We start from the raw sequence: 143,540 nt of genomic DNA on the forward strand, positions 1-143,540 counted from the left end.
GTTTTATTGTGTCAACAGGAAACTAATTTAATTCTGAAAATAAACAGAAAAAAGAACACTTTCTGCAATTTTGTATTTTTTTTTACCAAAATACCAAAACATAATTTAATGAAATGCAGTGGTGGTGCAAAACTAAATTTGCACCACAAGATGCAAAAAAAGACACAAAAAATACCTGCCATTGCTTTGTATTCACATAAACAACTCACACAAAAACATAACAACAAAATTCCTACAACTTTATTAATAACCAGAACTGCAAATCCTTTGTTGCTTAAATGAGGCACAAAATAATAAATGCATAAAAAGTAAATGAGCATAATGCATTTCAAATGAAAACTGTGTTCTGAAGGCCACTGCTTTAACACTCAGAATCAGTCAGCTGGTATTTGTTGATATATCCTCTGTAGTAAAATTGTCTTCTTTTTTTTTACATCTGTAGCCTTAATAAATCTCTTCAACCCTTTTATCTGCAGTAAATTTCATTATGTCAAGTGTTGAAAACAAACACTGGTCCAATAAGACAATGAAGAGACAATCAAGTTTTCCCAGTCCCACTGTGATCATTTACAGTAAGACTTCAGTAACAAAATGGGAAATTAAAATCTGGATATCTTCCTGATAAACACGTGTGCCAAACATAAAAACATTTATTTTTTAGAGGAAGAACAAGTTAGGATTAACACACACACAATCAGGTCTCATCTTTTCCATTTGTCCTTTCATATTTTTTCTCTCTTCCACATTAATTTCTCTTCAAGAAAAAAATACTTCAAATCCATATAAATATGAAATTACTCAAAAATAATTTAATGAGACATTTTATTAGATGCTATAACATAGAAAAAAAATAATTTACTATTAACCTTTGGTCTTACAAATTGCATTATTGTATTTAATACATCTATCAGAGAGAAAGCACTTAGCTAAAGCTAAGCCCTAAAGCTTTCTGACCCCCATTGAAAACTGATAGGACGAGTCTGTAACTGCAAACACAAGGTCCGCTGAAGGTAAATTGTACACAACATTAAGGGTGTCCGCCAGAGTCATTAGCGGGGGCTTAATGAGATGTCACTCGGACATTTATCTCAGTGATAAGTTTATGGGGCTTACGAGTAAAATGCTCCAGGTAGAAGAGTTTGGACTCTCCTTGGGTCACCTACAAGGTAAGAAGAAGTCTAGCTTTGTCTGTCACAGCTAGAGAGCACCTCAACCCAATACCGCCGCCACTGAGTTACCTCTGCAGTACTCAACACTTAGCAACAGCTTTCAAAAAACAATCTCTGCACCTTTTCCACTTCCGATGTGGGCTGTAATCCATTACAAATGTAAACAGTTTCCTCTCAAATGTTTAACCACTTCACCAGCTGTAACCTGGATGTAGTGCTAGTATGCTCTCCTACATTTTCTCTGAACGGACAGAGCTCCCCTCCTTCTGAATCCCAACTAGAGTTTCTCAGTAACAATGCTCTGCTGTGTGCTTTTCAGTAGCCTTACAGTCCTCTAGTAAACACAGAGCTAAACAAACATTTCTCCCATCTCAACTGTGCAAGATGCCGCTCATCATCTATTGGATAATAATCCAATGTGGATAATCTGCCTATAGGTTAACCACCGTAACATTTTCATAGACACACTCGTTCCATCAACGATTTAGATGTGGATGCTATGGTGGCGAACCCTGCTGGAGTCGATATCGACTCTGCGAGCCTCGGCAAATGCCAGGAAGGTGAAGAGGCCCATCAGGTTGACTGTGGTGATGAGGGCAAACATTGACGCCCACGAGCCTGTGGCCTCAATGAGATACCCCGAGAAGTACACCATCAGGACTCCTGCACAGAATGAGAACAGTTACCATTATGTCAGCTAAAAAGTCTGGCTTGAATCCAAATTCAAGTCAGACTTTTCATGTTTCTATTTGTAAACTACACTCATCTCCTTCTACTTTACAATTATGCACTACTTTGTGTGCAAAATTGTAAAATCTCAACAGAATACACTGAATGAATGTTTGTTACATGACAAAATGTGGGAAGATCCAAGGGATACACATACTTTTCGAGGCTCTGTACATGAAGAAAAATGTCACAGGACTATTTGTCTTTACAGACCGCGGGCTGTCATTCTCTGCTGACTCTTTTATTCACTGGCTTTAATATGCTCTCTTGATGAAATATGCATGCATCATGGGAAACCTGACAGCCACACATCATCGCAAACTTTGAATTTAGTAAAAGGGAACCAGTTATCATTTATGGTGTTTCAGCTTCTACTGTTTAAATATTTATCATAAAGAGATTTCTTAACTAAAGAGAAACTCACCTGAGAATGCCCCACATGTATTCATAATTCCTGTAGAGGTGGACACGACTATTAACATTTATACTAAAAACCAACATTAATATTTAGTCTCAAAGCTCTTTTTATTAAAACTCTGAATGTTTTACTCACCAAATAGAGCTCCGGCACAAGAAGGAGCGAGATCTTGAACATTTAAGGAAACCCCGCTGTAACAGAAATGTTTTGTTTTTAACATCAGTGCAAGAAACGTAAAAAGAAATGCTTTGATTTTGCCAATGAGAGGAGATAATTATATTGCTATTCAATCTTCCAAATACACTGTCAAAAAAGGGATGAGGCGGTAAAATATTTTGGTATTATTAATGTGTATTCAGAGAACTAATGTTAAATGACAACATTTTTCAATTTCAGGTAAACAGCTTTGAAACTTGCTATAATATTTCCTTGCTTTTATCCGAATCAGCAGTAAAATTATAATGTGCTATCCAATTTGCTTCAGGAAAAATAGATTTTTTCACATACAGGCTTTAGAGTTCTACAACGTACCCTGCTGCTCACACATCATGTCAGAGAACTCACACTAGTCACTCAAAGGTGTTTTAATCTGCATGTAATAATAAGCTTAACATTAATTATTCATGTAATGTTTGATATTGTAAACTTAAACAACAGCCTGATTAGATAAGGTTAGAAATGCTCATTGCCTGTTTCAGCAGGTAGATAGATTTTGCACTTTTGGATGTAGCAATTACGTTTAGATAGTTAGTTTTAAAAACTGACATAAAATTATAACCGATGAACAAAAGAGCTTGAAATTAAATTTAAAACTGCATGCCAAACAGAAGCCAAGAACTGACAAAACTACCTCTGCTAAGCTGTGCACCAACTACATAATTCTGTACTTTAAACTGAAAACATAAGTTAAAAAAAAACTTGCAATACGCGATACAAACTCGTAATACAAACTTGTAATACGCGATAGTACATGTTTTGTGGCGGTATAAGAGGAAATAAATTAAATATTCAAAGTAGAAAAACACAAGACTGACAAGGCAGAATGACAGGTATTGTGGGATAACGTGTGAGCCAGTACCTGTGACTGAACGTAGTGAGACCCATGGTGGCCGACACAAAAGCTACAGCCCAGGAGAACGTGGTATTACCACACAGCAGGACCGTGAACACACTGGACACACCCATAGAGAAAAACTAACAAGAGGAAGAGACAAAAAAACAGACACAGTTTGCTACATGCAAGAGAGACACTATTAAGAAGAAAAAGGAAATCGACTAATAAAACTCTCATTTAACACAAAGGTAGACTAAGAGTCTGCAACCCATTTAATCTAAACAGCCAATTTGCTTATAACCTATAGAAATTGTTCAGAGCTATTTTGGTATGTTAGAGTAACAGACATGTCTGACATATTTCCAAAAAGAATAGAAAAAATACCTTCTATTAAAATCCCTACTAGATAGAAATTAAACAATAAACCACAAAGGCCTATTTCTGTTTTTCCCACATTTGCTGATAACTACTAATATTAGTTCCTAGTTCCATCCTGGCGCAGAAATTCAAGACACTTCAGCCAACGAGCAGAGAAGGAACCTGCTAAAAATTCAGTTTCATATATATAATATTATATATATTTTATATCATTCCAGCGTTCCACTGCAGGAAGGATAGAGAGCCTTTGGCTGCAGAAGAAGATTAAGAAGGCAATTCCAAATATTGTACCTGCATTAACTTCCTTACTGAGGCGGTGTCAAAACCTGAAGAAATAAAGACAGGAATAAGTACCTGCTATTTCAAAAACAAATAATACCCTTATGATATGCGTACCTTGACAAATAAGATGGTCAGATAGGCAGCCACTAAACAGAGATGAGGGTATGGCTACCAACCAAGGAATGACATTGAACACCCAACCCTGTAGACATTACACATTCAAGCTTAGCAAGTGCATGACAGAATCCACCAGAATTTTGTCTTTAAATAGAGCTAAAAGAAAACAGCAATCTTTAGATTCAGCTGCTTGATATTTGCAGCTGTTGCATCTGTTTTACTCAAATTCATCTTGCACTGAAATAAAGGTCAGGGGTCGGACTGGAAGAAGAATGAGAGGATGATGCCGTCACCTTGGCATCAGGGAAGGTGTCCTTGAAGAAGGTTGGCAGCCAGGATAGAAGGGTGAAGAAAGTGCTTGCTGTGCAAAGGTGTGTTACTATCACAGCACTAATTAGGGGGAGAAAAAGACAGAAATATAGGAGCATTAGTTCTAGTTTTTTCCAAATACTGTTCAGCAATCTTTACAGGGACAACTAACTTAACAGAAGCTGATGAATGTGGTCTTGTTTTAAGCTATTCCTTGCTACACAGTGTATCAACACAGAAAAGTAGGTTAAAGTCAACCAACAGTAGATCATTGTTTCAGGATCACACCCAGTGAATTCTCACATGCTCCTTTTCAGATAATAATGAGTGTACATGCAAATAAAACCAAACAGTCATCTATCAGTAAAAAAGGATATCAGTTGGATAAGATTTTGCATTTATGTGCTGACTGGCAGGACATACTGTAAGAAATAAATTAATTTAATTTAAGAATAAAAACATCGACACTATTAAAAAAACATCTTTATATTTTAAAATCCATGTCAAAAGAAACATGCAGTCCATTATCACCAACAACCTAAGACTTTAGTCTTTGATAGTTATTTTTATCCTCTTGGGAAATGTTAGATATTTCTCTACTAGCTCATATGTGCCTGTGTGGTCTAGTGCCAAAATTCATTTCTGACATGTTAGTACCACATGAAGCAGTTCAGACTCTGAGAACATCAGGTAATTGCCTCCTGCTGGTGCCCAGAGTCAGAACGATACACAGCAAGGCTGTGTTTCAGTGTTATGCTCCTAAAATCTGGAATGAATCTTCCTGAAAAATTAGGCACCAGATACTGCCCAGAAAACATTCTGCATCATGTGCTATCTCAGTATAGAAATGTCCGTGTGGAAAACTAGACAAACACAAACAGTTGAACACTTTAAAATGTGTCTTCAGGAAGCTATGAACCATGACTGACTATCTCCAGCATCCAGCGTCAGAGTTTCTTGGAAACAACGCTATTGCCCCCGAATTAGGCGCTCTGGGAGGAAGGACATTTCAAAGCTTTAATGTCTCAACTTTTTCTGTTGACATGGAAGCCTGAATATGATTAACTTAATTTGACAAAATGTTACAACTTGGGTTTATATCCTTTGCAATTACATAAAACTCAAAATAAATTGTAGTTTTAACTTTTTGTGGTTTTGGAATTGAGGCTGGACTTTGTTGTTACTTTCAAGCTTGATTTATAATCAGCTGCATGACTTCTTGATGCAAGCTTTTGAAATTAGCATAGCTACAGAATACGGAACACAAATACATTTCTGCTCTTCGCAGACACACAGACTGTACTTTTGTCTTACCAGACTGCAGGTTGCTTGAGGAGTCGTGCCCAATGCCTTTTATTAAGTTTCGGCTGGGTCCCACCATTACCCAGGGACTCAAGTGTAATTATAGGGCCTGCACACACACACGAACAGACAAAATTTCATACATTTCAATTACACATAAAAAAGGTACATGATAAAAGTATAAAACTACAGCAGTGATGCTTCTGATGCAACTAAAGCTTCTCTTACCTTCTCCTTTAAGCAGGTATTTCCACATGCAGTAAGCCCAGAGGACTGACAGGAGACCAGACACATAAAAAACACTCTCCCAGCCATACAGGTCCAGCATGAGAGAACCAACACCTCCAATCACAAGAGTGCTTAAAAAAGAGACAGAAAGGGGACCAAGTCAAACAAAAACATCCTTGTAACTTGCTGTCCATGCACAGCATGACCAGAGCTGACACAGTCACAGGGTGTATACATCTGGGTGTGAATCTATCAGATAAGTTTCCTCAAACACCAAATGGCTCTTGACACATAACAACTTAGTTTACTCTTTTCAGGAAGGTGTTTTTCCAAGGAAATACTGATGGCTTTCCAGCCAATTTTCATTTAGTGCCAAATATTTGACTCACCCCAGGTAGGAGCCACTCCCCACAGTGCTCATGAGGAAGCCTCGCTCACTCTCAACCACCTTCTGTGAACACAGGCTTGCCAGGGAAGGGTAATGAACTCCTAAAGTCAATACACAGGCAAAACGAAATGGGAAGGAGGATTCACTTTTAGAAAAACCACAAAAAACAACTTAGCTGAGACGAAAAGCTTGAGCTTAAAACTGCTTAAGGTGTCTATTACTACATTTGATTTCTATAACATATTATAGCAATGTAGTGCTGTCAAATAATTAAATAAACTCCTAATTTTCTCTCTTTTCTCTTTCTCTTTTCACTGCAGAGTAAACGTGTTGCAGTTTATTACTTCCACAATCAAGTATGTTGCTTTATGAGTATTCAATAAACATAACAGTCACTTCCCTTTAGCTGAAATCAGATATTTGCATACACTACATAAAATAACACATCCATTTTTCTTCACGGTGTAACATTAAATTAAACTACATTTTTCCTGTTTTAGGATATTTAGAATTACTAAGTCTAGTAGTAATTCTAGTCTAGTACTAGACTAGACTAGAAAAAATCTTGTCAAGATACTACTGATCCTGCTAATAATCTAAAAGTTTCTTTTTAAGCAATAATAATCAATACTAAGTACATAAAACAGTAAACGTTTACTTTGATTTAACATCAGACAGCAGGAAAAAAGGTTATCTGCCTTCCTATACAGCATGGGAAAATATCTGGTTTAACTGTAGTAAAAAATACAAATAGGATGTGGATAAAGCACTTCTCACGAAGATCTGTATTTTTCTGCTGTGATTACACTTAAAATTGTCAAAGGGTTTCAAACTCATCAAGTCATGTCTGTGTTATTATGACAGAGACAAGTCCTCTTATGGTCTGGATCTTTAGCCACGCTGACTAATTCTGGAGCGATGAGTCATCTTGCGCTGTTTCAGTCTCACCTTGTAACAGGCCCATGAGGAAGCGGGCCAGCGTCATGGAGAAGATTGGCTGGGAGCAAAGGTGGGCGAGGATCGGAGTGAAAGCTGTCATGGACCCCCAGGCTGCTGCTGACAGCAGGAGGACCTTCTCACCTCCAACACTAGAGAGACACAGAGAGAACGAGATAAAGACATATATATAGAAACAGTTGTTTATTTGTGATTTCAAACACTTGTAACTGGCATAACCTGTAACACTACAATTTTTGTTAGTGAATGTCCCTGAGACGGCATGTTCTTTAGGGACTGGCCTTTAAAAATATCTGTGACTGACCCAGAATTTTACATGTCTCCAAACCTGGCTTGTTCTATCTTGTAATACAAGTGTTATGTTTCAACAAAAAGATCATACTAAAAATATTAGTTTACTGACCTCTTAATACATTTTGGTAACAAGTAATTAGGACATAAGGGTTTTATGGTTCAAGAGTAAGCAAGGACGATTCATCATGTTGACATACATTGCTAAACTAGACTCTAACACTTTAAATATGTTATTTCAAATCAGTTCATGATGACAACACCCTTCAGTGTGGATGCTGCTTTGAGTGTAAAAATTGAAGTCAGAGGAAGAACAGAAATATAAATGGCTATTTAGCAGATAAATGTTTTCTACCACAAATTGAGATACTGTATGTCTGAATTTCCTTCAAGCTGTGCCAGAGAAAGAGAGTAAAATTTGAAAACACCTAATGAGAAGTTGAACAGAGTACAGTAAAATTGAGCTTTTAAGCTGTTTGTCAAGGAAAATGTTCAAAGTGAAACTGTTGTCAGCCCTTTTGAAATCTTTAAATTTAGGTAAGCGTTCACATTCTACAGTAAAGAAGCCGGCAAAATACATAGAAAAACAAAATTCTCCAATAGCCTTACGAATAAAAATTGTACAAAAAAAGGGATTGGACTTGGAAGCAAAATATGACGAAATGACATAATACAAGACTGTCGCAACAGTGGATCAATCATTAAAATATACACTGTAATTTTTGGATTCTTACATCTTACACATGCCATCTTTGGGTGCTCCTGTTTCATAATAACCCTGTTTGCAATTCCCTAATGTGATAATGTAGACAAAGAATCTAACTAATTCAGTGCATTATCTCCCAGGCTAAGTAAACACTGCTGCACTTGTTTTCATCACTGTTACAGAGTGGTTGGCCACAGTCTGCAATGTTTCACAATACTCCAAAGGCCAGCAGAAAGCGGAAAAGAGTCAAACGTTTTACCTCTAAAAACGTATAGACATAAGTAGAATAATTTAAATATTTCTAAAGAAGATTAGAAGTCAGCCCTCTAGTTTATCCTGAGCAATGACTATATTTATGCTGCCACAGGCTCACTGGTTGCTGGAAAGGAAATCCTCACCACTCTTCTTCACTCTGCTATTTTCTCCTATGACTGTTTATGTTAGCCATTGTTCAATACTGTAAGGATAAATATTGCTTTCTCTGCACAGAAAGGAAACCTGGCTCAATCCTTTATTGTTTAGCTGTGTATTCTTCCTAGACAGAGCCATTGCTGACAAAAAAACAACTGTCTTTCAGAATTATTCTAACTGCCTCTATCACCATGCTTCTGTGTTTAGTTTTATCTAATCTCTAGACAGCCATTGCTGACATTAGCTATTTTTTCTGACTTTGTTTTTCTTTGGCGTACTTCTTGCTTAATGATTCTTTCTTTTGCAGTGGCTTTTCCCGGGAAGAAGACATGGAGCGCTTCCATTAACTATGTTTACTGTCTCTAATTTACTGTCCTCCAGGAAGTAGTTCTTGCCCAGGGATTCTGTGTCTTATTTCTTTCTTTCCTGTACTCTAAACTCGCTGCAAGTAGCGGCAAATGTAGGCTCATACTTGCTCTGCCAGAGGTTTCTTAATTTCAAAAACGAAGTGGTATTTCCCCACTGTTAATTCAATTCTACTCAGTTTATTTACTTCACAACACATTATCTCAAAGCACTTTTAAAAAGAAAGTTGACTCCGTCCTATCATACATGCATGTCAGCTGATAGTATTTATTAAACAATGTAGTAAAGTCCTGTTTATTATTCAAATAGGTTAAAACTATTTCGTATGTAAGAAAAACCCAGCAGAAATCCGTGCTACATAAAATAAACCAAAATAAATTGAAGGACATGCGCTTACCGGTCACTGACGTAACCGCCGAACACCTGGGTGAAGCAGTATCCCCAGAAGAAGCTGCCTAGCACCATGCCGGACTCTCTCTTGGTCCAATTGAACTTCTCCGCCATGCTAACGGCACAGATGGGCATTGCCACACGGGCGCAGTAAAGGAGGCATGTTCCCAACAGCAGCACCACTGTCCATATCCTCGCCACTGGCCTGTGAAAAATGGAGAACGCAGACTAAATTGAATGGAGTCTAAAAGACTCGCAGGGAAATACTGAACTTAAAAAGAATTAGTAGGAGATGTGTTATCAGAGACAGGGAGTTTGTGAAGGCCCCTCTAGAGAACCAATAGGAGTTGAAGTGATTTAAAGAGAACTTGATCACACATCCTAAAAGTAGAGATGAAACAAACGTTCATCTCAGTAAATCATTATATCATTGAGATGTTAGCCAAGCACTGCTGGAAAATGAAACCAGCATTTCCATAAAGCTTGTCAGCAGAGGGAAGCACAAAATGCTCTAAAATGTCTTTTCAGACAGTTTTGCTGACTTTCGTCCTGATAAAACAGTTTACCAACACTAGCAGATGAAATGGCTCCCTAAATTATAGCTGACTGTGGAAATTTCACACTGGATCCAAACAACTTTGGTTTTATGCCTCTCGTTTCTTCCTCTGGGACTTTAATTTGTGAGCTGCCAAATTTGCTTTCCTCTAAGAAGAGGTTGGGCAACAGTTCAGTACTTTTTTGCTCTCCTAAGCACAGGTAGGATGCTTCTGACGTCACCTTTGGTTGAGGAGTGGCCTGGCACGATGAATGCAACAGCTGCAACCCAAGTCCTGAACAAGTTTGTGTGTGTTGCCTGTTGAACAACTGATTCCGGTTGAACTCTACCCCTTGTAAATCATCCAAAAACCATTGAATCAGATCTGTTTCTTAATTCTGCCATTCCTGTTTTGGTGCCATCTGTTCCTGACATACTTTTTCCTTCCACTCAACTTTCTCATTATATGACTCCATATAGCATTCTCTTATTCAGTAATAACCTTTCATGCTTTACCCTCCTTTTGAAGGATCACATTGTCTGCTGAAAATAAATGAGAAATAAACACTTGAAATGAAACATCGTGAATAATGGATTTTTATAATGTCTAAGTTTCACTTAATGTGATTTGACAGCTGAAAAAATATATATCTTTTTTATTTTAATCTAAATATAAAAATACTAACAAATTACAGAGACGGGCAAAGAAAAAAAATGGACTATGTTGTCTTTAAAGTATCGATACTGACTCGGATTAGAAGTGACTGCTCCCTCATGGGAACCCCAGCACCCTGCTGAGTTGCTACGTGGTGACGTCAAACCCTCATCACAGTTGAATAAATGTCTCTGCAAGTGTTTGAAACGTTACCTCGGCCAGTTGGAGTGCGCTTCAGGCCGCTTCTTGTGGCATCCAGGTGCTCCGATCTTGTCAGGCGGGACGTTCTCCTTGTGACAGACCAAATCTGGACTAGAGCTCTTGCCATGTTTTTGAATAACTGCCATTCAACGCGAGGTGACGGCAGACTCTTGTCAAAGGCTCCTGCTGTTCACTTTCACCCTATTTTCGATCTGTCAGTGAGAAAAAACCAACAACGTGTATAGGTGGAGGGAGAGGGTGGTAGTATTGACGCGGTCACATTCACAAGGTTTCGATGTTTGAGTCTATCACCAAGTCGCGGAACTAAAGCTAGAGGAGGGAGTGTGTTGCTCCTGATGCCCTGGGAGGAATAATCCACGTGTCACTTTTTCTCTTCAGCCTCCTCCTCCTGCTGCTCCAGCCTGTGAGGCTCGCAGCTCTCCGCGCGGTCGATGGGGTTAATCAGGAAGTGATTCAGATGTTAGGCTTTTTTTCTGCACAGCCAGTCCTTTCTTCTTCCGCTACAGTTTCATGTGATACCGTGCATAGACGCTTCAGCCTTCGGTGGCCTCTCTAAACGTGACGTTGCAGTAAAACAAAAACACTCCCCTTATACGCGCTGTGTTGTCCCGTCCACATCGCAGCAACGGGGCAGCTGATGAGGCGTTTTCGGGCTGCTGGGCTCCAAGATGCGCAGCGTAATACGTTCTTTTACTGCTCTCGGAAATACATGGAGATTGTTTAGAAGATCTCGATTTTTTTTAGTTGGACTAAAAAAATAATATTGTAAGAGGTCTCCATATGAATAGATAATTAGTTTAATTCCAAAATTAGATCTTTTGAGGATTTCATGTAGACCAACACAATGAAAAACCTAATTGTGAAATCGGAGGAAAACATTAAAATAGCTTTTAGTCTTTTCTCAAATATTTTTTCTTCCCCCTGCACCATTTTGTGTTGTAAGAAAATTCAACAAATATTGTTGTGGAAACATCACAAAAGTCACGAGTCACCGAATGCAACTTAATTATTTGCAAAACGATATTAAGTATAACTGAACTTTTGGAATGTAAGGCAAGAACAATGAGTAAAAAAAACAAAAACGTCCTACCTCATAAAAATAAGTTGAGGCATAAACACGCCATTCTGCTTTCTTTAAAACAGACCAGAGACTTTAACAGCTCAATTTGGCTTGTCGCGTTCAGGATCTTATGGACAAATTACAACTCATGAGAGGTACAGTACTTGTTCTACTTAACGACTAGGAATTAAAAACTAAGTTCGAAAAAATCTCCCAAATCATAGTTTTACAGCTGAACAAAATATTAACACCAAACTACTTAATGTGAAACTGATTATATTCAGATTAGATTCAATTATTTGCCTGAAATATTTTTCCTTTCTAAAGTGATCCATAAAAAATAATGAAGATTTGACATTTCCATGAACAGAAACACGTGACTTGCCGTGTAGGATAAATCAACTTTTATTGCAAAATAATATAGCAGGGGAGAAAAAGCACATCAGAATTTAGCCAAGTCGCTACAAATGTAAATCACTCATACGTAATAGTCTAATAGTGTCTCCATGTTTGCAAGTGTATTTACCCATTCACATCTTTAAACATCATGTTACTCAAGCTTATAGTCACAGTATGCTGTAGATTCCAATACTCCAGTAATCTTATCAAATTATTACCATAACTTAAACCTTGAGGGTTTCATTTATGATTGTGTGTCTATCACAATTTTTAATGTGTGTAAATAAAGCATTGTGATTCTTAAATTTAGCTTTCAGTCACAGTAACCTTAAACACCCCAAATAATGCATACTGACTATTTTCACCACATGTAAGTATCAGATGAAATTCCACCGGTTGAAATGTATTTCCTGAAAGAAGGTTTTTATTTTAAGAATTGCACATTGAGCCAGCAGTTTTTCCTGATGAAACCCTGCATCCTTTGAGTGGGCACACACACACACAGACCATCAGCCTAATTTAGGCTTTATTTACAACCTCCTCTGCCAACAACATTCCCTGCCAGCAGACAGAAAAACTAGAGTAAATAAAACATTTTAGCTTTACATAGACAGACATGTAAATTATAATACCAAATAAAGTAACTGGTTTGGTTGTTATAGAGTAAGAAGTAACCTTAAATTGCAATCAGTCCAGTTCAGAATTAACAAAGTATCAAAAGGCAACCCTTACAAAAAAAGAAAAGGTTGTACTCTAACTGATTCAGCTTCCTGGGTTATAAATAGATAAGGAATTGTGTCCGTTCTGTAACAACATGTCATTTATTTAATTTGAGTCTTTATTTGGGGTCTTCGATCGTTCCCTTGCTCAGGTCGGTCATTTTGGGATACTTAATTTTTTTTTGGTCGAGTTCGTTCTGAGCCCAGAGCAGTAGCTTCAGTAGCTTGGCCAGCTTTGGAGTAGATTCTCTGTTTTCGTAGTCTAGTACACACTGATTAACCTCACTCCAGACCTGGGAGAGAAAGTAAGACACATATTAATGCTTTTATAAAAATAGTCTTAAACTGGTGAAGGCTCCACTCAAAATAAAAGCTTCACTAAACAGTGAATATTATTCTCATATAAAGAAAACATGAGGACAAAAATAATTTCTAATATTAAACATATAGAAACATTACATAAACTGTTCTGATTGGAGATTTTGTTAATAGTTGAACAGACCACATATTATTTAACTGTAGTTTTAATGGTTATATTGCAAATAATCTTTAATGTTTTATAATGTGCATTCCTATACAATAATTTCACACAAGACAATTTTGCTGTCTTGGCCTTAATATAACCTGATAATAAAAATAATAATTATTTATACAAGAATACAAAAGGGACTTTTAGAGATCTTTTTTTGTTATTTTCATGCCATGTTATCATAACTTGTATGTATTTAACTTTACTGAACTGTTGTCCAATTTTTTTTTTTTTACTTACTGATTTTAGCAGGAAAATTACAGGGTAAATGAGCCCCAAAATAATAGAATAAACCAACTTACTAAACTAAAGATGCCAATTTAATCACAGAAAATGTTATTCTAAATGTCTGTTGACTCTACCTTTTGTCGTTGCATTATATTGAGCAGATCTCCAAAGGGAGACTCTTCAGGGTTGTCAAACGCCAACAGAGCCAGTGTCCTCTCCATTTCAGTTAGACACTCTCGGCTCTCCTCTCCTTGCTCTGCTAACTGCGACTGGGCAAATTCAAGGGCAGCCTCTGTCTCCCTCAGACGAATCAGCTCAATAAGATGCTGCTGCTGCATGTTTCAAAACACGACAGGTGCAAATTATTGAATACAAAATACAGCACAGTAAGTCAAGCAGTTGAAATAACAACCAGAAAATGAAGTCAAGCTGACCACTTTGTGTTTTACAGTACCTGTAAGTGAAAGTACAGGTAACGGTTTGTATCGAGCAGTTCTGGGTGCAGACTATTAATAAGCGCAATGGCATCCTGAATCTGTCCTTTTAATATCAACTCCCTGATCTTAATCCGTTCATCTAAGGAGTCCAGGTCCACACTGGGTTCTATTCCAGACTCCATCCTGAACTTTTCTGCTGCCTCTTTGAATCCCTCTGTAAAACATAAAATGAGATGATTTTATTCTAAAGCAAACAGCATTTGCAAAACAACTGTTTACGTGCGTCTGATAATGACGGTACGTTACCCGTAACCAGGTAGTTCATTATCAGTCTATTCATATCAGCTCTCTGAATGTGGACATTGTTGAGTTTATCCATCCACTCTTCCTTTGTTATGTCCTCCGGCTTCTCTGCATAACTCATTATGATGATAAGATCCTACAAGAGGGTAAGAAGGCCGTGTTAACAGCAAACAGGATGATCTCATATATTAATCACTTAGGATAACTGACGGCTAGCTATCTATTCCAGCAGAAATATGAAACCGGAAATTGAAAATAACAACTGTTACGGCCTTCGGTGAAAAACACAACACTGAAGCCTGGCTTCCATCAACACGGATCAAAACACAGAACATGTCGGTCTCCACATGCAGATATTTTTCTCTATGTAAGACCTAAACAAGTCGTATCGTGCTTAATTTGATCTATTTTCCGTATCTTACCACATACTTCCAATATAACGTACAAGTTATTCTTCACAATACCTGAAATGTTGTTGCTACTTCCCAACAGTAGCTAGCTAGCTAACGAAGGATGAGCCGCTTCTTCTTCTCTTAGAGTTTTTTTTTTGGCGGTTGGGAAAAACATTAGGTGTGCATTACTGCCACCAACTGGTATAGAGTGTGGACTGAAACGACGCTAAGATATACCTTCAAACAGTTTTGTCAATCTGTGATAACTTCTCTTTAATACTTCAATTAAACTATTCTATTTTCATTTTAGAAGCAATATTGTTAATCAGCTGAACTCTTTCATTTCTACATGTTTGATATTCAGAATATGTTGATCACCTACACCACAGTACTCATTTAACTGTATTAATTCAGGTAAATGAAACAAAATACAGGTAAACCTTGGATATATAGGTTTGTTCCAATATATATATATATATATATATATATATATATATATATATATATATATATATATATATATATATATATATATATATATATATATAAATGCTGTGTTTTAAACAGTCCAATGATAATCATTGCCTGATACTGAATATTATAAATATTATATTAATGCTCTTAACTTTTCTAAGCGGTTGAATTAAATAAAAAAAAACCTCGCATTTATTGACATGTAGCCTACAATAACAGAAGCAACATGTTATGTAACCTATACCATAATTTCGTGTTGAAAAAAATAGACATACAGTGGAAGTGTTATATTGAAATGTATTAATTTACTTATTGATATTTATTTATTTATAAATCTTTTTAAGTCTGTTTGCCAATATTGTAATTATACTTTGAGATGTCTTTATAACTTTTCTTGAGCATTTTGGTCGGCAGTTGCCGAGTGCAGACCCCGCCCACTGCCCCCTCCCGTTTACTGTTGTCCTGGTAACGGCACCAACAACTTTTAGATTCCGACATTCATGTAGAGGAAACATTTGAAGACGGCGATATTAAACTATAAACTCACGTCCTTAAACGTATTGATACTTCATCATAAGCCCAAAGGTAAACGTATTTGGTGCATTTTGTTATTCTGTGCAGATGTGTTTTTTTTTTTTTTTTTTGTTTGCTTTGTTTTTATAAATACTGTTTGAATGTTCAGCGTCTATTATTAGTGCTGTAAGTCGGAGAGAGCTTAAACAAAAATTAAAGGTTAGCAAACCAGCAGCAAACTTAAAACGACCTTCAAATTTTCTTTCTCCCCAGGTGGCTATTGTCAGAAATGGCTACCTCTTCAGGGATTAGTAAAGCAACCCTGGAGGGCCTGCCAAAGCTACAAGTTCTGCCCCCAATAGAGAAACTCAAGGGAGCTTTGGAGAGCTCCATTATTGCACAAAATGAGATGGCGAAAGAAATGAAGAAGAGAGAAGAGGCTCACAAGAAGCTACTGAGACACAGGAGAACAATGCAAGAAAAACATTTTCAAATGACATTGTAGGTGTTTTTTTTTTAATTTACAAATCATTTATTGTGATTGTGGCAGTTGCGGCAAATAATGCTATTGAAATTGATCATCGGTTTTGACTGTTTGAGGTACAATATGATTTACTGCAGGCTCTCCAGAGCAGTGGAGGCTCGCACAAAGACCAAGGAGAGGGAAGCTGGGCGTGAACCTCCTTCTCCAGAACCAGTGATTCCAAGCCGAGTATGAATATTTTTATTTACTGTTGGGGTGGAATGTCTCCTGTTGATTTTCAAAGTCTGCTCACTTACAAATAAAAGGAAAGTCTCTACAGTTGATGACATTTTTCTAATGTGTGGAGACTGAATATCTACACAAAAATACATTACGTAAATGATATAATCTGGTTCGCATGTCATTAAGTAAAATTGGTATTTTATTCCCAATAGTGCAACTAAAATCCTGGTTCTCACAGATTAGTTATGTGACCATGCTGTGATCAATCAACACAATAATTTTTTTTCAGTTCCACCCTGAACCCTCCCCACCTCCATGAGCAGTTATCAAATAACAATAATTATGTCAGGGACAATATTGTTGATCTGGACAAGGAATGAACATTAAGAACATAATTTGTAAGCTTGGTGAGAATGTCACAGGTGTTTGTGCATTTATTGAGAAATGGAAGAAATATCAATCACTCGTTTTAACAAACTTCATCATTAATTTACAAAGGCATTCTCTTACAATTCTTAGTATACACAAGTGAGAAGGGAGCAGAAAGAACAAAAAATATTGTATAAAGAAACAAACCAAACAGTACTTTTACTTTTCTGTAATGTATTTTTTTTTATTAGTTAATACTCTTTCCCTGAAAGAGTAGAGAATTAGAGAAGCTGCATTTGTGAGAAAAAAGGAAAATCAGCACGGGATTGAATTTTGTTTTCTCAACTGTATGTGCACATCTTGAATACAAACCCTGGTACAAAGAAGAAGAAGTATTGCAAAACTAACTTCAAACTGTTTTTACAGATTCTGTGTGATGAACGTAAACAAATTGTTAAGTTTTCCAGAAAAAAAAATATTTCAAGATTTTTAAAAATATTTATTGCTTTTATTTTGTTCTGCATTGCTTGAAGATGAAATACAGATTCATGAAGCATTGTGTAGAGAGTCGACCGTTCGCTCCAATCCAGAAAGAGTGGCTAGACTCAGTGGTTGCCCGAATCGCACCTGAACTGAGAGAGTACCCGAAGGCAGATAAACTTCTGCAGGAGCTTTGTACGGAGGCCACCGAGGAGTTCCGCAACGTGATTGTAAAGCACACAGGTAAGGCTAGTTACATGGGTGTGCAAAAGTATTTGCACCCCTTAAACTCAACACAAAGTAGTTCAGAATTGTACAGGGGATTTTATTTAGGGGTATCAGAGTAAAGAGGATGAATACACATAGATACATTTTATAAAAAATATTTTGAAACCATCCATATTTTTCTTTCTAAAGTTATTTTACTTTGTGTTCTTTTATATATAATCTTAGTAAAATACGATGAAAGTTGTTGATTCAAGCATGACACAATGCAAATGAGTCTGAGTATCTTCACAGAGAAATGTATTTGGTTTGTGCAAATGGAGTTCAAGTAAATCATGTCTTTGTATTGCATTTTTTCTTCTTTCAGTGGACACAGTGTTAAAGGATCCCCACAGAGTAGAAGAAGATTCAGAAGTACAGAGATCTGGCCAACCAACGTGAGTTCTAGAATAGGCTTCATAATTATACAATAATTAATTTGTTTTGTTTGACTATTTTTAAAGATTGTCTTTTTTATTTCTCTCAAGGGTTGATACTTTTTGCCATTGCACCTTTACAAAAAGAGCAAAACTTGTGAGACGAAAACTCCATATTCTGCACCCAGTGATGCAAGCTATATTGGATATTGGCTATGTATCTTTTACCGGTATGGTCCTACTTGAGTCATGTAGATGCAGGTAGGACTACATTATCAAGGTAAATAACCACCTCTAAGTTGTAAGTCTTAAGTTTCCTGTAAGGATATTTTTTTCCGCACAGAGGCTTCGAACCTGTGAGTTGTAAAAGTGTAGAGAGAAGTGCAGCTGTAGAGTGTGAGAAGAAAGAATCTGAAATTATGAATACCTGGTTTCCTCAAATCATTCAGTTATTAACAACTGAGGAAATCGTAGGTGAACTGAAAGAGGAGCAGCTGAATTCTTTTTACAACTGTGCATCTACCCTCATGTCCAATCAGGTATTTAAGTTTTTTCATTTATTTATTGTCTTTACTTTTAAGAATATGTTTGAATGATGTAATTAGAAAAAATATGATACAGGACACAGCTACAACCTGCAACTGACTAATGTTTAAAGGTTCCTACACTTGAAATTGTTTCATTGAGAAATATGGCAGACAGATCATTTATGAGGTTTATTTCATATTACAAACAATTTCTCAGGCATATTATGACTTAAAGTGATATATTTTTTTTCCAAATTTATAGTTGAAGTTCCTACTTCAGGAAAGTGTAAAAAGGTTTGTCAGCTTTTTCGATCCAAGCAATCAGCACTGCTTGCCAGTGTTTCTCATGAGTTTGACATTTGATGATGGAAAAATGGACATTTACCCAACTCTCAAAGATTTAGAAGATTCTGTTTTAGAGATAATCAATTCCATAGCAAGCTCACTGCAGGTAAGATTTCTCATTTTAAGCTTAATTAGTGTTTGTGTATGTGTGTGTGTTGAGAAGAAATTGCCTTCTTATTATTTATTTATAGAGAGTACAGACTGTGCAGTCTTGGTTGGCCCAAACTTCATCTCCATGTGTGGATGCCTGCGTTCCTGATGAGATCCTTACTTGGGCTCTGGTCACTGTGACAAATGCTGTGCGCAAACATTTGGAGGAACCTGACAAACATTTGAAGACCTACGGTGATATAGCACTCATGCACTTATCATTGGCATAAATATTATTTTGAGTTTGGTCCGCAAAAAATTAAAATAACCAGTAATCAGTGGTCGTACTCACTGAACCATTAATTGAATGGAGTTCATCCATTCTTTTCTTGTGGTAAAATGTTTTTATAAAAAAAAACTAAGTTAAGGATTTTTGAAGGCATGTTTTTGGTAAACATGTTTGAATTTTGTGTTTATATTATCAAATGTATGCAGCCACACCCACTAATTTTTGAATGAATGCAATGAGGTACGTTGCAGAGAGACCAAACTCATTTTCTAGCCATCAGCATGCTTCCGCCATGATTGTGGCTGGATGTCTGACCAGTCTTCTTAGGATTCTTAGCAGTCTTCTGACATGGACCTGCCTTTCCGATAGTCTCACCTTACTGTGGACACTGACACTGGTATTCCAGCATTATCTAGTTCAACCTTCACAATCAGATGTTCTAGCCTGACAAGGATCTTGAGCAAATTTTAAAACTGGTTTTGAAATGGTTAGTTTGCTTTATTCAGTAGTTAATATTTACCTTCTGGAGTGGTGCTGATAAATGACATTTACTTATATACTAATTTGTGTTTTCATAGAAATTTAAACCCATATGAATATTTTTTTAACCTGTGATAGAGAAAATCCACATTAAATTCAAATTTATCAACAAGAATCTTGTTTTTAAAACTTAAGAACGTTCTGTTTTGTATGATCATTCCACGCTGGGAAAAGAACAGCAAAATTGCATAATTAAAAAACAAAAACTATTGCAATTATATTTAAACTTCACATTAGAAACTGTATCAATTCATAACTTGCTTTTGTGGTTTATTTTGAAGTTAAAAGCTATGACTGGCTTGTGAATGGAACTGCGCAGACTCAAGTGGACACTTTTCTGAAAGAGGAGCACACTTTTGAAGAGTTTACTGAAGTAAAGAATCTTAAAGCTGAACTTAATTCATTTTATGACACATTATGACTTCACCATGTCTTGGTTTATGTCTGAATGTATTTAACCTTGTCTGGTAAAGGAAGTGGAGGAGTTTCATGCACTCTCAAGGGAGATTACCAACCTCCCATCAAAAGTCTACTTCCCAATGATCCATCTGGAATGTGAGGAGCTCAAACAAAGCTTATGTGATAAAGCCAAAATGTTTGCTGACATTCTTCTGAAAACACTGGTCACCAAACATCGGGAGCAAAATCTAGAGTAGGTCCCCTCTTGTGGCATTTTCAGTCAAGCCTGTTTCTCATTTCTAGACATTCTCATGGTCTCATTATGCATGATTTCTTTTTTGTATGGAAAGGATCTGCTCTGAATTTGAAATCATTCAAGAGAAATCTCAGGAAATTCCAGAAAACATAGATGCTATGGCTCAGATGGTAGACTACATGATTTTGACCAAAACAAAGACTCTTGAAGACCTAAATGAAAAACTACAGGTGACTAATTGGACATTTGGTCCTAGCTGTTGTGTCTTGCAGAAAAACAACATTTCTTAAATCTCATATACATCCCAACATGCACTTACAGGAAGCAAGCACCAGACTTATGTATATGTTGGATGTCCACATAATGGAACCAGAGGATTTGGAACTTAACTCGACTGTTTTCCTTTGGCCCAAAAATATACTCGATGCTTTTGTGCTCAATGATGCGGTGCGTCTTCTGAACTATATCATTCTTTAAATTTCTAATAGATTTATTTTTTAGATTTGACTCTGCACACGGTTGTTATTTTCCAGGTCTTGCAGACTGCCAAACAGAAGGGAGAGAAAGAGCTGGTAGAGAAAAGGGAAAAATTAATGATTGACCTTGAAAGATTGGGAAACTTGTCAGAGCAGATAGTGGAATGCTCTCGCCTGGATATGTTGCAGCAGGTACAGTGTCATTTCGGCTATTACATAAACCTTGGCAAGTTTTTTTGTATGTTTTTTTTTTATGAGATTATTGATCAGTTTTGATTTCACCTGTCATGCAGGGTATGTTTTAGCAACATTTATTCTTGCTAAGACAACAACACATACTGTATATAAAGCATTTCAAAAGTATTTATACCCACTGAACTTTTTCCATATTTTCTCATATTATAACCACAAACTTCAATGTATTTTAAGTCAAGTTTATTTGTATAGTACATTTCAGCAATAAGGCAGTTGCTGAATAGAAGTAAAGAATTCCATTCTTTACTTCTAAATTCTTTACTAAATCTCAAAAAAACAAAAGGATTTCATATTTACATAATAGGCAAATAAAACAAAAATGTGTTTAAAATATAAGTTAAATCAAAGTCTTATTTACTTTTGTTAGACGCCAGTTTTAGTACTGGCGTCATGTAAAGCACTTTATCATGTAAACACTGTATCATGTATACACCGTGTTGCACTAACATGCACACATTCATACACTTACACACAGATGGTAGATTACATTGGCACATTGGCAGCACGAGGAACAGAACTCACAACTTTCTGACTGCAAGATCATGATTCTATCCATTTTACCACAGTTGCCCCATTAAGCTCCATTCAACTCTTATTTACTAATTAGGTGACTTCTGAAGGCCAGTAGTAATTTTATTTAGAAGTATAAGAGTAAAGGGGGTTGAATGTATCTGCCACACTTTTTGGATTTTCATTTTTAAAATAAAAACCACAGAACTTTGTTTCATTTTGTGCTAGTCTGTGCTAGATAGTGGAATGCTCTCGCCTGGATATGTTGCAGCAGGTACAGTGTCATTTCGGCTATTACATAAACCTTGGCAAGTTTTTTTGTATGTTTTTTTTTTATGAGATTATTGATCAGTTTTGATTTCACCTGTCATGCAGGGTATGTTTTAGCAACATTTATTCTTGCTAAGACAACAACACATACTGTATATAAAGCATTTCAAAAGTATTTATACCCACTGAACTTTTTCCATATTTTCTCATATTATAACCACAAACTTCAATGTATTTTAAGTCAAGTTTATTTGTATAGTACATTTCAGCAATAAGGCAGTTGCTGAATAGAAGTAAAGAATTCCATTCTTTACTTCTAAATTCTTTACTAAATCTCAAAAAAACAAAAGGATTTCATATTTACATAATAGGCAAATAAAACAAAAATGTGTTTAAAATATAAGTTAAATCAAAGTCTTATTTACTTTTGTTAGACGCCAGTTTTAGTACTGGCGTCATGTAAAGCACTTTATCATGTAAACACTGTATCATGTATACACCGTGTTGCACTAACATGCACACATTCATACACTTACACACAGATGGTAGATTACATTGGCACATTGGCAGCACGAGGAACAGAACTCACAACTTTCTGACTGCAAGATCATGATTCTATCCATTTTACCACAGTTGCCCCATTAAGCTCCATTCAACTCTTATTTACTAATTAGGTGACTTCTGAAGGCCAGTAGTAATTTTATTTAGAAGTATAAGAGTAAAGGGGGTTGAATGTATCTGCCACACTTTTTGGATTTTCATTTTTAAAATAAAAACCACAGAACTTTGTTTCATTTTGTGCTAGTCTGTCTCATAAAATCTATGTAAAGTTCATTGAAGCTTGTGGTTCTAATAAGAAAAAAAAATACTTTTACAAGGTATCTCTATGAAATGGAGGGTAACATACTTTGTCAGCTGTTTCTGCAACTTTCATTATCTATGGTTGCCCCAAAGCCATAATCTTATTAAACATACATTTTGAACAGTATATTTCAAAGGTAAGAATGATACAGCAACTTCTCCGGGATGCTGAGGAGGCAGTAGACATTGTTAATAAGGAAGAAGTCTTCTACCAATGGGACCTGACGTCTTACCCTGAAGTTGAAGCCATCAAGGAACACATTGAACCATACCATAAGCTGTTTGCATTCGTCCTTAAATGGCAAAACACAGAAAGCAGGTCTGAAATCAGTCCCTAAACTGCAACATTTCAATTTTAATAACACCCTGTGATAAACGTGTTCTCTATTTATGAACAGATGGATGGATGGCTCTTTCTTGGAACTAAATGGGGAGACTATGGAAATTCAAGTGGATGAGTTTTATAGGGAAGTTTTTAAATTGCTGAAGTTTTTCCAGCAGAAGCAGGTTAAGGCTGCACAAGAGAAGGAAAAGATTTCTGGAATGAAAAAGCAAAAGGTCTCTGAGGAAGATGTCAAAAGGCCAGATGACCCAGCAGTAATTCTGTGTTCTGGTGCTATGACACAGATCAAAACGTTTAAGGTATTTAAAAACTGCTGATGATTGAATTGTAACATAACATAACTTTTTTTTGCTAGGGTGTAGCTTTTAATTTATGTATCTTTGCATCAACAGGAGCATGTTCCTGTCGTGTCTGTTTTGTGTAACCCGGGTATCAGGCAACGTCACTGGGACAGCATGTCTAAAATAGTCGATCATGACCTAACCCCTAATTCTGGAACAACATTACGCAAAGTTTTAAAGCAAAACTTAACACCTTATCTGACTGAGTTTGAGTCTATCAGTGCTGCTGCTAGTAAGGTGAGACTCCCGTAGGATGTTTTGTTTTGTTCTACAGGTTGTCACAAAAGGTCTATGATCTGATTGTAGGCTAGTCTTGTAAACCATCTTTCATTGTAGGAGTTTTCCCTGGAGAAAGCCATGCAAACCATGGTGCAAACTTGGGACGGTGTTGCCTTCAACCATCAACCTTACAGGGAGACCGGTGTTTCCATTTTGACTTCTTTGGATGATGTTCAGACAATGTTAGATGACCAAATTGTAAAGACCCAAACAATGAGGGGCTCACCTTTCATCAAACCATTTGAGAAAGAAATTAAGGTAAACTGTTCTGGAGACAGTTTCCGTTATGAATGAGTACAACAATTTTCTGAAGTTTTCATTGTAAAAAAAAATATTAGTCATAGTTCTGTACTATAAAATCATAAAAGAGTTTCTTTTCTGCTTTTAGCAATGGGAGGAGCGCCTGCTTAACATTCAGACAATCATAGATGAGTGGCTGAAGGTGCAGGCCCAGTGGCTTTACCTGGAGCCTATCTTTTCATCTCAGGACATCATGCAGCAGATACCAGAAGAAGGAAGGCTTTTTCAAGCTGTAGACAGAAACTGGAAAGAGATCATGAGGCATTGTGTCAAAGATCCTATGGTAAAAAATAAAATAAAGCAAAACTGTTTTCATTTTTGACAACAGATCTTTTAGTTATACCGCATTACTTCATCTTAGATTCTGCCAGCAACCGCGCTTCCTAGTTTGTTGGAGAAGCTGGTAAATTCCAACGAGCTCCTTGATAAAATTATGAAAGGTTTGAATGCTTATTTGGAGAAGAAACGGCTCTTTTTTCCACGGTAAACAAACAAACAAAAACCTTTCTGCAATTTTCGACCAATTGATTTTATTATATGTGGCAATATTCACATTTTTATCGTGATCTATTTTGCAGGTTCTTCTTTCTGTCAAATGATGAAATGCTTGAGATTCTCTCTGAAACCAAAGATCCACTCCTAGTTCAGCCTCATCTGAAAAAGTGTTTTGAGGGTATTTCCAAACTAGACTTCTTACCCAATCTGGATATTCAGGCAAGACACACATATCATTCAAAATGCGTAATGTAACATTGTGCATGATTAGGTTTTAATTGGCTGTGTACTGTTTTTGCTCAGGCCATGTACAGCAGCGAAGGCGAACGTGTTGGTTTAATCCAGCGTATTTCTACATCTGAAGCCAAAGGAGCTGTGGAGAAGTGGCTGATTCAGGTGGAAGATGTGATGCTTCGCAGTATCAGAGACGTGATAGCCCGCTCAAGATTGGTAAGATCATAGTTACACATAATGTTAGTGGCAGAAGTTTACCTACAGTCATAATTACCATGAGTGTTTTGCATTAATGTATGGATTTTGGGCTTGGAATTTTGCATTTGAAGTGTTTGGTAACTATTTTGAATTGAATGCAGATCTTTTCTGGTTCATACAGTAAAATATATTCTCATAGTCCTCTATAGAAAACTACTATAACCCAGGTTCAATATAATAGAAGAGGAACGCTTAATGCCAAACTATGCATGGTCGAATATATATATATATGTCCTCACTGACTTTTGAAGAAATGTCCCTTAGGTGTAGAGAATTTTATCTAGTGCACCAATAAATACCTGAAATGTAACTGATATCAATGTTGATGATGCGTGTGGGTAAACCTCTGTTTACATATCATAAATTTTCTGGTCCATAAAATGTTTCCATGTTTTTAAATGGCAGGCCTATCCTGCGACTCCACGGGACCAGTGGGTCACAGAGTGGCCTGGACAGGTAGTTATTTGCACCTCTCAGATTTTTTGGACTGTGGAGGTTCATGAGGCCATCAGAAAAGGGGTGAAAGTGAGTGTTTCTGTGTTTTATTCTGCTTGATTTGAGATCTTGACATACTTTTTATGAGATTTTCTAAATTGGACTAAGTAGATTAATTAGGTGGCTGTATAAACGGTAATGTTATTAACTTTATAGTGAACACATTATTTCTTCAAATAATCATAACAGTATGCTGTTCTCTCTGTAGGGTATAAAAGCCTATTATGAAAAACTGAAGGATCAGCTGAATGACATCATAAAGTTGGTGAGAGGAAAACTTTCCAAGCAAACCCGGATTACTTTGGGAGCGCTCGTCACAATTGACGTCCATGCCCGGGATGTTGTTGTGGATCTTATAGAGAAAGGTAACACCATCCCTAAAATCATTTAAATATTTAAGGAGTTCTCTTGTACAGATCCAAGAGCTTTAGTGTTGTTGTTTTTAGGGGTATCACATGAAACTGACTTTCAGTGGCTAGCTCAGCTTCGTTACTATTGGACCAATGAAAACGTTCGCGTTCGCATTATCAATTGTGATGTTTGTTACGCCTATGAGTACCTGGGGAACTCACCACGTCTGGTCATCACTCCTCTGACTGACAGATGCTACAGAACTCTGGTAATTAAAAAAAACATTTGTTTAAATTATCTTAAATATGAATAATGCATCTTGTCTTGTTGATAAATGCTGAAATCTGATTCCGTTCCCTTTTGTTATAGATTGGAGCTTTCTACCTTAATTTGGGTGGGGCACCTGAGGGTCCAGCTGGGACAGGAAAGACTGAAACCACCAAGGATTTAGCCAAAGCTCTTGCTGTGCAGTGTGTGGTCTTCAACTGTTCAGATGGACTGGATTATATTGCAATGGGAAAAGTACTATTCTCTTGAAATTCAATGTGAATTATCGTATATGCTAACAATCTTCTTTTAATATATATTTTAATCCATTGCATAGTTTTTTAAAGGTCTAGCCTCGTCTGGAGCTTGGGCGTGCTTTGATGAATTTAACCGTATTGAGCTGGAGGTGCTGTCTGTAGTGGCTCAGCAGGTTCTGTGCATCCAGAGAGCCATTGAACTGAAACTGGAGTACTTTGATTTTGAAGGAACTACGCTCAAGCTCAATCCCAACTGCTTTGTTTCCATAACAATGAACCCCGGTTACGCGGGACGCTCAGAGCTTCCGGACAACCTCAAGGTGTTTTGTCAGAAATAATTCATGATATGTCTTATTTTTATTATTTAATGTACCTAATTAATGTAATGACACGTAAGAATGCTTCAGTGTTTCTGTACATTTTGCCTTTCTGTAGGTGTTGTTTCGAACTGTGGCCATGATGGTCCCAAACTATGCTCTGATCGCAGAGATCTCGCTGTACTCATACGGCTTCCTCAATGCCAAACCACTGTCAGTAAAGATTGTGATGACCTACAGGCTTTGTTCAGAGCAGCTCTCCTCCCAGTTTCACTACGATTACGGCATGAGGGCTGTCAAAGCAGTGCTAGTTGCTGCAGGAAACCTCAAGCTTAAGTATCCCAATGAGAATGAAGACATTCTGGTAATTGTGTAGAAGTTATGTAATTAGTTTGATAAACTTCAGTTTATGCCTTTCATTTCAGTTTCAGTTATCAGATCACCTTAAGTTATTCGTGAATTTTTTATGTTGTAACATTCAGCTACTGAGATCCATAAAGGATGTCAATGAGCCCAAGTTTCTGTCCCATGATATTCCTTTGTTCAACGGAATCACCAGCGATCTTTTCCCGGGCATCTCTCTTCCTGAGGCCGACTATAAGGTCTGATGTGTTAATACTTTTACTCAAACTACTGTCTTGCTATTCTAAATGTATCTTTGTTTTTATCTGTTTTCCTTTATTTTTGCCAGCTGTTCTTAGAGTCTGCTAGAGAGTGCTGTGAAAAGCATAATGTGCAGCCAACTGAAGTCTTCTTGCAAAAGATCATACAGACATATGAGATGATGATAGTTAGACATGGGTAGGTTATGATTAGGTTTTCATATGGTTATGTTTACCATAAAAGACAATTATACACAAAGCAGTTTTTTTACAGGTTTATGCTGGTGGGAGAGCCCTTTGCTGGGAAAACAAAGGTGTTGCATGTTTTAGCTGACACGCTGACTCTGATGAATGAGAAAGGACATGAAGGAGAAGAGAAGGTCATCTTCAGGACATTAAATCCAAAGTCCATTACTATGGGACAGCTCTTTGGACAGTTTGACCTAGTTTCACATGAGGTAATTATGTTCCTTTTATAATCTGCTTGATATCACAAAAGCATTTTGTGTTCATTTGTACAGTGCTTTGCAAATGCACTCATACAGATTGATCTTTTTCACATTTTGTCACATTATAACCACAAAGGAAGGAGGTTCACTAGTCAGATGAGACCAGGGTAAACATTTCAACCTATATTAAAAACTATATGTGTGAAAGAACCATCGTAATGATGGTGGCAGCATCAAGCTGTGGGGTTGTTGTTCCACAGCATGGACAGGGATACTTTGAAGATGTATGAACTTACACACAGGGTCAACATGGAAATGATAAACTGTTTGCACGATGATAAAAAAGACTTCAGCCTGGGCCACAGGTTCACCATAAAGCTGGGGAACCACCCACAACATGTATCAAACTGATATTTATCTAATTTTATCTATATTGAAATGATGACGTGTCAGTGTTTAGATGTGAAAAGGTAATGTTTTTTTTTTTTTTTCAAGTTATTGATGTAAGGGGCGTGCTGTGGTGGCGCAGGGGGTTAGCACGACCCACGTTTGGAGGCCTTAGTCCTCGACGTGGACGTCGCGGGTTCGACTCCCGGTCCCGGCGACCTTTGCCGCATGTCTCCTCACCCTCCTTCCTGTCTGCCTACTGTATAAATACGAGCCACTAGCGCCGCAAAAAACTCTTCGGAGAAAAAAAAAACAACAAAAAAGTTATTGATGCAAAACTGCTAAATGCAAAATGCCATGCCACACCTCATCACATAAGACACTTTGAATTGCTTTGCTGCTGACACGTACTATATAAATAAACGTCCGGCATCAAATTTTTAACATTACTTTGTGTTAGTCTGAAAACCATAGTTAACTCCAGTGAATGTATTGACATTTGTGTTTGTAACATGCAAAAACACATATAAATACTTTTATTAGTCACTGCACCTAGAATAATGTGTTGCCCATTCTTCGATGTTTCTTTTCACTTACTGACTTTCTGTTTCTTTCAGTGGACAGACGGTATTGTGGCCAACACTTTTCGTGACTTTGCCTTGGGAGACACACCAGAGCGCAAGTGGGTGGTGTTTGACGGTCCCATAGATACACTGTGGATTGAAAGCATGAACACTGTACTGGATGACAACAAAAAGGTGCATAGTTAAAGTAAAACTGATATGCATGCTTATGTTTTCAATATATTAACATGATTTTTTTTCTATAATTCTCATCTGCAGTTGTGCTTGATGAGCGGTGAGATAATTCAGATGTCCAATCAGATGAGTCTTATTTTTGAAGCAATGGATCTGTCACAAGCTTCAGTAAGTTAAAAGTGTGCAGTTTATATAGTGGTATGCAGCTTCTGGTGCAGCCAACATACATTTTCACATGTTTAAGTTATCTAGTTAAGTATTTTTTAGCATCTTTTTAAATAAATTATTTTGCAACTGCAGCCTGCCACAGTCAGTCGATGTGGTATGGTCTACATGGAACCCTCTCAGCTAGGCTGGAAGCCTTTGGTGATCTCTTGGATGAACACTCTTCCTGATCCTCTGAAGTCTCAGGACCATCATGACCTGCTGATGGATCTCTTCCTCTGGCTCTTTCCACCTTCCATCGTTAAGTTACGCAAGCAGTGCAAGGTAAACTGGGCCCTGTGCCACAAATTCATAGATGCAAAAGCTTCTCTTACAGCAAAATGTTTCTCTTGATTGTATAAAAAATGTGCACAATTGATCATGTGGTTCTGCTCACAGGAGGTTGTTTCCACTAGCAACAGTAACACTGCGGTGGCCCTGTGTCGACTGTTTGAGATGTTGATTGTTGAACCACTGACGGCACATCCAGAGGATAAGAACATTCGCATCTGGATCATGGTACTATCACTCTATTATGTCAATTTATTTTTCAACTTACAACTTTACAAAAACAAGGCACGTCCTTTTTGATTTAAATCAGTTAAGTGAAAGTTTTGCTGTTCTCTCCCTTTGTTTCTTTTCTTTTTTGCTTTCAGGCAGCCTTTTCATTCTCCCTGGTGTGGTCTGTGGGAGGTGCTTGTGATGCAGACAGCAGAGAGAAGTTCAGTCAGTTCGTAAGGGCCACACTTTCTGGAGAAACACAGGAATGTCCAGTCCCTGAAACAGTTGGGAAATGGGAGTGTCACATGGAGGAAAAAGGCCTGGTGTATGACTACTTTTACGAGGTAATCTGCTCTTATATTCTGAAGGTTTTTTATTAGTGTTGAGTTAATAAATAGTATTGTAAACGTCTTTGCAGTTTAAAGGAAGAGGAAAATGGTTTCACTGGAATGAAACAATTAAGAGCATCTACCTGGGAGACAAAAACACAAAGGTGCAGGACATCATTGTTCCCACCATAGACACCGTACGCTACACTTATCTAATGGACCTCTGCATCAACCATGGAATGTGAGTATTCTTAGATATTACAGTCAACTCAGATTTCAAAACGGCATGTATGCCACAGATATGAAGTTCATCTACAGTACCTGTTAGAAGTTTACATAAACCCGTTATGGCCATGGATGTCTGATGATGATTAAATCAACACTTTTAATGACGCTTAAAAACAAGAATTAGGTGAACTAGTTTGAATTTACTATTAATTTCTCTAATCCATACAATGTCTTAATGTGACTTATAATTTCACTAATATTATACAATGTTGGACCATGGTTTAATTAGAGACAGATCAAATAATCAAGATCAAGTAATTAAAACAAGAATTGGGTGCAAAAGTAAGAATATACTTTTGCACCCAATTCTTGGTTTAATTACTCAATGCAGTTGTATTTCTTAATGTTAATATGGGCCAAATGCATCATTAATGTTGAAAATGTATATGAAATTCTTGTGAATGATGAGTTTAGGTAAACTGCTGACTGGCTGTGTATATTGTTTTAAGTCACTGTATTTAACATGCTTTTATCATTTAACAAATAATCTCGCCAGTCCTCCCCTGTTTGTTGGCCCTACTGGCACTGGGAAGTCTGTTTATGTGAAGGAGAAAATGATGAACAATCTGGACAAAGACAGTTTTCTGCCCTTTTTCATCAACTTTTCAGCCCGGACAAGTGCCAATCAAACCCAGGTTAGTTCTGGTAATGTGAGAGTTGTTGAAACCCATCGTATAATTAGTTGTTAAAAGAGTTGATTGATTAATTGAATACAATGGTATTCTTACAGTAACGTTTAGCTGTTCTCAGTATTCTAAATTATATTTTGTATTTGCTGTATCTCTTAGAATATAATCATGTCCAGGTTAGATAAGAGAAGGAAAGGAGTGTTTGGCCCTCCAGTGGGAAAAAAGTGTGTCATCTTTGTAGATGACATGAACATGCCTGCCCTGGAGCAGTTTGGTGCTCAACCTCCTGTGGAGCTTCTACGACAGTACATGGACCATAGAAACTGGTATCAACCTACCCTTAGAAGCCACTGTAGACAGTCAACAAGGAAAAATGCACTAAATATTTTTTTTCAAAACTTTAGATGTCACTTCTTATGCTCTGGCAGGTACGACTTAAAGGATACAACAAGGATCACCTTAATTGACATCCAGTTCCTATGTGCAATGGGTCCCCCTGGTGGTGGAAGAAATGCAGTAACACCTCGCTTTCTTCGGCATTTCAACATTGTCAGCATAAATCCCTTCAGTGACGACACCATGGTTCGCATTTTCTCCAACATCGTGGCTTTCTACCTCAAAAACAATGCATTCGCCCCTGAATGTTTTACCATTGGCAACCAAATAGTGGCAGCTACAATGGAAGTGAGTTACCTTTCAGAGATATTATAACTTTCACTTTAGACTAGTGCCTTGTAAAAACATTCTTAAACCTTTTTTAGGTTTGGTCTCATTACAACACTAACTTCAGTGTATTTTTTGATACATATGACAGCCTCTTGATTGTATAAAAAATGTATAATATTTTTATGACAGACTAACACAAAGTAGCACATGAATGTAAGGCAAAAAAGATAATGTTGAAAACACTTTTTCAATTTACTCCACAAATTTTCAACATTGAGAAAAAGAGGCAATACAAAGGATGGACTTATTTGGGCTGAAAACAAATGCTGTTGCACTATTATATGCCACGTTCTTTTAATCTGTCACAGCTCAATGAAATAAACCAAAGTTTGTAATTGTTACTTAAAAATGGTGGAACTGTTTAAGGGGATTAAACTTCATGTTTATCTTTTCCTCTGATTTTTTTCTTGGTCATTTTTATGCTCTTCTCTTTTATATTTTAAAGGTGTATAAACAAGCCATGGAAAACCTTCTACCGACACCAGCCAAGTCTCACTACACTTTCAACCTACGAGATTTCTCCCGCGTCATTCAAGGCTGCCTGTTGCTGAAGAAAGAGTCTCTGGAAAACAGACATACCATGACACGCCTGTTTGTCCATGAAGTCTTGCGTGTCTACTATGATCGTCTAGTGGACGACAAAGACAGAGCATGGCTCTACAAACTGATGAACAGAATTGTCAAAGATCACTTCAAAGAGTCCTTTGAACAGGTCTTTGATCACCTAAAGAAAGGCAGCGAAGTAAGCCAAACTTCAGTTTTCTTTTGTCTATTTTGTAGATTTCAGTTTGTTAGACATTGAGCGTATGAAACAAAAGAGGTGTTCTGGCTTTTTTCTTACAATTTCAAATGTAAAAGCATAGTAATCAGTGACAGATTACACTGTATTTGGAAAACTCTAAATTTGTGTTGTTTGTCTTTACAGCTGGAAGAGGATGACATGCGGAATCTTCTTTTTGGTGATTACATGGAGCCTGAGCTGGAGGATGACGAGCGCTTATACGCTGAGGTGCCATCAACAGAAGCGTTTGCTGTGGTGGTGGAAGCGTGTCTCGAAGAATACAACCAGATGCACAAGAATCGGATGAACCTCGTCATCTTCCGGTACATTTCCTTTTTCCTCCCAGCGTTTAAAATGTGAAGTAGTTTTATATGAATAGTTTATTTTGGATGAGAATACATCCAAAACCAGCAGACTTGACCTCTATGCTGTAAATTCAGAAATTAAGCTTTTTTATGTTATTAAAGTAACGTGATTGATTACCTGATAAAAGACTTCGCCTTGTGTAGCTATGTATTGGAGCACTTGTCCCGCGTAAGCCGTGTGCTAAAGCAGCCTGGAGGCAATGCTCTGCTTGCTGGAGTCGGAGGCAGCGGCCGCCAGTCTATTACCCGCCTGGCCACATCAATGGCACACATGACCTTGTTCCAGCCTGAGATCTCTAAGAGTTACGGCATGACAGAGTGGAGAGAAGACCTCAAGGTTTGACTATTAGATTTGAAGACACTTCCACCTCACACTATCGTATTCTGTGCCTTGTTAAACCATATATTGTACTTGGATACCTTTTTCATTTTGACATTGTACAACTACAAGTTTTAATGTACCGAGATCTAATGTGACATACAACCAAAATATGAATAATCCAAAAGACAAATACAAAGTCTGTGGTTGCAACAACACAAAATGAATAAAGTTCCGATACAGTCCAAGGAGCTGTATGTGTCACTTAGATGGTTGTTTTAACATTTGCTTAAACATACTATGCCAAAAATTGTAGATGCTGCTGAAAAATGCTGGGGTTAAAGGGCAGAAGATGGTGTTCTTGTTAACTGATGCCCAGATCAAGGATGAGGGTTTTCTGGAAGATGTAGACAGTGTCCTGAACACAGGAGAAGTGCCCAATCTGTTTGCTGTAGATGAGAAACAAGAAATCATGGAGGTAAGCTGCTTTACACCTTTAAAAGAAAGGTATTGATCCTAAAATAATTTAGTCTTTTTAGGGTATGTTTAAAACGCTTTTCTCTTGATTTTGCAGGCAATACGTCCGGTTGCCCAGGCTGGTAACAAAACTCTGGAGCTGAACCCCTTGGCTCTATTTGCCTTTTTCATCTCACGCTGCAGAGAGAACCTGCATGTGGTTGTTGCCTTTAGTCCCATTGGAATCGCCTTTCGAAATCGTCTGCGGCAATTTCCATCTCTAATAAACTGCTGCACTATTGACTGGTTTCAGGTACTGTGGAATTATAATGAGGCAACTATTTACAGTATATTATACATAAAATATATAAAATCTCACTTTACTGTAAAAATAAATATGCATATGACATGAAAAAAGGCAAGTAAAAATTGGATAAGAAGTTAATAAAAAGGGACAGAAGAACTTTATCTTTACACTTGTTCATGTCTGTGTGACGGGTCCTGTTTCCTGTTCTTTGTTGCACTCTTACAGCCATGGCCAGAAGAAGCTCTTGAGAAAGTAGCCAATTGCTTCCTGGGTTCTCTGGAGATGACGGACAATGAGAGGATCGAGGTCATCCCCATCTGCAAAACATTTCACACCACTGCTAAACAACTCTCACAGCAGTAATGCGCAGTTCAATGAAATGTAGTATTTATCAGTGAACTAAATTAAAATGTAAAATGTAGTCACACTATTTTTTTCATTTTAGATTCCTAGATGAACTAGGGCGCACTAATTATGTGACTCCCACGTCCTACCTGGAGCTGATCGCAACTTTCTATCAACTCCTGACTCGGCGGAGAGACACTGTCATGAAGGCAAAACAGAGGTATACAAATGGCCTGGATAAACTTGCCTTTGCTGAATCTCAGGTATGTGCAGAAATACGTTTCATCAGGTTTGTTTTGCTCTTTCATTTCTGACATTTTTTGAAATGTCTATAATGGGTGAAGGTGACAGGTTAGCTTTCTTTTTGCAGGTTGCTGAAATGAAAAAGGAGTTAGTAGAGCTACAACCCAAGCTTGAAGTCGCAAAGATAGAGAACAACAAAATGATGAAGGTAACCACCAGTCATACCTTTATTACATCTCGGCATCAACATTATAGTTTAGAGTATTATACATTCATGAGAAAAATAATGACAACCTATTAGATATTCAGGTCTTTGAAGAAGAATTTGCTGTTGTCCATTTTAAAGTGATTTAATTACCAATAAATGCCAAAGAATTAACCTTGTTTTACTAATTAAAGAAAAGATTTTAAAAAATTGCAGGTGTGAGGGAGAGAGAAGGAGACACACTAGGGAGCAGGAAATAAATCTAACACTAAAGAATACATAGACTGAAGAAATACAATTAAAATAAAGCAACAAGAATAAGTAGAAACAAGAAACAAACATAACTAGAATCACTAAAAAGAACTGAACTAAAGGAAAACAGGAACAAGACAGTTCCAACAAAAATAAGAACCCAAAATAATTAAACTAGAATCAAATCAAACTACAAAACAACCTAACAATGCAGGATCCTGACACTTGCCTTGAAATGTGGTTTGAAAACTTTGAAAGGTTCTGTGTGTGGATGTAAATATGCATCTTTTATGGGATTTAACAGGTGATAGAAGAAGAATCGGTTGAAGTAGAAGCCATAAGTAAAGTTGTGCGAGTTGATGAAGAGGCAGCAACTATAAAAGCTAATGAGGCTCAGGCTTTGAAAAATGAGTGTGAAAGTGAACTGGCAGAAGCCGTCCCTGCTCTGGAAGCTGCTGTCGCTGCTCTGGACACATTAAAGGTGGGTGCTCTTCACTTGCATTTATTTTTAAACCTAATTTTCACATTTAAATCTTTGCGATTCAGAAAGCAGAATACTTGAAGTTGTCTATCTTATTCCAGCCCGCTGATGTTACTATTGTGAAGTCAATGAAAAATCCCCCATCAGGAGTGAAGCTGGTGATGTCAGCTGTATGCGTGATGAAGGACATAAAACCAGATAAGATAGCTGATCCAGCTGGGACTGGAAAAAAGGTGACACAAAGTATAAGAAGAACTTTCAAAATGTTCTGATTATCAATTACTCATTGTACAATCTTATGGTTTTTATGACCTAGGTTTTTGATTTCTGGGGTCCAAGCAAGAAACTACTGGGTGACATGAACTTTTTACGAGATCTCAAAGAGTATGATAAGGATAACATTCCAGTAAGTGTCATAAAATTACAGCAATTAAATATTTTTTAAAAATAATGTCTCAAAAATGAATGTTTTTTAACTAGCCCCCTGACTGCTGAATTACAGATTGCTGTGATGCAAAAAATTCGAAGTGAGTACATGACGAATCCTGACTTTGACCCCAGCAAAGTGGCTAAAGCCTCATCTGCTGCAGAAGGCCTCTGCAAGTGGATCAAAGCAATAGAGGTTTATGACAGAGTGGCAAAGGTGTAGAGATTTTGGTCCTTCATTGCCTTTTCTAAATGCTTGCATGCAAGTTTCTATCTCTTATATAAGTCAACAAATCCTTTTTTGATTTTAGGTTGTTGCTCCAAAGAAGCAGAGTCTTGCTGAGGCTCAGGAGTCCCTGGCTATCACTATCGCTCTTCTAGACCAGAAGAGATCTGAGTTGAAGGAGGTCGAGGACCGCCTAGCATCACTTCAAAAAACCTTCGAAGAGAAAACAGAGGAGAAAGCTCAGCTTGAATACCAAGTGGATTTGTGTGCCAAGAAGCTGGAACGGGCTGAAAAACTAATTGGAGGTCTTGGTGGAGAGAAGACCAGGTCACTGTGATGTTGCAAGTTTTCTCCAGTTGTCATGAATGCATGCGGTTGATTTATTTTGTGATCTGTTGATCCCTAGATGGTCAAAAGCTGCAGATGACCTACAGAACACATATGACAACCTGACTGGAGATGTTCTTATTTCCGCTGGTGTCATTGCCTACTTGGGGGCTTTTACTTCTGGATTTAGACATAACTGCACCAAGACATGGACCTCTCTCTGTCAAGTAATCGCCCTCCCTTTATTCCTTTATTATTGCACTTTCATAGCTGATATATTTAAACTGCTTATTATTTCTTTTTTTTTGTCCTAAATGTACATGTGTCCAGTCTAAGAATATTCCATCATCAGATGACTTTTCTCTCAGTAAAACTCTGGGAGATCCCATAAAAATCAGAGCTTGGAACATTGCAGGCCTTCCCAGTGACTCTTTCTCTATTGATAATGGTGTCATTGTCAGTAATTCACGCAGATGGTATGTCATTGTTTCTCTAATCTACTGCTGAAAGATTTTTTATTTTTACTTAAAAGTAGTGTGAAAAGAAATATTACTTCTGATTAAATGTAAACATAGTGTTCATCTGATTTTCTTGTAGGCCTTTAATGATTGACCCTCAGGGTCAAGCCAACAGGTGGGTGAAGAATTCAGAGAAGGAAAATAACTTGAGTGCAATCAAGTTAACAGATTCAGACTACATAAGAACCTTAGAAAACTGCATCCAATTTGGAACACCCTTACTGCTGGAAAATGTAGGAGAAGAGCTAGACCCTTCTCTGGAACCACTGCTGCTTAAACAAATCTTCAAACAAGGTGGCGTGAGTCTTAATGGCAACCACAGGACCATCTGTAATTTAAAATTACAAAATAATTTTCTCTGTTTACAAACTTCTTGATTTTACATAGCTGGCGTAAATTGCATCAGGCTTGGTGAGACTGTGATTGAGTATTCAGAAGATTTCCGTTTCTACATCACCACAAAGCTGAGGAACCCACACTACCTGCCAGAACTGTCTACCAAAGTGTCTCTACTCAATTTCATGATCACACCAGAGGGATTGGAGGACCAGTTGCTGGGGATTGTAGTTGCTAAGGAGAGGTAGCATTAAATGCTTACTATTTTTACACCACTGGATTAAGTCAAAAGGAAAATGCTGGATTTTTGAGGTTTTCTTAATCGTAGTCTAAATCTAGATAGGTTGGTACCAGAAGCTGGAGCTAACAGCTAATCCAAGAGAGCCAGAGACCAAAGCAGACTTTTATTGTGTTAAGACTGTCTAATTGGTTTATGAAAACAACCTTTAATGACTCTTTAACCCATCATTTTGTTTACATTGTGTGATTCTTCACACAGAAGCTGATTCTTATTATTTTCTTAGAAAATCAAGGAAGGAGTCTGGTTGCCACCAGTGATATTCTGTGTGAAACACATACAGAGAACAAAAAATGTGATGTATTTATTTCTAGTCAGAGTAACTACCTAATAAAAAGAGAAAGACAGTGAAAATATCAATAAAATATCCTCGCCTTAAACTGCTGGTATAATTTGGATTTTTACTTCGTTTTGCTTCTATTAACAGTCATAATCTCACCAGAATTATTTTTTATGTTTTGTATTTCACAAAGGAAGGTCATTTATGGAGTACTTCTTCCACCCTAAATAATAATTAGCTTTTGCGTAACAGTTACGACAATGATTTAAAGAGTCACAAACTGCTGTTCATTGATTTGATCATGTGTTTGGAGATGCAGTCATTTAAGATGGTGAAAGTCAGTTTTGGTCTCGGCCCACCTTCCTAATTGTTATACTAAATGAAGTCTCAGAGCTACATGCTTTGGGTAAGATATTACTTGCTTACACCTTATTAACAAAACCTTATTTGAAAAATCTCGAGCTATGTCTGTGCAAGCAGCCAGCTTGTAGAAACACAAATTTCTCTTGTGTGCTACAGGCCAGAGCTGGAAGAGGAGAGAAACGCACTGATTCTGCAGTCAGCTGATAATAAGAGACAATTAAAGGAAATTGAAGACAAAATCCTTGAAACGTTACAGTCTTCTGAGGGGAATATTCTGGAGGATGAGAGTGCTATTCAGATTCTTGACTCTGCAAAGATCATGTCCAATGAGATTACAAAGAAACAACTGGTATAAATTATACAAAACAAATCAAATTAGGAAGGATAGTTTAATGAGTCTATAAGGTAACTTATGTCCCCTTCGTTGTATTCATTTCCAAGATTGCAGAGAAAACTGAAATCAAGATCGCAGAATCTAGAGAAGGTTACAGACCTATTGCCAAGCACTCATCTATCCTGTTCTTCAGTATCGCTGATTTGACCAACATAGACCCTATGTATCAATATTCTCTAAGCTGGTTTGTGAATCTCTACGTCAACTCCATACAAGACAGGTGAGTTATATACGTGCAAATGATTAACAGTTGCTCATTGCACATGACACAATCTGAGAATACTCATTTGACAAAAGAAAATAAATACACAAGCTTGGTTAACTAGAATAAGATTGTGAACCGCGTTTTTTCTTCATCCAAAGTGCTTTGATTTTGTCATTATTTTAAATATTTTTAACAGTTTAACTGAAAAGTCACACACATTGTGCCTTATCAGTTAACCACACATAAATTACATATAAATAATTTGATTTTGTACCATTTTAACACCATTAGAAAAAATAAATGTCTTTCATTAAAAACTAAAGCTAGTTACTGGCCTTTAAAGACTTGGTTTCTACATTTAGAAAAAAAATAGCTGTGCTTTAATATTCTTTGAGAAAGATGAGGACTGTTCTCCATCTGAACTTAGATATATTTTGTTTTTACTGATTAGTAACAAGTCCAAGATTCTGGAGAGAAGACTTCAGTATTTAATTGATCACTTCACCTTCAACCTGTACTGCAACATCTGCCGATCTCTCTTTGAGAAGGACAAACTCCTCTTCTCCTTTCTCCTCTGCTGCAATTTGCTCCTGTAAGTAACAAAGCAATGTTTCTTTTATTCACTTTTTGTTTTGTTTTTGTAAGAGACTATGTAGAATTATCAAATTTATGTATTGTATATTTGTGTCTTTGTACTCCTATTATAATACTTTCTCAGAGCAAAGGGGGAACTTGAACATTCAGAATTCATGTTCTTGTTGACCGGAGGAGTAGGTCTGAAGAACACTGTTCCTAACCCAGATTCCAGCTGGCTGCAGGAAAAATGCTGGGATGAAATCTGCAGAGCCAATGAACTGCATGGGTTACAAGGCATAAAGTAAAAAGCAGTAATTATTCAACCAGATACATTGGTAGCTGTTCTTTCCATATACCCATTTTTTATGGTCTCTCTTGTAAATAATGAATTTGTTTGTTGTTAACTGCACAGAGAGGCTTTCATCAATAATCCAGATGACTTTAAGCCTATTCATGACAGTAAGGAGCCCTTCAATGTTCCTCTGCCTGCACCTTGGTGTGACCAACTCAGTACCCTGCAGAAAATGATCGTTATTCGATGTCTTAGACCTGATAAGATGGTGCCAGGTATGATTAAATATGTATCTTCCAATCTGGGGAAGAAATTTGTCCAGCCTCCTCCCTTTGACTTGGGTAAGAGCTATCTGGACTCCAACTCCACCATCCCACTTGTTTTTGTGCTTTCTCCAGGAGCCGACCCCATGGCTAGTGAGTTTGTCAGTACAAAAGATAGATTTTCAAAAAGCTTTTAAGCACATCTCATTAAAAATAACAATGTCCTCCTGTAGGCTTGTTAAAGTTTGCCAATGACAAGAAAATGAGCGGCAACAAGTTCCAGGCTATCTCTCTGGGTCAAGGCCAGGGTCCTATTGCTTCTAAAATGATATCAACAGCCATGGAGGAGGGATCATGGGTGTGCTTGCAGAACTGTCACTTGGCCGTTTCTTGGATGACAAGCTTAGAAAAAATCTGCGAGAACTTCAGCCCTGCGACATGCCACCTAGACTTCCGCCTTTGGCTCACAAGCTACCCATCACCTAAGGTACAGGCTCACTCAATACATGCACAATATTTTGTGCATGTATTTATAACCCTCGAAGTATTGCACACTTCAATGCGTTTTTGAGGATTTAGAAAGTGGTGGATTGATGTGAAGTAGAACTGTAAAGGAAGCATGGTTTTCTATGAGGGGCCGTTTAGGACAAAATTTACGTTTTGTCTCTCACACACTACCAAAAACTCTCGCATACTCCAAAAAAGTAGCCACGCACACTCCAAAAAATTACGTTTTGTCTCTCACACACTACCAAAAACTCTCGCATACTCCAAAAAAGTAGCCACGCACACTCCAAAAAATTACGTTTTGTCTCTCACACACTACCAAAAACTCTCGCATACTCCAAAAAAATAGCCTCGCACACTCCAAAAAATTACGTTTTGTCCCTCACACACTACCAAAAACTCACGCATACTCCAAAAAAATAGCCTCGCATACTCAAAAAAATTACGTTTTGTCTCTCACACACTACCAAAAACTCTCGCATACTCAAAAAAATTACATTTTGTCTCTCACACACTACCAAAAACTCACGCATACTCAAAAAAATAGCCACGCACACTCAAAAATTACTCACGCACATTCAAAAAATACTCAAATTGCGTATACACACACTACTAAAATGTCACACACACACACACAAACGTTAACTTTCTCGCTCACATACACTACTACCAGCTCGCGCACACACACACAAACGTTAACTTTCTCGCTCACATACACTGCTAACAGCTCGCACATTCACAAACGTTAACTTTCTCGCTCACATACACTGCTAACAGCTCGCACACACACAGACGTTTATCTCTCACATACACAAGACTAAAGTTGAACACACACACAGTACTAAGACTCGTTTTATGTATGTGTGAGAGCGACACTCTTTTTGAATGTGTGAGAGTTGTCACGGAAGAGGCGGGGCATAATTTTTGGATCAAACTGCGCATGCGTAGATCCTAAACTATAAGTTTCGATTGTTGACTCACTGTATGTTCTATTACTTAGTATATTTGTGCTTTTAAATATATATAGAACGTTTAACTTTCTTGTAGATTAAATGTGCTATAGAAATAAATGAATCTGATTGATTGATTAAAAAGAGCAAAATTGCTGTAGTACAATCTGTCCACTGGGTGCCAGTATTACAGGAATTATTAACCGGCGCCAACTAGTGCCGAAGAAGAAAGAGTTTGCTATACCGAACATGGCTAACTCTAATTCGAAACGAGAGAGAATTGGTCAGGCAGCTGCCATTTTAAACACCATTCTATCTTCTCCGGAGGCAACCAGCACTTTGACAGGCGCATTAAACGATTCAACGACTGCCCGCAGTGCTACAATCTGGCACCCAGTGGACAGATTGTACTACAGCAATTTTGCTATTTTTAATCAATCAATCAGATTCATTTATTTCTATAGCACATTTAATCTACAAGAAAGTTAAACGTTCTATATATATTTAAAAGCACAAATATACTAAGTAATAGAACATACAGTGAGTCAACAATCGAAACTTATAGTTTAGGATCTACGCATGCGCAGTTTGATCCAAAAATTATGCCCCGCCTCTTCCGTGACAACTCTCACACATTCATAAAGAGTGTCGCTCTCACACATACATAAAACGAGTCTTAGTACTGTGTGTGTGTTCAACTTTAGTCTTGTGTATGTGAGAGATAAACGTCTGTGTGTGTGCGAGCTGTTAGCAGTGTATGTGAGCGAGAAAGTTAACGTTTGTGAATGTGCGAGCTGTTAGCAGTGTATGTGAGCGAGAAAGTTAACGTTTGTGTGTATGTGCGCGAGCTGGTAGTAGTGTATGTGAGCGAGAAAGTTAACGTTTGTGTGTGTGTGTGTGACATTTTAGTAGTGTGTGTATACGCAATTTGAGTATTTTTTGAATGTGCGTGAGTAATTTTTGAGTGTGCGTGGCTATTTTTTTGAGTATGCGTGAGTTTTTGGTAGTGTGTGAGAGACAAAACGTAATTTTTTTGAGTATGCGAGGCTATTTTTTTGGAGTATGCGTGAGTTTTTGGTAGTGTGTGAGGGACAAAACGTAATTTTTTGGAGTGTGCGAGGCTATTTTTTTGGAGTATGCGAGAGTTTTTGGTAGTGTGTGAGAGACAAAACGTAATTTTTTGGAGTGTGCGAGAGTTTTTGGTAGTGTGTGAGAGACAAAACGTAATTTTTTGGAGTGTGCGTGGCTACTTTTTTGGAGTATGCAAGAGTTTTTGGTAGTGTGTGAGAGACAAAACGTAAATTTTGTCCTAAACGGCCCCTCATAGTTTTCAGTGTGGTGTTTATTCAGCCCATTTATTGTAAAATGACATAATAAATTCCATTGTATTTGAAGTCACCTAGTTAGTACAAAAAGTCCACCTGTGTGTAATTTAATCTCATTATAAACACATTTTTGTGTGAAGGCCTCAGATGTTTGTTCTAAACTTGGTTGTTTTACATTTGAATAACACACAAGGAACTGGAGAGGTCCTTGGGTTTAAAGCGGAAAAGTTAAAAGCGTGGACAGATCATACAACAATATTGTTGTATGGATTAAATAGTTTTTAATCCATTGTCAAAAACAGAGAAAGTATGGAACAACCGCAAACTAACCAAGACATGGCTGTCTGTCTAAGCTGACAGGCTGGGCAATGAGAGCAAAATCAGCAAAGCAGCCGAGAGCTTTATGGCAAATCTGGAGGACCTGTGGCAAGGGTGGAAAAATCTGTTTACTCAACTACAGTCATTATAAGTCATTATTAAAAGAAAGACACATATTACTATGTTAACAGTTTGCCACAGACCATTAAGGGTCTGTAAAAATGTGGAAGACGAACTCAAATACTAAGGAGCGGAATGAAGGCAGATTATCTTTGAAAACCTGAAAGACACTTCTAAAGACTTGACACTGAGTCAGAGGTTTACCAGCAAGACAGAAACCCTAAACATACAGCGAGAGCTACAATAGAATGGTTTACATCAAAGGATGTCAATGTGTTACAATGGGCCAGTAAAAGTCCAGGCCAAATCAGGCAAACTCCTCCACTTCACAGTTATGCACTTGTTTTTGTTGACTTGTCACAAAAACATTTAATAAAGTACAATAAAGTTTGTGGTTGGTATAACCTGACAAAATCTGAAAGCAGTTGGGGGGTGTGAATACTCTTGCAAGGCTTGATACATAAATACGCAATTTCAAACAGTTAGGGTAAACTGTTTTATCTGATTACATATTATAGTGGAAAAAGATCAAGCCAAAATTACCAAATGTGTATATTTGAAATCAGTTTCCAGTGACTATCCTTCAGAATGGGGTGAAAATGACCAATGAGCCCCCTACTGGACTCCGTCTCAACCTCCTGCAGTCTTACTTATCTGACCCTGTGTCTGACCCAAACTTCTTCAATAACTGCCCCAAGAAGGAGTTGGTGAGTTAGTCTGGGATCTATTAATTAAAATTCATCTGTTGCACTGAGGGCCTTTTATAACTTGTGGATTCCTTCATTAGATTTGGGAAAAGCTTCTGTTTGGATTGTGCTTCTTCCATGCACTTGTTCAGGAGAGGAAAAAGTTTGGCCCACTGGGTTGGAATATTCCCTATGGCTTCAATGAGTCTGACCTCCGGATAAGCATCAGACAACTCCAGGTATTTTACTCAAGAATGGTTGTGGAGATTTTATCTTCACAAATTCAAAACAACTCTCACCTCCTATCTCTGTAGCTATTTATAAATGAGTATGAGGAGGTGCCCTTAGAGGCCATAACATATCTGACTGGAGAGTGTAACTACGGTGGCCGTGTGACAGATGACTGGGACCGGCGGCTCTTGCTGACAACCTTGGCTGATTTCTACAACAAAGACATCATTGAGACATTTCGCTACCCTTTCTCACCCAGTGGTGATTACTTTGCTCCACCCAAATCTAGCTATGATGATTATGTTCTCTTTATCAAGGTATACATATTCTTCATGTGGGTAAATGTTTTCCCCCTGTTTCCCCTAAACTGTATGAGTAACATTAACTTTGTATTTCAGAATCTTCCATTCAGCCAAAATCCAGAGGTGTTTGGGATGCATGAAAATGTAGACATTTCCAAAGATTTGCAGCAGACAAAGCTGTTGTTTGATTCACTGCTACTCACTCAGGGTGGTGGGGAGAATGGAGGGAGCAGCTCTGGGGGTGATCACACCCTGTTTGATATAGCCAATAACATCCTCACCCAGGTATAAACCAACTCAAACTTGTCTTTCATTCATCACTGTGTTATTAACATCAGTATGCACATATAAATGTCAACAACTGCAAAAATAAATGAAACCAATTAATTTATTATTCAATGTAATTAATATTAATGTCATTTAGTGGAAGGAAGACAGACCTTGATGCCAATGCCATAACTTGGCATTGGCCATTTCAAAGTTAAAAGGATCAATTATAAAATGTTCTGTTAGTTGTTACTAAAGCAATGAATGAACTGTTTAGTTTCTCCTAACATTTATTGCATACCTCAAAACAATGATCAGATGGGATTTTATTGTTTTAAGGGTATAGAGGATAACAGCAACCATCCTCAGTTATATATATATTTTTTCATTTCTGTATCTGAATTATGGAAACACAGATTGACTAGTAGTAGACATGTTTATATATGTTTGCTCTTAAAAATAAGTCTAATCAAATGTAGAAGACAAAATTTTTAGCAAATACATAAGATGTTTTTTTTTATTGAATCCATGTTGTCATATTTATAGTTGGATTTAGGATTATTGCACAAAGTGCCAGCATTTCTCTCTGCCTCGTAGATTTTTCTAGTTTTGGTTTATTTTACTGCTAACCAGTGACGTTTGCAAATAAAAGATGAACATTTTTTTCACCGAACTGAAACATATGAGGACATTCTTGTTTAGCCTAGTACAGACTTCAATCACTTTTTAAAAATAGCTGGCAGCTTATTAAAAGTATTTTTAATTTGATTATTCAGTTTTTTTTTATTACAAAGACGATCTATAATTCAGTCTATACATTTGGTCTTTTTTCCAGCTTCCGAATAATTTTGACACAGAAGCAGCTCTCCTAAAGTTCCCTGTCCGCTATGAAGAGAGTATGAACACAGTCCTTGTCCAAGAAATGGAGCGCTATAACACGTACGAACAATGAACGATTGTTCAGCTAAAATCTCCAATCAGTCTACGTAATTTAAAACTCCTGATTTGGTTTCTCAGGTTGTACAGTACCATCCGTGTGAGTCTACAGAACCTTTTGAAAGCTATTAAGGGCTTAGTGGTGATGGATGCCGATCTGGAGGCTGTTGCAGGCAGTTTGATTGTCGGGAAGGTCCCAGAGAAATGGGCAAATCGCTCTTACCCAAGCCTGAAGCCCCTGGGCAGTTACATCAATGACTTTCTTTCTAGGCTTAAGTTTTTACAGGTAAAAAATCCTACAAGAATTGCATATAGCAAATTTTATTTAAGCAAAAGGTGAACTATGAGGTTTTTTAAAATTTTATTCTATTTTCACTTTTACTTTGTTTGCCTGTAGGCTTGGTATGAAACCGAAAAGCCCTGTGTGTTCTGGATGTCTGGCTTCTTCTTTACCCAGGCCTTCCTAACTGGGGCAATGCAAAACTACGCCAGGAAATACCATATCCCCATTGATCTTTTAGGGTTTGATTTTGAGGTATAAAACACCCGCTGTGACTTCATGTGTCAAATATTCAGTCTGATTTTTCTAAAATCAGTTGTTTGGTTTTTATACTCCAGGTTCTCTCTTTCGATACTTCAGAGACGGCACCCGCCGATGGTGTCTACGTTCATGGATTGTTTGTCGATGGAGCTCGATGGGACAGAGACAGGTAGATGTAATTAGCTGGTTTTAAAGTAGGACAAGATGTGTACCAAAACATTTCTAAACAAATGTACAGCTCTGCAGTGCAAAGTGCAAAATATGGAATGAATTTAAAACAATGTGAGTTTTGTCACCTGTGGCGTTTTTTGTAGTTTTTGCCAAGACATCAATCACAAGCACAATGTCTTCAACAACATAACTTTGACAAATGGCCTTGCGCTTCTCTGAACTCAAACTCTTCAGAAAATATCTACACGATGTAAGGATTGGCTGCACGGAATATTTAAACATGCAGAGTGAACATAAAAGTAGACACAGAGAAAGCTATTTCAAGTCTCGTGTTAAAAATCACCACATTATAATGGGAGCTTTCCAAAATTACAAGAGGAACTGTTTTCAGATTATTAATGATCCAGTGAGCAGGAGACACGCATCATGTTTTTTCTCTCAGTAAAAATAGTTTAGCAGTTTTATAGTTACTGAAAGTAACTATAAAAGCCACCACCATCACTTAAATGAGCTCAAGTAGATTACCTCATTATCCATCTCTGCATGAGGCTGATGAGCAGACTGAAGGGAACCTTTTACATCTTTTCCTGTGATGTCTCAAGTACACTTGGGGTCTTTGTACAACATGATTAACGAACCACGTCAATGGGTAGCTTAAAACCAAGGCCTTACTTGGACTACAGAGTGACATTTTTCACTGCATCAAACTTATAAATGTCGTATCTGGGAACTTGGAGTAATGTGGCACGTTTAGTTTATGCAGAAAAACATCTTTGCATCATACTTTTGTTCATCTTTCTGTCATCAGTGGAGTCCTGGCTGAGCAGTACCCCAAAATACTGTTTGACTCTATGCCCATCATTTGGATACAACCCAGTAAGTCTGGCCTTTCTGTACCCATCACAAGTCCCAGTATTCAAAACTTGTGTTAAATGTAATTTATGTTTTAAATTATGTCTTTGCAAATGTATTTATAGCCCTTGATCTTCCTCAGATTTTGTAATGTTGAAACCCAAAATTTGACTGTATTTTATTGAGATTTTATGTGATAGACAAATATTTGATATTTTAAGTAATGTGTTATGGTGATATGGAATTTTAAATTAAAAGATGTAATTTTATTTACACCTGATAAATGTGATGACACCCCACTGAGTTAATGCTTTGTTAAACTTTTCTTTGTAACTATAACTCCAATTTTATTTGAAGCTACAATTTTTGGAACAAGCTTCAGATGTCTATAGAGTGTTATTTTTGACCAGTATTTGCAAAACAGACACATATTTTGAAACTTTTAAAACACTTACAAATTTTCAGTTGTAAAATATCTTTAAAAACCACGTATGAGCTTTTGTTTGTCTATTACGTAAAATGAATTACAGTTGTAACAAGTTAAAACATGAAAATATTCAAGGGGTGTGGATACCTTTTTAAGTTATTTTTACAACTCCAATTTTGTTTTGTCATTCTATTTATAATTTTAATTGTTTCATTATCTTTGTCCTTACCTTTTTTTTATTTGCTTGTTCATTACTTTGTGTACTTCTCTCTGACACAGCTGAAAAGGGCAGTACCACTCCACCTGACCAACTGTATGTTTGCCCTCTTTATAAGACCAGTGAGAGGAAGGGGACTCTCTCTACCACAGGACACTCCACCAATTTTGTCATTTCAATGATGTTGCCCACAAGCAAGCGCCCGCAGCACTGGATTAAGCGTGGTGTGGCCATGCTGTGCCAGCTTGATGACTGAGGGCAGATTATATTTTGCTGGAGATTTAACTACTGCATAATAGTTTTTGGTGTATGAAAATAAATACAATTCCTGCATTGGACAAATTGTCAAATATGTCTGTTATGGAGCATGAGACACTGTTTGGTAGTACTTTTTTTTCCGGGTAGTTGCTATGATATATCAAACCAGAAAGTTGGAATGATGTTTAAAAAAAAAAGAAAGAAAAAATAGTCTACAATATTATTTATCAGTTAATGGAAACATCTTGAATGCTTCAATTTGATCTTTGCACAGACTGTATTTTTTTCTCCAAAGTTCTGCCATGCATGATAGTATTAGGAATTACAGTATGTCATAAGTACTTACATGATGAGACACTCAAAAGTGGCAAATTTTTCAATATTTTCATTCAGTTTTGCAATGAGAAGCTATAAATAGCTTTGTATAGTTGTAGACATGTACTGGATGAAAATCAGTCATAGAGTTTTGATGTTGCAAAACAAGTTTTGCTAGAAACACAAGATTGTAAAGCCTGCGCTCTTCCAGAAAAAAAAAAATTGCTTATTGTCTGATGATTAGATCTGTTAGCTTACACACACCATAGGTATGTCAGCTCAAATGTCAGTGATGTACACCAACTAAAAAAAACTATGATTTCAAATCAATCTATATAGAGTTTGAAAGGTCAATATCTTTTTGTTTCTGTTATCAAGGACTTCATTATTGTTATCAAGATATCAAGTAAGCAACATTTGAAGATATCTTTAAACTGGTCAGCTGTTTACAGTGTTATGTGGGTCAGCGTGGGGTGCTGTTTGTAAAAACCCTGTGATCTGATATTTATGGTGGGAGGGAGCTATAAATAGCTGCAGTATATGTGTGCACTCAGGACCCCACTGGCTACTAGTGTGAAAACTGCCAGGGGAGAACAGCCATTTTGCTTGAGGTAAACACTGAACAGGAACATTTTAGCTGGTTAAATTAATTTGTCAATGTTATGGGTCTCTAACCTTGTAAGATGTACTTTTGTCCTTTTACATTTCTGTGCTCTGATGTAGGAATTTGATTTCACTTTTGGTGTCTTTTCGACACTTTTTCTGTTACATTGAGATTACTACTGTATGTAACAAATGCTATCTCAAGTCAAATATATGTTGTAAATCTTCATGCTTTTGCTCTGAGCTTTATGAAACATAGATAATGTTTATTCTCTGAACATCTGCTTTAACAGTTATTGGGTTTGGTACAACAACTTGCAAAGGAATATTGATTGAAAATATCCTGAATCTACTTGGTGGAGCTAAAAGTATGGCTACTTCTTTTTCTATCTTGACTAAAATGTATTGTTTCCTCAGGACTGCAAATGTTAATGTCGCATGTATATATAAGTTATTGTTTGCTTATTGGATGTTTCCTTCAGAGCACCTTTATCTCCACTGTTTTTCCCTGACAATCAGATGAGCTCTGAAACAGGAGATGACTTTTATCAGTCAGAGGATGACCTGGATGAGGATGAGGCGACGCAATACATAATTGAACAGAGTCTGAGTCAGTATAGAAAACTCAAAGGGTTGAATCCGAGGTTAGAATCTCTTAAGTTTTGATTAGGCTACATTAAGAAAAATAAATACTGTACATACCAATTTTCTTCTCAGTAAAAAGATATTTTTAATATATAATGACATGAAATTCACCTCCAAATAGCTGAATTATTCCCCCCTGTGAGCCTTCAAACATGAGCGGGTATAGACAATGGATGGATGGCTTTATTCGCGATAAATGGCCCTCAAATAGGTTTCTAATTAACACTGGAAACATGTGATGGATTAAGGAAAATAGCTCTCTCAACACCCTCTTGACCTTGTTACGGTAAGCCCTGTTGGGGGATCTGGAAGAGAGAAGAAAAAAAATCAGAAAAATAATGAAAAATTCAGAAAGCACTGAAGCACTGAGTGCTTCTCTTGACTATTTTTAATAAAAAGAGTAACAAAGACACTCAAGTACAAATTACCTAAATAAATAATACATAAATAAATGACTCAATAATAAAAAAAATACAGCTGAGGAAATTGTTGGCTGTATTTAGAGAAAGAGAGCAAAAGTTGGCAAAACAGTTCTGTCAGTCATACAACATAAATCCAATTGAAAACTTGTGAAAATAAGGTAGGGAAGAGGCCCCCTGGGACTTTTAAGGTTTTAGGGCAGCTTGTGTTGAAGAATGGATCAAAATTACAACCAAATAAAATATGGTACAGGAAACATCATGAAGCTGTCAAAATGTGTTTTTTTTTTTTGTTTTTTGTTTTTACTTATTATTGATTACATTTAGCAACGTTATCTAGGACTTGCTTGTCAGAGCAATTCTCTTTTTAACACAAATTTTTATTGGGAATTTTATTTGAAACATTTACTGAGAAAATGTTGACATGTACAATATTTATTGTACTAGCTGAATCTAAGTTTAAATGCTCATTTGTATGTTTGCAATTACTTATTCACTAGTGATCTGAAGCCCAGCGCAGACCCTGATGAGATTTTCAAAGCTATCAGGGAGGGTAAGCTAATCTTTTTTAACTTTTTAATCTCTTATTCAGAGAAATGTGAACCATCAGAAGTTCTGAATTTTCATATTTAGGGGATGAGATTGCACTGGATAGACTAGCAGAGCAACCTGAGACTCTGTCTAGAGTTGATGAGAGGGGATGGATCCCACTGCATGAGGCTGCAGTGCAGGATAACAAAAGAATACTTGAGATTATATTTTCAGGTGAGAACATTTGACTGTAGAAACCCACATTTTCCAGTGTGTCTTACTTGTTGATTCACTTCTGGGTATTTTCTTCCAGCATCACCCCCAGGAGCAGCTCAGTGTCGCACTCTGAAGGGTGAGACACCGCTGTTTCTTGCTGTGGTTCATGGGCTGAGACAGAACGCCACATTCCTGTTACAGAATGGTTGCAGCCCAGATGTTCAAAATGATGAGCAGGACTCTCCATTGGTGGCAGGTATCAAACATCAGCTCATTTTGCCATGCTTAGCATTGGCCTAATATTCTGACTGTTGTTTTTCCTCCCCTTCTCTTTGACTCACAGCTATTCTAAATGACCAGTATGACTTAGCCACCCTTTTGCTTCGGTACAATGCCAATGTAGACCAAACAGGACCACTAAACAGGACCGCTCTACATGAGTCTGCATTTTTGGGTTTGGAGAACTTTGTGTACTTGCTGTTGGAGTCAGGTGCCAATTTGAATGCACTTGATGTTAAAATAAAAACTCCACTTGCGTTGGCTGCACAGAACGGACATCTGAATGTGGTGGAGACTCTGTTGGTAAAAGGTAAATAAGGCGATGAATATTCCTTTTTGGCTTCCTGCGTAGCTTGTGAAGGGTAATGGTTGGATAATGCAAATGAAAAATGCATAAGTCAAACTATATATCATTCAATTGCACAGATAAGATGTGTGACAAACGCTTATATTACCTTTATCCTGCAAATACCAGAAAATCTCATTCTGCCTCTCTTGACTGCAGACAATAAGAGCCCTAAAACCACAAAACACCTTTTCAATATGTGTCTTTATGGTGCCTACATTATATTTCAGGAGCCCATGTTAGGTCAGAGTCGGAGTCTGGTACTGTGTTATTTGATGCAGCAGCTTCAGGAAACCCTGATATCATCTCCTTGCTCCTGGACCACGGGGCAGATCCCAACCTTCCTCTTTACAGTGGGCACCTGCCAATTCATCGTGTGGCATACCATGGACACAGACTGTAAGGAACATCAAAATTCACTTTCTCATTTTCCAGACAAGTTTCCAACTAATATTCAATTTTAACACTAAATATTGACTCTAACAGGGCACTGGAAATCCTCATCCCAGTCACCAACCTACAGGCTATCAAAGAAAGTGGAATGAGTCCACTTCATTCTGCTGCTGCTGGAGGACATGTCCAGTGTTTAGAAATTCTGCTCAAATCTGGCTTTGACCCAAACTTTATGTTGCACCCAAGGGTGCGCCGCAGCTATGACGATGAGCGCAGGTCTGCCCTCTTTTTTGCAGTGTCCAACAACGACCTTCATTGCGCCCGCTTACTGCTAGAGGCCGGAGCAATGGTGAACCAGGATCCTGTCAAGTGCCTGCAGGTGGCCCTCAGACAGGGCAACTATGAACTTATCAACACCTTGCTAAAATACGGAGCAAATGTCAACTACTACTCCCGGGTCAACACCACTCACTTCCCCTCAGCCCTGCAATATGCCTTGAAGGATGAAGTCATGCTGAGGATGATTCTGAACCATGGTTATGATGTTATGCGCTGCTTTGACTGTCCATATGGTGACAGTTCTCATGACTACGCTCCTTGGACAACCTCAGTCATCAAAGACATGGTGGTGAGACATTTGCATGAAAGTAAGATTGGAAAAAGAGACTTCTTTTTCAGATTTATATTTAAGTATCCAATGCCTTTTTGACCCTTCACAGTTCTGCGAGGTTATAACAGTGTCATGGTTGAAGCCCTTATCTGGTCAGGTTGTACGCATCATGCTGGACTACACTGACCATGTCTCATTCTGCCCAAAACTGAAAGAGACATTGCAGCAGCAGAAGCAGTGGCCAGAAATATGTCATATTCAAAGTGAGAACTTTTCTATCTGTGATGGATGGATTACCGTTCTTTGTTTTTTACTTGCCAGAAATGATGTACCCTAAAGTGCACTCACTGCTTTTGTTTATTTTCTTTTTGACTGACAGGAAACACACGGAGCCTGAAGCACCTGTGTCGGTTGAGGATAAGGGAGCACCTCAGCTGTCTGCGCTTGAGAGCCCCAGTTTTTGTCAACTTCCTTCCTCTTCCTCCCAGACTGAAAGACTATCTACGTTTTAAGGAGTTTGATGTTTACAGTAGGGGGAGCATGGTTAGCCTCTGAAGAAGACAAAGTCTAAGATGTTACTGATATCAGGATGTCTGATAAGTTCTTGTTACATTTCTGCTATTTTACCATAATTAGATCTTATGACTAATATCTTGTAGAGTGATTCATTCCTTTTCATCAGCGTTGTTTTGGGGTTTCCTAAGGACAAAAAGTTCAATGCAGGCACAATAATATGTGCCTGCATTGAATACATCTGCTTTTATAGCACTACTCTGTGGTGGAAGGAAGAACTGCATTTGTGGAATGAATTTAAAGGTTTTGTGCACTTCCTACGTTGGCATTTACAGGTAGGTTTTAAGGGTAATTCACATTTCCCATATTCCCTCTATTTTTTATGAAAAAAAAAACTTTTTTGTGTCATAAGGTGCCTCTGTTGTTTTATTTTTGTTTGTATTTTAGTATGCAGAGGTCTGATAAGAACTGCCCTGAAAAAAGGGCAGTAGCTATGTTTACTCATTTAAAACAGGCATATTTTTAATGCCAGTCACTACCTTGATGTGCTCCCTGTTCATGATATTGTTTTTTTTTCTTCATTTAAGTTAACACAAATAACGTATTTAAACTTTAATTACATTTCAAGAACACCCATTGGAATGTGTAGTTTGACACTAGAAGTACTAGGTTTTTGATTTCTCCCCAGACTTACTGATACAGTGCCAAAAGAACCAACGACTCTGATGGCTCAAATTAGCATCCATTCTTCAATTGTAAATGTGGTCGTTGACCGTCAGGCCAGAAGGTAGGAGTGTGAATAGTCCATGTTGGGGGTGGGTATCTATGATACCAACAGGAGATCAGATCTCCTGTAGGTAATGCTCTTCAGTCTAGTTTTGATGCATACATGAAGTGTTTTTGGAGAGATGTGACCTTTTGCAGCTGATGTTGTGCTGCATTATCCAGTCTAAGTCGAAGTCTAAGTCTAAGGAACAATTGTGCAACTGTGAGATGCGTTGAGGCCATTACCAGGGTACTTATAAGGTAATGGCCTTATTTACAGAACAAAAGCAATCCTTCAGATCATTTGGCCTATCTCTGGATGTCAAAGTGGAGTCAAGGTGGACTAACTCCAGCACTTCTAGTGTTGATGCATGTCAGTGTATTTTGTTTTGTATTGTTTTTAGTTCTCATCAAGTTTGCAAAATTAAATTACATGTAAAAACCAGCATATCATTTTTTGGTCTTCAACAATGATTTTAAAATGACAACTGCTTACAGGGAATGTATAATGAGAAGTGGTGATGTCCATTTTAATCATTGACTGAATTAAAGCCCGACGGAAAGGAAATAGTATGGGACTCATCATAAGTGTGGAACATGAGAAATATTGATCTTAAAGACCCAGATAACTGGAAAACATTATTACAATGTATAATAATTGCTTGGAAACAGGAATTTATAAATATATTGACTATGGAGCATTTGTAGCATTCAACGTTAGAACTGAGTTTCGCAAAGTGTGAAAACTATTTTCACTTTCACATCCGTTTACTCGTGCTTCTCAAAACATCACTTATTGCACTGCCCCCTCTGGCCGGTAGGGGGTGTGGATTTTCTGGCATGTAAACAGTGACGGCAACGTTTTGCAGTGGTGGAGAAGAACGTGAACGTCATTTTTACAATGGCGGAGGCTGGGTGAAGAGGCAAGTGTGTGGAAAGCGGCGTCGCAATCGTCAGAGCTACAAAGCCTTTACCGAGCGCACGCTGCCCCAAAATGGCCCTGAACCCCAAGGCTGCGGGAAAGGCGGACTCAGAATGCGCGGAGACTGGCGAGCCACTCCCGGAGGGCGGCGAAGCCGACAAGAATTCAGCCGCCACTTCGGCCACAGCCAACCAAAATGGCGATCAGCCTGGATGCAGAGACGGTGTAATGCCTATACAAGAAGCCCCAGAACGGCGGAGGAGCATGCTGGCGGACGCCCGGAGCTCCAGCAGGTCTCCCTTGCCGGCGCAGAGATCGAGCGAAGAGCTGCCACGGAAAAATTTCCAGATTCCGAGGAAGACGAGAGAACGGAAAGGTGTTACCATATCGCTGCTGTTTTGAACGGAGCCTGTCCTGCTTTCATAATTCTAACTCCTGCATGCTGTTAGCCTGCTAGCTAGCTGCCGGGTTCCCCAGGTTTATTGAATTGTACTGAAAAGATTCGTCCAATTTACTCAGTTCACATTAGATTACACACGGGTAGCAGTGGTTGGTGTAGCACTGTTTGCAGACATAACGCTAGCATTGGTGGGTAAGGCTCAGATTACCAGCGGGCAGCAGTGTTGCGCCTGGAAGCTGAGCATCTGAGGACTGACCATCTGAAAGCAAACGTTGTTTGGGTTCTGCAGCTTTTCCGGGGACCATGGTCCGCCTGGATGTGTGCTTCAGCGCGAATGTGTTGCAGCAATCACCTGACGACATGAGGGTGTCTCTTTGACCTCACTGAAGGGCATGGCTTAATCCGTCCCACGAGTCAACCCAAACCCATTTCAAAGCCGGACTCCCCTTAATTCACCCCAACTCTGATAACAGAGCATCCCTCTTTCTAAGCACTTCATCACAGCATCCCTCTGTTCATTAGCCTGTACATGCAGCTTCCAGTGATTTCCCTCATCCTTTTGAAATGTGGAAGTCCACACAGAAAAGTGTGAACTTTCTTTAAACGCCAACAAATGTTTATAAATGCAGAAGTTTAGAAGAATTCGTTAGCGTTAAGTCACTTTAGATTCTGCTCTTGTAATATTTCCCCCTTTAAAATAAAACCGTGTACATCCTAGAGCTTAAATGCAAAGCTGGTGTACAGTGTGAGCTTGTCTTTAACTTTTTTTTCCCATGTAATGAGGGTTTTGTATGACCTGTTACCCCACAGATAGAGGCATTGGGGCTAGAAGTGTTTGCTTGCACTTGAATTGATATAGTGTGTCTATTAAGGCTGGTGTAAGGTTATTAATGCAGTTGAATCATAGTAACGGTTGCATGTTACTATGAAACAGTTGGAGGGTGGGTTGGAGATTTTTTATTTTTGTTTTATCTCTTACTCTACTCCTCTTGATGAGATTAGTTTGCTGAACACAAATTAATATTTGACTTGCGGTGTAAACCATGCAGAATAATAGATTTTACAATTTACCATAAAGAACAGATTTATACTATTTGTTTTGCTGCCCGGTTTGTCAGATCTGCACAATAGTTTGAATTAAAACCATAAAGGAGTCTTTGGATTTAATAGTTGATGTTATTTTATGTCAAAAATGTAATACAGTCACACTGCAAAAACAAATTTGGCCACTCGAATAGAATTTTGCTACTTTAAATGTCCACGGCTTGTATCGATTTTCAGCTCATGTTCTGTTTGTTTTGTGTATTCTAACATGCTTGCCGGTACAGCTTACTATTGCACTGATTCACTTGTGAACATCTGTGTGCAGGTCTGTACCAGTTTTTGCCGCCCGACAGTCGGGAGTTCGAGGACCTTGTGAAGATCATCTCCTCCTTTTACTTGGACGCATCGTCACGCGGGAGCTTTTCCTACTGTAAGGCCAGGCTGATTCACAACGAGCTGCTGGAGAAGGAGGTTGGTCCAAGTCCTCATTTGCCTAAAAACTGGAAATCGCTGCATCGTTTTTAAGAGATTCAGTTTGCTGGGTGTTATTGAACTTTTTGCCTCATTTTTGTTGTCAGTTCATTGAGAAGCGGAGAGAAATGAAGCAGGAGGGGCGAACCGATCAAGAGCTTGCTGAGTCGTACTGCTTCCTTTTTCCAGACAAATCCAAGGTTAGTTTGCTTTGAAAGCTACAATCCAGTGGTTTGAAGAGTTACTAGAGGTGTTTGATTTCTTCTGGAAATGCAAAGTCTTACATATCAGTTTTGGGCCTTAAAAATCATCCCATATGTCCAGATTTATCATCTTAAATCTTAATTTTCATTCATTTACATCTTAAATTTGTGTTTCCTTTGCTTCTTCAATTGATTGATTTGCTGTGAATTGGTGCTTCAGATAACCTGAGGTGTGCAGACAGGGATCATTCATTCTCAGAGCTGTACTTCTGACTAAGATATTATGCCACAGTTCTGCTGTGATTAAAAACTATAAGACTCATGATGTCGTTTACCAAACACCTCTGTCCCACACACCTGCAAACAATCTGTACATAAAGCTGGCTTGTTGTTTTTTTAGGGAATTGAAAATGGAAAAATCATAACATTCTTGTTGCCTTATCCACTGCCATCTTCTTCTGAACAGTTCATATTTTACAGATATCAGTGTTGGCAAAAATGTGTTGATAACCGTTATGATGGTTACAATATAGGTTGCTGTGTAAATTGTCCTGTTTGGTAACATGAGGCCAGAAGTAATATAGTTGTATACCAAAGCCAAAAACAATGAGCGTGAGCCAGTGTAAGTTATTGAGTTACGACATTATTAATTTAACCTATTCAGGGTTTTTTAAGCATAATTTATAAAGGTCTTAAATTTGGAGATGGTCCCAAAAAAATCATGTGAATTTGTAGTCAGATTTAAAAATAAATGTCCACTTAAGGCACCTTAGCATACGAACAGATCCGTTTTATCTAGAAATCTAAAATAAAATCGGTCCAATTAAACAGATATTCGTCAGTTAAATAAAAACTTTCTAAGTGTCGTCTTGTTTTTCCACCCAGCTTCAGTGGATCTGTGAGAAGGGATTGTCAGTAGGACACTGCAGGATTACAACATTAGGAAATTCATCCGTGGGTAAGCTCTTCTGTTTTACGTTATCGTTTAAGATAAAATGTGCTTGAGTACTTGAAATGTTTCAGTAGCTGTTTTCGAAATGCAACATCACAGATCTGTGTCAGTAGAAACAAAAAGAAATACATGACGTCTGTTATTTTTCCAATGTTTTGTGGTAATGTAGTTTGTTTTTTTTTTTACTTCCAATATAGGCATTTATCTCTCTAAATACTCTGATTTATTACAAATAAATCCTTTGGAAGTGGGTTCGTTTGGAGATATGATCATCTTTAAAGTCATGAGGGTAAGCCCGTCGTCATTTTGTGTTATTTTTCTCGTTCTTCATTTAACATGGGAAACTTCTAGCCTGTTGTTCTGTTTTACTTCTCAGGGACGAATAAAGCACATCCACGAGAACATGCCTAAGAACGCCATCGAACTTTCACCCAAGTTCGACTGTCACTTGTCCAAAAGTGCCAACAGGGTCACGTCTTTGCTGTCATATAGAGCTTTTGAGCTCACGCAGGTAAATGCCAGCTCATGTTTTTATACGCTTTTATTTTCTGTAATCGTTTTAGCTTCTCTAAAACTGCGTGTTTTGCAGCAATATTTTTTCGAGTTTGCATTCGATGAGATCAAACCGCGGCCCAGGCACGTGTGCCCCTATGCCGTGGTTTCCTTTCAGTACAAAGGCAAGGAGGTTGCAGCGTCTCCTATGACTGCACACAGGTACGTTATCCTGCAGGAAATGGTGACGCCCCGCAAACATGTCTAGGAAGCTTGCTTGGCTTGTTTAATATCTGTTTCTATATATAAACATCCAGATTCTCTTTTGAACAGGTTCAACACTATTTCTCCTGAAGCAAGTAGAGGTATTTTTTTTATTTTTTTATTTACTCCATATTTCCCGTTTTTCCTGTTCAGCTGTACAGCAGTTTTACATCTAAATCTCCCCATGAATCTTAAAAGAAAAACATGTTTAATGATTGTGAAGTTGGGTTCAACATCTAGTGCAAAAAAAAAAAAACAAACAAAAAAAACGGTTAGTGTGGTTTTTAGCGGTATACTTACCCACAGCTTTATGGTCATGTGGTTTTTGTTTCATTTCTGACTGTTTGACATGCTGGTGTTGCAGGGAAGAGCTGCTACACTGTGTGGAATGGCCCGCTGGTGAACAAGGGCCAGGAGTTATTCCCAGTTTGCTTACGGTCCTTTTCACGTCCCTACCTTCCTTTCAAGCTGCAAGTATTCCTTTTCTCTGTTAATCATTAAAGCCTCTTTCAGCTGAACTTTAACACTGCACATATTATTAGATGTGAGGAAAAAAAGAAATGTTAAAAAACTTTAACATTTTTTTAAAGTTAAAAAATCTGTGCACAGACATGTTGCACAGATGGCTGTGCAACATGAGGAATCAGTTATGCATCGCTGAGCGGTTACTGTTCTCTGCAGGCGTGAGAAGTTAGAGATGAATCAAGGCATGCAGCTGGATCAGGTGAAGAGGAAGATCCCTCCTTTTTTGTTTTCCTGGGACACCTACAGTATATCACGGGAAGGTCAGCAGCACGCACACACGTTTACATCTGTTGTAAAACTAGATGAGCTTTAGTTTAAATGCAGTATCTGGTTTGTATAATTAAAAATAACTATAGATGAGCTGTGTGTCGTTTTGTCTGCAGTGATGAAGTGTGGGATGTCCTGCAGCCTGTTTGAGGTGGTGGAAGGAAAAGGTAAAACAACCAGCGGCAGTCTGGCAGCACTGATCAACAAACTGGAGAGGGACCGGATGGTGAGATGTTTTTCTGTTACCCAGGCTTTTTATTTGAGACATAGTCAACAGAATAAATAAACCAACTATTAATGCACCAAGTCACCTGTGATATAGACAGACTTACTCAAATATTCATTAAAAAATGGATGAAAACTGAAAATACACCTTTCCCAGTCTGTTATTGCATAAAGAAACATATTCTCATTAATTTAAAAACAAACCAATCACTGTGGATACACTGAGAATTTGGTGTTGTGACCAAAACAGAACATTTGTGATGCCAATCTGAAACACTAAAGTCCAATCATTTAATTCTTTGAGGCTTGCTAAAAAAAATTAGGGGCTTGTTTTCTGTCATATAAGGATGTGTTGTAATTCTTTTCAATACTTACAAATATCTCTGTAGATTTTCACTGACAAGAGATGACTGGTTTTCTGTTGAGAAAATTAAGACTTTATTTTACAAAAGTGTTTTTTTTTTCCTGAAGATTAATGTTGAAAAAATATTTTGATATAAGATATTTCTGCTTTCATGCATGAATGGGGAGAATCTTGTAGCCTTTTAATTTTTTGTTGCTTCATATAAAAGTAGCACATCCATGTGGTACCTGGGAATATTATTTTTCTTCATGCTGAATGTTAGTTTTTTGCATTTGTTAAGCACAGAGTGGGTTTCTGGGTTGTCCTTGGAAAGAACATTTCAAGTCAACCAATCTGGGATTGTTTGGTCAGTTTTCCAAGAAAAGTCAAAATCAGAACTAGCTTTTAAAAATCTGATTGGTGCATTTTTAAACATGATTTTATTATAACCAATGTTCAGATAGAAAAATGCATTTGTTCCTCTTGGGTTTGAATTAATAAAATAAATGATGGCATTACTGTGTTGATTATTTTATAAGAAAACAGGCATGTCTAACATAATGATCTGCTCATTGTGTCCAGGTGCTGGTGAAGTCCTTGCTTGACAGGGGCTTCCTCTTCCTGTTGTCCTCTGCTCAGATGGTTGAGTCAAAAGGTACCGGAAAGATTTTCTGTACTTTCCTCCTTTTCTCTGATAAATCTCTGTCAGTCGAACCACCTACTTGTTGCCGTCGGTGAGGGATCGGCTTTTAAAAAGCTGCTGTTTGCTTCCCAGAGCGACGGGGGCGGATGGAGAAGAAGCTACAAGCATTATTCATCTTTCAGGAGTCCAGGATGGTTGTGAAGTATTGTAAGTCAAATTCTCTGTTAACGTGGCCTGTGAACAACCAGGGTGTTGTGCGATGAGCTTTTATGTAGCTCATAGCATAACATTTATGTATTAATGTTCTTTATATAATTGTGACATTTTTCTGGGAAATTTTTCTTTCCGTTTATGAAGAAGATGTAGAGACTTTAATGGCTTAACCTTTTCAGCTGTGCTAAGGTGCAGCTGGTAAAGCTGAGTCGGCCACTGACCCTGACATCCGCTCCTCTGTTGCAGCTTCGAGGCTGTTGGAGCCAGAGCCGCTGACGGTGGAGCCCCAGCCGGCCTTCCTGTCCACTGTGGAGCCTTTTATTCCTGCACTACATTATGCCTTGTTTAAGCTGCGTCCAAACCCGGGCAAGGAGCTGAGTCTCGGGGTGGAACGGCAAGCCACAGATTACCTGACGCGCATCGAGTCGGGAACGGTGCGGCCTTTCATTCTGCCCGACTACAAAAACAGTTTTGACGAAAGGGCGAGCCCTCTCTCGGTGCCTAGACCCAAATTCAACATGGACGGCGTGCTACGGTCGTACGTCCACAACTCGGCTAACTACTTTTTACCTCTGGGCAAGGCACGGGACACGATTGAACGAATAAGGAACCCTGCCTCCGTTCCTCCACCTGTACCCCCACCTGTTCCGGTGCCGGTTCCTGTTTGTGCTCCTCTTCCAGTCCCAGTGGAGTACAGCCCCGTTTCAGACTGGGGAGGCTCAGACCGAGGCTCGGACCGGGCAGAGAAGGTCTCCCTCGAGAGGCTCCCTCAGGAGAAAGTACCTCCTGAAAGCGCCAAACGGAGGCAAGACGTGACGCATTCAAACGGCGCCCAGCTGCAGCCCAAGCCCCACATGGAGCCTCAGAAGGCGCGGCTGTCTCAGAGCGAATACGATCAGGACAAGATGAAACAGCTGCTGAAGCTGATCCAGTTACACAAGAAGAACCTGGTGCAGGAACCGGGCAGGGATCAGGAAAAAGACGGGAGCTGGGACGCCAACAACCTGAAAAGGAAGTTCGAAGGCGACGCTGGTGGAGGGATGAACAAACACCAACGCACGGATCACCTTAGCAACGGCGAACCCAGCAGAGGTGAGACAAGTGGCAATCAAGTGCTTCGTTTCAGTTTAATGGGTTAATAGTTTGTTTGACAAGTAATTATGCATACTGCTTTCAAAGTCAGATCTTCTGAAGGTCTGAAGATTTTATTTGCATGTTTGCACAGCCTGATTAGTTCTGAGCAATTTGAAAGCTTGATGTGCATTTTTAGCAGATTCTTTTGAAAAATTCATGATTTCTAGAGATGCAGAACTCCCTAGATGGGTTTCCTGGCTGAGACCGATTTGGGTTCATTTAGTTTATTTTTTTTTTTCATTCAAAGGACTGAATTACATAAGAGGAAACAAAATGTTCCACAGCTTTCTCAGTGGAGGTAGCTCTAAGTCAGTTACACATCTGTGAAACCAACTTGTCCAGTTAGGAAGTGACACTCGGTGTGAATTAATTTCACCTGCTGTTGTGCAAATGGAAGAGGCCACAGGTGGAAACAAGAGCCAATTAGCAAGGAGTGGTTGTCAGATGGTGACCACAGACCTTTTCTCATCCTTTCCAGCTGTCATCTCGCTCGTGTTTATGTGTTGTCAGCGCGCTCGCAGCTAGAGGCAGCATGAGACGGAGTCGCTCAGGTAGCTCAGCTCATCTTAGATGGCACATCAAAAACAGATGAGTGCAAGGTTCATGAGAAGTACTGTCTGGAGACGGCATGGAGAACACTTTGCTGGCTGCAACATCCTCCAGCTTCACCGGTAGTCTTAGAGGGCATTTCTTTGGAGGGACTCACAACCCCCAGTGTGCTAGCTAGAAGTAGCCCGACTGCCCATGTGCTGGTGCTGTGGGCCGTGGGTTCCCAGGCCTCATGCGGCTGAAGTGTGTCAGCATTTCCTGCATGATGAAGGCTTTGCTGCTATGGACTGGCTTATTCGTTTCCCACACCTGATCCCGACAGAGCAGGAGTGTCGAACTCATTTTCATTTCAGGAGGACACGTCGAAATCACGAATGTCCTCAAAGGGCCGGTTATGGCGGCATGTATTGATAAAACTACCCTTTAACAAACTGCTAAAATATTTATTAATAGCTATCTCTTCATTCGATGAGTAGCTCTTGAAATGAGATACTGAATATGTTTTCATATTAATGTAATTTGACAGCATACAGATAAAACGGCTTTGATTTGATCAAATATTTAAGCACACTTTCTTGAAAGTTGTATTTATGTCGTCGTCTTGAGGGACGGATAAATACTTACGGCGGTCCAGACCTGGTCCCGGGGCCGTGAGTTTTACACTTGTGCAATAGAACACATGTGGTACATCATGTCTCGTTCTGATGCTATACTCCAGGTCTGGAAGGACATCCCTCAGGAGAACATTGGCCGCCGCATCAGGAGCTCATCCAGTTGTTTTTAGTGAGGTCCTACAGGCACATGGAGGCCACACACACTACTGAGCCTCATTTTGACTGGGCTTAATGAATTTCTGCTGAAGCTGGTTCAGCCTCTGACCTGATTTCCCACTTTTATTTTGAGTCCAGTTCTAAATCCAGATCTCCGTGGGATACATTGATCATTTTTGCTATTTTGTTCTTAATGCATTCTACTATGTTACGTATGCAGATTTTATTTATTGCTGGGTTTGGACGTCGGTGTGTTTCTTCTTTTCTTTTTCAAGCAGTGTAGTTTTGATTCCCAACAGAAGAAAATAATTATACATCTGTCCTTCACGTTTGCATTGAATGATATAATTACTGAGCTCACAATATCAGAACCAGATTCACTCTGATTGTTTTTTTCGTTTAGCTGGCCAGATGGACGACATCGGAGATGAGGCCGGACAGAGAGACAACCTGACGGCGGTGATGGAAAGCATGGGCATCTATGACACAGACCTGAGGAACCGCAGCAACACGGACGCCGCAACAGCCAATGAGACGCAGCGCCTCCTCAAAATCCTCTTGGCAACGCTCAACAAAGCCATGGCTCAGAGCTCCATGACCGTCCTGGCGAACCACGGCGAGTCGTCCAGCAGTTCAGGAATGATGGAGTCCATTTTGTCCGACTCGGCCCCTGCGGTGCAAATAGAGACGGTTCCACAGACAAACTACACCGAGGTGAGCTTCAGTCAGCTGATTGAAGTGGAATTTCAGTGTTAAAAGGTTTTTGTTTTGGATCTGGAACATGTTGTGTTTTCTGTTCAGGAGGACATGGACTGTAGTCCTGGAACTCCATTCAGCTCAGACTCGCCGATACAATCAGCTCCGCCCACAGACATCATACCTGGTGATATTCCTGTCAGTGAAGGTAATTGAAAGAGGGTCCTAAAAAGGCTCACGTTTAACCTTCTCAGATCGTTGAAGTCATAAAGATGTTCAGATTTCCCATCGTAGCTCTTCAGTTTAGTTTCCTCTTAAATGTGTACTTCTGTGGCTTCCATTGAGTTTTTAAACACCAATTGAGGTGAATCAGGGGCTTAATGTTGTCAGGTTGAATGCAACCCTCTATTCTGTCAGGACCTTTCAGTTGAACTTGTGGTGTCATGAACAGAGCCATAGGTTAATCTCAAAGGAGGCAGTGGTTCATATTTGAATGCTGTTGAGTTTTTTTCCCCAAGTCACTTAGAATATTTTTTTAATAGTGAAACACCACAGATAACAGCTTCAATTTATTTACAAACTCTTTTACGAAAAAAGGCAACCAGAATCAATGCTGAAGCCAATTGTAGGCAAAATATACCCGTTTTTTATTTTAAGGATAACAAGCCTTTATGGTGCTGAATTTCAGAAAAATAATTATATATATCACTCAAGCTAGAAAAATGTAACCAATTAAAACTTTAGGAAGCTGTCAAAGTAAACTGGCATCACCGTGACGAGTCTCCTCTCTGCTCTCATGCAGACAAACCTCTGCCTCTCGCCGAGTCCAAGCCGGAGCCCGAGGCCGCGCCGCCGGCAGAAACCAGCCAGGAGCCCAAGATGCCTGCTGCCCTGGAAGTGAAACATTCTGCAGCTGCGTTGGTTGGAGATGAAGTCCCCTTCCTTCCCTCCATCAGCCTTGACACCATACTGAACCAGGAGATCCACAGCCTGGCCTCCGACATCAGAGACCTCATGCAGACTCGGCACATCAGCTATGCTTCACAGCTTCCCTCGCGCCTGTCCCTGCGCCACTGTTGGCAGCCCAGCAGCTGCTTCTCGGACTATGTTGTCCCCCACGTTCTCCCCGTGTCTGTCGAGGGACACGTCGAAGTGCTCTGCGAAAAGATGGACAAGTTGATCCCCGCTCCACCTGCTTCCCCCAAGGTCACCGCTCCACCCCCCCCTGTGACGACTTCTAGTCTTACAACCCCGCCCCCTACGGCTGTCCAGGCTTCTAAAGCGAAAGCGGAGCTCTCCTCTTCAAAGGCCGACAGCGGTAAGACGAGCTGCGTCAGTAACGAGACGACATCCGTCAAGGCCAAAACGGAGGCCTCCTCTCCAGACCTGGGCGGAGGGCTTTACTCCCCCTCTCATGCCACAGCAGACTCTCCTGAATCAAATGCCCAGTCCGCCAGCGCTGCTCTGGACGGCGGGTCAACCCTGCTCAGCGGGAGCCTCATCGGGCAGCTCAAACCCGAGGTTTTCACCAGCCTGGTGGAGATCTTCAAGGACGTGACGAAAAACACGGTTAAATTTTACATCTACTCTGGGGAAGAAGGCGAGGACGGCACCATCTGCAAGGAGATTAAGGTACAAGCTGGAGGGACATTTCACTGATGAGGGGATTCTGCATTTTCCATTATTATTACAGTTGGAGACGCACCAATTAGGCTGTCTTTGCCTGATACAAATTTTCTGTTAGTGCTGAGCTGCTGATTGTTATCATTTATATTTTTCCCTCTATCGGTAAAACATAAATATAGAAGTAAATTGATTAGGGCTGCAACTAATGACTATTTTATCAATTATTCTATCGCTTATTCTGATGAATAATCAGATAAAAAAATGGAAACTGCTGCAGATTTTACGTTTAGTCACATATGCCCCCATTTTTTTTTGTCCTCCCCTCCAGGGGGTCTTTTGTGGGCTCTAGTGTCTCTTATATGAAAGTAGGCTGACAGGAAAGGGGGAAGACATGCGGCAAATGTCGCCGGGTCCGGGAATCGAACCCACGACGACCGCATCGAGGACTCAAAGCCCCCAAACGTGGGTCGCGCTATCCCCTACGCCACCACAGCACGCCCACATATGCCTTTTTAGCAAAGTATTCATTTGCAGCTAAAAATATGTATTTCTAAAGAGCAACATGTGAAGAGCACAGCCCTCCCTGAGTGACTGTACAACGTGTGGAGTTCTGGGTAGAACTTGTTCATAGAAAAGGTTTTTTTTATCTTAAATGCAAAATGTTTTTATATACTTTTTTTTTTAGATTTTTGGTTTAATTACTGTTCTGAGTTTGGTGTTCTTTCAGTAAATTGGTTTTATTGAGTCTGCCAGTTGACAATCAAATACTATATTAGATTATTTTAATTCATACATCACTATAAATTTGGTTAATCATTTCAGCCCTGTATTTATTTTATGAAGATTATCACCATTTATGCAGCACACTATATGTCCTTCACTTTAATCAGATTTTTAGTAACATGTACCATTGATTGGTGTGTTTGTAGACTGAAATAGTGGGACATCTTCAGATTGCTCCTATCAAAATGCAAAACGTTGCGTTTAATGACATCATAGATACAGTTGACTAGTTAATAAGTTTTCTACAGGATCAATCAGCTTTGTACTTTCTTTAGGAGTTTTTTCCAGATAGACTTAACTGTTATTTTTCTAATTAGACTCAGATTCTGTGATAATTTGTTGCATTTCACTGGTTAGAATTAAAAAGAAAAAAGCTGATCTCAAGAGTTTTTAAATTACAATTTCTAACTATACACCTTTTTTTATTTCCTAAGAAAAAAATCTCCAGATGATTTTAGTTGCATTCCTGATTTAATTGCTGCAATGTTTGCATAAATATACATATTTTAATTAAATCCTGAGCCTCTGCTGCAGTCTGCACACGCAGATGTTTACAAATGATGTGCAAATGTCTGAAGCACAGGCAGGATTCTTCCCGTTTTCCTGTCTCAGTGCTGTACTTTGTGTATCTGTCACTCCTTGTTGAAGGTGTAACAGAGAAGAACAGTCATTTTGTCTTTCTGCCTCTAACAAGACGTCTCTCCTGTCTGCCACAAAGGAGTACTTGAAAAGTCTCGGCAATAGCGAGTGCAGCCCGCAGACGTTTCTAGAAAACAGTGGAAGTTTGGACAAGCTCCTCATCATCATCAGGAACGAGGACATCGCTGCACATGTGCACAAGGTTCAGTAGCTTCTCCTCATGCTGCTTGTCTTACACTTCCAGTCTTTATCTCTGTGTTTGCTGCAATACTTGCGCCTAAACGTAAACACACAGTAAAGCTCCTGGAGCAAACATCCATGACGATGACATTACAGTCTAAAGCGGTGAAAGCTGCGTGATATTTATTTTCAGATTATTCTGAAAATGAACATGACTCATCCCACTGCAGATTCCAGCTCTGGTGTCCCTAAAGAAGCTGCCCTCAGTGAGCTTTGCTGGAGTGGACTCTCTGGACGACGTGAAGAACCACACGTACAACGAACTGTTTGTGTCGGGGGGCTTCATGGTGTCTGACGAGTTCGTCCTAAACCCTGATCTCATCACGCAGGGTGGGTCTGACTTTTTATAGCAGGAAAAATGAAGCAGAATCAGAACGTTGAGGCTGGATTTGTTAATGTTTGGACTCTGTTATGACATTTACTTGACCAAGTACACCACTCTCATTTGTCCATGTTTGTATGAAAGGCTGTATCGAAATAAAACAGTGTGTAATTACTTCATCAGAGCTTCAGCTGCAGCCAGCATGGACTTTTTGAAATCAATTTAGAAGAAATGAAGGCTGCTGGTTTTGGACGCCACAAATGTTTGTAACCAAGCATTACATGCCGGGACTCCTTAGATGTTGTTTATTGGCACCCATTTTGTAAATGACACAGTAAAGTAATTGCTTTTGATCAAGTTTGAAATGTAAGATTTTATGTGTAGATATTTTCTGTAAAGCAAACTTCTTATTAGGCTAGAAGTGATCAGTTTGCATTTGGGCTGAGAATTTTTAGTTCATGATTCGATTGCAGCTTCCACGGCCACAATGAGAATATAAATAAATTTTCACGACACCATGCACAAATGATACACTCTCGATAAATATTTTGGACATAATTAAAATTTCATGTCCTTTGCCTATTAACAAAATACTGCTGACATTATTCAAAGTGAGTCAACGATCTCTTACCTCATCTGTAGCTAAAACTAAATTCTTCTTAGCAATATGTCGCGTCTCTGCTGCCACTCATTTATGTCTAGACAAGTGTCAATATTATTCATTTTCATGATTCAGAACAAACATGCAGGATGCCATGCATCAGAAAATGTGCCGTTACTGCTATATAAGTTTCCAAGGCAATAGTTGCCATGGGTAGCTTTAGATCTGTACTACCTGCTGGGTTTGTTGTGTTTCAGTCTGTAGGGATTGTCTGTTCAGTGAAAAGCCGTTCAGATGGGAAATTAAAGCTAAAGAAAAGTTTATAGCAATGACACTAATGAATGCTGATGTCTTTGCTTGCTCTGTGTAGATCGTTTGCAAGGGCTGCTCAAGTTCTTGGAGGAACAGAGCACTCCTGAACATCCCTGGCAGTGGAAGGTTCACTGCAAGTCCCAGAAGAAGCTTAAAGAGCTGGGCAGGTCAGTATGAACCACAGCAGTGGCAATCAGATCACACAGCTCTGCCTTTTTCGATTCCCCCCCCCCCGCCTCGACTCAATACTAACCCAGAGTGACAGAACAAAGATAACAATTATCCTTGCCATTTTTTTTGTTTGCATTTTCTCCATTTAGCAAAGTAATTCTCATATTCACAACAAAACATCAAGCTCTATAATTTACACCCACCTGTTTCAGGAACTAAGAATTTTCTTCAGTAGCAATTTGGATCTTTGCAGAGATACAAAGAAACACTTTTCCTCCTGTTCATACTTATTCATAACAACTTTTAGACACCTTTTGTAACCATAATGTTTTCAACCTTGAACATTAATTGAGCTTCATGAAAATGTTCCAATTCTTAAGTTTCAGTGTAATGTCTTGATAAACGAGTTGATAGAAAAACAGGATATTCTGCTTTGGTACCGACTCTTGTTAACCGTTGATTTTTGAAAGGATTGTCCATCCCTGTGGTTTCTTATGGACTGTTCTGTCTCTTTAAGGCTAAACGCCAATGCCATGGGCCTCTTGAACCTTTTAACAACTTACCAGAAGAAGCACCTGGTGGAGTTCCTCCCGTATCATGAGTGTGACACTCAGTCCCGTCAGGCTCCGGATCTGGAATGCCTCATCAAGCTCCAAGCTCAGCACACACAACAGCGGCACCTGATCTTCCTCACAGGTATCACAACCTTTTTCTGCTCTCATCATTTTGTTTCCAACTCCCCAGCCAGAGTTTGGAAATCAACCAACTGATTGATGGTCATCAAAAGTCAAATAAAGAATTTTTTTAATTTCTCCCTTTATTCCTTAATTCATCAAAGCTAAGACTGAGTCACATGAAGTTCCTTCCCCCCCATTTATCCATCAGCACTTAATAAATAAGTTATTGACAGCATGAAGATAGCTTATTTGATTTAGGTAGTTTTCAGACATGCAGCACAATGTACTGTTCAATGCATTTGACTGACAATAGTTTTATTGAGTTCATAAAGTATTTGGTTAAGTATACTAATCTTCAAACGTATTTGAAGTATAATGACAAGATTCCTGCTTTAGTTAAGTATGTCCAAAAGTTACATTCTTTGTACAACAACAGAATTAATCATACTTTGTCAGGTTTAATGTAATCTTTTAAAATCACCAACATGTTTCCTCTCATTTAAAGTAATGCTAATATTTGTGGAGTGATCCAGCAAGAGTCCCAGTAGAGGGAGCTAGAGATTAGGAAGTGGGTGGGGGAGGCCTTCCAACCTCAGACTCATCAAGGTCTCATTAATAAAGATGAACGTCAAAATACCAGAGCAAACATGCAAAAAGCTGTTTGATAGTTGTTAGGTTAAATTGTTTGCAAGACGGCTGCCAACTGTATGTAATTTTGTGCTCTTTATTTTTAGTTTATTTAAATTCAGATGATCTTTGCGACATATATGTATATATTATATTTCTCCATTTCTGTGGTATGTAATATTTCTACCTCTATCCTAAAACCTGTAGCAATTTTTCTTTTGTGTGTTTTAGTTCTTAGAAAAATAATTGGAGTCAGAAGGTCAGACCTTCATGAAAACAGGACAGAAAGGGCCTGTTTGGTGCATCTCTAGTTTTGATCTTTTTTCTAGTGTCAGAAGATTCACTCAAAACAAATGTGGATTCTTTTAATTTCGTGTTTGAACAGAGAGGCCATTCGAAATGTTCCTGCAGTACTCTAGAAACGGAATAGTGATTGCGAGCATCGACGATGTTATGAGCGGTTTTCACAGTCTGATTGGATCCATTAATCAGAATGAGCTTCCTACACCACCTTCCACTGGTGAGTATCATCAACAGGAACATTAAGCACAAAAAAAACAGATCCCAGTTTTCCTAATTTATTTTCATTCCTTCACGGCTTTATGTTTCTCCCTCTTTCTCTGCCCTCCCCTGTTCTCCCAGTAGTGAATGATGAGTGTGTGGAGGCAGAGGACATGTCATTAGACTCCGATGATGGCGAGCCACCAACCATGTCTGATCCCCTAGAACAGGTTGAGGCTAAGAATAAGCCTGAGCTGCTGCCTCAGTTGGAGAAGGAAGACTTTCGCCCTCCACTCCCAGACCTGCCGACAACCCCTGACAGAACGTCGGCACTCGAATCCAACTCTCTCAAAACGGCCATCTCCCAGTTCAAAGCTACCAACCAGATCGGCTTGGCATGCTCAGACATCGGCAGCTTGTCACCAGGAGGTTTTCCTGTCAACACCCACCAGAGTTTCCTGTGCCCCTCTGCTTCCTGGTCATCCTACAGCGGTTCCTCCAGCTATGTTGCATCTCCAGCTTATCCCGCCTCGCCCTGTAGCGGCACCCAGGAGCAAGAGTACCGCCCCCCAACCACCACCGCTCCAGCACTTCCGACTCCGCCCGTCATGGCCATGGCAGGACCTCTCGCAAACCTGGCTTCCCTGCCCTTAGAAGTCAAACCTCCGCCTCCTCCTCCCTTCATGAGGCAGGGGCAGCCATATGGGTCAGATTCCTGCGGAGCGGTCTCTGCCGGCGCCTCTCTGCTCGTCAGCGCCCTACCTTATAAAGACCACAGTGACACGGCCCAGCCCGGGTTCATGGGGGCCATTCCTAAAAATGCTAGTGGGACCCCCACGCAGCACGACAGGATACTCAGTGGATCTGGGGAAAGCATTTGGGGTTCGACGGGGATGAGTGCCTGTGAGACTGCTTGCAGCCAGGGTGCTGTAACATCCAGGTCAGCGGACCCAAGCGGCGTCCCAAAAACAGGTGAGATCCCTGTGGGAAGCACACCTGGCGCCCAGGGGTGTAGGACTCAGGGGAACGGCGCTGAAAGCTTTGGAACTCCAGTGGGCATTCTCCCAGTGGCCACCAGAGGGGGCTCTGTACCCAGACCTAAGCTTCCTCCACCTCCAGTGGGGGGTTTGGGTTATGGCAGTATAGGTGGCATTCCTGGACATATGGAGCACGGACCTATGCGGGGGGCCTTAGTTCCTGGTCATTTAGGGGGCTTCAGAGGCAGAGGGGTCCCTCCGGTAGGAATCTGGCCTCGGGCAGGACGAGGACAGGAACTAGGGGATGGGAGTGGAACTGGGCCCTGCCTTTGGGGTTACCCATCAGGTAGGGGTGGGCCACATAATTACTACACAGACTACACATACACTCACAACTACGCCCCTGAATAGACAATCATCTGGATGAAAGGGGCAATGCAAACAGCATAAACCAGAGACAGAACTGGCTGAATGTATATATTTCCTTGTCATAAAAGCATTGATTTAAATCAATAAATATTAATTCTGGTTTTCTACATTAATAAAAGTTGATACAGGCAGTGCCAGGTGTCCTACTGTTGTGAAAACTGTCTGTACACTCTTTCCGTGTGATCTATTTGAGACCCCGTTCAAACCACTATATTTATATTTGCCAACAAATGTTTATGGCCTTCCAGCTTCTCAGAATTGACCACACTATTTCTGTTAATTCTGGTTTTTGAAACGGTTTCTGAACAAAGGGGGAAACAGCTGGTATTTTTTTAAAGAAAAACAAAATGAAGTGAATTGAATCTCACTTTTGCGGTTTTTGTTTTGTTTGTTTTTTTATTTGACATTTGTTTGTCCAAAATTCTATTAAAAACAAAACATTTCAAATCCTGTTTGTGTGATGGGTTTGACGGTGTCAATCAAACCATTAAAAAAAAGAAAAACACCTCCCGTCTCATTGTCATTTCACTCAAAAATGTGGGTTTTATTTAGAAATTAACTTAACATTGAAGTAAACTGTAAAAACTAGGCTTAAATGGGATTTAGAAAATGATTTTTCTGATAAAAAAAAAACAACCTTTGAATAGTGAGGTGAACATTTCTTAACATATAAAGGCACCTTACCAGATATATATTCTCCTGCAGTGTGAGCTGTGTGTTGAGCAGTTTGTTAGAAGTGCAGCACTTAAACGCTTTGAGACTCCATGCTGAGTGCTCCTGGCTCAACCCCATCACCACTGAAAGAGTAATTACGATGGTTGACGTTTGTCCAGTAAGGACGGGAGGAGTGGGGAGGGCCTTTGATCACCTCACACGATCTCGTGTTTTATAGAAATAAACACCAGAGGGAGCCATTTCCTCCTAAATGTAAGAAACCTCCGCCCATTTCTGGCAGTGTGTTGTCAGTACCAGAATAACTATAACCAGAAAAATTCTATTTAAACCATTAAGGCAGCTGCTGGTAAATCCACCCATCACACACACACACACACACACAAATATCCATGTTTGCTGCATCCCTCTCTACACTTTGGAAATGCTTTGTTGGCCCTGGAAAACCCACAAGTAATGCAATTTAGGTGACTATGCCATGCATTAGTCCCCTAAAAGAACTCACCACAGATTGTTCCTGGAGAAAAACAAATGTACTAAAAAACTAAATTAACCACTTGCACTATATTTTTAAGAAAAATAATTTCAGTTCAACCTAATAAAAAAACCGCGTATATGTTTTTTTTTTTGCATTGTGCACACTTCTTTTTAAATAGCAGTATTATGTAAAGTCAACTTTTTTTTACTTAAAAAAAAAGTATTAAAAAAGTTTTTTATAACATAATATAATTTACGTTATATTATGTTATAATATAATATACATGTTATTTTATGTTAAAATAAAATAACATAATATAATTTACGTTATATTATGTTATTTCCTCATTATACATACCAGGAGTGTTGGTTTGATTCGTTCATGCATGTTTGATGAAAGAATGACTCCCTTGACAGTCACTCTATTTGCAGAATGACATTACTTGACTAGTTGCTGCCTTTTTCACGAAGCGCCTCCCCACAGCTGCAGTTTCCAAGCCCAGCTTCCGCCTCACAGAGCACGCTTCCCGCGCTACTCCCCCAATCAGCTCCTGCAGACAAGCGACGGCATCAATTAGCAAACACGTGGTGGCTGTAGATGCACCTTAAGTTGGGTTGCCATCCGCCAATAAAATAGAAAAGAGGAAGAAAGATGCAAACACCTGGTGAGTGCTCATCATATCAACTACTTCTCGGTGAAATTATAGTGAAAACGTTATTAAATGGAGAAATGTGATGACGTTCTGACGGCAGTGTCGGAAAGAGTAGGAGTTTCTTAAGAGTCAGAGGATCAATTTCAAAGCGGTAAATTGCGAAGTCAAATTTCTTTTCAGTCATGTTCGATGTACAGCATTTTTATAACAACTGAAGGTAACACAAAGTTGATTGTGCTATACAATTGCACTATGTGCCTGGAATATGCTACATAATCCTTTCCCTTTAATATTTATTATTTAAACTCAAGTTAAACACATTCTTTAATTGGTAGGATATATTAGTTGATCTATTAGTTAGTTTGTTGTTTACTATGGTGCCTACGGTAGCCAAAAATTTACATGAAATAGTAAGAGTCGCACTACTTCAAAATATTTTTTGCTAAAGTAAAACTAAAAAGTATCCATCAAAGAAGTTACTTGAGTAAAAAAGTATTTGGTAAGCCTACTCAAGTATTAACTGGCCATTACACATTTGACAGTGAAAAATCTAAAGTTAATGTGAAAATTCTGTTTTTTAAAGACTAAAAGTAAAAAATCGTTACAAACAACATGATTACAAAACAACAAATTAAGAATATACTGTTAAAATGATTAATTTGGATACCATTGGCACAGATTTGTGTTTTCATGCTGATTTAGTTTATGACTTTTTTTTACATATTTAAGTCTAATAACATCATTATTTTGTTCTTGTTCAGTTCCTTTGATTTCCTGGAGAAAGCATCAAATTTGAAAGAGCTTTGTTGAAATGTCAAGCTAACGATCTAATCAAGGTAGATATTTTAGTTTCGGAGAAGCTTGTGTATTTTTTTTATGTATATATGTAGAAATGAGTCAGTGGGAGTGAAAAAGCAGAAACTCAGATGCTAATTTACTATGTAGAGCTAACACTTCATTATAATTAATCATTAACAGAAATGCAGGAAAGTTCAGATGTACATTTTGTCTGGTATGTATAAATCTAAAGTGCTTTAATGAAACTCCTTTATTCTTTTACATAAGGTATGTTGGAGTTACATTTGAATAGCTCCTGCTTCATTTGTGATAAACACAAAGACTGAATCTCATTTTCTGGGAGAGCCATACCTCTCCCATTATCCCATTGTATGCATGTAGCTTTAGGTTTATTTTAAATGCAATGGACACTGAGACGGAACATAAAGGAAGAGAGGTGTTATTAAGAGTTAAAGAAGAACTTGGGAAATAAGAATAGAAGAGAGGAAGAAGGACAGAGAGAATACAAAAAAACATAATTGGAATCTGCTTTTACAACTAGAGAGAGAGGAAAAAAATAGTGAACAGAAAATCCATAGTGACAAAGAGCATATATAACTACAACAATGTCGCTATAAAGCATCCAATATGATTAATACAATGATTAAAATATTTTACAGAGTAATGTGAGAATCCTATATGAAGCTGATCCATCATTAGTTGTCATTGACTCTCTATGTAAACGTAAAGTGCTGTATAAAGTGTGAAGGATAATTTCTTCTATTTTTGTGTTCTGTTTCAGGTTATCAAACTAATATTAAGGTAAAAAAAAAAAAAAAGATAAGAAGATACGATGACTAAATACAAAAAGCTGGAATGAGCTCATGATTTATTTAGAAAACTAACCTGATGAGAAAATGTAACTGTCTGAAACCAAATCGAGTTTTTTACATAGATGGCCCCATGCCATATTTGTCAGATTCCCCTAAGTCAGTGACATTTGATAGTTTCTAGCATGAACGGTCTGCTTTAGGTAAAGCTACAGCATCCAGCTAAATTTTAGTGCTCACTCTAAATAGGCCAGTCCAAAAACTTTGGAATTGCTATGATTTTTATTTTTATTTTGGAGCTGTTCAGAGCTGGTGTAGAACGTACGATTGTCCTGTTTTATCAGGCTTTTGGAGATTAAGATCCCAAACTGATGATGGGGCAACATACTCTGGTAGACAACAATTGTAAAAGCAACAATGCAGCCCCTGACCATTACACTACCGCCACCATGAAGTTAACATTTGTTTGATGGTCTGAAACAATTACAAACACAAAAAAGCAGAAAGAGAAGAAATCTGTTAGGGAGCAAACCTTTTTCACTCCACCGTATCTATCTGGCATGGTTAAAGGTGAGAGGTTCTGGCCCCTGTTGGCAGCAGCCTGGGGGCTCAATAACAGCCTTTACCTTCATCCCGGCCCGCTCTTGTTCCCTCACCACCGCCTGCGTGACTGTCCGTTCTCCCTGGCTGTGTTGTAAGGTCAGATGGAAGGTCGTCCACATGAGTCATCACTTGAGTCCGTGAGGTAAGAGCAGACCATGACAACACTGGTATATATATATATATATATATATATATATATATATATATATATATATTTTTTTTTTTTTTTTTTTTTTGCATCAACCTATGAAAGGACCTTGTTGTTCATCTTGGTGAAGGGTAAGTATTTCAGAAGTCTCACAAGGTTTAGTTGCTTTTTAAAATGCACACTATGGATTTTTTGCATCTTTCTACAGTCTGTGTTAGAGAATTAGAAAGCATCAATGAAACAATAAATCTGTTGTTGTTTCCTTTATGTGATAACATGTTTTTAATTACTGTTAGGTTTTCTGTTATTCAAAACCTGATTCACACTACTTCCCTTACTTAGAGAGACAAAAGAAATGGATATACTACCCATATCTATACATTTATGTAGCCATCTATCTAACCAGATGCATCAGTACAGATTTATGTCAGGAACTGCACAGAGGAAGAATAAAAGATGAAAAGATGCTGTAAAAAATGTCACTAGAGCCAGTATATAAAATTTAAAATACTCAAAGCCATTGTGCTTGTCAAATCCTATAATCCTATAACTAAATTCCACTTACCGCAGCACTGTAAAAATATAACAGCCCCAGAAGACTGCGCCTAACGTGCTGACAGTCTTAGATCTGTGTGTGTGTAACTCATTTGTTTGTCTGAAGTGAAATATGATTTACCTATTGGCCTGTGGCGTTGATGCGTGTTTCATTCCCCACAGCACTCCGAGACCAGATTCCTGTTCGACTCATGTGACGTCTCGCAGCTTTAATGCCACTTTGTAAACACGGAACATGGCCTGTGGATTCAGAGGTATGATAAACAGCCTGTTGTCTGCTATAACAGTGTGCATTTGTTTTGATCTTTTTTTGGAAGCAACTGACCTAGCTCTCAAAAAAGATCCAGGGAGCAGACTACCCAGGCTTGTGGCTGCTCAACAAAACGAACGCCTTCCGTATTTCTCAGGCTTATGCTCCATTCTGGGTTTTCAGTTAGAACAGAATAAGGGCTTTTTGTGACACTAGGCCTCCCATTGGCTTGTGTATGAGGATGTCACTTAGTCTGAGAGACGCGTATGTATCTGACACAGCCGGGTGCCTCCACTCTTGCCTGATGACTGTTTTGACAGCTCAGTAATAGCCTACGCTGACAGTCAAAGCATCCCTCCACAAGTGAAGGCAATTCAACTTGTGCTATTCAGGATAAAACTCCCCTTTCACAGTAATTAGATTCTTGACTAAGATGATTTTGAATCCCTGGGAACCCAGCTGAACTAGGAAAAAACAATTAATCTGGGAAGGGAAGTGTATACCTTAATTGAAGCCTGATGGAGTGTTTTGCTTAGGAGAAGGGCATCTTTTCAAACATCAAGGGCTGTTTCATTTACATCTGGGTAATTTGTTAGAGTGACTCTGGATAATTTGCAGAAGGCAGGCAGACTGAGCCACGTAGGCTTGGTGTGTAGGCTGGAAATTAGTTCTCAGTTTAATGGCGTGATTATTGGGAAGGCATGTTGTGCAATTGTTAGCATGAAACAGGACTTAAGGGAACGGTCTTAATTATAGCCAACTAAATATGTCCGTCTTCCTCTGAACTAAATTTGAACATGCACAGCTCCTAAATGAAGACATTATGTTTTATCATACCATGGAAATAAATAAAATCTATCTTAACATGCATGTTGTGTGCAGGGTTTTCATACCCTATGACTTTTTTCACATTTTGTCATGTTAAATGTTATTGACACACATAAAACAGGATTTAATTCTGGAGTAGGAGTGAAGTGATAAATGAATTGCAAAAATATCTAAAAGTGTGGCATGCACTTGCCTTTTAACCTCAAAGAAAACCAGTTGCTTACAAAATTCAGGTAATTAGTAAATAGAGTCAATCTATAACAATTTATAGTACATCTGTTCTGAGAAATCCTCATAGGTTTGCTAAAGAACGTTAGTGAACAAGGAGCATAAGGAAGGTTTAAAGTAGGGTTTATAAAGAAACATAATTGACCCATCATAAAAAAAAGAACAACCACAACCTCACCAAAACTGACAAAGTGTAGATCTCAAGTCACTCAGAGCCATTTGAACATTTGAAAGTGGATTTAAAGCAATGCTTGCCATGACTGACACTGATGTTTTTTGCAAAGAAAAATAGACAAATTGCAATCCCAGATAAGGACATGTCCAAACGACCTGCAACTGAAATTGCGTAGCTGGCTCTACAAAGTATCGCCATGGGCAGGCAGAAAACCAAAGCGTGCGATTCCTTTCAACTTTTTTGTTTTTAATTTTGCAAAGCATGGATTGTTACAGTTTTCATTTTATAATACAATTATGCAACATTTTATGTATCACATGAAATGCAAAAAAAAGTACATTAAAGTATGTGGTTAGAATGCGATCACATGTAGCAACAGTACAAGCTGCACAAACATTCTTGCACTTGCATGACATTCTTTTCTGTATCTGCTTCCTGAAATCTTATATTCCCGTTGTCTTACATAAACGCGGTCCGCTGATAATCCTTTGACCTTTGAAATGTTCACATCGAGTCATCTGTGTTTTTGCTTTTCATCAAATCACATCAGAAACCATAAATCCAACCTCCAGCTGTGTGCATGTCAGAGAACAGAACCAGATTAGAGGGATTTTTAAAATACAGGAATTAAAGCTTCTGATTGTGTGTTCTCATGTTATTCTGCTAAAGCCAAACCCCGAGTCATCACATCAGTTTGTGTCTCTATTGCACTGGCTATGAAAACCAAAAAAGGCGGCCATGACGTTGCATCACGCTAGCACAAAGCAGTATGTTGTGTAATCATTGTTGAGGGATTTAAATGTTGCTTCCCAACCTGAAAAAAATGGAAACAAGAAAGTACAATGCAGTGCTCTCCTCATCTGACAGATTTTGACTTAATCCCTAAGAGTTTCTGAGACTCAGTGAGAGCCACTCTGTTCCAGTTTCATCCACTGTTTCATTATAGATTACCATTTTTGTGCTTGAGTTTGTGTTCAACGTGCCCACTCAAAGAGCATGTTTTTCTTTGCGAGATGCACAGATACAGACAGCACCTCTTAGACTTTACATGAAGGATTACATCTAATTCCCTTCAACCTTCTGCAGCCCACTCTGTGTTTGCATCAAGATTAAAATACAAACTCAATGAAATATGGCAGCATGGGTGTGGACAAATTGATTACTTTTATTTAAGGGTTGTTGTTTTTTTATAGTCTTTCATGCTCAATCAGCCTTACTCTCTTCAGTCTTTTACAAGAATAACACAATATTTTTTCCTTATCCCACATGCTCATGCGCCTTCATGAAAGTATGTACCAGCCCATCCTCTGCTGCTTTAATCTCTGTCGTTGTAGTGCCTAATTTTGTCATTTCAAGCGTGTTGAGATCAATTACATACAGAAAGACCCCATACATACAAATAACAAAAAAAGCCATACAAAGTAATGCCTCCCGCTGGCTATGCGTCAGAGCTACTTGAAGAATTTGTCACTTCAGTTCAAATTTAGTGCTCATGTTTGTTCGTCTGCGCTCAAAGTGCTCGGCTGTGCATGATCAAAGACTTGCCGTCTTTGAAGAGCAGCCTAGACGCTGCTTGGTTTTTTTGTCTGTCGAGACTCCTTATTTCTCTGTTTCACCATTTGTCAGATAAGCAGAGTGCAGATGGAGATTTTTAGGGTTGTTTTCTGGCAGATTAATGCAACAGGTTTGGATGTGATATGTATATGCATGATGGATTATTCCGGGGGGAACCTCTGTTTTCTAATAGATAAGCCATGGAAGTGAAGATGATATTTAGATCTTAATTAGGTGCTAAATCCTTTATTAGGGAAATGGGGAAGTTTTCACGACAGACTAATTCATAGACCTACATGCAACTATTTACATTTCTCAAACTTTTATGTTTTGTTTTTTTTGGCATTGCAACCATAAACTTTGTTTTTATTTTTTAATTTTATGTGGTAAACCAACACTAAGCAGTCCGCAGATGTCAAGTGGAAGGTAATCTATAAAATGCCTTGTCAGATAAGCCCCCTTGACTCTCAGACTCCTAAATACAATTTATTGCAAGCAGCCATCTTTGAAAGGCCCCAATTAGAAAATAAAACTAAAAGCTACATTAAAAAGGAGTAATTGCATTTGTTCTTTGAAGGCATTAAGCATTTATTAGAGAATGTTAGTGTATTTGGCACTCAGGAGTTAGCTGAGTGCCAAATACCTTTTTCCTTCCACTACACCTCACCTCTTTGTGTTGGTCTAGCAGGAAAATACATTGAAGTTTGTAGCTGTAATGTGAACAAAAATCAAGAGTGTAAGTACTTTTCCCAGGCATTGTACAATAATCAATCAAAGCTGCAGCTGATCAACAAATCAACATTTTGTTTTTCTTTCCAAACCTACACTCATGCAGTTCACACAATCACTCAGCTAGAACATATTGAGGGAGTTTTAATTCACACTAAATACTTTATGTGAGAAGTGAGTCAGATTTAGTCTGATCCTACAAGAAATACTCCTCATACAGCTGTGGCTGGGTGAAAAAAATGAGCTATTAGCTGAATTGTAGGACTGATAAAAGATCTACAGTGAGGGTAATAAACCATTGCTGAAACTTTTATTCAACTACCCGGTCATGAGACAAAAAAGAGTTGGAACAGAAAATAGATTTTTTTTTTTCCCCTCTTGAAGATGAAAAAGAGACATTAGAGCTTGTTTTTCCTTACTGCATTTACACTCAGATGACATCTCAACTCTTCCAAACAATACGATCAACCAAATCTCTGTTTCTACTGACAAACTAACCAAAGAACATGGCCTCTCCTCAGCTTTGAGGTATCCATTCTATCCTTTCTTCGCCCATTGGATGCTCCATGAAGGCCACATGCTTCAAGGTGTCAGTGTTGGGTTGTTCTCTCGTAAAAGATGAGAAAATGCACGACAAGGTGCCTTGGTTGGAGTGCGCTGGAGGCTGTTTGCAGAAGCTGCAGCGACATGGAGTCAGGAAGAGGTACGTGAGGATGAGGGCCAAAGTCACCATGCAGCCTAGCAGTGTTGTGTAACCAGTGTTGAACGGCTCTGCTGTTGGCAACAGCACGGTCACATTCACCGCACGTGTTGCATTCAATGCCTGTTTGATGTCCACAGCGGTGCAAAGATACACACCCGAGTCATTGATCGTGGTTGCGTGTATCTCCAAGGTGCCATTGGGAAGCATGCTAATAAGTGTGTCATTCATGCTGCTTTGGGTGATGAAGCCCTTACTTGGGGAAAGCCATGTAAATGAGAGGTTTGTGCTGCTAAGGGATGTTTGGCAGTCCAGACGCACCCTGTCACCCTCGAAGACCACCACGTAGGAGAGGAGAACCGTCACAGGCTGCATGATGGATTTTTCTACAGTGCAGTTCCGGAAGAAACGCTTGTCACGAAAGAACCGGATGGATCTACGAGGGTCCCCATTAACGTTGCAGGTGTGCTCATCCGTAAAGTCTTTGATCGAGTTATATTCACTCAGGTTCCAGTGCCAAAACATGGCATACATGGAGCAGTCGCAGATAAGCGAGTTGTTGTGAGTGTACAGCCCCTGCTGCACCAACTGTGGCAAAGCTTTCACATCCTCCCACGGCAGACTCGACATCCGGTTGGATGACAGGTCCAGCATAGCCAGAAAAGGGTGAGTGTGATCCTGGATGGAGAAAAATGGGAAGTGTGTGATCTGGTTGAAGCTAAAGTAAACCTTTTTCAAGCTGCTCAGACCGCTCAGTGAGCTGCCCTCCACTAGTGTGATCCTATTGTTAAAGAGACGGAGCTCCTCCAGCCTCCATAGCCCATGGAAGTAGTGTTGCTCCACCATCTGAAGCCTGTTGGAGGACAGGTCCAGCAGTCTGAGGCCAGACACATTACGAAACAAGTTATGACTCAATGTACGGATTTCATTGTGGGCCATCCAGAGCTTTTCTAGTCTGGGCGTCTTGGTTAAGGTGTCCGGATCCAGCCAGGTGATGTGGTTGTGGCTGAAGTCAAGGTTGGCGGGAAAGGAGGGCAGGGATTGAGGGAGTTTGTGCAGACCAACAGAGCTACATCTCACTGTGTCAGACATGCAGAGGCATTTAGAAGGGCAGGTCTGCTCAGAGCTGTGGAGGACGCAGAACAGCAGGAGGAGAAGGACTTGAAAGTGTTCAGAGGTCATGATTCAGGAAGTCAGATCCTTTAAATTCTTGAATCCCCTCTGGCTCCTTCTGGCTAGATGATAATCAGGTAAAAAAAGGCAAGAATATTAGACATTTGCTATTTCATTTGAAAGCTATGACATTTTAACAGAGATATGGGAAAACTACCTCTTCTACTAACTCAAATGACAGGTGAGGAAAAGAGACAATTTCTCCCTAAAAAAGTACTTTGCATGACAGTAGGATCGCCTTAGGCTATTTTTTTATGAAGGCATTTTTTAAGCAATCACAGACTCCGAGTATATATACTTTTATCTGCTAATAGGTACTTTATTTAGGTTTTCAATACTTGGTCATAAAAATGAAGCTCACATTTTATCCAAAGCTTTAGGGAATTTCAGTAGGATTATTTTCTTTGAAGTTAAAAATACACCTGGCTAGCTTTGATGAGAAATTTGCCCTTTTTTGTCTTTGATAAGTGACTCAAATGATTAATCATCAAAACACCCCTTTATTCATTACTTTTCACTGAATAAATATGATTTTTTTTTCTCAATAAAATTAAGCTACAGAAATATACATATTTGTGGAACTCCTTGTTAATTTTGTAAAAAGCCTTATAAAAAATCTACATGATGTTGCAGTAGCATAATTCTCACCCTGAATACTTTAGGAAAACCCAGCCCTTAGTCTGATATTCAACTATTCCTGATTGTCTATTGTTTAGACTCTTATTTAGTCTTCCAGTAAGTCATGACTCTTTTCTGTCCAGTAGTATTCATTTCTGCAGCCACTGCCTGCAGTGTTGGACAAGGAGTCTTTTACGTCGCATCCCCACCTCTTCATGGTTCAACGTTTGCCGATTTGCTTATTCGCAGATTTATCTGTGGAATGTGACTCAGAATTATTAATGGAAAACTCATCTATTCACATATGTCTTAGTAGAGCATATCTAAAATATTTTTGGGGAAAAATCAGCTTGGCAAGCTGAAATACCAAGGTGCAATTCTACATGATGTTTCTGGCTGTTTGCAAACCAGGCAATCCATGTGCTCTATGTATGGATTGCCATAGTGATTGACTCTACTCCCTATGGCAGAAATAAGGAAGACTGTACATATTAGCTTCTTTGGTAGTGCAAAAACATTATCCACTTTGTGTATCAATGCATACTAAGTAAAGTATTTATGTTGCCACTTTGAATGGAAAGGGAGATAAAAAAAAAGTTTGCTTTTTGAGAACTGAACCAACAAATTCCATCTTGTGTTCATCAGGTCTCAAACATCCTTTAGACATAATCTACATGCTGACCATTTGTTCAGGCAGCATCCCAAGAAAAAAAATCTCTTTGTGTTTAGCTGAAAGTAAATGTTTGTTGTTCAGATGAGGCTAAGATTAGACTTTTCTGCAACAAACATTCATAATTTGTCTTGTGTGAAACAAAGGATGAATATGTTTCAAAGGATCTTATGCATTAAGTAAGTTGGAGGATCTCTGATTTGTTGGAACTGGATCTTTTCTGAAGGACTTGGGTGTTTTGTCATGGTACATAGCATTATGAACTCGACCAGAAAACTAAAAATTGGGTCTTTAAGATAATGATCCAAAACATGTGACCATGTCCAGACACTAAATCAAGCTTCTCCCATAAAATGAGACGCAGAGAACAGAGATGACCCGAGACTTTGGACAGTCTAGATCCCTGCTGTTAAACTCCAGCTGTGTCCTGCAGCTTTTAGATGTCTCTCTGCTTCTGCTCTTATGAAGCAAATAATTAGGTTATAATAAGTACAACTTGAGGAGTTAATTCAACCATTTTATTTGAGTTTGCTAGAGCTCTGAAACATGTAAACATGTTGCAGGACATTAGCCATCGCAGACTGAAATTTCACACGGTAAATAATTCCTCTCTCTGTATTCTGAAACCTTGTGCAACATTATAGGAGAACACTTAGTGGTTTTCTATTAGCAATGGGTTTTTGTGGGATTTTTCCCACTGACCAAATGTACTCAAATTACAGGCTAGGTTGTTCCAATAGTGTAAGAGTAAGAGCTATGAAAGGGTTTTACTAGGGTGGCAAATACATTTGTCTGTAACTGTAAAGGAAGGTTTGACGTTAACATATGTAAAAGAATAACGACTGGTGTTACCTTCTGCAGTCCTTTCTTCTCATTTGCAAACAAATAAATTGAAGCTCAGACAACTTTCCCTATGCAAACTGTATGTTTGGATGCAGAGGTCAAAGGGTAAAAAGTTCCAAATGAGTGAGTATTCTGACTCACTCGTTTGATTCAATTCTTTTCTCCAAAACATGAAAGAAGGAAACCAGAATCCCAAATCCCAAAATAAATCGCCTAACAGCACTAACCTCCAACTTTCAAGTTTTTTTTCTTTTTTCTTCTTTTCAAACTTGTATCCCATTAATGAAGACGCACAACACTGCAGCTTAATCCTTATCTCCTTCTTGGATCCTCTGCTCAGACTTCGCGCCGCTCAGGGGATAATGTTCTTCCCTCTCGCTTTCTCTGCAGCCAAGTTTAGGGTCTTCCTCCCGACTTTCTCTTCATCCTGAATAGGAGTGCCAGTCGACAAACATCCTGTGGTGCTTTGCAGTGTTTTACAAACAGCACCACGCTCACTTAATCTCCCACAATCCCTCCTCTTTTCCTCTCTGTCATTTAGAGTCTTCCCCTCTCATCATTAAGTAATGATGCCAGTGGCTGCCCTTCTCTGAGACTCTTTTTTTCCTTTCTATTATATTATTTTCCATTAGATTTTTCAGTGTTTTGCTTACAGTAGCTTAGTAGAGCCCAGGAGTTTTTCTCATGAATTTTAGATGAGTTATCCTGGTAACCTTTCACCAGTGCTCTCTAGGGGGCAGAAATTTAGTGTGTGACTCTCACTCTGTTGGTTTTCTCCTAAATGTCTGAGTTACGTGACAGCTCTATGACTGCAGAGTAAACTCTAGTGCATTTTTCCCTGTTTTTGTGGTCCTGAATGGGTAAATCCTTCCTTCCCTCTTTCCATGCACACCCCGACATGCTCCCCAGTATCTTCTGCACCACATCCCTGTTTCTATCCCCCCTTTCTGGGTCGCCAACATTCCTCTTTTTCCATAGCTGTGGATTTTCACTGGATCTATGCTGTCTATGCTGCTTGGTCATGGTGGTCCTGACAGCTCTGATTTCTGTCACAGCAAATTAGCTGTGCCTCCCAGCATCCACCTCCTCACCACCAGCGCTAGGCCTCCACCTCCCTTCTTCATAAGTGCCTGCGGCTCCAACTGACTCCCACTGACTCCCACTCACTCATTCAGAAGGAGAATTGGGATCTCCTGGATGGGGTTCACTTCTCTGGAGGTGGGCCCGGGTTATGGAGGCAAATGCAGGGACCACAGAAATGCTAGATCTAAGCCTTCAGTCAGATTTCTGTTTGGAGAGAAAAAAAAGTCCCTGTTCAGTGTTGGAGAAAGGATTAACAGTTTTTTTAAAAAAAAGCAACATTTGGATGCATTTGTGTTTAAAGCAATGCACATGTTTTGGCATTGTGGCATTACACACAATCTTGTCCCCAGGCTAGTCATCAGCTTTGCAACAACATGTGAGATATTCACCCACACAAGTGCATTCGAGACATGTTAAAAAGGCTTTTTTTTAAAAACAGGCATTACTGGTGGATGTTGTGGTTACGTGGGAGTATAATGTGGTTTTGACTTTTTTTCCAAATTAGTTTCTGTTTCTTTTTACCAAACCTTTTTCTGGACATCTCTTAAAATATTTATGTTTCATTTATTGTTTGCAACCATTACGTAACTGTGGTGTTTGTTGAATAGATTGCTCCAGTAAGCTGTGAGTGTGTTTCTCTGTATGCAACTGGGTCACATAAACCCTTTAAAGCAGAATGTTTATCTGTAGAAGCTTGTAATGATTCATGCTTCTGCATATTATGCTTTTAGAACGGGTCTATAATCATGCCAGGGAAACATCAATAATTGTATTTGTATGCAGCTTGAAGGTTATCCTGCAATAGTCAGCCCCGCCCACTCCTCACTACTACCCAGGGCTGCCTACTGACCAGTTCTCTGTCTAACAGGTCCGGAAAATCTCTGAGACCTGGGTATTACCCTAAAAGTACTCTATAAGAGATAATCTATTTAAACTGGTGGCGAAAGTGATTCGTCTAGCTCTAACTACCTCCAATCCAGAAGTTATGACCCTTTACAGTTAAGAAACAATCAGCTGAGTAGCCCTCACAGCTGCATAATTCCAATAACCACTTCTGTTAACGGTAGCCCACTTTCTAAATCATAACTTGCACTTGGAACCGGCTAGATTATGTTTAGTGACTTAGATGTAAGTCCCAGGGTCATTATTTATTCTCACCAAAGGAAATTATGAAGCCTCCTATTTACTGGAATCATGTACATTAGTTTTCCCTTAATTAAAAGAACTGAACGAAGATTAAATGACTCTATTAATTCCAATGTCCACCAACCTCTTTAGAATTTTATAGTATAAATTTATTAAGCAAGCTTAAGCAGGGATATGCGACATACAAATCAATAATCAATCGTAAATAATTCAAAAACAGTGTAATAAAATTTACATGTACAATCATACTACCCTGTCCTCTTTTCCCTGACTAAAGTCGCAAGTTCTGAGATGGAATTTCAATGAGCAGATTCAACTCATACCCAGACGATGGTGGATCTTTGGCAACAGGAATTTCTAGCATCCTTGGTTGAGGTCTTTGCCTTGTGTGGAAAAAACCCTCTTTAGAAAAGAAACAAAGCAGAACGGGTCCGAATCCTTTGGCAAAACCCAGTTCCTCATCCCTGAGGGAGCTTTGTCCTTCCTCCAAGTCTTGTTGCAGAGTTTGTAATTGCTGGGCTGAGACGAGACCGACGATCGAATGAAGAACCAGGGATGGGGCGATGGAACCCAGTCCTTCCTTGGCGGTGTGAAGTCCGAACTCTCCCGTGGTTCTGAAGTGCGGTCCGTGGCTCAATCTGCTTCAGCAAGTTGTCTCTCCTTCTGCGCCGTCGGACTGGGAACAACTGGTTCCTCTTCTCAGCCCCTTTTTATGCATCTCTCCACCATGTGTGTGTATGGGGAGGTTTGGCCTACGTGACTTTCTCCACATCTGCTGTTTCTCATGAAAAAGTCCTCACATTGCCCAATCTATTTCTGCTGACCATGGTGGAAAGTCCCGTACTTCCCCTTTCTCCGTTGCTTCAGCCAAACTCAACACTCCAACCATCCTGTGCGCTCTGACCATCTGTTCAGAACTGCTTGCGACATTTCCTGTTTCAGGACTGTGCTGTATTCCTCTCTTTTTCTATAACCCACTATTATGTATTATAGCTCATTAAACACATTAAATCTGTTGTTAAACCTGTTTGAATTAATTTCAAATGATTACAACTTCACATCATCACAAGTTTGATCCTTAGTTAACAATCAATCACATCTCTTACTTATTATAATTCATCAACCATAATCTTTCCACAGTTAATTCATTACAGAAATCATTACAGATCACATTTCAGATAATACATTTCAGAAGGTTATTATGTGATTACTTGTATTCATTTTACTATTCCTTCATATTCAATTTAATTAGCTTTTAATCAAACTACAAGATTACTTATTTTCTCTCAGGCCTCTATGCACCTTTTCTGCATGCACCCGGAAAGATCTCACACCCCATGCCAGTTTTCTTGACACCCCCTCCATGAGATCGGACGGTGCTTCGCAGAAAACACAGAGTCCAAAGTCAAAAGAGATCAAGTCCATCATCACAAGTGATAGTGAGGATGTCCCGCTCATAGCAGGTAACCGGAGACAATGAAGGTGTCCAGGAATCCACAACCGCATACTCCGACAGATTGGATGGCGGAGAAAGCCAACGTTCTGCGCCCAAATCGTTGTCAAGTGTAGAGTCACCTGAGACGGAAAGGGTGGAACGTTCCAGCGGAGGCGGCAGAGGCGAAGGCAAGTCCATGCCGAAGTCGGGCAGCGTTGATGGATTGTTGCAGTAGTCGTCCAACTCTGCCAGCAGATTCTGGAAATCCATATCACTTGGTGATGGAGATGAAGGGGAAAGGGTATCCTCATTCTGGCATGCTTGGGGAGATGAACTGAGGTTCTCAGTTTGGGTACCTCTCTCGTTAGTCGCACTGCTGGCTTGGCATCCGACGTCGATAAACAAATCCGGAGACACGGGACGTGTAGGCGGAAGATAATCGCCCACCGCCACAATTCGGCCATCCAACAGATGTAAAGTTGGGAGGCATTGCCGAGTAAGTTGGTGTTCCCACAACTTATGAATTACGGGCAGCCGTAGCCCCGTATACAATGGATATGCTGGGAAGTCGTCGTCGGCTAGGCCAAATGCAGAGGTCCACACGATTTTGTGCACCCGTTCCAGGGATCTAGATGTGGAATCCGCTATGTAGGGCAAATCCTCCAGCCCTGTAGCGCAGAGAATTGCCGTTACATCATTAAAATGGCTGCTCACGCATTTGTGACACCAGCGGGCGGACGATGCCACCCAAATGAATCCATAGGATTCTGCGGTGATCCCACATCCCACACAGCAGGTTGATGCCTGAGGAGAAACAGTAACCCAGGTAACTTCATGATTAGTGGTTATTGATTAACTACATGTACTTACAATGACGAAAATGCTAAAGCGAAAGCTGAGAGAGTAGGCTGGTTTTAAGCCCGTGTGCCAGCTTGTTTTGCGAGCCAAGGTGAATTAATCACAGGAGCCGAAATGTCATGATCTGGTGCCGGTTCACCTCGATCATAGACATGAGCTGAATCATGGAATATTGCCGCGTAGGTCATCAGCCATACAACAATGGCGAGGTCCGAGGTTTCATGAAGCCAGTAGAGGACCACCAGGATCCCCCAAACCGTTGCCCAAAGAGCCAGAATTACCCACTTTTGCATCCAAATTCGCCGTCCTCGACCCTTGATAGCCAAGGCCTGGCGCGCTAAGTAGATGAGGATAGATACTGCGAAAAGCCCTTCTAGAATGGCTGTGAGAATCTTAAATGGGGCGGCTCGTGTAGCTTGTGCGCCCCCCAGGACCAATTCCAGTATCAGGGCTGCGGTGTCGGTGATGAGCCACAGGCAGACCACAACGCCCCTGCGCCAATTGATGCGAGTACGGCCCATCAAGTAACAGGCAAAGAGGGACGAAGCCAACCCCCATCTGTGGAGAATGATTGGACGGAGGATAAGCTTGGCATATCCTTGTAGCGCGACGAAGATCCTCATAGGATGTCCCTTGGGCCAAGGACCGGTGTGGCAGAAGACTACCCAGGCCAGGGTAATCCCTAAGTGCTCAATGGTACTCACTTGAATCGGTGCAAAAAGTGAGTTGGGATTTGATGAGTTGGTCGAAGAGTTGTTTTCCATGATGTGAGATGATGGTCGCTCTGGATCAGATCCTGTCGGCAGCTGCGATGAAGGTTGAATGGGTCGCAGGCACACGGCAGCTCTCTCTTATGCAGGAGTAGGCTCCTCCTTAGGGGGGAGGGGCTGGTAGTTCCTCTTTTTGCAACGACAAAGTGCTTTCAGCCACGCCTCCAAGACGATTTTGCCGATGAGTATTGCTACGGCGACGCCCAGGAGTCCTAAGAGATATGGCCATAGCACGCTCAAAGCGTCTAGCAGCCACTGTTCAACAATGTTGAGGCCTTCTTCCACCACATGAGCAATTTCTTCCACAACCTCGGTGGCGACGGCCACCAAAGTTGCTCCCATAGTCTCATACCAGAAACAGTCATGTCTATTAGAGCCTTCTCCACATTGCTGCCAATGCTCCATAGTGGTGGAGCAGGTGAGATTGGAATACAACAGGTTGGGTCCTACCCAGTCAAACCCTGAGTCGATGTTCCCTTCACACAGACTTTTCCGAAAAGCATGTCCTTCGGCGATGGCTATAAGGGGATTTGGAATGAACGGAACGGGTAGTCCAAGAATGCTCTTGCGCTTCTGAAGATGATATCCTAGGATTGCGTCGGTGCATGTCCGTCCGCTCACTATGGCCCTCCGCCATGTGCCATTGATTTTCCGCCAAGTAACCTCAGAAGAGTGAGTGTCATACTCCTCTGCATAATGTTCCTCGCAGTAGCTTTCCCAACCTCGAACGGTTTGGCAGGGTCTCCTGGCCAAACTGATCGTGCATTCGAGGACCCGTCTTGTCGTGTTTCTACAGGTCATGCGCCAAGGTCTTGGGTTGACATAACTGTCAGGTCTCCAAAAAACTCCAGGCCATATCATGCGGTCTTTCGAATAAACCGTGGCGATGTACTGGTACTTGACCCAGTAGTTTGTTGATTCCGTGAGGCATGGTGTTACCCAAGCTTCAAACTCATCTTGTTGGAGTCCCCACCACTCGTAGTCCCAATTTCGAGTGTAATCCTCGTACCAGGCTCGCAAAGCCCATTTGGCAGTAGGTGCTTTTTCAGGATCAGGGCAGTTGTACCTCCAGGTGGAGTGAAGAGCGTTCCCCGTTTGCCAGAGGTCACAACGTGGCGATGAGTGGGTTTTCCTCCAACAGGTGTCATTAAGGCTCTCAAAAATTCTTTTGGCGACACATTTGTCAATTTTTGCAAAGTCATTTTTAGGAACTTTCAGAAGGTCATCAGGAGTTGGAAGGGGTTGTGTACGCAAATTGGCAATGTGTAGCTCCTCCAAACCAGTATGAGAGCGAACCGTTCCCTCCGGGAAGTCTCCCATAAAGAACGTCTGGTCTTTGGCTATGTATGTCCATGGGAATGAGTTGTTCAGCCAGGTTTCAACCTCTGTACGGATTGTGCGTGTAGAGTGCCACAAATCAGCCCAGTATTCTTCTATGGCTGTAACTATATAATTCCGTCCTGCACATTGCACAAACTTATTCCAGAGGCAAGGATTCAACCAACTAAAGTGGTGTCTATAACAGTGCTTTTGCTCCTCATCATACATAAACCGTCTAGGTCCTTGTCTGATCAGGAAAGCCGTCATGTTGGTCAAATTGGCTGATGTAGGCAGCATCGTTGTATTGACTGGAAGATTACCTCGGGAGGCATTTCGATAGGTCCAGTTGCCCGTTGGTGCTGTAGGGATGATGTCATCCTTTCTGCAGTTCAGGTGGATGTCTCCCCAAAACTCCCCTCGTGGAAGCCAGGCCCGACAGCCTGAGGACCTGTGTGGGGCTGGGTATACTACTTCGGTATCCCAGTACCCTTGACTTGGCATCAATAGCAGCGATCGACAAGCCATGTTGCAATGCCATTCTGGCATACCTCGGTCCGGGTGAATCCAGTTGCATCTGACGGTCCGTCGTTCTTTGTTTTGCAGAACCCGTATCCAGCAGAGCACTCCAGTCTCGAGGAAGTCATAGTTGTAGATCTCCCAGGTGCGATTCAGAAGGTCGTCCAGAGTGGAGTCGTTCAATCCGAAGGCTCGGCGCTCCACGTACTTTTTCCCGTTGTCTTTGGCGAACAACCCGGTTCGGTTCTGGACAGATGTTTCGTTATTCCATGGTACAAAAATAGCCGTGGTGCTTGTATTCCAACAATTGAAGTTAGCGTACTTAGAATGTCCATAGGTGACCCTTGTATGCGTAAGATACCACGGTCCAACTCCGATGAAGTAGAAGATAGTAGCAAGAACAGCAGCAGCAAACAGCAGGGCAAGAAGCGTTAGCAGCCCTTTCAGGCATAGGGTTTTTCTGGTTATCGTAGTCGTTTTCCGTAGCAAGGGTTCGTTAGAGATTTCCGAGTCGTCGTCGGTGTCAGTAGAGCTGTCTGATTCCGATGTAACATCCAGCAACTCCGGGTCTGTAGGTCGGCGCCTCATGCCGATAGCATCCATCCTGGCCAGATTAGTGCCTCTCTGGGATCCGCTGTATCAGGCGCTGTACAGATTTTTCTCAAAGAGTTGAGGTGGCCTTGGTTGGCAGGGTTCTTTCCAACCCGTCTGGTGGCCCTTCTCTGCTGCAGGGCTGTATATATGGGAGAGGGGTAGGGTAAATCAGGCTCCAACCCCCTCCACACCCACTTCCAGTGGAACACCCTCCAGTAGTCCGGCCTAGGGAATGGGCCTGGGGCGGTTCCATTTTTCAGCGCCTGGTCTTGCCAGGATTCGTGTTTGTACCCTATTGGGGCAGGTACTGAGATATAGGTGTACAATGATTGTCCATGCAGAGTTAGTCTAGTGCGGTACCCCCAGGTTGACGGAGTAAAAATCCTCTGGTGTGGTGGATTGGGGTAGACCCTGTCTATTTCCAATTTCAATGGAAGCCTGGTGTTATTAAATATATAACATTCTGGATTTATTTCCCTCTTTACTATAGTTCTCGCCATACTTCGTGAAGTGGTCCAAATGACCATGTCATTGAGTGAAATTTCACAATACAGTCCTTGCAGTGGTTCAAGATAATGGGGACCCCACCTAATCCGTAGCTCGATCCCCTGTAACCTGAAATACACTGTATTAAAAGTCCACGGTAGAGATCTTGGGCACATAGGGGAGATTGATGCAACATTAACCGTGTTGTCGGATCCTCTTCCTTTCCAAGCGGGCGGTGCGGTAGGGATAAATAAATGTGGCTTCATGGCCGGGGGCGTCGTGTATTCTTCACTTTCCCCCACCTCTTTTACGTTTTGGAAATTGGTGGGTCGGAGATATATGAGATACTTAAGAAAATAGGCCTCAGTGAGCGGATTGGAAACAGTGAAATCTTCTCTTGGCATATCTAGTAGAATGGAGGTGGTAGGGAGTTTTAAAAACGGGCCTCTGTCTGATAGTCCCGATGAGACTCCAACCCCCACTTTGAACAATCTAGTCACAAAACACTGTCTCCCCTTTCGTTTTTTGGTTTTTTGCTGACCTGCAGACTCGACGACTCGTTTTCCTCCTTCCGGTGCGTCCATCAGTCTTGGTTTGTCTTTCTCCATGGAAATGCTGAGGCGAGCTTCTGCCAGGCGTGAGTTTTGGATTTCTTCTTGGGAGGCTCCGGCTCCGTACTGGACACGGTGGCGTGAGTCTGCTCGTCTGGTACCACTTTGATGGCTGCTCCGACTGAGTAGATCCCTTTATAGGGGACGGTGATCATGCGCACTGACAGCTGGACATGACAGGAGGTGCTAGGATCAGAGGGCGTACTCGCCCTGTGAGCCACGCCTCCCGGGTGTTGCAAAACTCCATCCCGAAACTGGGATTCCGCTGTCACCCAGTACAGGCAGGACTTCTCTTTTGGTCTCACCGCATTGCTGCCCCATCCTTCCACCTCTGTGGTGTAGTAATACATATCCGAGCTGCGCACCCCATCTTCTCTTGGTACATCCGGCAGATCCACTATGGGTATCGTGCAGTCATTGATGACCTCCAAAATTAGATGTGCCCAGGTGGTTAGTTCCCAGGGGCCTGTCCACCCACCGTTAACGGCTTGCTCTCGGGCGTCATCTGGGAGTGCACTTAGCTCCTCAGCTGATGGTTGGTATGCGTGAGGCCGATGTACCCGGAAGACCACCGGAGAGTGGTTGGCATTCAATGGTGGACATGACAGGGATGCTCTAGCAGCGTCATATGGCCAGGCGGCTTGAACAGAATCCCACAGGACATCATGGGGCCCTTCTTCCCTCTTCCACACCCATGGGTCCAATTCCTCTGGAGTGTTCGGAGGGGCGGAAGGTCCTGGTAATATTATCGGTATGGAGCTCCCATAGTTCGGCTGCACTTGCCCATAGGTTCTGTAATATCGCAGCGAGCTGTAAAATCTTGTCACTTGCCACCCTTCAGCTTCGCCTGTCAGTGTTACCTCTCCCCTCTTCAGCTGTTCCTCGCACACAGGGCAGTGGTGTAGCTCATCTCCGTCCCACGTGCAATAACAAGTTCTTGGTTTTTCCTGGAGCCACCCCCATTGGGTTTCCAACTTAAGCCGGGGCAGGTAACCCACTCGGCAGTTCCCACAGACTGTGTTGTTCAATACCGTGACTGGGGAGACGCGAAGGTGTTGTAGCATCTCTGCGGTAGCCTCCTGGTGTCTTGGCTTCTCACGGCCCGGTCCTTCCCAGATAATGGGAAGATGGTGGTCGGCTAAACAAACCGGGCAGCCGCTTTTAGCTTTTCTCCAAACCAGCATCTCTCTGTCCTCCGACAGGACTCCATTTTTGGCCCAATCCAATTTCTTCAGGGCTCGTCCTGCCCAAATCCCTGAAGGGGTTCTTCTAATTACAACCACCCCTTTCACGGTGGCCAGTCCGAGATAGGGTGGAATGGTACATGATTCACTGGCCATTTCACCGGCTTCTGTTTCGCTTTAGTCAGGAACCGGCTTGAGCTGCTCAACTCCTTGGATCCCTTTTCTTTCCAGCAATACTGTGTTCCTATCCAGTACTTTTTTGACGATGTCAGTTGTCTCAAACTTGGGTTTTACTGCTGCATGTACAGGTTGCTCTCTTGCTTTGACCCACACGCGCTGTCCCTCTCGGAATGGCACTCTGGGCGTCAGCTTCTCCTTTTTGTCGCTGGAGCCCCGCCCCACTTCCTTCGTGGTGAACGGCCGTTGGTTGAGTTCCATCGCAGGGGCGGGTCTTTCGGCTCTGCTTCTGTCGTTCAGGGCCTGCCCTATTTCCACCGCTTGGGTGCTCCAACTGTTGGTGTTAGCATTTTTAGCTATCCAGCTTTTCACTAACCCTATGGCTCGTTCCACCACTCCGTTAGCTTGTGGGGTATAGGGTGGCGAGTAAACTCGCATTACTCCATACTTCTGACACCACTGGTCAACCTGTGAATTACGGAAATGAGTCCCATTGTCCGTGCGCAGCTCTTTCGGGATTCCCAGGGCACTGCATACTTGTTCCAGCATGCCGACAACGCTATTGCCGTTTGCTTTCCTGGCTGCTTTTGTAGTTACAAACCCCGACATGGAATCCACCAGCACTAAGAGGTACTTCTCACCTCTCCTTCCTGTTATCCCCATGGGTCCTGCAACATCCATGCAGACTGAGCCCCAGGGGACCGTGCTTTTGATGGACAACCCATCCATCCGCTGCCCTCGGCGACCTGCGTTGTATTGACCACACACTTCACAGTCCCTTAGCACGCGTTGGACTTGTTTCACTGGGATCCAAAGGTCTTGCTCCTCCAGTTCCTTACGGGTAGGTCGCACGCCTGCATGTCCAAGGGCCTCATGCACGCTCCGCACGACCTCGACCACGTATTCTTTTGGGACCTCCCGTCCTTTGGGAGTTCTGTCCCACTTCTCGGTACCGACAAAGACGATCTTCCTTTGTTGGACATAACAGTCCACTTCATCATTCCCACGCCAATGAGCTCCCTCATGCGTGTGTGCTCTTTGGTGCTGCACTTCTATTTCCAACTGCAGCTTCAGCTCAGCAATTTTTTTCCACAAATCTTTGTGTGCCACTGGCTTGCCCTTTGCTGTCTCGAAACCATTTTCTTCCCAAATGGCCAAGTCTTCTCTGAGAGCCTGAGCGCAGTAGTAACTGTCGGTTACTAACCTGGCACTTTTGATTTTCCTTTTCACCAGCTCCAGCAATCCTTCCAGTACTGCCGTCACTTCTCCGGCTTGAGCACTACCGGGGGCCTTTCCTTTCTGGCGGCCTTTCTCTTTGCCGTCCTGCTTCAGAATAAATCCCCAGTATGCCGACTGGTCGGACCCCTTTCTGGATCCATCAGTGTAGATTGTCCATTCCGGTTGTCCTGGCTTCTCAAGTGTTTCTTGTGGTTTTTTCTTACTGGTAGGTTGTGCTGGCCCAATTTCAAGCTCCGGGTCCAGCAAGATGTCCTCCCATCTTCCCCACCGAGTATTGGTTGCTTTAGTACTTTCCACAGTTCCTTTTCTTAGGTACTTGTGAACTTGGCTTTGTGTGATGACTTTGACTGGTTGTCCTTGTGCTAAATCTTTCAGCACACCCCAATAGCGGGCTAACACCGCTAGCTCTTTTTCTTCCTGCGGGTATTTCTTTTCAACAGAAGTTAGAGTGTAACTCCACAGGGTAACCAAGCCTCCATTTTCGTTACTCACTTTGATCATGGCATCGTCATTCTCGCAGCTGATCTCTGCCACCAGCCTTTCTGACAAACTCCTTGGCTCCAATCTCACAGCTGCTTGAATGGCCCTTCTCAGTTCCTCTAGGTTCTGTTGATTTGCTGCTGTCCAAACCCAGGGTCTTTTTCCGTCTTTCTCGTCGTCCTCACTTTTCCTCAGGCAGTGGTACAAGGGTTTGGCATATTTCTGATAGTTGGGTACATGGTCTCTGACATAGTTGCACAGTCCCAATATTTTCTGCAGGTCATTTTCTGACTGTGGTGGTTGAATGTTTGTCAGCTTTTCTCTGTACCCATCCGAGAGTCCCAAGTCCGACGTGACTTGGAAACCCAGATAATTCACTTGGAACTGTCCAAATTGACATTTCTTGAGGTTTAGCTTCAAACCTGCTTTGGTGAGATTTTTAACCACTTTTCGTAGCCTCTCTAGGTGTTCTTCTTCTGTGTCATCAGCAATAAAAACATCATCAATGTACACAGTTGCACCCACGTCCCCCAACACTTCCATCACTGCTGACTGGAACACGTTTGGGGAGTTCTTGTACCCCTGGGGTAACCTTTGCCACACATAGCTCTTGCCTTTGTGGGTGAATGCAGTTTTACCTTGCGACTGTCTGGCGAGGCGTAGAGAGAAAAATCCATTGGCTAGGTCGATGCAGGACTTGAACTTTTTGACTCGAAGAGTTTTCAACGCTCCTTGTGGATTGATCAAACTGGCTCGGTTTGCTATTGTTCTCCGATTCAGGGCCTTGAAGTTGATGACTGGCCTCCAACCCCCTCCAGCCGATTCAGGTTTCTTCACCGCCTGGATGGGGCTGTTGGTGATCGGGTTGAGCTCCTCTCTGATGATCTCTAGGGCGCCCAGCTCCTTCACGATCTTGTCCATCTCCTCGACTGCTCCTGGGTTCAACGGGTACTGCCGAACAGGTGGATGAACCCCACCTTCGATGTGATGAACAAACTTTGGGCCCAAATCTCCACAATCATTTTTGAACCGTGCTACCTGTGCTGTAGCGATGATTTCACGTAGCTCCTCTTTCCCAGCCGGGGAGAAGTCACTCTCTTCAAGTTTCTGTTCTGTCACCGTTGGTATGTCGACCGGTTTGTACCAGTCTTGCTTCTCTGATCCTGTTTGTGTTGGGCCGACTTTCACCAATCTTGCTTTCAAGCTCGTCAGCCTTCTCTCCAGCCTACGATGTGTGCTTTTCTTTTTACTGAGTTCGTCTAAGTCTTTTACTGTAAGGAGATTGTAGGGACCTTTCACCCATACTACTCCTTTCCAGGTCCCATATGGCATTTCTTCTATTTTCCCATTGGCAAACTGAACCTTCAGGTGTCCTGCTGTTTTTAGGTCTTTGCGGGTCATCGACACCTCCGCTCCGGTGTCCACTAGGTAGGGCACTCCTTCCACTTTAGCATAGATTTCGTCCCCTTCCCAGTAGGCATTGTCTAAAACGACCCGCGACCTGGACGCCATTACTTTGGTGACCCTCCGGCCCCGGCTTTACGGGACTCACGGAGGGCCGTCCTCTCTTCTGGGCTCAATTTCCTATACTCCTCATCTGTCAGGAACTGACCTTTCCCTGGCTGATTTGATGAAGCCGGAGGGTTGGTCGGTTTCCCTTGTGGTCCTGGTGGTTTCTGCTGGAACGGTCGGTTCCGGAAGTTGGGTGGCGGTGTTCCTTGTTGAAACGGTCTGCTCTGGAAGTTGGATGGCGGTGCTCCTTGCTGGAACGGTCTACCCTGGAAGTTGGATGGTTGTCTGATGTTAACCCTTCCAGGTGGCTTTGCCGGTTGGCTAGCCTCCTTCTTCCTTTTGTCCTCGTAGTACTGTTGTTCCAGGTCGAATCCTTGCACTGCTACATCCATCTGAGCGACTGTTGTGCTTCTCACTGGCAACTTCACGAACACGATCTCTCCTCTGCGTCCTTTTGTCACCTCACGCAGTACTTTCACATATCTCGCAGGGGAAACGGTCTGCTTAAGTGTGTGCCAAAGCGGTTCCAACCGGCTTCCCTTGTCCAGCCGTCCTCTGGCTCTCTTCACCTGGGACTCTTCATCATCCATGTCCTCCAACACCAGCCTCTCATAGTTGCTCTGTGCTGAATCTGTTCCAACCATCGGGTCCGCAGTCACGCTGGTCAGCCACAACTTTTTGGCTCCCTCGTGGTTGGTGGTAGACAACACAGTTGGCCAAACATCTTTTAGATATTCTTCATTGTTTTCGTCTGCGTTTTTACTCCTAATCACCAGCCTTAGATTCTTCAATTCGGCGTAAGCATCCTGTCCCGTATTAGTGGCAGGTAGCTGAGTCAACGCCCCTGGTGGTCTCACCGGGATCTGTGGTCCTGGCTCCGAAGACGTCGCCTGAGGTTCCTCTTCATCAGCCGACACTTCGTCCAGCTTCTGTCGAGCCTCCCTGGAGTATTTGAAGGCAGCTTTCTTCAGTCGTCGCAGCATCACATCATACATAATTCCAATGTATGCATTCCTGAAGTTGGTAGTCAGGGAATAGTGTGCTGTCAGAGTGGAGCAGGATGGTGTCATCAGGATGTTAGCCCATTCTCCGATTGTTGCTTCCACCTCGAGCTGCACCCGGTCTCCCAATCTGCTGGCCCATCCTGCCGGGATCTGGTACTCGGTTTGGCCGACCTCTGGTACATACGTACGCCGTCCGTCCTTAGCCTGCACGGGACCCCAGGTCACGTCTCTTGCCAGTCTCTCAGAAGATCCTTCGATGTCAAAGGTTTCTATTTCTTTCTTCTTACCCCGATGCTGTCCTGTTCGGAGTGTCTTATGCTCGGCCGGTAGTTGCTTTGGGTCGGAGAAGACGCTGCCGTGATCGCTCTCCTCTTCTTCTTCTCCAGGATGTTCGATCTCCGGTTGCTCCTCTTCGTCCTCCGAGTCACTGATGTCCTCATACTGCTGTTGTCGAAGAGGTTCTCTCCTGGGGGAGTTCAGCGGTCGAATCTTGGCTGGTTTCATCGGTCCTTCTTCTTTCGGGACCGTCGGCTGCTCATTCTTGACTTTTCCCGCATTGGGTTTTTTCAGTTCACTGTGGCTCTCTTCAAACGAGAACTCCTTAACGTACTTTGCTGCGGAGAACCCTGGTTCAACAGGTGTCTCCTTTATCTTTATCCTGGGTGGCTGCACGGCCTTGGCTTTTCCTATCTGGGTGGTGTTTAAAACCTCACTTTGGGGAATTTTTAAGGGATATTTCTTGATTTCTTGCGATGGATGGCTAATGCGGCATTGCTCCTCCATCTCAGCTGCCAATTTCACCCCTTGCTCAGTGCGGAGTCGATGCAGACGGGGGTCAACCACCACCACCACTTCTTTGAACACAAAGAAATGACTGTTGGTCTTGGCTATATTCACCACTCCGTTCTCCGCTATTGATCTGGCGGTGTCCCTTGGCAGATCCGGCGATCTCAGTCCTTGTACACTCACTATGACTCTTCTCATGCATTCGTTGCTGGCCGCCGCTAAGCCCCGCTCGAGTCCATGCCACATCTTCTTCCGATATTCCTCCAAACCCTCTCCTTTTCGGTAGACGTCAATCGGGACTAGGATTACAGCACCATAAGGGAGACTATAGCCGTTCATCAAGACTACTTCTCCCCTTGTCTTTGGGCTACAGGTGGCTTCTAGCAATTTTGAATCCGCTTGGTAATATTGCCCTGCTTGGTCCTCAAGGCTGCGTCTGAACTTTCGATTGTGGATCTTGTATCTGTCATTGGTGAACACAATCAGTCCGTCACCCTCAAGATCCCATATTCTTCCAATAACCTGATAAATCCGGAGGCCGGTCTGCAGTCTAAAGTTGCTGGCCCCCGGTGGTATTTCGGCTAATTCTCGGGCCATCCTCCAGGTGTCCGATTTCTGAGTCTTCTTCTTAGGGCGACCGGGGTCCCGCTGCTCCTCGTCCGATTCCTCCCTGTCCTCGTCGGAACTGCTGGCCGCTGGGGTCTCCGTAGGTGGTAGTGGATGCCTTCTCTCCGTGCTGTGGGCTCGGGGATGAAACCCGGGCTCCAGACCTCGTCGCAGGGACCAGTCCCTGGCCGCTTGCTCCAACTGCTCCTCAGTGAGGCCGCCGACGAGCGCTTCCTCGGGGTCTTCCTCATTGGCTGGTGCAGGTGGGATGTCCTCGTTCCGCGATGGACCTGGTGGAGCTGAGGGACCTCCATCGCTGTCGTCGCTGCTGTCACCGCCGGCGTTGTCGTCGCTGCCGCCCGTCAGGTCTATCAGATACCTCGGAGGTTGCTTCGTCTGGCGAGTCGGTGTCGTGGTTCTGCTGGGCAGTCGGGACGGAGGCTCAGCCACCTCCGACCCTGCCTCTTCGAGGGCTCGCTCCTTTTCCTTGCCCTCTTTGTAGGTTGAAAGTCTCTGCATGGCCTCAGCGTAGTCTTTGTACTGGTTCACCCCCTTGGCGTTTGGGTCCACCAGGATTCCATCGATGCCCGCCGCCAAGGTAGCTGTTTTTACTACGCGGTCATACTTTTCGGAGGGGCTGTGGACAATTCGTAGCTCACCATCCGCCCATCCTTCAAGGAGGTCAGCGAACCATTCCAGCCATCCTCTAACCTCCGGCTTCTTAGCCACTTTCACTGGGCATCTGACGACCCCCAGTCGGTGGCCGTGTCTAAGCTGGGTGCAGTAGTATATCCGTTTTTGCACTATGATTTCCATTGGGCTCCGAGCAACGTCCTTGCTCATGGTGAAGTGAGAATCAAAGAACATCTTTTTATTTATCTCAGTCCAGGATTCCAATCCATCACCAAGTAATATCAACATTACAGGAAATTGCGATAATGCAGATTTGGAAAGATGGGATTGATGATTCTTCCCATCCCGGCTGATGTTGCTTGCCTCTTGTTCCATTGCTGGCTTTTGTAGGGGCTCCAGTTCCCCTCTTTCTTCTTCTTCACTCATAGTTGTCTTTGTCTTTCGAGTCGCCTATCCCCCAAAGCCTCTCTTTGCGCTTTCGAGTAGGGATGGGTCCAGGCTGTGTTGGCTACTGGCTTCACTGTCTGGATCTGGTCATTCTATCCTCAGTAGAAGCTTTCCCTCACCTGTATGCTATACAGTTACTGCGAGGGTTGTGACTGATGGCCTTGTCAGTCACCACTAACTCTCTTCCCTAAGAGTTAGAAACCCAAGTGAGCTATTCAGAGTCTCGCATCTGTTTTCACTGACTTGGTGTCTTTGGGGCCCGCCTACTCAGTTGTGCGCCGCCCCACGTTGGGCGCCATGAAGGTTATCCTGCAATAGTCAGCCCCGCCCACTCCTCACTACTACCCAGGGCTGCCTACTGACCAGTTCTCTGTCTAACAGGTCCGGAAAATCTCTGAGACCTGGGTATTACCCTAAAAGTACTCTATAAGAGATAATCTATTTAAACTGGTGGCGAAAGTGATTCGTCTAGCTCTAACTACCTCCAATCCAGAAGTTATGACCCTTTACAGTTAAGAAACAATCAGCTGAGTAGCCCTCACAGCTGCATAATTCCAATAACCACTTCTGTTAACGGTAGCCCACTTTCTAAATCATAACTTGCACTTGGAACCGGCTAGATTATGTTTAGTGACTTAGATGTAAGTCCCAGGGTCATTATTTATTCTCACCAAAGGAAATTATGAAGCCTCCTATTTACTGGAATCATGTACATTAGTTTTCCCTTAATTAAAAGAACTGAACGAAGATTAAATGACTCTATTAATTCCAATGTCCACCAACCTCTTTAGAATTTTATAGTATAAATTTATTAAGCAAGCTTAAGCAGGGATATGCGACATACAAATCAATAATCAATCGTAAATAATTCAAAAACAGTGTAATAAAATTTACATGTACAATCATACTACCCTGTCCTCTTTTCCCTGACTAAAGTCGCAAGTTCTGAGATGGAATTTCAATGAGCAGATTCAACTCATACCCAGACGATGGTGGATCTTTGGCAACAGGAATTTCTAGCATCCTTGGTTGAGGTCTTTGCCTTGTGTGGAAAAAACCCTCTTTAGAAAAGAAACAAAGCAGAACGGGTCCGAATCCTTTGGCAAAACCCAGTTCCTCATCCCTGAGGGAGCTTTGTCCTTCCTCCAAGTCTTGTTGCAGAGTTTGTAATTGCTGGGCTGAGACGAGACCGACGATCGAATGAAGAACCAGGGATGGGGCGATGGAACCCAGTCCTTCCTTGGCGGTGTGAAGTCCGAACTCTCCCGTGGTTCTGAAGTGCGGTCCGTGGCTCAATCTGCTTCAGCAAGTTGTCTCTCCTTCTGCGCCGTCGGACTGGGAACAACTGGTTCCTCTTCTCAGCCCCTTTTTATGCATCTCTCCACCATGTGTGTGTATGGGGAGGTTTGGCCTACGTGACTTTCTCCACATCTGCTGTTTCTCATGAAAAAGTCCTCACATTGCCCAATCTATTTCTGCTGACCATGGTGGAAAGTCCCGTACTTCCCCTTTCTCCGTTGCTTCAGCCAAACTCAACACTCCAACCATCCTGTGCGCTCTGACCATCTGTTCAGAACTGCTTGCGACATTTCCTGTTTCAGGACTGTGCTGTATTCCTCTCTTTTTCTATAACCCACTATTATGTATTATAGCTCATTAAACACATTAAATCTGTTGTTAAACCTGTTTGAATTAATTTCAAATGATTACAACTTCACATCATCACAAGTTTGATCCTTAGTTAACAATCAATCACATCTCTTACTTATTATAATTCATCAACCATAATCTTTCCACAGTTAATTCATTACAGAAATCATTACAGATCACATTTCAGATAATACATTTCAGAAGGTTATTATGTGATTACTTGTATTCATTTTACTATTCCTTCATATTCAATTTAATTAGCTTTTAATCAAACTACAAGATTACTTATTTTCTCTCAGGCCTCTATGCACCTTTTCTGCATGCACCCGGAAAGATCTCACACCCCATGCCAGTTTTCTTGACAAGCTTTCAAAGGGAAACATCTTCTGTTCTCACACAGCTTGGAGTGCTAATGTTGACACAATGCTTCTCCACCTTATTGTTTTCAGTATTGGCTGAAAGGACGTTCTTTTTGCATTTAATTGTGACTCAATGTGTTCAAAGATCAATCTAATCACAACTGTATGAAGAAGTATTCATGTTTTTGTGTGTTCTTTAGTCAGTTGTAGCTCTTATTTTTGTTGATCGCCTGTAGTAATCTTGCAAAGTGTGTTTGATTGGAATTTTTCGTCATAGTCCAACAAAAAAGTTCACATAATTGTGAGGTGGAAAGATAATGATTTGTGATTTTCAGCTTTTTTGCCAATAACAAAGGTAAAACATGTGCAGTGTGTTCATATTCAGCCCCTTTAAGTAAAAATCAGATGGATAATGTCTCGATGAGGTAACTGCTGAGATATTAAGATTGTAGCTGAAATAAAGTACCATGATAAACATGCATACATACAGACATACAGTACATAGTATGTATTGTATATAAATACACATGTACAAATACATTAAAACAAATAAACAGACAAAAACAGTAATAATTTATTGCACAGTAATCTGCTATGGCACAGATATGTTCTGGTTTTAATAGACTAAGTGCCTATTGCTCTAATGTTCTCTGCTGTATCCTCTATCCCTCTAATGCGTCTGTTGCCCCTCCTCTTGTTTATGAGGAGTTGAAACGTTTGACAGCATGGGAGACAAATGAGTTTTCAAGTCTGTTAGTCCTGATGTGGGGAAAAACAACTTGTTGCTGAACCGGCTTTTGTGTTCACTGATAACATTATATAGAGGAGGTGCCAATTTCTATAGCTCTATTTACAGCTGCAAAGGCCTGTTGTAATTGTACTGTTTCTTTTTCTTTTTTTTCTTGGCGCAAATTAATTGGCTTTTTGGGGGGTTTATCATATTCAAAAACTCACTAAACTTTGCGGATGTGTCAAGCCTGTATGTAATTTACGTGTTTTAAGGTCGCAAAAGAAACGGCTCAACAGCGCCACTTGGAAATTTTCAAAATACCCTCTGCTATGACTTTACTTCATCGTAGAGGCATGCAATTTGGTACACTTGTAGAGCTCCCCAAGATGCACAATTAATGTCATAGTGCAAGTCAAACAGGAAGTCGGCCATTTTGGATTGAAATTCTCATTTTGACCCTATTTTGGCTGTTTACAGCCTTCGCATTTGATCAAACTCCTCCTAGGGATTTTGATCAAACTTGGTCAGATTGTTCATAAAGGGTGGCCGATTAAAAGTTATCAAGTGGTGAGTTTTTGTGCATGCTGAAGGGGCGTTAACAGGGGTCAAAGTTCGCCTACTCACCATAAAACACAGAATTGTTATATCTCCTACAGAAAAACTCAGAAGCACCAAACGTTTAGTGCTTGATCATCATCGGTTGTCCTACAATACCCAATGGTCAAATAATGACATCACTTAAGCCATGCCCCCTGAGAACAGGAAGTGTCGTGTTTTACTGTGAACGGTCACAATCTGACCTCCTTGACCTAATCAAAGAGGTCTTAGACCTTTTTGATTAGGTCATCTGTCTCTGTGTCCAGAGACAGATGACATGTTAGTGTGACGTAGATTCCAACACTGACCAGTTTCAATGGAGCAGGTAGGCGTGGCGAAGTGACCTGTAACGCCATTGCCATATGTTTGGATCTAAATTCCACAGTTTCAAGCTGAGCTGCACCAAACTCACTGGGATGGATCCTTATCCACTCACGGACAGGAATCCATAACAATCGTTGGTGGGCGTGGCCTAATTTCTCTACAGTGCCCCCCGAGAATATTTTAAATGATAAGCCCCAAGCAATGCTTTAACCCACAATTATGAAACTTGGTACACATATGTGTCTTGTCAGGACTTACAAAAAAGTATCGTGGAGCCATGGTCCAAACCCAACAGGAAGTCGGCCATTTTTGATCAAAGCTGCCATTTCCTCTTTTTTGTAGATGCCACATCTGATTGAACTCGTCCTACAGCTTTTGAGATACAGACTTCAGAATCACTCAGCATACTCTTGAGACATTGAAGGTCAAAAGTTATCATAGGATTTTTCGTACATCAAAGCATGTAAGCGTGGATTAGTGTCAAAGTCTGACTGTTCGCCATACAACATCATTGTGCAATAACTGCCTTATACAGTTACAGCTGCATCAGACTTTCTATGTCTCATTACAGACCAGCCTTCATCACATTTACATGGTCAATTGATGACATCACCTTAGGCCTGCCCTCCTCCAACAGGAAGTCACCTGTTTTTTCCTACTGGATGTCTTACTTTTACTCTATGATTCATATGAGTTTAACCCTGTGCTAACTGACATGACATGATGATGAACTCTGTCGATGCTGGCTGCTGCCTGAACCATGTGGGCGTGGCAGAATGGCGAATTTCAATCCCTCGCCACATGCCTATGGTCATCTCTAAATCACACAGGCATCATCCGATTTGCACCAAACTGGATATGTATGACCTTTGTTCACCTCTAAAGACCCCAATATCATTGAATTGTAATTTGACTCCATTGCTCCCCCTAGGTTATTCCATCACCTATATCTCCTCACCACAACAGCCGATCTGCACCACAGTTTTGGTGCATCATCAGGAGCACTGCTGATGTGTATCGCCTTGCGGACAGGTCCGGGAACTGCGTGAGAGCATCTGCAGTGGCGGGCGACGGTGCTGGAACCCTTGTGGTCACCGTGGCGCTGAGCTGCAAGTGCCGTACGGCGCCGCTTGCGGCTTTAATTGGCTTTATTGCGCTTAAAATGGTCAATATTTTTTCCTCATCGGCTGTTATTATATAAAAAAATTTAAATTATGGCTCATTTCCCTACCTCCTCACAATTATCCACTACTTTGTTTTGGTTTATCACAACAAATCCTAATAAGATGTATTGAAGTCTGTGGTTGCAGAGGGACACAATATGGAACAGTTCAAAGAGCTTAAAGGATTTTGCAAGGCATTGTGTATTCTGTCTGAATAAGGTTTGCTTGGATTGTAGCATCAACAGATCCTTCCTCCTCTTTCATTCGTGGATTGTTCTGCAGATCTTTTGCAAGGCCCTGTTTGCTTCTGCGTCTTCCTGCCTATGTGTGTGTTGATGGGCTCTGTGGTGTAACTCCAGCCTGCTGTTGTGAAAAATCCCTAATCTAATCAGTATCTTTGCATCAAGCAGCTTCGCAAATCCGGCCTTCCTCATATATTTGATTAGACTCAGTGTATGCAGAACAGTCCTAGTCAGTCAGGTTCAGAGTGGACTTCCAAGCTTAAATCCTGACCTCGCTGCATCCCGCCTCCAGCAGAAAGCGATTTTCTTTTAACCATCTGCTGCAGAAGAGGGAGAGAGGTTGGAAAGAAAATGTAGTCTGTAACACAGGGAAATGCTTGCTCTTATCTTGCCCTTGAGAAATGGCAAAGCACACAGTCAATTCTATAAACTTTTACGCTCTTAGACACACAGAGTACTTTTGTAGAACAAAATCATGCAGAGATTTACTATGTTATGTTTATTTGTTTGAAAGTACTGTTTACAATTTAGAAGACAAGCTTTTCCTTTCACCTTTTATTTTTACTGGCAAATGACATGACGGGGAGGTGTCAGAAAAAAAAAATTGGCAAACACTATGAGATAAAACACAAAAAACTGAGAAAACATATCTTTAGGAGGAAAAATAATGTGTAAATATATCAAAGCAATATTATTTTAGGAACTAACTTCAGAAATGTTAGCTGAGAAATATGTGGAAAATAAACATCTTTGGTCATTTCTGATACAATTTTTGTAACTTCACAGCAGCTTTGCAGCCCCTGGAGGTGTGACATCACCACAACCGCTCTCTGCCCATTGTGAACCTTTGAACCTGATCATGTGCACATTCGTTAAGCTCTTATTCTTTTTCTCTTTCTACAGTGTTTTGTCAGCAGGGCTTGCAGCCAGAGTTTAAAATATGAATGAGTCAGTGTCTGGATAAAGATTCACTCAGCTTAGTTGTTTTTCTCTTCCTTCCCTCAGTCAATTTTCAGTCTGGATGAGCTTTTGTTCTAAAAAAAAAAAAAAGAGAGTTTCAAGCAGAATGTGAATGTTTGCTTGTCACAAATCACTGCTCAGTAGCACCACATGCTCTGCATTCATGTTGATTGCATTGCACTATCTGAGAAAATCCAACCCTCAAACCCCCAAATCCTGGATGGATTTTGGTCTGTATATGTTGCATAATATTTGCGGCACACAATGCACTCTAGACTGACACACAATATGATTCCATCTCCAGGTTCTCTACTCAAGCCCAGCTCATGAATGTGCTGCTTAGTACAGTAAATGAGAAGAGACAACCACACCATCTAGTGGTTTAAGGCTCCATTTGAATCATTATGATTTAGTGATCTCTTTTATTCCAAATATTGCAACAATAAAACACTAGGTGTAAAGAGCAGAGCTAACCGACACATTAAATTAATACATCGCAGCAAGATTTAATAACTGAAAGAGCTTGCAAAACAATATCAAACACATGGATTCAAAATCAAAGTTTAGACCCAATGGCAGTATGAATATGAAATAGCCCTGTGACTAGTGGAGTCCTTTTTTTCCCTCTGCAATAGCTACAACACTGTGTAAAAGTCTTACATGATCATCTTCCTACATTTTACTTCATGTCTTAATTCTTTGTACTTGGTTTCCAAAGGAGTCAAGTTTTTTTTCCGCCATCCATTTCTCACACTTTGGTAATCTTAGGGAGTTACTTAGGGATGAATAGCGACTATCTGCAGCCCTTAATGACTGAGAGGAACGGTACATCCTGAACAAGTTGCCAATCACAGGGAATTAAAGTGATACACACAACAAACAACAAAGACAAAGCCATCCAAGCACTTATTCACACATAAAGTTAGTATTGCAGAGGCTAGTAAACTTAATATTAATCTGTGGGTTTAAATGGTGGAAGTAATAATTACCTCACAGTAAAGGTTTGTAACAGCTTAGTAACAACTGATTAATAACTTTGTAATAGATAACAATGTACTAATATTTTTTAAGTAATACAATACTGGGAATGTAATGAACTGGCAGAAATGGGTTGCAATGTTATGTTGGCTACTGAGTAACAGCTTTTAAAAATATGGTAGTACAATGAAGTTATAGCTCGTTAGCAGAAAGTCTGAAAATCTTGTAACATCTAAATACCAAAATAGCAACTGGCATTAACGGCAAACAATAAAGAAAAAAATACATACACTCAGACGTTAACAAAATATAAAACTATACCAAATACCATCAGATAACTTAAAGATACCAATTACACATGACTCCAGAACTGGTGCTTTTTAAGGACCTGCTTCACTTTAAATCTGAAGTGAGGTCAATCAGATATCAGTTTTAGGTCAACATGTGACCCCTCGTACAGAGAGAGCTTTTTATCACTGAGAGATTTGACTCAAAGTCATCTTACAATTCTCCCTAGATACATCACAAGTCACTGATTCTGTAGGTTCAAGAGGAGCCACGAGATGAATGAGCACTCTAGCCATAAATAACCTTACCATGTTAGCATTAAAATCAGTCTGAGATGTAAAACTTAATTAAATTTTCAAATAGAAATATATTTAAAATCCTAATAATGTCACCAGATCAGCTGTTATAGGTAGTTGTAGGTACTTGTTTAGATAACTTCTTAATATTGGGCAAGTAACACAAATTATTTTTGTGTAATTGACACTTAGTAACAGGACATATGACATCAATGTTCCAATAGTAAAATTTGTGTCACACATGGATAATGGGGGACTAAGCTTACTGATATTACAGCAGCTATTCGGTTGCTAATGTTTTTTTATAATAAACATTACAATGTACATTTTAGAAAAAATTAACATGAAAGTAGCAAGAACCAAATGATAAAGATGCAGTTCTTGATATTTGTTTTCTTTTCTTCAAATTTGAAGCCAACATTCTTCATCTTTGTGACTCAGAGCAATTTATAACCATATATTGACACAATTGGGAAATGTATTGATGTATCATGCAACAATTCTCTGTCAGGTAAATGTTAGCAGAGTTTCAGATTTTACCATCAAACTACCTCAGCCCTCAAACTATTAATCAATTAATTATTGCTGTAGTTCTATGTTATTACCAAAGTATTGACTGTTATTAAGTTGTTGATGGAAGCATGTTGCAAAGATGATTTATTACAAATTAATTTGGGTGAATTTTCTGAAAAAGACCAACGGTGACCAAAGGCTGGAACATAATGTGCCCGGTTTTATACACTGTTCATCTGCCGCAGTTTGCTTTTCTAAACCCAGTCATGCTTCTTTTGTTTTCCATTCACATTCCACTACTTGTTTCTTGCCAGATACAAGGTCGAAGTGATAGAGCTATAGAAATGGAGATAAAAATCTTTATAAAGAAATTAGAGGTGGTTTAACATGTTTGCTCTGTGCTGTAACTTAGATGACATGTTTATGATAAATTTGTAAAAGCTTATGCTCTATAGTGTTACATTTCATTACCAAATAGCTTTAGATATCTAACATTATAACAATGTTATTACTAGCTGTTACTATCAGGTATTTTACATGATAATAATCTTAGTTCTATGATCTTAGCAATTATTACATTTTATTGGAATGTTTGTACATTCAGTATGTACAAACTCATCTTGCTTGCAGATCCGAGTTATCAGTCTCTGCTCTCCAGCCAGAAGTAATAAAATAATGATTGAAATCTCAGACATGAGTCAAATCTGATGTAGATGTTCAAATGTTTGCTTTCTGGCTTTTACATGACCCACGAGCCACAAGCATAACTCTTGATTAGAATCCGAGCTCATGTTTTCACATTTATCAGCTCATCTATAGAGGCATGCAGAGCTGAGGGCTCGGGGTAGGGGTTGCCCCACATCTCTTTAGCCTCTATTATCTCTGTTGATTGTTAACGGATTTCAATTAGGATTCACAGGAGTTAATATGATTGCTTGCTGTTTATCCTTTCTTGCTTCCTTCCATGGAAGCCAATTATGCATTAGCGGCAGTAGATGAGCGCTGGACGCTGCTAATGGCCCTGCCTCTCTCTTTGTGTTCACATTACTGAAGGATATGGCTTGTGAAATGAGATCGCTACTGACTACTGTGCTATCAGTGCTCGTCCCATAAAACATTATGGACCAGAAAATAGTAAATTGCGTGATGTGACTGTGGGGTGGAAGGCTGTCAACTCTTTCCCTGCTCTTTTATCTGTTATCCTCTCATCTCCTTCATACTTACATTCCTCTTATTTTTTTATCTCCTGCTCTTCTGTCCATTCACATGGCTAGTCTAGTCTCCTTTCCCTCCTCCCTGCTCATCTACGAAATCTTTTCTCTGTTTTCATCTTTTGTGGCCTGTCTTCTTCTCCTCTAATCATTTGCTTTCCTTTTTACATTTATCCTGTAGATTCTTCATCTCCTCGTGCCGGTTGTTTACACCTCTCTTCCCTGCTTGTAATCTTCTGCCTTGTAATCACAGTCAAAACATTAACCAAGTTTCTGTTTCCTGTTCATAAAACTTAAAGTGTATTCACATATGTTAGAAAACGTGTAGTTCTAGTCTAAAGTTTACATACTTTGCCTATGAATGGCATATCAATTTGGGGTGCTAAATGAGGCATTTGAATCGTTCTATTTTCAAGTTGAAATGGTTTTAAAACAATACATTTTTATAACTAAAAAAACAATCGGATGCACACGTTAGATTATAATGAATTTTCTCTAATTTACATAGAATAACAATGACATGGGGTCAAATATATACTTACAATCCCAACTATTTTTTTGGAATGTTACCCCTTAGTAAATTGTAAAAAAACTACACACTTTTTATTGCCATTAATGCACATCTGGCATAACTCCAGCCAGATATTTGATAGAAAATAGTAGAGCTTGTTTAAACTCCGTGGCTTCTTGCCCTGTCCCCAATTTTTAAGCATTGCTCATATAACATTTTTTATAGATCAGGGCCCCTTTAGAACCTTATTCGACTTTATCCATTCCAAAGCCAGATTTACTGTTTTATTTGAGATCATTGTCCCGCTGAAGCACCCAGCTGTATCAAATGTTCAGTTTTTCGGGGCAAACTGTCACCTGCAGACCAAGAAAGACGCATCTGTTCCAAAAGCAACACCTTCAAGCTCGACTGAAATTTGCTGCTGCCAACATGGACCTGCCAAGTATCTTCTTTTATGATCAGACAAGACATAGAATGAGCCCCTTGGGTCACAATGACATGAAGCATGTTTGGAGGAGGGAAAAAGATAATAATACCAAACAACATCTTACCAACAGTTAAGCGTAGTGGTGATGAAAGGACTGTTTTTGGTGCTGGTGAACTGCACAAAATACGTATAATAATTAAAAAGGACTTTAACCTTCATTTGTTTTACTACATCCCGTATCAACAGCTAGATGGTTATAACTTTGTTCCAAAAATACAGTGATCTCTAATACACATCAATAATTTGTTTTGTAATGTAAAGTGTGTGCTAATAATGAGCTTCTTCAACAAGTATCACCTGAAACCTGCCGTAAATATATGCTAACTAACCAGTTTAAATGAGCTCTAACAGTACTGATAAGAAGCTTGATGCAAGAATTAAACCAGAAGACTGTTGATGATTATAAGAAGTGTATGTTTCTTTTTTTTTTCAAACTTGCCAAATTACATTTTTCCAAATATTATGGGCATGTAAGGTTCAGGGTTCAAGGAGACTTTTTTGTCATTCATAGCACATGTAGTACATGAGGTGAAATTAAATTATGTACTCAGAGTCCAGTTAGACCAAATGCAAATATATATGAGTAAAAAATAAGAATATAAAAATAAACTGTATATAAAAAACTGTATATATTAAGTTTAGTGACATTGAAGATAAGTGCACGTAGCTTTGTGACCGGTGCTGTCAATAAACATCACACACATAAAATGAGTGTCATATGTAAATTATAGGTATAAAATTATTCATTATTTAGGGAATTTTTTAATTGGACTCATCCGACATGCAATTGAAAATGTTTACTTTAATTTTAATTCCAATTAAAGCTGAAAAGAAGACTTTAGTCAAAGTTTGTAAGAAGAAAAAATAAAACATAGCATAAAGGGGAAAAAAAGCGTTTGTTTCACACAGATGAAAGATGGGAATATCAGTGTGTTTCTTATATGTCTGCACTCCAACTTTGGGAAACTGTGATGGATCCGTCAGCGGTCCTTTCTGCGCCACCTGAGCCACGCCGCCGCTGCCACTATGTCACTGCTCTCTGCTCAGACAGACACTCGGGGACATGTTGGGTGATGAGCAGTTTGCGGTTCCATCAAGGATCTCCGGGGCCATCCGTGGAAAATGAAACCATCTCCGAGCAGGTAACTCAATTTAACTCGTGGCCACTTTCTCAGGAGCTACGAGCACAAATACTTTCGGACCTGATGAGATGAGGTAACAGAGCATGGCCAGAGTCAGTGAGTGCAACAGGACAGGCCCACTTCACCCAAATTGCCTGGACATGGTCAGGGTTTTCCGCCACTTTCATAGACGGAGGAGCGGAGACTGGGGAGGAGAGAGGTTCAGGACGTTTTCTCCTGCCTTTTCAATCAATAGACTCGACTGGCTTTAATCATGGAGCTATTGAGTACCGGAGCTTGTAAAGGAGATAGTTGGTCATCTGGAACTATTCCCAACTTTGTGCTATACTTCAAAGAACCGCTCATGTGGGCTCAGATGTCTTTGAACTTTCATCATGTTTCTGTTTCTCTTTGTGTCCCACTTTTAGAAACCGTGTATTTTATACTATGAGAGGTTGTCGAGGAAAGGGGGAAAAAAAAAAAAAAATTATATATATATATATATATATATACCTGGATCTGTGTATGTGTTGTACCTAGTTGTAGTCCCATTTTATTGTGTGTGTGCAGTACTGAATGATACTGTAGGTAGATTAATGTTTACAAGCTGACCTACTTTAACCACAGACGCCATTACCAGAAACCACTGAAATATCTGCAATCAGCATGATCCATTCCTATGAGACGCATATGCTTGATTGAATAAAATTGTCACATTTTATTGGTCTCAAACAACATTACTCAAGTTGTTTCTGAAGAAGAAGACTTAAGGAAGATGAGCTGACAACAGTTTGCTGGTGAGTGTATAAAGCCAGAGCATAGAATTGCAAGCAGCTTTTTCTTTAAAACCGTAAATCAGGTTTGTGCATTTCTAAACTGTACCCATTACATTTGCAAAGAGCAGCTTGACTGCAAAGGCTGCTGCCGGTGTAAGATGAAATTTTGTATCAGCTTTTCATTTATTTTCAGAAAAGGACTGTCCAATGATTCCCAACAGAGACTCACTATGCAAAGACAATTTTATTTGCTAATGTTCACCCCACTCAGTCTGAAATCGTTTCTGGAAAATTTACTTCTGCATAATTCCCCTAAAATAAACAAGGATGTCCACTGAATGTTCCATCAAACGGTGGGGGGAATCAACTTTATATTCAGCCTGGCATTTAGAAAATAAATCAGCACAAGTTTTCTTTTAGGTTTCTGATGTTGTTTGGGACCAAAATGTATCCAATCAATCAGGCAGTGTAGCATTAGGCTGCCTTCAGTTGTGAAGCTTTCGATTCCTCCTTTAGGTTAATCACAATGTTCTTTCTAATTGCACCTTGCAGGGAGTTTATTGTTTTCATTAGGAGACGTACAGCTAAGGCCTGGAGATTGATTGTGGCTGGCAGTAATTCACAAAGAGTACATGTGCAAACAGAGAAAGCTGGGCATTTTATATTATTTTAGAGCTATTGTAGCATTGATTACTTTGTTGTGCAGTTGAACTAATACACTGTCCTTCAATGATTATGAAATTAATGTATAAAGTCATTTTAACAATGATTGTGTTACAATGGTAACACAATGGTAACACAATCATTATATTGTATTATATTATATACATATATAATCCATTCCCTAACATTCTTGTGTATTCTGTATAATCTGTGCATATAGCTCCCATATTTATATTTATATTTATACACAATATCTATATCTCTTTGATATAACCCCTTATAGTCCATATCCCTCCCTGTAGCTCAAAGAATAGACTTTAAAATACTGTTGTTAGTTTATAAATCAGTGAACGGCTTAGCACCACAATACATTAAAGATCTGCTTTTATTGTATCAACCTTCCAGACCTCTCAGGTCTTCCGGTTCTGGTCTGCTCTGCATCCCCAGAACCAGAACCAAACGAGGAGAAGCAGCTTTCAGCATCTATGCACCACAAATTTGGAACAAACTCCCAGAAAACTGTAAAACAGCTGAAACACTGACTTCTTTTAAATCTCAACTAAAAACCCACCTGTTTAGAATTGTATTTGAAATGTAATCAATTACAAATTTATTGATGGAACTTGACTTAATGCTTTGTTTTGATTATTGATTCTATGTTGCATTGTGTTTCTGTGTTTGTAATGATGTAAAGCACTTTGAAATGCCTTGCTGCTGAAATGTGCTATACAAATCAAATTTGATTGATTGATATATACATAGTCTTGTACATCTGTAAATAAATATTTATATCTCGTAGAGCACTTCTGGATAGATGCAAACTACTGTACATCTCGTTGCTTGTACTTGTGACAGTGCAATGACAATAAAGTTGAATTCTATTCTATCATTTGTAAGGTGTAAAGTATTATTTTTGATGAGTTTGGTGAGCTGAGATTGCAGTTTAGGATTTTGTGTGGAAATCTCCAAGCTTAATTAAAATTAGTTGAAGATTATGACTCAAATGTTTGACCACTGCGTCAACATATTATGCAAATTGCCTTGTGATATGTATGTCATTGTGTGCTCATGTCTTATTTTCTTTAGGGCAACCTGGCAGACAATTCGAGAAGACAGAAGTCAAAAAAGAAACCCACCAAACCCCCCAAAGTCTTATAAGAAGAGGAACAAGAACCATAAGAACAGGTGAGAGATGTGAAATTCTGCTTTCATCAAGATAGGCTGCTCCACACTGCAGTCTAATTTGATTTCTTGTTAACATCACCTACCAACACTATTTCTAAAGCCTGTTCCTTGATTTACTTCTTAAACCGTTTTATCTGCAAGTTTTTCTGAGAAAGACAAGATTTTTCATTACAAAAAGACAATTTTCTTATGATCAACTTGTTAATGTCCCTTGACTTGACTCAACGTTTTAATATATCAGCTACTATATTGTGATGTGATCCTGGCTGAGACTCGAAAGAATTGTTTCATCCGAGTCAGCTGGAGAGAAACCCCTGTTGCCTTCTTTAATTCCTTAGAGCAACTGAGACAGTTTATCAAGGAAATAGGCTGAGACTCCTTCATTGGAGAGTAGGAGACGGGGACAGAACTGGACTACAGTCCTGGTATCTGGGTGAGAGCCTAAGATTTTATAGCAAGTGATGCTTTCATGGAGATTAGGTCTCCGAATTTGTGTAATGTTCTTATTACGTTCTGGATCCAAAACAGAAACCATGAAATTGTTAAACACTCTTTATTCACAATGATAATAAGGAAAATGCACAAGCAAGAACATTGGTGTTTTTTGGGGGCAACTTCTGGTCAAACTCTGCACAAGAGACAGGATAATGAATGGTAGACAAGACAACTATCTTTCTTCATGTTTTCTTCAGACATAAAGAAAATGTTTACCTAAGATGTTGTTTCACGGATTTCCTCTTAGGAGACTCTGTCCTTGCTTGGGTTGGAGACTTTAGGTTTTGACAAAGAGGGAGAAGGAGAAAAAGTTTTAGTTTACTGGAAATTTTTTTCATCCACAGGAAATGGAAACGGGCAGTGGTGAAACCTTGGAGAGCAGAAGGTTTCCTAGCCAGGTAAGCTTTTTTACAGTCACTGCTGCAATGATGTGATTTCACCATGGGTCATCATTTATTTATGTGGTGATATTTTCTTTTACACATTCGCAATATTAATGACTAAAGTGTTTAATAAAATACACACAGTACAGACCAAAAGTTTGGACACATCTTCTAATTCAATGGGTGTTCTTTATTTTCATGACTATTTATAAGGCAAGAAATCCCACTTATTAACCTGACAGGGCACACCTATGAAGTGAAAACCATTTCAGGTGACTACCTCTTGAAGCTCATCAAGAAAATGCAGAGTGTGTGCAAAGCAGTAATCACAGCAAAAGGTTGCTACTTTGAAGAAACTAGAATATAAGGGGTATTTTCAGTTGTTTTACACTTTTTTGTTTAGTGCATATTTCCACATGTGTTATTCATAGTTTGATGCCTTCAGTGTGAATCTACAATGTCAATAGTTATGAAAATAAAGGAAACTCATTGGATTAAAAGGTGTGTCCAAACCTTTGGTCTGTACTGTATGTGAAAAAATCTAGAAAAAATGCAAGATTGATGAAACAAAAATTGAATAACCTAGATAAAACCAGAATTGCCACCACATTTTTTAGTATTAAAAGTGAGCCTGCGTAAAAGCAGTCTTGAGTTCTGAAACGTTCAGCTTTAGATCAAAAATCTTGTGGAAGCTAATTCTAGAATCAAGCTGCTGCCACAGAACTATATCCTAACATATGTACTTTGCCTGTATAACTAAAAGTAAATGTTGACTGTCTGACCTCGGGGGCTTAATGCGGATCAGTAGCTGCTGTTAAGAGGTTTTAAAGCAAATATTAATAGTTTGAAATGTATTCCCCCCTCTGGGAGTGTGAGTTAAAAGGTGAGCTGCTGCATTCTTAACGAGTTGGAGGGGACTCAGAAATGACTGGGGCGGCACCGACATAGAAAGCATTTCAGTGGTTGGTTGTTAAAAACATGAACAACTTTCTTTAGATCACAACAGTTTAAAAAAGGCTCCACTTTAATTAGAAGGCTTAAATGATAAAATCAGACAGAGGTGATTTGTTTTTCAAATGAAGTGTTCAGACAACAGCTGTTTATTGAAACACACTTAGAGAGAATAGAATAAAATGCATTATATTCTCTCTCTCTCTCTCTCTCTCTCTCTCTCTCTATATATATATATATATATATATATATATATATATATATGTATATATACAGTACATGTTTCTGTTTGATTGGTAAGTAAACTCTTTGAATGATATATCTGAATACATAAGACAAATTAATTGAATAATTATGCACAAGTAGAGTATAACTCAAAATGCACTAATGTATCCTACAACAGTTTGCAGCAAAAATACTCATATATCCCCATTATTTTGTATAGTATTTTAGCTTCATTAGTAGTTTTTACTTCTTTGTCTAGTGTAACGGCAACTGAAATAATCCTTAATTTTGCAAATATTTCACACTCAAATTCAAAAGCAACATTCCCACCCTCTGTACATTATTATTTAAGAAAACTTAAATGTAAATATTACCTTTCATAATTCTAAAATGCAAAAAAAGAAGCTGAGTTTGTAGCTCAATTATGCATGCATGATTTACATAAGTTTGCTTAGAATTCTGCGGCAAATTCACAAAGCGATGCAAATTGCTTCTGTTTTTGCACATTTTACATTTATTATTTATTTATGCTTTATTTCTGTGCCTGACTCACAAATTCATCAGGTCCAGCAGATGCAAGCAGTTTGCACCTGCTTATGCATCACAACACAGTTTTTCTCCCTTCAGTCACAAACACAGCAGGTGTAGAAGTGATCAAAGAGACAGAGAAACATATTCCCCACATGGAGCTCCAGGTGCTGACGAGATCAAGTCCTTAAAATTTTAAGCACAACCTCTGACTGCAGCAGGAAGGACTAACATTCAGAATTGTGGTTCAAAATCAATGTGTGATTCAGACGTTTTTATTGTAGAGCTTCTGATTGCAATGGATACTTGGATGATTCCTTTATTCGATTCATTCCTATATTAAAAAAAAGTACAAGGTATACTTCTAGTATCTTGTCCCAATAAAAACAATAAAAATGAAAAATTTGATTACATTGAATATGCTAGTAAATTCTATTTGCATTGCACCTTTAAATACAGTTCACTCCATCAGTGATGCTTTAAAGATGTACCTAATACATTGGATTTTTTTTTTCTCTAGAAAAAGAGAAAAAAGATAAACAGTTTTGTCATGTTTGCCTCTTGAATCAAAAAGCTCTGGTTTTTAAGAGTGCAGCACTGTTTATTGTGGCTGCAAATTACATAAATGGACAGTTGCTTGCAATGCATACATAATTTGTCCTTTAAATGTTGCCAAGTTTTACCAGCCCAGACAGATACTGTTTGCTCAGTGTTGGTATTTTGGAATCAAATCTTCATTTGTATGTTCAGGAGGTGAGAAGAAGGATACCGTTTTTTTTTTAACAGATTTAGTTTCTGCAAACAAACTTTTGAATTTAATCTGATATGTATTTGTATAAAGTTTGTGATTCATACCAAGTTTGGGTTGCTTGAAACCTTGGGTGTGCGTGTAGGTTTGCTTTGACTATTTGTCAGATTATTGTCACTTTCAGAAAAAATTATCTAACAGGAACAACCAGCTTCTTAAATTGCCATTTTTATATTGATGCACCTTAATTGGCACCCTTTAAAACACAAAAAACAACTATCAAAGTAAAGAGTGTAGGTTTGAGAGGTATGCAAATCTACAACAGCATGAAAATGACAAATACAAGAAAAGTGCATTACTATGTAGCTGCAGCAATTTTGAGAAGTGGGTTAAGTTACATATCTGGGTTGAGCTAGATCTCTGAAGTGGATCTTCATCTTTTAACAATTAGATAGATTAGCTCCACAGAGAGGGAGATGTCACTCTCATGTCGCTCATTAGAAAACACTCCTATTACACCATTTCATAATTGTTCTTCGGCTAAATTATATAACGATCACGGTGACCTTTCAGCAGGCCTGCTTTATGGAACTCCAAGTTGGTGTGTTGAGGAAAGTCAATTTAATGAGTGCAATTTAATGTGAGGCTCAATAACGCTATCGTCTACTCCATTATTAATCGCAATGAAAAACTTAGCTCTGTTAATTATTGTGAATGTGTTACAATGAAAACGCCAGTGTGAGTTGAGAGCCTTGAGCTCATTCAATGAGGTGATGTGTTGTTTGTGTCTGCTGTTGAAGCAGCTTATAGACAAGGCTTTATATGTGGATTCCCATCTCTAAGATAAAGTCTATATGGCATGATTAGAGCTCATTAGAGGAAAATCTAATGTTCTCCATGGGAAAAATGGGTCATTACACCTTTGTTTTTAGCAGAGGCTCTGAACACATGGCTTGTATTGAAATTTAATGCAACGGAGTAATGAGTTTAATAAGGTGAAATAGTTTTTAAAATAATAATTCTCCTTTCAAGCATGACAAAGTATCTATATTCTAATCCCTCATCAAATGTTTTCCATTTGATGAATTTTAACGTAATGGAATAAACATAACAAGCCAGCAAACTTGTGTTTTTCACCTGCAGTGACACTCATTGATTATTCAGTAACGCCGAGACTAATTCTGCTTGAAAACAAAATGCAAAGGCAACGCGACATGGTGCCGCTGGTACTAAAACTGTGCCATGCATCTGTATATCATACATTTCTGTCGGCCACATGCTGTGAAGGGAGAGGCAGAAGATGAAAAAGAGAACGGGAGATGGGGGCGACAGTGGGATGAAAATGGAATTGAGTGAGACTGATTGTCGCCTGCAGAGGAAAACCATTAGGTTCTCCAAATATCATTATCAGATTTTCAATAAGGTTTCAGCCATCAGGTAGTGTGTACAGACAGTGTTGCTGCCTTCTGCTTCCCATTCTTGCTGCACCAGGTGCAATGTGTTTTTTTGCAATTCAATCTGGCTACAAGGCCATGAGGAAGCCTTTACTTATTGCTTGGATCCCAGAACAAATCATAAGCCCAGCAAATATTGGGGGCTGGGCTGCCTTGGGGCGGTGGGGCTGCTGGAGGCTCAGGGACTTGTATATGTGCTGTTGTCTGAATGATTACACAATGATTGCGACCCACTGCTCTCTGTTGTTCTGTGTGTACGCTGTGGTATAAATGCACTTGGGGGATTTACAGTGTTCTTCATTATCAAAATTTAAATAGCTTTGCTGATAAAGTCTTTCCAAAATGAAGCCATATTTCAATAGATAATCCCCCCCCTTGCAAATCCCTGGCTCTCATCACAGACCATGGCTAATGAGAGATAAGAAACTGCAGATAAAAAGAGTTTGGGCTTTTATGCTCTTCTTTTACTTTATTGCATGTTTAGCACTGCAGCAGCAGAAAGGTTTGTCAAGAAAATCCGAGCTCATCCCACTTCCCCATGCTGGAGATTTAAGTTTAACAGTAATAATAAATAAAGTTATCTTTAAAATGAATCACTCAAGTGACATCAAGGCCCAGCAGTAGACTTAAGTGTCAATAAAATAAATCTGGTTGTGTGTGTTGTTTTTGTCTCATGCAAACTTTGCTTTAATTCTACTTTTTTCTATCTAATCATAAGAAATCATAGTCAGTCAGAAAGAGTCATTAAACAGGAAAAGCAGGTTTCCTGGAAAAAGAGGAAGTAAGTTCCAGCCTGCAGATTTATAAAAAATAGCTGAGACTATTTCTTATTTTAAATCATGAAAGTTTTAAAGAATGAAATCTAAAACATTTTGAGTAATTTGATAAGATTCAAAGTAAAATACTTATATTAATATTGGTTTACTTGTAATAATATTTACACGAACATTTGTGGGAACAGTTACAAGAAAAACAAGTAACTGTAACTTTGGCATCAAATAATTAGAATCATGTATTATTCTTGGTTTCTTTTCAGAAAAACATCTGTAATAACTCACATTAGGATTATAATAAGTATAATTAATAAGTTATGGTTATAAAATCATAAATGAATGATAAATCAGAGAAGCTGAAGAAAATAAATGTGATATAAGTTATGGTTATAAAATTATAAATGAATGCTAAATCAGAGAAGCTAAAGAAAATAAATGTGATATAAATGTGATTTTGACATTGAACTTGAAATGGTGTAAAAGGTGTAACTGCAATTAAACATCACTGATATGTTGGAGGTAGAGAGTAGGTGAAAGGTGAAAGGCAAGGAACTAACAGGAGAGCAGAGATGATCAACGCCTTATTTAGAGAGTAGGTGAAAGGTTGTGCAGGCAAGGGACATAGGAGGTTGAGCAACCCTGAGACATTAGCACAGACATCAGGACATAATGTCTGTAAGACAGTGATGGATATGAGATCATCTGTCTAAGCAGACAGCCAATGAAAACGCACCAAAAGGTGGATAAACCCTATAAAAGGTGGGTGCAAAAGAGGAACCGTTCGTTGGATCCTCCGGGCAGCTTCGAGCCAAGATCGAGATGGACAAAGAACTCTGCAGCTGAAGAAGAGCCGGGGCCACGGAGCCGAAGACTGTCCTGCCATGGGGACCAACCCGTCAGCCCTACAACCTGTGGCTTCAAATCGCACTTCTCTCATTGGCTGGGTTCAGACCCCAAAGACAAAGATGAAGACAAAGGCAAAGACAAAGAAGAAGAACTGGTGCCTTCCTTCCTGCCAGCACCAAGTCCTGTGTGACCTCACCATCCATGCGGAGAAGAAGCTCATCAGACCTACAGAGATTCCTGCCTTCGCCGATCAACATCTTCCTCCTGCTGCAACACCTTCTTCATCATCAGACCTGCGGAGATCCTGGCCTTCATCGATCGGCGTCTTCCTCCTGCTGCAGCACCTTCTTCGTCGTCGTGCCAGGTCTGGGGTTCGAGGCGCCAGGCTCCGTCCGTCTCTCTCAAAGGTTCCCTTTTTTAGTTCTCAGTGTCAGCAGTAGGGAAAGATAGACTAGATGACTGATTTTACTTATTTGATTATTTCTGCTACTGAATTAAGCTGTACTGACCCTTGCAAAAATGCCTTACTAATAAAATATTTAGCATAAAGAAAATCTAAAAGATGTTGTGGACATTCAGTTAATGAGTCGCCTTAAAGTTCTTTGATGGTTGTAAAATAGCTGTGATGTTTGATTCTGGAGAGGAAGAGGTGGAAAATGTTTTATAGGTTGCTGGTAGCCCAAATGTAAAACAACATCCTTGGGACTCGCCCGAGTCACTAAAACCTACCTGGTTCAATAACAAATGCAAGTTGTAAAATAGAGAACGAGCGACCGTTAACAGGTGTGCTCTGTGAAACTAGTTGGCTGTAGGCTGCTCAGTCTGGCTAATTCACAGGGGGAAGAAGGGTGGGACACCTGGATGTTGGCCGTCAGAAACCAGGCGAATCGTTTCTCGAAACCAGCTTAAACAGAGTTTACTTCAGTTCTGGACAGGGTAAATCCCAGCAGATTTAGGAAACTCAATTAACCCGTTAGAAGGAGAGCTGGTAGCACATCTCCCCTCTCAGAAGAGGAAGCAGAGAGTGAGAGAGTAGAGACAGAAAGGAGGGGGGGGGTGTTGCGCAACAACAGGTTATAAAAGATTAAAAAGTCTCCAAAAACCAAAACACACCAACACAGAGTGTTGGTTGGTTTAGATTAAGTATGAGAGAATACGTACCAAAATAATTAAATTGGATACTCATCTGCCAGTGCAGTGTAGCTGAAGTTACCCTCTGCCTATTCCTTTTGATTATTTTCTTATCTCTGTGTTCCTGGCTGATGGTAACAGTCACCTGCAGTACTGCTTCTTAACCCACATTTCCTGTCTGAGTAAAATTCTGCAATTCTTTCTTAATTGAAAGATTTATTCTGAGGCTTAAAGTCTTACGAAAAGCAGAAAAAGACTGACTTCTCCTACATTTTATTATATACTGTATCAATATAAAATAGATAAGTGAAAACAGATTTGTGTCAGAAGATTTTATTCTGTAAGGCCCTCAATTCCAGAGCATAATTTAAAAACTGTTGCAGTGTTAGTTGGGGATTTGGCCCAGACACCTTCATGTTCATTCTGTATTTTTTTATAAACAATCATATCCGACTTTGGTGGCAAGGGATCTGTTGCAGTGTGATATCATAAGTCCATGGTGTACGCTTGTTTTCCCTCTAGTTATCAAAATAACACTGCTGCTGCATTAATGGAGAGCCTTAAAACTTTTGAAAAATATAAGAAAGTGAAGGTAAACAAATTGTTGCACATGTGGATACAAATTTAAGGTTACACACACTTCATATGTAAGTGAAGTAGATTCTTAATAAGGGGCTTCTACCACAATATCATTGTAAGTAGAAAAACCCTTACAACCAAGTCGAGCCACACTAAGTAGGTACCGGAAAAGGGTAAAAAGACACATTTTTATATGCACCGACATTCATGACAAGATAAGTAACAGTGTGGTTGAGGCTTAGAGAGCAAAATCAAAATTCTGCTGGCAATACGTTATTTGGCACAGACATACATAATTCATAAAATCTGAGACTCACAAAAATAAAGCCATATTCAATGAATGTGCTTTAAAAAGCACTTTTTTGATGCCTCCACACAGACACAAGCAAAGGCATTTAAGACAAGTTGCATTTAAGACTTGTGTTGCCTCCCATAACCACTGGCCGTCTAGAAGATGATGTCAGTTGTTTACAGTCATAAGAATGGAGTGATTTGTCTGTTTTACTTGTCACTCGTTTGGACGATCAACGCTGTATCTTAGTCTGTGTGTTAATGTAGGGAAGCCAAAATATTTGTATGAAGATTAGCAGACAAATGTCTGCTTTGATAAAATGGTGAACTACAGCATAGCTTCCTTTAACCTTAAAAAAAGCCTTAAAAGAAAAACGCCTCTGAATTTTAAATGACATCGTAAAAATAAGGAAAACAGCTGACAGTATTTTCTCTTCCTGTATCTATAACAGGGGCTTTTCAACTCCAGGCCTTGGGGGTTGGTGTCCTGCAACTTTTAGATGTGTCTCTGCTTCAACACACCTGAATCAATTATTTAGGTCATTAGCAGGACTCTGGAGAACTTGACTGCATGCTGAGGAGGTAATGCAGCCATTTGACTCAGGTGTGTTGGACCAGGGATGCATCTAAATGTTCCAGAACACTGACCCTCGAGGTCTGGAGTTGAAGGCCCCTGTTCTACAGAGTGTTACAGACTCTAATTTGTATATTATATCATTAAATAGAGTTTGTTTGTGAGGTGAGCCAACTGTGTTGGTTTAACACTGGAGAAGACCTTAATGTTGTGTGCACCATGAATGACGCTTGCCCAACAGAAATTATGCAGTTTTGTTCATTAGCAAACAGCAGTTATTCTAGTCCTTTTTAAGTATTTGCAATAGTTAAACTTCCATATTTCTCTTGTAACTGCCTTGAAGTTAATTTCAAAGGAGTTACAGTCTTAAAGAATATAAGATCTTTTGCATACCAAGTTATGGCATTGTCTTTAAATATGCAGGTAATCTCACTGAGAGTCTCCATCTGAAGACAAAATCTTGTTGTATGTTGTACACTTGAAAGCAGATATTTACAAGCACTACATTTTAAGACAAATACTTAAACATAGTATATGTTTAAATAGGAGTGTTCACACCTCATCCTGTCCAATATAAGTGCCTCACAATCCTTTGATTCAAAAGTTAAAACTTGCCTGAATTTTGAACAGGACAGGTCAATTAATGGTATACCCTCCCCATTGCATTTTCTATGGCATCCACCAGGAAAATGTTTAAAATGTGGCTCTTAGATTAAATTAGAAAAATAATAATTAATTAAATTAAAATATATCTCATAGATGTAGTTGTCATTTGCTGTAATGGTCCCTGTTACATAAGTTCTATTGAGAGGAATGGAGCAAAAGTGTAGCCAACAATTATGAGAAGCAAGTGGAAATGATTTGACATTACTAGGTAAAGTGTAGTCTGATTTAATGATAAACAATGGAACAATATATATATATTAGTCTAGCACACTTATCCTTACAGGGCAGCAAGGGGGCTGGTGCCCATGTGCAGTGATTACTACATGAGAGATAGGATACACCTTCAACATGTCGTCAGTCCATCTCAGGGCAACACAAAGATATACAGGATAAACATCCATGCGTGCACATACTTTATCTAAGAAGAATTTAGATAGACCAATTAATCTGACAGTTATGTCTTTGTACTGTGACAGAAAGCTGGGGTTGAGAGAGAATACACAGAGAGAAAATGCAAACTTCATGCAGAATGTCTCCTGGACTCAAACCCAGGACCTTCTTGCTGCAGGGCAACAGGGCTACCAATTGTGCCACTGTGCTGCCCTGATTTTATACACTGTATGTAAATATCTTGGCTTCTTCTAGTTCCAAGTACATATTTACAGTGTATGAACAACCTGAACATTTTAATCACAACAAATAGAGGCAGCTGAAATTAGGGTTTAAATTAAATCTGCATAATTTTTTGCCAAAAGTTCATCATTTGTGGATTTCTTCTTCTTGCATAAAACATCTTTTGCTCAAGTAACTTAAAATAAATGAATATTTTATATATATAAAAAAACTATTTAAGTCTAAAACAAAAGTTTCACAAGTTTCAAATATTTCTTAAATCATATTAACTTTGCGAAACTTTTAGGCATTTGGACATAGCACCTGTTTAAACTGCAAGGAAGCCATCTGATCTGACCCAAATTCACTCAGTTCTGACTGTAAACCATCTGCAGTTGAGAAGAAGGTGTCTCGAGTGACAAGAAGCGCAAGACGTTCTGCAACAGATTGTTTACCCGACATCAAAACACAGAAAAGACAGAAGAAACCATGAGATTAAACCCACAGAGGAACTGAAGTCTCACAAGATCCTCATAAACCTGTCTCTATAGCATCTGCACAAATAGAAATAAAGGAAGAAGTAAAGTTGGAGCACAACCTTAATCTGTTTTAAAGACAAGAGATGAGCTAAATATTGTTGCTTTATTACTTTTAAATTATTATTACCATATGATATCCCCTCGTTGGTGTTTTTACCATCTATTTGAGTGAATCATGTGCTAGCACTATCATCAAAACGTACATTTTTGTTGTTCAGCCAAGTGTTGCACTGTAAATAAATATCCCAAACCGGGTTATGAACACACAGATTGTCCTTGCTGTATGTGGATTGAAATATATTGCTTCCAAATGAATCTCCGAAACATATTAAGCACTCGCTTGTGTTTTGTCCACGTAAACAGCATCTTTGAAGTATTCTCCCAATGTTAATAATCGTGGCACCTTTAATGACGAAGCAACAGACAAGGCTTGGGAGAAATATTAGCTCAGCAAGGTCACGGCAGACAAGGTCCCATCTGTCTCTTTGCAGCCTCGGTGGATCCCGGGCCCTTACATTACTCCAGCCGTGGGGCAGAGAAAATGGATCATCAATCTGATTTAGAGAGACTTTGGCCATTGCTGTCATTTCTAAGCTGAACTACACAGGTTTCTTCTACCTATTGCAGGTAAATTCATGATGGCTGGTGATGTTAAAGCATCTCACGTATGGCGTTGCTGAGCCCTGGAGAACTTCACGTTGCATTACATCACACCAGCATGCCTCACAGCAGCACGCAGCAGGAGACAGAGTTCTAGGTTTTGTGCAACTCCACAGGCAGAGCAGTGAAGAGAAAAATAAGAGAAAATAAAAACACATTTTCCTTTTAATCTATTAGGGAACATATCATGGCAATAAAATAGGAGATAATTTTTTGCTGTGATTATCAACTTTTAGGGGTGGCAAATAGATAAAAAAACGAAAAAAACCCAACTTATTTCAGTGTCCACACCCCTTGAATTTTAAAAAATGTTGTCTTGTTGCAACCTACAGCTTAAATGCAAAACAACCTGTTGTCATACTATTTTCTGTTATGTATTAGAAAGTGGCATATTGAAAAATGTGTGTGATGCAGGAAATGACGTGAAATAACATCTGGTTATATTGCATAAATAACCAGATGTGTTGAGTACATGGGAAATAGTTGGCCTGAATACAAATTACATAGCTGAGGCTCTTTGCTACTCTTTTAGAAGTACCGTGTGCCTGCCAACTGATTCTCTTTTAATTTATTGAGGGGTCACAGATTAAACTGCAGTAAATACAAATAGATGCCCCCATTTTGGTATTTTAATTAAAAACCTTGTGTGATAAAGAAAAATAGCAGAATTGATGCTGACCTATGACATAAAATACAGATTTAAAATTCTGTTTTTGTGGTAGTAATGTAATCTGAACAAAAATAAAAGTGAAGTATCTGAGCGTTATAAAAGTTTTTGTGGCATTGTACTTATTTGTCATAGAATTTGGTGCTCTGCCTCACACAAGTGATAAGCAACACTAAGTTTGCTGAGAACTACATGAGCCTTGGTTATAAAAGCCGACCAAAAACAACCCTTAGGTAGGCATTACCATAAAGAGGCAGGCATAAAGAGGAACACCTGGGTAGTGAAGGCAGGTCACTTCTGCTCTCACCTCACCCTTTACAAAATAGATGTCTGGAAATGAAAAGGAAGAAAAAAATCCCTCTCCTACTGATTTCTGTCATCTTCTTTTTACGGTGCTGTTCCACTCTCTTCAGTCCCCAGCTGTCGTCTTATCAACCTTGCCCACCTATGAAGCTGGCTGTTAAGCTTTTCCTGCTCAAGGAAAATGTCACGTTTGTCTGCCAGGGTAAATTTGCTTATCATATAAAGAATGAAGTGCTCAAGATGGAAAGGGTTACCTTCACAATGCAGGGCCTTAAGGGATGTTTAGAAATTTAGTCTTTTTCTGCTCAGCATTCCTTTAATGTGACACAAATCCCCCTGACCGAGGAATACCACCTCCTTTCTCAGGTTGCCTTCAGTTATGGTACCTGCATTTTTGACCCTTTAAAATATGTGTAGCACTGTAGCACAACCAAGAATCAGCAGGAGAGCTGTTACCCCCGGCTAAGTTTTCAACAACCTTGGTCCTGTCCCAGAAAGCAAGCTGGTGGCCAAGCTCACTGTGGTCCCTTTCACTTTGAACCTGATTCCTGCAGATCCACAGTTTGTTATTCACCTGGAGCTTGCTGTTGGGTCGACTTCCAGAGAGAACAGCATTATCCCCGGTCTGCTCATCACCCCCCAAAACACTCAGCCAGGCCTGACAGAAGTCTTTCTTCTCTGCATCACATCACACTTTCATTCATAGCCCTAACATCCCTGTAGTGTCCCCCTCCCTCTGCACACAGTGTGTTTTGTTCTCTTCCTGGCAAGGTGAATGGTGCCAAGAGATCATTTATTAGGACTGGGATGGTTTGGGAAGGACAAGAAATGGCCTCAGGTGTGGAACCTTCCCCTTGATGAGGATTAGTTTTATCCTGCATATGCAAATGGCATTGATTAAGCCACAGATAGCACATCCCCTGCTTTAGTGTAGCATTCCTGCAGGTAATGTTCTCTTAAAGTACCGCAATGAAGCCTTGGGAGACAATGCTAATAGCCCAAAGATGAACTGTCGTTGTCATCATCGTCATTTGTAGCTCTTAGACAGAGGGCGCGGTGGCAAATTACAAAGACGTGTCATTGCACAACTGCTGTTTGTTTTTCCTGATCTGCATACTGATTACCCTGATATTAAACATACTTCTCTGTTCCCCACAATGCACTGGAGGCCTCTTGTTGTCCACAACTATACGGCGTTATCGTCTTCCCATGCCGGTGCTTTTTAATGTCCTAATCCCTCAGCATATTGCAGGAGATTATCTTTCTAAATTTAACTAGCCCCCTGAGACTGCTGAGATAGCAGCTGCTTTTTTTTGCCACTTGGAAGGTTTTCAACAAACAAACTAGCTCATTGCACATGGGAGATCATGCACACATGAGCTTTTTAAGACCTGTACCATCTCAGTAATGGCTTTTCCTCTGTTGCTCAATCAATTCAAACAGCCGAAATGTTTCAATCCAGGTTAGAAGTGTCTTTGGAGTGTTGTTGTTTCAAAAGCTGTTTTGTAGCATATGTGCCCTGCATGTTGTCGGTGTTCTGCAAAACAAAACTGGAGGAGTTGTAAAGGGCTGCCAATCCTGCTTCAATCCCACTGTGTCTGGCATTTAGTGGGGAGGTAGTCAATCTAAATTCCTCAGAGGTAAACTTTTAACTGGAACAAAAAAAACGGCCCCTTTCCTCAGGAAAAAAATATAGATTAATTGTGTTTATGCTTTAAGGAAACAAGATTTAATTAAGTCACATCGATTATATTTCTATAACCTAATTTGGCTAATTCTCTACATGGGCGATATTCCAAGAAAGAGACACACATGACTGCACTTCCAGCAGCTGTGTGTAAATCTCCACATGTATTTTCATCAAACAGAACACCAGCAGGATGACTTTGATGGCTTTTGAGGGAAAAGAAATTATTACCAGTTCATATTATCATAAGTTTCACTTCATAATTCATCATGTGGCAGGCAGGGCATAAATGGTAATACATTTAGGATGATTTCTTTCTGGGAGGCAAGTGGTCAGCAACCTTAATTGAGACTAATTTACTGATTATACAGTTGCTTTTAACCTTCAATTATCTGCTTCTGTCATTCCTCATAGCTTAATATGGTATATTGCCATCCAGAGTCATACCCCATAGACCACTTCATCTTTTCAACAGTGATAGACTACCATAAAGTAGTGTGTAATTGCAAATGGAACCAGAATGATACATATTACAAATAAAACTCCAAAAGGTGTGGTGTTCATTTGTAATTTGCTCCATTTAGCCAGATGTCCCAAAATAAGCCAAAATGAAATTGGACAACACCACACAACACAACAGATTCATACCAAATTAAGTTGGTATAAATATTTTTGCCCGGCATTGTAATTTACAACCATATAAAGTACAAATACTTGTTATTTTTAATTTATTTGTCATTATATTATAAATGGCATTATTACAAATAATGCATTCTGTAAATTGTCACTACTCTGTTTAGACTCATTTTAACTTGGAAGAAGCTTTCAGCAGCACAGATTGATTTCAGTGTTGAGTCTGCATATCTCTGCTGCATCAGAGTGAAAATAAGTGCATAAAATTCATTCATTTTCTCTAATTTCCCAGTATTATTCAGAACCCTGAGGAAAAGTTCTCAGCATCTCAGACAAAAAACAACCGGGACAGATTTGTCACCGTGCCTTCAATGATTCAAGTAATAAGTCGCTGTAACACCTGAACTGGAGTCATTAAATCACCTGATTTGCATGTGTTTAGACTCTAGGAGGACAATTTAATAAAACATGCTCAGGACTGATGTGAGCCCAGTACGTCCTGCTTTCATGTCGGACTGGGTCATTAGATATTTGTAAAACACTTTGACAATGTTTTACTCAAAGTTTACCAGGAGAAGAACTCACTTTTTTTAACGGAGCTACCAATTCTCATGTAAATTGAAGAATTTATTTTTGTAGTTTGACGTTTTTTATGCAACTTTTATTATTTTCAAAATGTACTGTCATTAATCAAAATTATATTAAAACATGCTGTAAACTGATTCAAACAAACCAATGTAAAAAATCTATAAAACAGTATGCTCTTCTGAATGAGTTTAGCCTTCAATAATGTGTGGATGATTGCAAACAACTTGTATTGTTAGCAGAGAATCTGCTAATGAGGCTGACTGAGTGACGATGCACATTATATGGTGTGCTTTGTGACATAACTTGGACTCCCCTAAATAACAAGGATAAACTATATACAAGTATACATGAAGCATGTACAACAACCTTTGCTTTTTTTTGTTTTTTTCTCCTTCGTCCGTCTGCATAGCATTCTTTGGTGCAGGCGAAAAAGCAGGTATTCCACTGCAAAATTTGTATTTAGATACTGTTGTGAATATGTAAAACAAACCAAAAACATTAATGGCAGTAACTGAGAAATGGACCAGCCATCATAACTGATGGAGCTGCAGAGATTCAAAGTTCACATGGGTGAATCTGTTAAAAGGACTACTACTGATTGTTCAACCAGAAATCTGGTCTTCTTGCAAGAAGAAAGCCATAAAAAGTATCATTTTCAGTTTTGTCAGAATTTGCTATGTAGGAAACACAGCAAACTTGAGGAGTTTGGTGCTCTGGTTAGATCTAAGGATAATAAAACTTTTTCACAATGAGGCAATACTTTGAGTCTGTGCTTGTAATATCATAACATAAAAATAAATTGAAGAGACTGTATAAAAGTTTCAGTTAGAAGAAAAATGTCAAATGTAAGATTTGTTATCTAAATCATCAGCCTGTGGAGTTTGATTACTGGTGATATATTGCGTTCCTATAAGCCCCTTGAAATGTTCTTCAAAAGTATTTTCTGGTTTTCTTTTTGATTGTGGACTCCTGTTGTTGGGTGTCATTGTCATTGGAGGGTCTTAAGCTGCAACAACGTTGCTGTGGAAAGTAGCATTCATTGAAATGAACAGACCAAAGTTTCACATCAGAACATCACATCATAACTACATGAGAAATGTTTCAAAAGTTGACCACATATTGTAGATCAATAGAATATAGAATATTTAGAGAATGTAGAATATTTCTCTGCATTAACATAAGCTTCACTTTAGCAAACCTCTGAACCTTTATTTTTCTATATTTCCATTAGCAGTGCAGTTATTGAATCGCTTTCTATAAGCTGAATGGCATATTGTCACACTCGATATCATTTTCCAGAGACTTTTGTATTCAACCCATTCACTTGCTGAAATTAACCACCTAAAAGCAGGCTACAAATGAGAACAAAATGTGGTGAATAGTTGTTTTCCTTTCTGAAGTCTGGTCCAGCAGAAATGGAAGTGAACTTCTCACAAAAGTCCATGAATGGGCCCTCCTTTGTGAGATTAATGAGGACTTGAATTCCTCTTTACCTGGATCAGTGTCGGTTTGTGCCTTTCTAAAACTGCTGTCATTATTCTCTATTTGGAGCTGAGCTATGTTCCACTTCAATGCACTCTCTGGTAATATAAGCTTTTTCATGGAGTGCATCTATTATGTGTTATCTGATAAAGATTTTACAGCGGCATATAGGGCTGCTCTGGCCCAGCCTCCTTTGTGTGCAGTAAAGCTAAAACTCAGACAAGTGAGTCATGTTGGAAGTGACAGCAGATATTTATCACTGCCACTGTTTATGGCACAGCCTGCGTGAGCACTTTTTCTTACTTTTTCTGTCAATCCGGAAGCCTAAGTGGGAGAGTTAAGCACTAATAAGACATCCTTGGCGTTTGCTTTGCACACTCCGAGCTCCTTCTCTGTCAGATGAAGGCAGAGATGTGAGGTTGTCCTGAAGAGTCTCTGCAGTGATCGCTGGGTGGAAATTAAAGCCAATCGCTTAAATAAGTAAAAACAACCTCCACCCGCCGACTGGCTAGATGTGCAGCAGTGTTGTAGTGTGCCCCGAGCAATATTTTAATGCGTGAGAATCAAAAACATTTACAGGTTTTGCATCATGTATGCCCAGCAGAGGGAATTGGGTTGCTGCTTTATACTGGCGAGCACTCATTTTCAAAATTGGGGCTTGCTCTCATATCAGGATGCCTTTTTCTTTCCCCTTCCAGAAACATGGTGAATTATTAAATATTAAACAGTCTAAGGAGAGAAAATGTCATTTGTGTCTTGACTCAATTTGAACAAATTTTCAGATGTGAGAAAAGAGAAATTTCTCCTGCAGTGTTTTGTTGTTGTTTTTTTTATTTTTAAAGCTTGATCTTCATTCTCTTCATTTTATTTATTTATACTCCAAGCAACGAAATGTATAAAATTTGACACAACCTGCTGAAAAATGAGACTCAGAAAGATCCATTTCTTTTGATTTTTGCAATAAACTAACACAAAGTAAAACATAATTGTGAAGTTAAATTATACTTGTTGATTTTCTTCTGCAAATAAAACAAATCCAAGAACTAAGACATTCCTTATTAGCTTGCCTCAATAAAAACTTTGTAGAATCAACTGTGCAGATGGTGTGTTCATCTGCACACCAAAAAAATTACATATGTAATTTTGTTTTACTTTGTTGCCTACTGCAGGATTGCACAGTTGGTAGCGCCCAGTTCAGATCCTGGCTTGTGGTCTTTCTGCATGGAGTTTGAATGTTCTCCCTGTGCGTGCGTGGGTTCTCTCTGGGTACACCGCCTTCCTTCCACAGTTCAAAAACCTGACTGTTGGGTTAATTGGCTTCTCTAAACTTGTCCTTGGGACTGCGCATGTGCACAGTTGCTTGTCCTGCCTGCCTCTATGTTGCCCTGCAATGGACTAGCTACCTTTCTAGGGTGTACCCTGTCTCTCGTATGATGACTGCTGGAGATAGGCACCAGCCCCCCTCATGTCCCTGCAAGGATAAGCGAGTGAGATAATAGGTGAATGGATGGATGCTTACTTGGCTTGAAGAAATTCTAAAAACAACTTCCATTATGTCTTCCTTCTCACCACTCTAAACCAAATTTGTAGCTAAACTGTCAGCAGATTCTTCCACCCGAGCTGTGGATCGCTGTAGCTCCTCTAGAGTTTCTATGGCTTTCTTGGCTGTTTATCTCATTGATTCTCTCCTTGCTTGGCTTACCAGTTAATATGGACAGCCATATCCTGATAGATTTGCAGTATTTGTTAGGAGTTGTATACAGGTTTTTTAAACAAACGAAGTGCATGTAACACTGCAAAACATTAGGAGGACTGATTCTTGGAAGATGGTGAAATTGCTTTTCACTTTCAGCCAAGGATTGAAACAATACCACCTGCACATTTATGTGCTGATGGCTCAGGTTCTCTCTTAGTTGGTGAATTGTTTGCTTTCAGTGCACTTTCAGTTTCAACACTCATGCATGTATCATCAAAGTAACCCGGCTGTCAAAATGTTGACGTGCTACTTCTTTCCTCCGTCACGGACGTCTCTTAAGATGATCAATTACATCCATGCGACTCAATTATAGCAGCACATTTCCATTTTCCAGTGAATGGGACTCTGTATTATTCAGCTGCTAATATAACTCCGCATAGCCGCTAATGTCTGATGGGATTTTTTTCTTTTTTCTGCTGGACACTTTCTTGCACTTTCAGTCAGCTCTAAGGTAAAAAGGGCCAACACTGGTCATTTTATCTGTTCTTCTTGTTTCCTGTTAGTTGCATTAGCATGCCCACAGGGGTTTCTTTTGGCACATTAAAACAGATTTGGGTTAATAATTGATGCTGCAATTTATGGACTCTAGTGCCTGAGGTTCAATTGTAAGCTTCCACTTAAAAGCAAAGCATGCCTCTCGGTCCTGCCTCTGCCTTAGAGTGCCAAGATTTATAACTTTAGACTCACGGTACGCAATTTATCGAACAGGAGTGCTCAATGAAGAAAAAGGCAGAAGTGTTGTTTTTCACGCAACAATCATTTGAATTATGTTCCAGTTTTGGATTTCCCATTCACAACTCAGCTCAAGATAATGAATAAGAATCACCGATGTATGCTTAATGAGCTGATAATTTATTTGTGTTTGTACAAAATGCTCATCCTTCTTTTGATGAGGAGACACCGCTTTAAATTGATGAATAATATTAGCAGCCTGTTTGATGTTGTGTGCAAAGATCTATATGATGTTAATCAATAGTATTGCTTTGGGTGATCACAGGCTGCTATGTATGCACAGGCATTAGGCTTAGCTTTAATTAAAATTCAGCAAAGAGGCTGTCAGGAATTACATGACTCATAATGTTTGCCTGTGATAGCCCTTCGTCTGCACCGTATAGAATTGAGAGTTATGTTTTTCCTGTAAATGAGTCAACACAGTGCCTCAATGTTCCCTTTAATGTCTCTGTGATTAGTTTTTCTAATTTGACTGTAAAGGCCTGCTTAGATAAAAATTCAAGGCAGCTGTACTATTTTAGCAACAGTGGGAGTTTGTCTTTGACAGAACATCAGTGTTAGTCTGCTGGATAGATGTTGCATAGATAAAAAGAGCTATCAGTGTGATGAATATTTTAAATATTCTGATGAAACTTTGAATGCCACTGAATAAGAATCAATCACTCAAGTTTACTTGTATAGCACATTTCAGCAACAAGTCACTTCAAAGTGATTTACATCATAAAAGCACAAAAACATAATGCAGTCATAGAATGCGCCAAAGGTTTTATTTACTCTTTTTTTCCTTATACATTTCTAAGATTCTTAAACAAAAAAAGCAAATGAGACTTCCTTGCTCTTAACTCAACCTAAATTAAAATAAATAAATTTTCTCTTTTAGTGTTGCAAAAGAAGACTTTACATTTTTCACACGCAATTCCTAAGAAAAGAAAGGTGTCCCAGAGCATCTGAAATGATATTAAGAAAACATATGGCAATTCAGAGGCTGCGAAACAATCAATAATTATCTTGTTTCAGCAGTTTGCAACATCATGAAAAAGTTTCAAAGCCATATTTAAACGGAGATTATTCCAGATCATGCCATTCAATAACAGAAGTCAGTGCAGTTTGTGTGGACTGTGGGAAACACACACACACACACACACACACACACACACACACACACACACACACACACACACACACACACACACACACACACACACACACACACACACACACACACACACACACACACACAATGAAAGAGACATGAAGCCCGTCAGGCTGACCTGAAGCAATGTGAGTGGTAGTTTTCCACCTGTTCCACTTGATGCACTCTGAACCCGACAAGACTCGGTGGATGTAAACCGGGCACGACACCTTTGCTGAAAGAAAGGCTACTACTTTGTGTAAAATATTTTAACAGAATACAAGCATCTGTATTTCTGAGGAAATGTTTTACAGAGAATGTTGAGGCTTAATGATTACTCTGCATGTTATAACACCATGGGCTTTGAGTTTTCCACTTGAGTTTTTCGTTTTGTGCTCATTTTTTAGCCACTTATTGCGTCCAGAAAAGTTATGTGTTGCGTTTCATGATCTATCCTCAGCTACTGTATTTTTTGACAGTTTTGTTCCTGTTATTTCTACCGACATTAGGCTTGCATTTTGGTCCTCCACCATAATCAATAAAACCTGTAGGAAATTTTATCAGTTTACGGGGTTTGTTTTTGTGCCTCTGGAACGGAAGAAACTGGATGTTTTGAAGAAGTAATGAGCTCAAAAGATTGAGGCAATTCATCAAACATTTAATGCCTTTGTAAATGCAAGATGAAGAGTTGGTTAAAGTTCTTAGATTTATCAACAAAAGAATTGCTAAAAATGTATTTAATTGAAAAAAAATGTCAGTGTTTAAATTTATTGACATTATACTGTATATCTCGTCTACAAACAACTTCTTACTATTGCAAGTTGAGGTACAGTATGATAAAGAGAAACATATGAAAGAAAACAAAGCTCAAATATGAGTGAAAGTTGCATAGCTAAAATTGAAAAATGCAATGTAAATAAATAATCAAACTCATAAGTTAAAAGCTGGTTAACACGTATGTCTTAATTAAAAATGTTAAATGTCTGGGGTCACTTCTGATTAGAAGGGATGGTGATCATCATCTCTAGATCTTTATTTAGAGGGAGAGACTTGCAGTAGCAGCTGAGATGTTGAGATGTCTAATTAGGCCGTAATGTTTCAATAAATCACTTGAGTATTTTGAACTTCTTTTAATGTTTTTTAACTTCAGTTGAATCCCGAACAACAGATGGCCAGTGTAGAAAGGCCAGTGTTGGAGTGATAGTCTCCTACCAGGTGAGCTGCTGCATTTTGCACCATTTGAAGGAATGACTGACAGTGCAAAGCATTGCAATAATCTAAATGACATTTTGACAGTTTTGAAGAAAAGGATTTACCTTTGATAGAATTGACAGATGACTGACGAACAGCTGAGCTTATTTTTTCATCCACCATAAAGGATTGTCAAGGAAAAAGTTAAAATATGCAGCAAAAGGTCACTTTACAAAGAAACTTGACTTGAAGACTCTGTTGTGTAACACTGATATAGAGGATGCTCACGGTTGTTCATAATGTTCTTCATTTAATGAAGAATCATCTACAGGGATTCCAGAGTAGCAGCTAACTCCCATCGAAACTCTGTACAGTGGTTAAGACCAAAATTATTCAAAGGCCTAGTAGTTTTACATTTAAAATCATTTCCATACAATTCTATTTATTTTTGAAAAAAAAAAAACAGTTTTTAACATTGCATGCTGAAATATATTTATGTTTCTCTTTGATACATTTTTCACATTTCAGGAACCAAACTGTTCTTTACAACCCTGATTAGAACAGGGATGATGTTTTCATAATGTATTTCTGGGGACTAGCATCTTCGAGGTAGGAAGGCCATTTACACCCGTCTCCTGCTGATATGCCTTGTACAATCAGATCCTCTCAAATCTCTGGAAATACTAGCAACATAGCTCAACTTTATTTTAAGCAAATCAGATACACTCTTCTTGATGTTAGGTAGGCACTCCAGGGATTAAATGTTGAAATTGAATCAAAAGGTAGATAACAAAGTCTTCATCTATGATTGTTCGCTGTTATGCAACCATGTGATTGTAAAATTCTCTTTTTGTACGTTTCCTCCTCGTCAATGTTTTTTTTTCAGTTGAATTCTACAATAACTGTCACAGTAAATTTAAAATACAAAAATAAAACCTTCTACAACAGAAACACCAGACAATTTGACAGGCTTGCGTCGCATGAAGATACAAAAGCGTTTTAATTTACCAGCAGATTGCTCGGATGAAGTGTGTAGATCGAATATTTACAGGCTGTGACCACTTACAAAGGCTTTGCAACCAGGCAACAGTATCCGACCTGTGACTCGAAGAAGCTGGACAAACTAATAGAAAAAGTCAGATTGTTTGTTGGGGGATGCTTTGGTGCTGACAATAGAAAAAAAACAAACTGTGTTGAACAAGCTGCTCAGCAGGATGAACAACACCACCTAACAGACGATCTTCAGAATATAAAAATAAACCTACAATTCACATGCAATGTAAGATTTATTTTTTTTTTACCCCTGCCGCAGCAAGCAGTGTTACATTTTGCTCATCTCAGCCTCCAGGTATAACCTTGTACAGCAATGTTCTGTGCACAGGGCAGCACATCTCTTTTGATGAAATCTACCTGCCTTGATTTTAATTTTTTTTGCTTCATTCTTTGCAACAAAAAAGTGTGGGGTATTTTTTTACTTTACAGATTTATATTTGATTGAGATCTTCCAATTTATTAGTCATGCAATTGTGTAAATTATGAAATTGTTGCATGCATATATTATAAAACTTTATCCTATCAACCCTTTGTCCCTATGGTTCCTGATCATATGCATGCTGAATTCTGTGACGCGCTGCTTAGCACTGAAAAACATTGCATGAAAAACTGAATATCACAATTTTAATTTTAGCGTTTCAGTATGAATAGCCTAGCAAGTTGGTGGAGTTTTTGTCTTTGTTAATGTTCCTATAATTATGCAGCTCTATGCCACTGAAGAGAGTTCTGAAAACCTGCCAGTATCTTTGTTGAATTCACGGCAAGGTGAGCAGCGGTGGCTGTAGACTGTTTGAAATAACTACAAGAAGAAATAATTTACAACACTTGAAATTGGAAAATGAATAGTTTTTTGCACAACAGCCATGACTCATAACATAACAACAAAGCGATAAATTTTTCAGCTTTTCTAGCACAGGGTATTTCTTTCTCAGACAAATTAATAAGCGAGAGGATGATTCATTCCCATTAGATCAGAATCTAAAGCAGGAAGCATTGAGAAATGCACCTGCTTTCAGTCCCCCCAAAAAGAAGGATTGCTGCCATTCCCTGCTCCATTTTAATTTCCTGTTTATTTCGCCCTCTGAAGCTTTGGGAACCCTGAAAGGATTTAAATGCCCTTCAGTCTCCACGTCTTTCTTCCATTGCCTTTGATTTATAGATTTGATTTTCAGCTTGAAAGCAGGGGGGGAGAAATTCCAAAAGAAGAGGAAAAAAAAAACACCATCGTGACATGGAGGAGCTTAAAGTGAGCAGAGAGGTGGGGAAATAGGAATGATATAAAACAACCCATTGCTGGCTCCTGGAAAGAAATATGAGGAAATGTTGCAAAGCATGAAACAAAACGTGATATGCGGCAAATGAACTGGGCTCTATTCTATCCCAGAGCAGCCATAAGAAGTCCCATTCTGCTTTGTCTGTATTGTGGTGTGCCCTGTGCTGACAGCACTCACTTTCACTTGACACTGTTGGGCGCCCATTAAATGCTACAAAACACAATCACCCCTCCCCGCAAACTCTGTAAACACGGTGTGCTCGCTGTTACTTTCTTTCAGGAAATGTGATTCCTCAGCCGTAGATGACACTGCGGTGTGAGCAGCCTGACTTGGCGGTGACTCTTCTCATCTTCAGGCTGTATCTAAAACGAGCCATGACTAATGCACATCAGTGGGTAGCTGTGTGTGAACACACACACACACTCACACTCACATATATTTATATACATATTAATCCATATATTTGAAATAAATTCATCATTTACTGTATTATACTCTCACTAAAGAGAAAAACCTAGCTCTGACATGAGTCAACATAATCATTAACCCCACAAAAGAGGCACTCTTAACAGTTTCTTTAAAATCTTTCTGTTTCAAGCTATCCCAAAGACTAGGTACTTTAATTAATAATAACTTTGTTACTAAACAAACCAAAGTTGTTCATGGCATCATGCAAAATGAGAAAATCCAGTGAAAGCAATATCCAGAGCCTCTTGATATAGAACTGCAACAAAGAGTGGCATCTTGGAGTCACCATGGGTCAATAAGAAGCCACTCTTTTAAATCCTAGTAGCCATCTTTACCAGAGATGCCGATGAATGTGGAACGCACTGTTCTGAGATCAGCTGGGATGGTTACAGAAGGTTTCCAGTGGACTGACTGGGGAGCAGGCCTGGGGACACATCTGCTTTTGTGACTAACAGCTCCAGCCACAGTGGTCCTGTGGGACCTCTGGCCTACTGGGACGTTAAGGGGGAAAAGGCTGGGGCAAAGTGACAGGAGGGATCCTTGATGGCACGTATCTTCCTGAGCACTTAAACCCGAGGGATTACCGTCAGACTGCACTCTTCGCTTCGGTCAGAATGGGGGAACAGTTTAACTTGAACCGCTTTTAATTGTGTCCTGCCTCCAGCTAAAGTAGGTGACATAAGGCTCAGGAGGCAGTCTCTAATCAAGCTTATAGCTTTTCCAGAAAGGCAGTGATTTATCGTTCCACCTTCTGTGATATCCATGTGCAGTAATTGCTGTGCCGTTAATTTCCGCCTAATGAGTGAGGGAAATTAATTCATGTTCCTGATGAATTGCGAGGCGACAAGTGCTCGCACTAAACACATTCTTTTTCAAAATGCAGGCGCGTGTACCTTTGTGCTCAATTTCTTAACTCTGGAGGAAAACTGCAGGGGCACTTGTCTGAAATAAGCAGCCCTGTCCTCCACCGCACCGCAACTCCATATGGTAATGAGCTGTGCAAGATGAAAAAAATATGTTTTCCCCCAGCTTATTTGACAAGCAAGGGCGTAATCTACTCATACAGTTTTAATGACGACAACAGCAGCGCTTTTTCAAATGCTCAGAGCTCACATGAAATATGGAACAATGGTCTTGATTGTCCAATATTTACGGCTGGCTTTTAAGAAAAGTAGAATAATTTCACGAGGGGCTTGAGCAGAACAAATGCGTTGAACACAAAGTGGTTGTGGAGTGACCAGGCAACAAAAGCATAAATCAAAATGAGCAACAAATTAGCAGGCTTGCCAACCACAGAGAAAGGATTTATGAGGTTATGTCTATCTGCAGAGAATATTGTGTTCATTAACTAGAATGTTTTAATCCAATGAAATTGGCTCATTCTGACATGCTGACATTTAAAACTTGTCATGGTTTGTAAATAAAAGAAGACTGAACTGACAGAGGGGAAGAGGAAAGGTTTGTGGGGAGGGTGGGGAGGGGGGTTAAGCACAAAGAAAAAGTTACATTTCATTTGAAGTCACAGTGTGTAGTCAAAAAAATAAATAAAGCCTTTTATTACTGGACAATGTTTACTGTGGGAACAGCTTCCCACAATCCCATTGTTGAATAGAAATGGAAATCATAGATCAAATCAGTTGAGCTGGACACGTTTTTCCTGAGAAAGCATCTTGATTTGTTATAAAAGTGAAGGTTTTATCTTTTGTTATGTTTCTGATTTGTTTGGAAGGAACAACTGTGACGTCCGAGGAAAAAGGATGGAATGATCCCTGCCATATTTCAATAGCAGAAACGAAAAACAAGATTGTCTCAATTTGAGGAAAAAACATGTGACCACAACACAAGGATTTATTAGTAGTTATTAGTTTTCTGTCACTCAGAAGTTGTTTCATGGAGTTTTACTAACAAATGGGTCATCCTCTCACAGTTATAGGCTTCCTTGTTGAAAGTTTGATGAGAAGATCAATGTCAAATATTCATGCTTAACACTGAAAGCTAAATTAAAGCTTTTTCTCAGAACCTTCCACTTTTCTTATTTGATCCCCTCCAGTAAAGCTTCAGCAGAGAATACAGACAGCAATCAATGTCAGGCTTAGACGGTTTAGCTTTAACCCTTTCCTCCTATGATGATTTATCAAACATTCCAAATTATTCCGGCTGAAAAAATGTTTAACACATCTCAGACTGTGTAATTAACACACAGGAATGGGGTTTGTTCATGTATTTGCAGAGAAATGGCCCCAACCGAAGCAGTTATCCTTCAGGAAAATCCAATAAATGTGTCCTTCAGCTGGCAGAAGCCGGTTCGTCGCTGCATGTTTATTAACTCCTTGGCTGAGGTGGCTTACATAATTACTAGAAATATAAAAATCCTCAGGTTTCACTATACCACTCAGAGGAACTGTTTCCTTGTTGATTTTGCTGCAACAAATAATAAAAAAAAAAAATGTTTTGACTAAAAAAAAAATATTCTCATTATTATTTATATACCTTTGTACGCTATCAAATTGGGTCTTTCTGTAGTGAATCGCCACCTACCCAGAAACACCATTCTCTTATTCTGGTAATAAGCTAATGTAAAGATGTTTTTATAGGTTATGGTTGCCTGGCAACCTTGCCTTATTAGGTCTCTAGAAAGCTTCTTCACACAGAAAGACATTGCCCTGAACCCAAAATACCTATAGCTCGCTGTCTTTACACTTTGTTAATGATGGTCAATAATTAGTCTGAATTATTAATTCAGTTTTTTTTTCTTCTCTGAACTCTGCCACGTGCTAAAATGCTCAGAGGTCTGAATGTACTGCATTGATTAGAGTAAATAACACCTTTCTACTCTTATGAACTACTCAAATCACTATTGATCTACACCTACACCTATTCATTCATACCTGAAGTTGTATGCAACTTTTCATTCCTTGTATTGCCCAATATTGCTTGTGATATGTGAAGGGGGGAAAGCTGACACTCAAATCTTTTCAATTTTTAGGCAACAACTCTTTTAAACTATGCTTCAAAGCTTAGAGTCTTATGTACTGTATGCAGTGCTGTGGAGGAAAAAGTGAGAATAGACACAATAATCCCATTATAGAGAATTACTAAAGGTGAAACCTCCTATAAGCAGAACCTAACTATAAGACAAAGACATCTGAATGAGAGAACGTTAGCCTGAGGGCCTGAGCACCTATAGTCTCAGAACAAATGTCTTAGTGTCTTGGATCATTAAAAAGGACACATAAAAAATTTTTTAAGAGATGTTTGCTCAGCACTCCACTGCAAAAACACTGAGTAGGAAAAAACAAGACCCAAAGCCTGAAAGACTTGCATCAGTCTTTAACTGTGCTAATTGGGGGAGGGATTGTAACTCCTGCATCAGGCTTTTCTGCTTCACCTATTCCACAGATCAACGCTCCAAACACCACATGTCCAGCTGTTATGGCCCTTGGCATTATTTAGTTGAGAAGTGTATTTGGAATATTGGACATTTTTACCCATATTTACTCTAAAGAAGTGTTGAAAAGTTAGGTTTAACTGATCTGATCACATCTTTTGATGTGATCAGAAATCTTCCCTTACAGCCATAACAACTTTTCAAAGACATTTAGGCATCAATAAACATCTTTATGTCATGATTCTTTTACCTTTCACTTCTCAGCCGTGTTTACGTGCTCTTTCGATGTAAGGCCAAGTTCAAAGTCTTCTTTATGTCTTCTCAGTAACATTTTGCCTGAGGGGAGTAGAGCTTTTCAAACAAGTTGGACTTGGAGGGTTGCGGGAAAAGCGTAACAAAATCCCCACATGACCTTTCAAATAATGTGTCATTTTGATAAATGTGAAAGTAGAGCATTTTTAAAAAATGCATTGCAGAATGTCGTAATGCAAATCTACTGGAGT

At 39.7% G+C, this 143,540-nt stretch overlaps 6 protein-coding genes across 12 annotated transcripts; 3 read left to right on the top strand and 3 right to left on the bottom strand.

Annotated features, from left to right (window-relative positions):
- Positions 1-225: 225 nt before the first annotated feature.
- On the bottom strand, positions 226-11,437 carry slc17a9 (solute carrier family 17 member 9). Its single transcript, XM_005801671.2, has 13 exons — positions 10,899-11,437; positions 9,503-9,700; positions 7,323-7,462; positions 6,376-6,475; positions 5,987-6,117; positions 5,771-5,867; positions 4,441-4,537; positions 4,145-4,232; positions 4,040-4,074; positions 3,395-3,510; positions 2,452-2,507; positions 2,323-2,352; positions 226-1,832 (listed from the first exon to the last, which is right to left on the bottom strand). Exons 1-13 carry the CDS (start codon positions 11,030-11,032, stop codon positions 1,654-1,656), a joined length of 1,401 nt encoding a protein of 466 aa, XP_005801728.1. The 5' UTR covers positions 11,033-11,437; the 3' UTR covers positions 226-1,653.
- Positions 11,438-12,356: 919 nt separating this feature from the next.
- Positions 12,357-15,117, bottom strand: LOC102234777 (glucose-induced degradation protein 8 homolog). The gene is made up of 5 exons (XM_005801672.2): positions 15,047-15,117; positions 14,586-14,718; positions 14,297-14,493; positions 13,977-14,174; positions 12,357-13,378 (listed from the first exon to the last, which is right to left on the bottom strand). Exons 2-5 carry the CDS (start codon positions 14,701-14,703, stop codon positions 13,205-13,207), a joined length of 687 nt encoding a protein of 228 aa, XP_005801729.1. The 5' UTR covers positions 14,704-14,718; positions 15,047-15,117; the 3' UTR covers positions 12,357-13,204.
- An 813-nt stretch (positions 15,118-15,930) lies between these two features.
- Positions 15,931-49,298, top strand: dnah12 (dynein axonemal heavy chain 12). 2 transcript variants are annotated; one of them, XM_023337108.1, is made up of 73 exons: positions 15,931-16,033; positions 16,235-16,462; positions 16,583-16,673; positions 17,570-17,759; positions 18,109-18,178; positions 18,269-18,418; positions 18,501-18,696; positions 18,947-19,135; positions 19,221-19,374; positions 20,230-20,321; positions 20,422-20,600; positions 20,698-20,833; positions 20,925-21,050; positions 21,137-21,271; positions 23,101-23,294; positions 23,374-23,617; positions 23,711-23,896; positions 23,996-24,196; positions 24,327-24,521; positions 24,600-24,721; positions 24,817-24,952; positions 25,037-25,183; positions 25,631-25,750; positions 25,929-26,085; positions 26,167-26,339; positions 26,441-26,593; positions 26,676-26,915; positions 27,031-27,276; positions 27,395-27,514; positions 27,604-27,713; positions 27,789-27,972; positions 28,968-29,108; positions 29,193-29,276; positions 29,409-29,597; positions 29,712-29,831; positions 29,969-30,157; positions 30,232-30,383; positions 30,927-31,065; positions 31,219-31,385; positions 31,488-31,743; positions 32,231-32,527; positions 32,711-32,889; positions 33,076-33,268; positions 33,567-33,728; positions 33,825-34,019; positions 34,239-34,372; positions 34,459-34,621; positions 34,729-34,809; positions 35,363-35,539; positions 35,641-35,772; positions 35,856-35,945; positions 36,042-36,182; positions 36,277-36,518; positions 36,598-36,745; positions 36,849-36,994; positions 37,116-37,330; positions 37,424-37,616; positions 38,470-38,662; positions 38,755-38,927; positions 39,364-39,504; positions 39,631-39,789; positions 39,901-40,196; positions 40,277-40,530; positions 43,830-43,970; positions 44,051-44,188; positions 44,264-44,497; positions 44,579-44,767; positions 45,585-45,688; positions 45,767-45,971; positions 46,083-46,220; positions 46,304-46,395; positions 47,206-47,273; positions 47,956-49,298. In XM_023337108.1, the coding sequence occupies exons 2-73, from the start codon at positions 16,251-16,253 to the stop codon at positions 48,147-48,149; spliced, it is 11,892 nt and encodes a 3,963-aa protein (XP_023192876.1). In that variant the 5' UTR covers positions 15,931-16,033; positions 16,235-16,250; the 3' UTR covers positions 48,150-49,298. The 2 variants fall into 2 exon arrangements, with proteins under 2 accessions (XP_023192876.1, XP_023192879.1); XM_023337111.1 differs by lacking the exons at positions 15,931-16,033; positions 16,235-16,462; positions 16,583-16,673; ... (9 more) ...; positions 20,925-21,050; positions 21,137-21,271 and adding an exon at positions 22,096-22,118.
- LOC102234741 (dynein heavy chain 12, axonemal-like) lies at positions 48,997-53,807 on the top strand. Of its 4 annotated transcripts, none has more exons than XM_023337124.1 (11): positions 49,044-49,077; positions 49,363-49,437; positions 49,552-49,713; positions 50,634-50,686; positions 50,767-50,898; positions 50,978-51,136; positions 51,224-51,469; positions 51,736-51,904; positions 51,992-52,526; positions 52,618-52,771; positions 52,888-53,807. In XM_023337124.1, the coding sequence occupies exons 3-11, from the start codon at positions 49,589-49,591 to the stop codon at positions 53,061-53,063; spliced, it is 1,749 nt and encodes a 582-aa protein (XP_023192892.1). In that variant the 5' UTR covers positions 49,044-49,077; positions 49,363-49,437; positions 49,552-49,588; the 3' UTR covers positions 53,064-53,807. The 4 variants fall into 4 exon arrangements, with proteins under 4 accessions (XP_014330588.1, XP_023192892.1, XP_023192902.1 ...); XM_023337134.1 differs by having other exon boundaries at positions 49,589-49,713; XM_014475102.2 differs by lacking the exon at positions 49,363-49,437 and having other exon boundaries at positions 48,997-49,077.
- An 851-nt stretch (positions 53,808-54,658) lies between these two features.
- LOC102235003 (protein TASOR-like) lies at positions 54,659-72,310 on the top strand. 2 transcript variants are annotated; one of them, XM_005815464.3, is made up of 23 exons: positions 54,659-55,084; positions 56,478-56,623; positions 56,731-56,823; positions 57,712-57,784; positions 57,976-58,067; positions 58,155-58,289; positions 58,368-58,492; positions 58,604-58,635; positions 58,899-59,004; positions 59,216-59,319; positions 59,443-59,552; positions 60,477-60,549; positions 60,670-60,744; positions 60,997-61,842; positions 63,607-63,917; positions 64,005-64,107; positions 64,702-65,531; positions 67,027-67,149; positions 67,358-67,517; positions 68,481-68,589; positions 69,111-69,289; positions 70,283-70,417; positions 70,540-72,310. In XM_005815464.3, exons 1-23 carry the CDS (start codon positions 54,781-54,783, stop codon positions 71,784-71,786), a joined length of 5,511 nt encoding a protein of 1,836 aa, XP_005815521.1. In that variant the 5' UTR covers positions 54,659-54,780; the 3' UTR covers positions 71,787-72,310. The 2 variants fall into 2 exon arrangements, with proteins under 2 accessions (XP_005815521.1, XP_023191216.1); XM_023335448.1 differs by having other exon boundaries at positions 70,543-72,310.
- Positions 72,311-80,656: 8,346 nt separating this feature from the next.
- On the bottom strand, positions 80,657-84,740 carry LOC102235266 (amphoterin-induced protein 3-like). 2 transcript variants are annotated; one of them, XM_005815465.2, is made up of 2 exons: positions 84,515-84,740; positions 80,657-82,218 (listed from the first exon to the last, which is right to left on the bottom strand). In XM_005815465.2, the coding sequence occupies exon 2, from the start codon at positions 82,163-82,165 to the stop codon at positions 80,801-80,803; it is 1,365 nt and encodes a 454-aa protein (XP_005815522.1). In that variant the 5' UTR covers positions 82,166-82,218; positions 84,515-84,740; the 3' UTR covers positions 80,657-80,800. The 2 variants fall into 2 exon arrangements, with proteins under 2 accessions (XP_005815522.1, XP_023183928.1); XM_023328160.1 differs by having other exon boundaries at positions 84,297-84,740.
- Positions 84,741-143,540: the final 58,800 nt, after the last annotated feature.

This window comes from Xiphophorus maculatus, chromosome 1 (assembly GCF_002775205.1).
Source record: "Xiphophorus maculatus strain JP 163 A chromosome 1, X_maculatus-5.0-male, whole genome shotgun sequence".
Classification (NCBI taxonomy): domain Eukaryota; kingdom Metazoa; phylum Chordata; class Actinopteri; order Cyprinodontiformes; family Poeciliidae; genus Xiphophorus; species Xiphophorus maculatus.

Coding starts and splice junctions, on each gene's coding strand:
- slc17a9 (XM_005801671.2), bottom strand. CDS start 11,032: ATGGCAGTTATTCAAAAACATGGCAAGAGCTCTAGTCCAGATTTGGTC. Junction 5,868..5,986: donor ATACCTGCTTAAAGGAGAAG/GTAAGAGAAGCT, acceptor GTGTGTGTGCAG/GCCCTATAATTACACTTGAG. Junction 1,833..2,322: donor TACATGTGGGGCATTCTCAG/GTGAGTTTCTCT, acceptor CATTCTGTGCAG/GAGTCCTGATGGTGTACTTC.
- LOC102234777 (XM_005801672.2), bottom strand. CDS start 14,703: ATGAGTTATGCAGAGAAGCCGGAGGACATAACAAAGGAAGAGTGGATG. Junction 14,494..14,585: donor AATGAACTACCTGGTTACGG/GTAACGTACCGT, acceptor TATGTTTTACAG/AGGGATTCAAAGAGGCAGCA. Junction 14,175..14,296: donor ACCTGTACTTTCACTTACAG/GTACTGTAAAAC, acceptor TGAAACATGCAG/CAGCAGCATCTTATTGAGCT.
- dnah12 (XM_023337108.1), top strand. CDS start 16,251: ATGGCTACCTCTTCAGGGATTAGTAAAGCAACCCTGGAGGGCCTGCCA. Junction 23,295..23,373: donor TGGCAAAACACAGAAAGCAG/GTCTGAAATCAG, acceptor ATTTATGAACAG/ATGGATGGATGGCTCTTTCT. Junction 24,953..25,036: donor TACCCAATCTGGATATTCAG/GCAAGACACACA, acceptor GTTTTTGCTCAG/GCCATGTACAGCAGCGAAGG.
- LOC102234741 (XM_014475102.2), top strand. CDS start 49,007: ATGTGTGCACTCAGGACCCCACTGGCTACTAGTGTGAAAACTGCCAGG. Junction 49,078..49,551: donor GAACAGCCATTTTGCTTGAG/GTAAACACTGAA, acceptor TGTTTCCTTCAG/AGCACCTTTATCTCCACTGT. Junction 52,527..52,617: donor CAGTCATCAAAGACATGGTG/GTGAGACATTTG, acceptor GACCCTTCACAG/TTCTGCGAGGTTATAACAGT.
- LOC102235003 (XM_005815464.3), top strand. CDS start 54,781: ATGGCCCTGAACCCCAAGGCTGCGGGAAAGGCGGACTCAGAATGCGCG. Junction 55,085..56,477: donor GAAGACGAGAGAACGGAAAG/GTGTTACCATAT, acceptor ATCTGTGTGCAG/GTCTGTACCAGTTTTTGCCG. Junction 61,843..63,606: donor CAACGGCGAACCCAGCAGAG/GTGAGACAAGTG, acceptor TTTTTCGTTTAG/CTGGCCAGATGGACGACATC.
- LOC102235266 (XM_005815465.2), bottom strand. CDS start 82,165: ATGACCTCTGAACACTTTCAAGTCCTTCTCCTCCTGCTGTTCTGCGTC.